Here is a 144,179-nt window from a genome sequence, read left to right as displayed (position 1 = left end):
CAGCTCCCCACTATCCTTCTCCACCTCCTCAGCTGTGCCCGCCTCGTCTGGCTCCCCACTATCCTTCTCCACCTCCTCAGCTGTGCCCGCCTCGTCTGGCTCCCCACTGTCCTCCTCTGCCTCCTCAGCTGTGCCGGCTTTGTCCGGCTCCCCACTGTTCTCAAAAGCTGTGCTCACCAGACATTCTTCAGCCCCTCATGTTTCCCAGTCAGGCTAGAGGGGAAGTTAGTGGCCATGGCTGCACCCCCTAGACAGCGGTGCGCTCTAGGCAGCTGCCTAATTCGCCTAGTGAGACCACCGACCCTGTACAAGATACAAAGGCTTCTGTGAATGGGCAGTAGAGAGGAAGGGTGGGCATTGCTGCTCTGTGTGCCTTTCTCATCTCTTACAACCCTGAGTGTCTTAATTCCCCTGAGAGCAATAAACCTGTCAGATGATGCCATGAATGTTGGCTCTGTCCTACGCTCTTCATCACATCTGACATTGTCCGTGGTTCCAAGCCCCGGCATGATGTCACATGAGATGGAATGTGTAAGGAGGAGCCGATGTTTGTGACGTCATCACGCACCCCGATACCAGGAAGCGGCCCGCCTAACCCCCGGAACCAGCAGATATTACATGATGAGCGCTTACAAATTTTTAACCTTGTGAGTATTTAGTAAGTTTCAGATACCATTGCGGGGCATAACTCTGCAAGAAAGCATGTACTGGAATCGCCATCGGGAAGCAAGCACTTATATTCTTTTACAGGGTACCTTGAGTTTTATTATTATGACATCCAGACACAGTCACATTGTTATCAATCCAAATGGACATGTACAGTAGAATGGCTGTTTTATGGCGAAGATACAATCATAAAAAGAACACGCTATCACTTTGTACATCTAAACTTGTTGCTTGTGTTTATTTTTTATTCTTTATATTAATGCATCGGATTTATCAGGAAAATGGTTATAACAGCGACACGGCGTTATGGTTATCTTTACTTACATAAAGAGTGTACAACAAAGGAGACAAGCGCACAAAGACAAACAGCAGTTTCCTGTTTTCTTTAAATAAACTGGTTGTGGTCATTTTTTTTTTCTTTCCCAATACTTAGGTTTTTCAAAAAAGAAATATGCACTTTTGAGACAATGTAACACTTGTGTCCAGTGAAATACCTCAACCGCTTCCATACCAGGCCAATTCTGGCACTTCTCTCCTACATGTAAAAATCCTAATTTTTTTGCTGGAAAATTACTCGGAACCCCCAAACATTATATATGTTTTTTTTTTTTTAAGCAGAGACCCTAGGGCAGGGATGTTAAACTGGCGGCCCTTCAGCTGCTTCTGGACTACAAGTCCCATCATACCTCTTTCTGTAGGAGTCATGCTTGTAACTGTCAGCCTTGCGAAGCCTTATGGGACTTGTAGTTCCTCAACACCAGGAGGGCCCGCCAGTTTGACACCCCTGCCCTAGGGAAAATAATGGCAGTCGTTGCAACTTTTTATGTCACGTGGTATCTTTTCAAAAGTGTTTAAAAAAAAAATCATGAATTAGAAAAAACAAAACACTAAAGTTAGCCCATTTTTTTTTGCATAATGTGAAAGATAATGTTACGCTGAGTAAATAGATACCTAACATGTCACGCTTTAAAATTGCGCACACTCGTGGAATGGCGCCAATCTTCAGTACTTAAAAATCTCCATAGGCAACGCTTTCAAATTTTTTACAGGTTAACAGTTTTGAGTTACAGAGGAGGTCTTGGGATAGAATTATTGCTTTCGCTCTATTGATTGCGGTGATACCTCACATGTGTGGATTGAATGCCATTTACATATGTAGCGACATACATATGCATTCACTTCTGCGTGCGAGCTCGCGGGGACATGGACGCTTTACTTTTTTATTTTTTATTGTTTATTTTATTTACATTTTTTAAGTTTTTACACTTTCCCTTTAAATTTTTTTTCATCACTTTTATTTCTAATTAAAGGAATGTATACATCCCTTGTAATAGGAATAGGGCATGAGAGGTCCGGTCCTCTTAATGGAAATATGTGGAGTCAATAGGACCCCAAATTTCTCCTCCAGGCTGGAAAGCATGAGATAAAAAAAAAAATAAGATCTCGGCTTTCCAGCCGAGTACACGGCAGTGTTTTCAACTGCCAGGCCGGAATTGACATCATAATGTCGCGCCTGGGCCTCCGCGAGTCATAGAGATGACTCGGGGCCATCTGTTCCTCAGAAATCTCTATGGTCAACTTCCAGTGCCGGCAGATTCCGTCTCCGGCACGCTGATTGCATGGGCAAGCCGGTAGAAGCACCAGAGGGCGGCAGGAGGGGGATGTCCCCTCCAATCGCCTGTAAGAATGATCAAGTGGCTGAACTGTCGCTATAATTATTCTTACTGTGCAGGGAATTGCCGGCTGAAAAAAATGGTAGCGGGATGATGCCTGTAAGTGCAGGCATCGTCCCGGTATAACCACTAAAATGGGAGGACGTTCATGTACGCCCTCCCGGTGAGAAGTGGTTAACCAAACAGAACATAACACCTAACTGATCATAGCTAGACCAAAGTCCAAAAGAGCATATAAAAAGGGGGAGAAACACAGTAAAGGTAATAGCCAGAGAAAAGCACACAATGGCAAGAAAAGGGAGGAGGAAGAAAAAGGGAGAGGGAGAAGAAAAGAAAAAAAAAAGGGGGGGGGGGTTGGGGAGAGAGAGAGAAGAGGAACAGGGTATGGGAGAGAGGGAAAACCAGTCTATCCACCATCTCACATAACCCAAAGCAGAGAGGAACCTTCGGGTCAGTCTCCAGGTCAAATAATTTAGGTCAATAGGGCCCTGTATTCCTCAGAATAAACAAATTTGTGCCAGGAGAACCATTTTATGAGGCATTTGTCACGAACATCTCTCTCCGTGGCAACCAGATCCTTCACTTCATTAATTTCCACAATTCTTTTCAGCCAAACGGCTATGGACGGTGTTTGTGTCTGTTTGCTAGCTATGGTGATCAGTAAAGGCAAGACATAGCGCCTGTAGGCCTTATCAGAGAAGTGGTGGTGATGCAGAAGGACAAGGGCGAGGTCCTTCGGTAAAACATAATCAGTACATTTTCGAGTAAAACGATGGACATCCGTCCAAAATGTCTGTAGATGACGGCAGAACCAGAAGACGTGGAAAAGAGAGTCCGTCTCTTCCCCGCATCTCCAACATAGGTCCGTGCAATGAGGGAACATCTTATTGATCTTAACAGGTGCATGATGTGGTACATTCTTTTGTAGCTCCACTGCTTGAATATGGCTTGACTAATGGCCTTCCATGATGGTATTTGAGATATTAGGGCAGATGTTAAACTAAGCAGATGAATTGTAGAGGGATAAAGAGGGGGTGAATGAGGGAAGAGGAGCCAAAAGGTGAAAAAGATGATAGAAAATGAAGGGGGTGGGTGGGATGAAGATAGAAAATGGTCTTCAAAGGGTCACAGCAGGCAAGCAAATGACTAGCCACATAATATGGCCTAGTAACGTGGTGGAAAGAATGGTACATCGGGTGGAATTACAGCTATCCCCCTTTTTGTGGGCGTATTGTGATAGGAGGGCAGTATTAGTCCCCCATAGTCACCATAGTGGTATTAACCACTTCTGCCCTGGAAGTTTCACCCCCCTTCATGACCAGACCACTTTTTGCGATACCGCACTGCGTTAGTTGACGCTGTACCCAAATAAAATTGATGTCCTTTTTTTTCCCCACAAATAGAGCTTTCTTTTGGTGGTATTTGATCACCTCTGCGGTCGGAGCGGTCAGCGAGTCCCGGTGGACATCGGGTCCGCCGGACGCGCTGATTGGCTCCCGCTGTGTTCAGTCACAGTGGGAGCGGGTTGCCGGCAGCACACGCGCGTGCCCCAGACCCAGTGCACGAAATCAGGTACAGGTATGTGATATCGCGTAGGAGTGCTGTCCTGCTGCATTATATCTGCGTGGGGCGGTCCATAAGACGTTAAGTAGTCAGCATGATATTAGAGTAGAGTAGAGTTCATGAAGTCAATCTAGAAGAACCAAGTTAACCTAAATTTTAAATCCACGCTTAAAGTGATTCTAAATTTGTAATTAAAAAAAAAAAAAAACATGTTACCCTCACCCTTACTGTGATCTGTGTAATGGTTTTCCACAGAGCAGCCTCGATCCTCTTCTGTTTGGGTCCACCGCCCATGGTCCTGGCACCTCCCCCCTGCCAAGTGCCCCCAATTAGCAAGCCTCTTGCTATGGGGGTACTCAAGCAGGCTTGCTCCTGAGCCCCGCTCCTGTGAATGGACATTATTCACACACACACAGAGCAGCTCAGCCCCGCCCCCCCGTTTTCTCCTGGAAGAAAAGGGGTGATCCCTAATGCCACACATCCATGGAATCCTATAGAGAAGAACATAGTGGCAACCTCAGCCTGGACTCCTACCAGGCCAGGTCCCCAATGCCTTTCTCTCCGCCCTCTGGAGCTTAGTCATGGGGACCATTCCCTCCTCATTGGCTGGCTGTGATTGACAGCGTGAGCCAATGAGGAGAGAGAGACACAGAAGAGCCGCTACTCTCGTGCACATCGCTAGATCGAGAAGGGACTCAGGTAACTATAAGGGGGGCTGGGGGGCTGGGGGAGCTGCACACAGAAGATTGGTAAACCTAATGAATAGAATACATTAAAGAGGAGGTAAACCCAGATGGGTTTTACTTCCTTTTGTGTTCCCTGCAAAGTAAATGCATAATGTGCTAGTATGCATCGCAAACTAGCACATTATGTGACACTTACCTGCAAACGAAGCCCGCGCTGTCCCCACTGGAGGCCGGATCCATGTTCAGACTGACACACTGCAACAACTGTCCCCGTGATGCGCGCCCTCGGGGGCCTGCAGTGGCTTGTTATCCTGAAAGACGTCACGGTCAGGACAACACAATCACTTTGCCGACGTCATTTTGCTATATGGCGGGCGGCAAGTGGTTAAATCCTGAATATACTGTAAGAATCTATTTGAAATCGAGGATTTATTTATAAAGTGAACTATGTATTCTTGTTGATCTGGTGGGAAGGCCCCATTCAAACCTTTCCAGTCTGGTGCATTGGATGAGTTATATTTGTTCAATTTTTTTTTAATTGCAAATAGATTTCAAGAACAGGTGTAGCCAGGGGCTGGAATACAGAAACATTTAGAAGGAGCTAATATCCTCATTACAGTACTATATCATATTGTATGCACTGACCCCAATGCTAATGTTGTTATTACAGTGTCTACTGACACCATTGCAAATGGTTCAGTGGAGCACTGAGTATTCATGTATTTGGGTCTTTAGATTCAACAGTGATAGAAGGAAGTTATAGGAAATGCGATAATGAGAGCTGAATGTTGGATCATGTATGTGTAATCAGGCAGGTAACAGAAATAGGACAATTTTAGTAGTTAAAGTGGACCTGAACTCCAAAAGTGATGGTTTGCTGTCTTATACAGCAAGTCTGGAAATGTTGATTGGGCCAGAGCAAAACCCTGAAAAATCTACTTTTTTCTTCTTGAATTCCTCCTGAAAAACACAAGTGTACCTCCAGCTTGTAGGGTCCCTGTGCCTTGGGCTTTATAGCTGTAAATCTTTAGTGTGAGATCTTCTAAAGCACTACTGATTTTTACTGCCAGTGTCAGGAGATTTGGAATGAGATTTGGAGTGAGATTTGATTACATCAATATTGTGCTGCTTACTGTTCTCCTTGCTGGAGGGCAAGCTGTACCTGAGGACCTACAGTGCCAGATCTCTCTGCTTCTTCTTAAACTATTCTATTGATCTCTGCCCACTCCTGTTGGTACTTGTGTAGCGATGTGGACTATAATTGTAATATTGTGTGCCTTCCTCGCCATTTCTCATCTATAGTTATGTCCCTTGGTGCTGGGCGCCAGTGACTCTCATCAAATCTGTGAGTCCAACCAAATGGATTGTGAGACTAGTAGTCTTTCTGACTGTTGATTACATTTCATAACCATACACCAGGAATACGCATCCCAGGAATCCTTGCTACCATTCAGGAGACTTCTGGGAGGGACTATAAAAGAGAGCGGAGAACCGCCCCACGCTTTCTTCTTCCTGGGCCTGGGAATGCACACCTCTCCATGATGGGGAGTGAGAGGTTGCGGCCTACCACGGGGTGTTCAAGTCATTCCAGTTTGGCCTTGGAGAGCCTAACTCTGCTTGCTGTTCGTCAGACATCTACAGGGCACCAACTCAGCAGCCCGACACCACGTTCGTCTACGCTCCGCACCCATGGGTCATCGCTGGCGGCTTCATTGACAGATGTCTCCTCCCGGGTCGCTGTTTATAAGGCATGTAGTTCGGTCTGTTCGTTGGTGAAAGGGCAATTGCCCATCCTCTGTAATTATTCCCTGGTTACTTTATTGGAACACTGTGTACAGACACTTTTACCCTGGGAACACTTTACTGTACTTCTATTTGAACACTGTACATAGACACCTTTACCTATAACCATTTCAAGGGGTACCATTAGCTTATTTAAGCCAGTCAGTCTGTTGACACATCACTGTGCATTATTGAATATAATCTAATGAGCTCCAACTGCCGGTGAAGACTATCAGGTCTGCACCTCGGACATTGCTGTTGTTACTATTTAAAGGGCCCTACACTATCCTTATTCTGTCTGATCTCTCATTGGGATCTAAAGGTTGAATAAGCCGGCCTGGGGTTCCCCTTTAGAGTGTGACTACCTGCATTAAACACTTAACCCTTTATTGTCCTACAAGTCATGACTCAGTGGTATTTTGTTGTACATATATGTATACTGTATCTTCATGCCCTTAAACTGTTATTAAGCTGTTTTGAGGAATTCTTCTACTGAGTCTGGGATGTTATTCAGAGCTCGCTTGATCTATTGCCCTCCTTTGTAAATAATTACCTTTCTGCTGAGATAATATAAACATATTGACTTGTGTGACGTGTCATTTAGAGGTGCTTGTGGAAAGATGTCTGAACTCAGAGTGTCAGGTTAGTTGGAAGGTTCACAGGGTCAAGGTGATGCAGATGAGCAGGTAAATCCAAGCAGTCCTCAAGGGGGCCGTGCTACACTTGAATATTCCCCAACCAGTCATCAAGGGGTAGCATAGATATGCATAAAGAAACAAAGCTCCTCCTTTTGTAGGCAGATGCAGGTTAGCCTTCTGGCAAGGGTGGGCGGAAGAATAAGGTGGAAACAGATTCCTCCAAGGCCTCTGTATGTCTCACCAGGGAAGCAGCTGTCCAATTGGATTCTGCTGCCCTGGTTGACCTGATGGCCATCTTTGATGTGGGGAGTGCTTATAAAAAGCACTGTCCGCTTCAAGTCGGTGTGCATTCCACGTAGTGGGTAGCATAGGGACAGATCTCCCGCTGGCTAGGAACAGTCAGATTAGCATAGGGTCAGGTTCTTTTGGAGGAAGAACAGGGTAGGACAGTGATGGCGAACCTTGGCACCCCAGATGTTTTGGAACTATCTTTCCATGATGCTCATGCACTCTGCAGTGTAGTCGAGCATCATGGGAAATGTAGTTTTAAAACATCTGGGGTGCCAAGGTTCGCCATCACTGGGGTAGGGGCTGTCACTGTGTAGCAAGAAGTAGCCTTCCTGTTCAAGGGCCCGGTTGCCAGTCTGCCTTCCAGCCACCTCCCCTGCTGGCAGGTGTCTACAGTGTGTACTGTTGGTCCCTGTCTGGTTCCTTGTAAGTGTTCCAGTCTGGAGTGGCCGTGGTTGCACAGTTGCTGTATTCTCTCGCCATTACTGCATTAATACACTTTGCTGCATCAACCAGTATCCCTGTGAGTTCTCTTCCCCCTGTAGGTAGGGAGCCCAGGCCACACCTGCATTTTGTTAAGATGGCCACCTCCACACAGAGACACAGTGCAGAACAAGGCAGGTAAATCAGCAACAGGGCAAAGACCAGCAGCAGCGAGCCTACGGGAAAAAGTGGTGGCTAGTTCCTTGCTCCCCTTCTGCCTTTTTTGGGCAAAGGTTCCTTAGTACAGGTCCTCTTTGAAGAAAAGGGCTTAAAAGCACCAGTTCTGTTGCTAGCAGAAATATGGAAATCACATGTAATGTATGGTATTTTATACCTTTGGCTTTCTTACTGGAATATCCATTAGCAATTTCAGTATCTCACATAAAGATCTATGCTTAACTATAATGACTTTTTATTGTCTATAAAGGAAACTTGAAAATAGCTTATTGGTACTTTAAAGATGCTCTATGTAGATAATACTTGACTACATAAATATATAAATCACAATTTATTGAATAACAATATAAAAGCATTCCATATTAAAAAAATTGTATCAGAAAAACAAAACACTGTATAAGTAATAGACTAATGCCCTGTACACACGGTCAGATTTCCCGATGGAAAATGTGTGATAGGACCTTGTTGTTGGAAATTCCGACCGTGTGTGGGCTCCATTTTCCATCGGAATTTCCGACACACAAAGTTTGAGAGCAGGCTATAAAATTTTCCGACAACAAAATCTGTTGTCGGAAATTCCGATCGTGTGTACACAAATCCAACGCACAAAGTGCCACGCATGCTCAGAATAAATAAAGAGACGAAAGCTATTGGCTACTGCCCCGTTTATAGTCCCGGCGTACGTGTTTTACGTCACCGTGTTCAGAACGATCGGATTTTCCGACAACTTTGTGTGACCGTGTGTATGCAAGACAAGTTTGAGCCAACATCCGTCGGAAAAAATCCATGGATTTTGTTGTCGGAATGTCCCATCAATGTCCGATCGTGTGTACAGGGTATAACTGTCAGGGCTGGCTCAGCCCTTCCTTCTCTGAGCTGGCCACTCAGTTGTCGGCTAATTGCCAGCTCTCATTTCTCTCCACAATTAACCAGCTGTTGTGGATCTGCTCGTCAGTCCCGCCTACTTAAAGATCTCCAGCTCACTTCATAGCTGCCTTCGCCTTGGTCACATCACAAGAAACCATCTCCTGCTTTACGGTTTAAAGCCTGGCTTTGCTGACATCCCTTCTGGCTCCTTATCCTGCTTGCTGTTCCTTTACTTAGATCCCTGACTTCTGGCCTGGCTGATTACCTGATCTGGTTACTGAACTCTGGCCTGGCTGATTACCTGATCTGGTTACTGAACTCTGGCTATGCTTTGACTAAGCTTACTCTATTTACCTTTTTATTTTTATTAATAAACAACTGTGATTTAACTGTACTTCTGTATCGGTCTGGTTCATGGTTTCTGACACTAACATAACAAACTAACTCACACATTTAAAAAAAGGAACTATGCTAATAATACTGCAAAAGTGAGATAATGAAAACACTTAAAAAACATAAAAAGTCATAGTGTTGAACATAATAATTCCAATAAACAGTATAAAATATAACTTGATAGTTGTAATAAGTGAAAAAATCTCGAATGACACCGCAACAAACGTGTGCACCTCCACCACACAGAGTGCGTGCCTACCAGAAGGCAAGCAATATGTGCTTTTGGCTATCAACCCAGCCAGGGCCTTTATCCTGGAAATGTGGGAATGTCAGCTTACAGGGGAGTACTTGAATGTTGCAAACAGGATATACACCAGGAACCAGTATACCTCGATCTCTTCAATGCTCATGAGCATGAATCAGACACGTGTACCCATAGTGTCTCCATAGTGTAAATCAGGTAAAATACTAGTAGTTTTTAATAAAGAATTACACTTACATAGAAAGCTTTAAACAAAGCATTGTATAAAAAAGCCGTCCGGCTCACGAACACCCGTCCTCCCACGACTGCTCTGCAATGACGTCAGCGCGTCACTCCTCCCGACATACGTTTCATCACAATCTGATGTTGTCCAGGGGCACGGGTGACGCACTGACACATCGCAATTTAAAGTATGGGAAGAACCACGCCTCGTTCTGAGTCATAGGCAGCGGAACCCTATCATCCATATTGGAGTCTGGAAGGTTAGCCCATACACCTCCAGATCTTATCAATATTAAAATAGAAGAAGGGAAAGACCTTTACAAAATAATAAAAAACTACAAAGTATATTAACCAGTCCCTATTTACAGGTATATATGTAAATTCACTAAAAACGTCTAATTAAAACTGGTTATTGTTGAACATGTTATCATGGTCATGAGCAACACCAGGTAAGGTATAAGGGGAAACTCTGACCACAATAAATTAATAAAAAGTATGGCATATAAATTACATTATCGCTATATCCTAAAACTAATTACATAAAAAAGGGGCAAAGATATTAAAGATGACACTCAACACTAGCCCCCAATAGGTATATTTAGTGGTGTCTCTATTAGTATCAACAAGCCAAAACCTAAATAAAGGTATTAGTACCTAATCTGACCAGATCTAAGAGGTAATCTAGCAATGACATGATAATGGAAATATTTTACATTGATCTGTTTATAAAAAAGAAGAAAGGAAAAAACCCTAAAAAGGTGATGGAAAACAGAACTCATATGCTTATTTTATTAAAGACGGCCACCTAGGGCTCAGAACGAGTTCACATGTCCATACAGAGTAATTAAGAATTGTCTATAAAAGCATTAATGTCTAAATCCACATTCAATCGGAAGGGGACATAACATTGATTCTATGGATCCAAGACATTTCAGATCTCGATATTTCTCTCACCAGAGAGCTGCCCCTCCAATGAGGACGATATTTGTCTATTCCTAAAAAAATTGTTCCCAAAGGATCCCTATTGTGCACTAGCTGATAATGTTTGGAGACAGAATGTTTCAAAAAAAATTTTTTATATTAGTGATGTGTTCATTTAATCTAACTTAGAGTGGGAGCGTTTAGTCCTACCCACATATTGAAGCCCAAATGGGCATTGGAGCAGGTACACAACCTCCTCAGTTGAACATGTGATAAAAGGTTTTATCTCAAATTCAGTGGTGGTACTAGTAGAACGTTGAGTTCTATGTAAACATCCACTAATGGAGCATACCGGGCATCTCTTTCATTGAAAAAACCCAGTAAGGTTCTGAAAGAAACTTGTTTTTATTGAGGGAGGGTTAAGGATATTAGGGGTCACAGTATGTCTGAGGGATGGAGCTCCCCTATAGACAACTTGAGGCTTATCTGGCAGTACGGGATTAAATATTTGATCATTCTTTAAGATATGTTGTTTTCTCATCATTTTCTTTACATTCATGTGTTGCACTGAGATGGTAGTGATGAACGGAACCACTGAACCAGACATACTACCCCCCTGCAGGGACTTTTCTCTGAGTAGTTTCCTTCTATGCATACATATGACTTCCTCCTGAGTGTTTTTCAGGGAATCCCTAGAGTAACCCTTCTCTACAAATCTACTGGTAAGCACATCTGTCTGTATCAAAAATTTGTCTTTACTGGTGCAGTTGAGTTTGAGCCGCATATACTGCCTCTTGGGCACTGCTCTGAGCCATGGGCCATAATGACAACTATCGACAAGAATATAAGAATTCCTGTCGGTACTTTTAAAGAAAGTAGAGGTTAACAGTCTCATTGAGTCTCACAATGATGTCAAATAGCAGGCTTCCGTGTGAGCATAAAAGGTACAATAGGACCGGGCTAAAATAAATATATGTTGTAACATCGGGGACCATTAGCTCTCATGGCAGATGCGTTTGTCAGTGATTCAAGCCAGTCAGGAACTATATTTGAGGGCGTGGTAGCCCATTTTTATTAAAAAGTCAAATAAAAGTCTGTGACATAAAGGTTTCCCACACAGTGGTTCTTCTCACACAAAAAATGCTAGCCCACCTGGCTCTTTAGCAGTACCTCTGCTCTTTTATCCTGGTCACACAGACCACAGGATTCCTCAATGTGGATGGCTTCACTTTAGCGCCCACAGCTCTGCTCTGGCCTTAGTCCTCAGGCTGTTGCACTGCCTCTTGCAGTTACATATTCTGGCTGCCTCCTGCAGCCCCTCTGACTCCTGGAGACCTCCTGTCTCTCTGGGTGTGGAGCAGTCTCCAACTGGGAGCCATGAGGTCTTCCCATACCCTCATTATAAGTGCTGTGCTCACCTGAGCACACACCCTGCTGGTAATCTACAAAAGTCTGGACACAGGGTTGGAGATCCCGTCCCACCCAAGACACTACGGAATCTCCAAATTACAGAGCCCCATGACTGAATACCAAAACCTGGAGAAAGCTGCAAAAGCAATTTTCTCCGGTCCACTTTTATGCTCTGTAGCCTTGCACCAAGCAAATGTGCATACCCTGTGTCCCCCAAACTATCAATTTTACCTTGACAGCATCTCCTACTGTCACAATGTATAAAGCTATGTAAGTTTTAATAAAGGATCTTACATCAAATTCTTTCATATTGTTGATCATTACATACAATGTGTAGTATTGAACAGAACCACACGGGGACGCCTAGTCATCACAAAAATCATGGCTAGCTTTATATAAGCTATATGGAAGTAATTGAATTAAGATATTAACCACTAAGTAAAGTCCAGTTTATTTGAATGCTACACCAATAATAATCATATATGTATAAATAATCTATTTATGATGCCAACTTGGTAAATTACAATAGCAGTTTAACATCACCAAGGGGAAAAATATGTATACTGTTACAAAGAGGCATCAGGGCTTGGACTTGAACCTAGGACCTCTGCTGTGTCTGGCAATGACTCTTCTCGCTGGGCTACCTGGGCACCCTGTCTGATCCATTGGACAACCCTACTTTGTGCCTTGACTTCTGCCAAACCTTGAACTCTTTGCTCCTCCCATGAATTTCCTGATTTAAGCCATGTCTCTGCACTGCATGTTTGCCAGATTATTGTGCTCTCTCCAGCCAATATTTCACTCTTGTCTTCCCTGCTGCCATCTCTATCTTTGCTACCACTCGTTACCGACCCTTGCCTTGTTCCTCGACTACGCTTCTGCCTGATCCCAACCTGCAACTACTCATTACTGGCCTTCGGCCAATTTACTGACTACACTTCTCACTTCTGTTTGATCCTTACCTGTTATATCTGCTACTGGACCCTGGCTTGCTCACCTCCTGGTGGGGCGATCCTGAGGACTGCGACCTGGTACTAACATGCAGCAAAATCCATCTCCACCATTAGGAGCTCTAGTGAACACTGGTTAATACCTAGACCCCGCACCCTAGGTGAGCCTGTGTCATGCCCCAGGGTGACCCGCTGATCTTGCTGGTCAGTGGAAGTCCCGCTACTGCTATAGCAGCTGGACTTCGAGCCTGACCCCCCCAATTGTGACAAGGGGATTAGACCTCATCTATGGGCAATAAGTAGTTATAAAGTGCAGCATCACTATAAAATATTTGAAACCTATTTCTTCTATTAAAAGATCTAAACTAGTTCTCACCATAAAGCTATGTGTAGCCATGATACAAGCCACCCACGTGACTCCTGCAAGATGGCCGCCGGAGATGTTGGCCTTTTATACTCCCCCACCTGGCTGGCATGTGATGTCAACGGCTGGGCGCAGATGCCTTACGTGCCACTGTGCATGTGCTGGGGCCCGGAGTGTCACGGAACGTCCCACACTCCGCTTGAGTGCTTCCGTCATATACCACTTCCTCCCAGTCTGTATACAGATATCCCAACCTCTCTGAGCACAAACAAGGCGACACTTGCTTGTTGCTACCAAGAACTCACTTTATTTAGAATCAAAATTACAAGACTTTATATGCCGTTGGAACCTCCTCTAACAATACAACTGTAACTTAATTAACATGAGCTAATTATCTAATCCTTTATACAGCCTAGGTGACTGAGACATGACCTTTCGCCCAGACTTGTGGTCACCGAGCTTCACACAGTTATATCAACACAAAAACAGTCGTCCCGTCTCCTACATTGTATAGAGGACAATGTCATTAGCTCATTCAATTAACATAAACATGATGTCTGGGGATAGAGGTTCACCATCTCCTGTCCATGGAACCCAGAAGATGCTATCATTTCTGGGCAGAGGTTAGCAGAGCTCTGCCCTGTTGTCAGCACTTCAGGTTTGGGGACGGCAATCTCCGGATTTTCCACTGCCGATTCTCTGGCATGCTGCTGAACTTGTTCTAGCAGTTTCCTGTATGCCCTTTCCAGATGCTGTTCCTTCCTTAGCAAATGGTCCAGATCAGGTTTGAGCTCTGAGACCCCTGCAAGACCGAGCATAGACTCTCTATAGTCTCTCAGGTCCTCAAGGTCAGGTTCCCCTTCATCGCCAAACATAAAAAGATCTGTAAGGATCTCCCACAGCAATCCAGGGCCGCCAAAGTCATATCCCTCCGGAGAGCATTCTGTTGTCTCCCCTAAATATCCCTCCTCTGCGTGCCATTGCAGAGCCCGATAACGATTGTCCAGCTCTATCTCCTGCTGGACCAACCTGTCCAACTCAGTCACCCATTGCTCCTGGGGCTGCTCTCCCAGGAATGCCATCCGCAATGCCCGTTGGTCACTGGCCCGTTGCTCTTGGGTTGGAAAGCACTTGCCCTGTTTTATACCAGCGAGACGGAGGGCTGCAATCCAGAGCTCCACCCGAATTTGCTGCCTAAGCTCCAGGTATTCATCCTCAGACACAGTCCCGGTGTATGTTGAAAGGATGATCCGCAGCAGCCCCGGGAATTCTGATGCCAGGTCCATATCTCCACTGGGGTGACTGAAGTCTGCTATCCTGATCTTGGATCCAGGTGGAGGTTTAGATTTCCCAGACTGCAGGAAGCTTTCCCGCTGCTTGCCACCAATGTCACGGAACGTCCCACACTCCGCTTGAGTGCTTCCGTCATATACCACTTCCTCCCAGTCTGTATACAGATATCCCAACCTCTCTGAGCACAAACAAGGCGACACTTGCTTGTTGCTACCAAGAACTCACTTTATTTAGAATCAAAATTACAAGACTTTATATGCCGTTGGAACCTCCTCTAACAATACAACTGTAACTTAATTAACATGAGCTAATTATCTAATCCTTTATACAGCCTAGGTGACTGAGACATGACCTTTCGCCCAGACTTGTGGTCACCGAGCTTCACACAGTTATATCAACACAAAAACAGTCGTCCCGTCTCCTACATTGTATAGAGGACAATGTCATTAGCTCATTCAATTAACATAAACACAGGTAGTTGGAGTTGATGACACCAGCATCTCCTCACAGGATGTGTCCCAACAGAATGAATCAGTCTTATCAGCAGGGGGCTGCTGGAGGAACCCCCCTCCCTCTTCAGGGACACAGATCCACAGCAAGGAGTCCCCAACAGAATCAAACAACAAACAATATATACATATATACACGACTGAGTCCGATTAGTACAGTTCAAACCGGACCTCCAATTCACCCCACAAAGAGCACCGTTCCATTGAAAATCCAGGGCCCATAATCAAAAGGCAACAGGCTAGCGTTCAGTCCCCTCCAATAGCCTCTGTCTCGGATGAGTCTGTCACATTTCTCCCCCATCAAAGGTTGACTAACAAGGTCCCAGACCTCCACCTGGTCTGGACATACGTTAGTCAGGCAGAGTGAACTCACATAGTCTTCCCGCATGATCTCCATTCTTGGCTGCAAGGAATAGTTGACCTCAGTAGGTGTGGGGCAGAGGTCATTTACTCTCTGTCTGGCTGCCAGGGCTTCAGCTGGATTGTTTTTAACATTCCTGGGCTCGGTCTGCTGCTGGGCAGAGGGGCCAATCACCCCTGTTTCTTGAAGCTGTAGAGGGACACTAGGTGCTAGGCAGAGGCCAGCGGTGCTCTGCCCTGTTGCCAGCGATTCAGCTGGGAGTAGCAGCTCCACTACATCAGCTTGTCGTCGGAGAGAGGGGCCAACTGCCCTGGCTCCCTGGAACTCCACAGTTGTTGCCGGTGCTGGGAAGAGGTTGGTAGCACTCTGCTCTGTTGCCAGCACTTCTGCTGGGGACTCTCCTCCGTTCCAGCTAACCGTTGGGGCAGGAGGCTGGCTTCCTCCACTCCCAAACTGTGTAGTTGCCATTGGAAAAGGGAGCCAGCTGCTTCCTTTTCTATTCCCTCATCTGGCTGCTGGGACGACATGTCGATGGTACTGTCTCCCAGGTACACGGATCTTTCCTGGGGAGGAAAGCCCGCTTCCTCCACCCTGGCCAACTGTTGGGGAGGGACAACACACACCTCCTCTCCCTTCTCCCCCTGTATCTGCTGCTGGGAAGTGATTGCCATCTTCTCACCCTGAGCCTCCACAATTGCTGCAGGTGTGGGGCAGAGGTCTTGGACCCTCTCTCCGGTTGCCAGCACTTCTGCTGGGGGTTTGCCAGGTGGTTCCTCCTCTACAGAAATGTCTATTAAATCCCCAGTCTCTGGAATTGGTAAAAGTGTGGGGCAGAGGTCTTGGACCCTCTGTTCAGTTACCAGATCTTCAGCTGGAGAAGTTTGTTTTAACTCCATAGATGCTGCTGGCAGAAAATCACATGTCCCTGTCAGTGTTGTGGGAGAAAGGCCGACTACCTCTTCTCTCAAGAAGGCCGAAGCCACTGTTGGTGCTGGGCAGAACACAGTGAACTTTGGCCCTGATAGCAGCTCTTCTGCTGGAGGCTCATCAGGTTGTTCTTCCTCAGCAGAAAAGTCTATCAAATCCCATGTTTCTGCAACTGATGTCTGGGGATAGAGGTTCACCATCTCCTGTCCATGGAACCCAGAAGATGCTATCATTTCTGGGCAGAGGTTAGCAGAGCTCTGCCCTGTTGTCAGCACTTCAGGTTTGGGGACGGCAATCTCCGGATTTTCCACTGCCGATTCTCTGGCATGCTGCTGAACTTGTTCTAGCAGTTTCCTGTATGCCCTTTCCAGATGCTGTTCCTTCCTTAGCAAATGGTCCAGATCAGGTTTGAGCTCTGAGACCCCTGCAAGACCGAGCATAGACTCTCTATAGTCTCTCAGGTCCTCAAGGTCAGGTTCCCCTTCATCGCCAAACATAAAAAGATCTGTAAGGATCTCCCACAGCAATCCAGGGCCGCCAAAGTCATATCCCTCCGGAGAGCATTCTGTTGTCTCCCCTAAATATCCCTCCTCTGCGTGCCATTGCAGAGCCCGATAACGATTGTCCAGCTCTATCTCCTGCTGGACCAACCTGTCCAACTCAGTCACCCATTGCTCCTGGGGCTGCTCTCCCAGGAATGCCATCCGCAATGCCCGTTGGTCACTGGCCCGTTGCTCTTGGGTTGGAAAGCACTTGCCCTGTTTTATACCAGCGAGACGGAGGGCTGCAATCCAGAGCTCCACCCGAATTTGCTGCCTAAGCTCCAGGTATTCATCCTCAGACACAGTCCCGGTGTATGTTGAAAGGATGATCCGCAGCAGCCCCGGGAATTCTGATGCCAGGTCCATATCTCCGCTGGGGTGACTGAAGTCTGCTATCCTGATCTTGGATCCAGGTGGAGGTTTAGATTTCCCAGACTGCAGGAAGCTTTCCCGCTGCTTGCCACCAATGTCACGGAACGTCCCACACTCCGCTTGAGTGCTTCCGTCATATACCACTTCCTCCCAGTCTGTATACAGATATCCCAACCTCTCTGAGCACAAACAAGGCGACACTTGCTTGTTGCTACCAAGAACTCACTTTATTTAGAATCAAAATTACAAGACTTTATATGCCGTTGGAACCTCCTCTAACAATACAACTGTAACTTAATTAACATGAGCTAATTATCTAATCCTTTATACAGCCTAGGTGACTGAGACATGACCTTTCGCCCAGACTTGTGGTCACCAAGCTTCACACAGTTATATCAACACAAAAACAGTCGTCCCGTCTCCTACATTGTATAGAGGACAATGTCATTAGCTCATTCAATTAACATAAACACAGGTAGTTGGAGTTGATGACACCAGCATCTCCTCACAGGATGTGTCCCAACAGAATGAATCAGTCTTATCAGCAGGGGGCTGCTGGAGGAACCCCCCCTCCCTCTTCAGGGACACAGATCCACAGCAAGGAGTCCCCAACAGAATCAAACAACAAACAATATATACATATATACACGACTGAGTCCGATTAGTACAGTTCAAACCGGACCTCCAATTCACCCCACAAAGAGCACCGTTCCATTGAAAATCCAGGACCCATAATCAAAAGGCAACAGGCTAGCGTTCAGTCCCCTCCAATAGCCTCTGTCTCGGGTGAGTCTGTCACACGGAGTAACTGGACACTGGGGCTAGCTGAGTGCTAGTGTCAACAGACACTAGGGTGCAGGTAAGGATGGCGGCACCATTTTGTCTATAAAGGTGCTATCTGTGATACATTTGCCTTAATATATAACTTTTTGAGTTTAAATCTGGTTTCACCAATACAATATAACATTTAGGAAAAAATATACAACCTAAAATTCCAGCACTGGATGATATCATAGCAAATATCTTCACAAGCAATGTGTTGATTCCTGTAACGCTCAGATAGGCCGGTATGAAAGTGATCCAGACACTGCAGAACACCAGCATGCTAAAAGTGATGTATTTTGCCTCATTGAAAGTATCTGGTAAATTCCTGATCAGGAAAGCCATAATAAAGCTCACAGCTGCTAGAAACCCCAAGTAGCCCAGGAGAATGGAAAATGCCAGTAGAGATCTTTCATTACATTGAATGATTATTCTGTCCAGATAGAAGTTGGTATTGGTTTCAGGAAAAGGGGAAGACACAGAGAGCCAAATTATACTGGTTACAACTTGGAAAGAAGGACCAATGAGAACCAGACAGTTCAAAATCCTTACTCCAACAAACTTCTTCCAGCAGCTTCCAGGTTTGGTGGCTTTAAAGGCCATGTAGACCATGACAGTCTTGGCCAGAATGGTGGAGAGTGCTACTGAGAAGAGGACCCCATAGACTGTATGTCGAAGCATACATGTTAGATGTACGGGACGACCCAGAAACAAAAATACAGAGAGGAAGCTCAGCAATGATGGAGACCAGTAGAACAAGGCTCAAGTTTCGGTTATTAGCTCTGATGACCGGCGTGTCTCCATACATAAGGAAAATCACCAATATGAATAAAGTTACAACAAAAAACAATCCAATAACAATAAGGATGGCAAGAGTCACTGCAGAATTTGTATAGGAAAGATATTTAACAGGTTTTGGTACACATTGGTCGTGGTCATTTGGCCATTGGTCTTCTGGACACTTCTGGCATGAGCCTTTGTCTAAAAAGATAAAGAAGTGCATTTAAAGTGTAGTAGTAAAAATAACCTGTCGTGAGTGCACTAAACCACAGCACAAAGAATGGGGTCACCCCCTAAACAATATTTATTTCCACATACAGTAGAAGGTAACACATTTTGAGGGTTTCCAAGTATCCTCCTAATAAGGGCTTAACAAGTACAAATGTGCACGAGGCACCTACTGATAACTTCATGTATTATATTTTTTTCTCTATTTCGTGGGTGTATGCAGTTTTGAGGCTTGACATATTTTTCGTCTTTTTATTGACACATGTATTTATTAAAATATAGATCTGATAAGTAGATGTTTAGATATTGTGTGACATAAAAGATTGCAACTGCCTTCTTTTTATTCTACAGGGCCTCTGTGTTCAGGCTGTTTTAAGTTACTTCAGAGCCAGAAATGCAGAATTTTAACAAAATAAATGTGTGAAAAATGTAATAATAATAATATTAATGGCAAATGTATGTCAAATAATAAAATAAATATGCAAATAAGAGAAGATAGATCTCTAAGCCCAAATTAGCTACTTGCTGACCCGTGACAGTACATATACTGCGACAAGGTGGCTCCTACAGGCACAGTGAGGTATGGGTACGTTCCTGCCTATTTCTGGGTTTCCAATGCATGTGCATGCCCATGTCCGCCTACTTTCCTGTTGTTTTACACAGTGAGAGTTTGTCAGCAGATCCAATGTTTCATGGCCGGGGCTTGGTGATCAGCTGCGTCCAATCACAGCCCAGAGCCCTGTTTTGAGAAACAACGCAGGTCTCTATACAAAGGGAACGATCGCCTTGTATCTTTTCCCTGCAAAGCAGGGAAAAGAAACAAATCAGTCTATAGTAAAAAGCAGCTAATTTACACACATTACACTTGTTAGGCACACAATTAACCCCTTGATTGCCGCTAGATGTTAACCCCCTCCCCAGCCAGTATAGTACAGTGACAGTATATATTATTAACACTGATTACTGTATTCGTGTTACTGGAGATGTCAGTGGCAGTTAGTCAGTTTCCACAATTTTTTACTGTCAAGTGGGTTACACACTATAAGAAAATCGGGTGAACGATTGTCCGATTTTCTTCGCTGTTTCACAGCAAGTCGGAACCGTGGAAGGAAATAATGTAAAAAAAATTTTTGTTGTTGTCTATTGCTTCTGATCATACCCTGCCTTTCTTTTCTGATTCTTCTCGTATGAAAATCATAAAAAAAACAGTACACATTGAATAAAAATTGTTCGTTCTGTTCCTGTACAAGAAAAATTTTGGAGTTTGATCCTTCAGAATTTTTCGTTTGAAAGGCCGGAATAGGCTGTGTACACACTACCAGAAAATCGTACAATCGTTTCTCTGATGAAAATGTTCACCTGATTTTCTTATAGTGTGTACGAGCCTTTAGAGCTTGTTCACATGTGCTTTGGTCTCCTAAGAGCAACCCACATTCAGTTCACTCTTCAGAAAGCATTTGAAAGGCAGTGAGAAGGTGTTATATCACCTCCTCACCACCAGCTTTAGCCCCTTGGATCCCACAGTAGCACACCATAACCGCATGCATTGCACATGGTTTTGGGGTGCTTGCAAAGTGGCCCCATTCCTTTGACTGGGTCGTGATTGGCGGGTGGTATCCCCTACCAGGGCTGATAGAACCAAGGCCCCACAAATCATTCCACAAGCTTAATAGGCTAATTAACAAAGAAAATGACCTACCCGTATGGCTGGATATCTCCCTCTTCGTGCAATGAACACAGTAAAAGCAGCACACAGGCATCTCTGGCTTCTGGACTCTTCTTTTACCTGGGGGACAATCTAAAGAACACACTGATACAGGAATCTAGGATAAGACAGGAGGACAATCTAAATAACAAGCTAATACACTAATCTAGAAAAAGACAGGAGGACAATCTGAAGAACACACAGATACAGTAAACAAGAAGAAGACGGAAGGACAATCTGAACAACACACGGATACATAAATCTAAAGGAAGATGGAGGGATAATCTGAAGAACACACTGATAGAGGAATCTATAAAAGAATGTCAGAAACCATGAATCAGACCGAGACAGAAGTACAGTTAATCACACTTGTTGAACAGAGTAAGCGTAGTCAAAACATAGCCAGAGTTCAGTAACCAGATCGAGTAGTCAGCCAATGCCAATGTCAGAGAGCCAGAGATCAACATAGTAGTAGTACAGCAAGCAGGATCAAGAGCCAGAAGGGACGTCAGCCGAGCAAGTCTTCAACAGGAACGCAGGAGAAAGTCTCTGAGATGCGACCAAAGGCGAAGGCAGAGATGAAGTGAGCTGGACAGCTTAAAGTAGCCAGGACTGATGAGCAGATCATCAACAGCTGAGTCACTGTGGAGAGAAAGGAGCTGGCAATTAGCCGACAGCTGAGCGGCCAGCTCAGAGAAGGAAGGGTGGAGCCCAGCCCAGACAGTACCCCCTCCTCAATGACCCGTCCCCCTCGGAGGATCACCAGGCTTGAGGGGAAAACGTCTTTGGAAATCACGGCGGAGGACAGGGGCATGTACATCCGAGGATGATACCCAAGAATGTTCCTCCGGACCGTACCCCTTCCAATGCACCAGATACTGTATCCCCCCCACGGAACCTACGAGAATCAACTATGGATTGTACTTCATACTCCTCCGAGGTGGTAAAGCGGTTGCAGACCAAAGGTTTCAATAAGGAGACATGAAACACATTAGAGATGCGCATACTAGGAGGAAGGTCCAACGCGTAAGCCACTGGGTTAATCCTGCGAAGGATACGGAAAGGCCCAATAAATCGAGGTGCGAACTTCAAAGAAGGAACACGAAGTCGGAGGTTGCGAGATGACAGCCAGACTCTGTCCCCAACCTGGTAGGAAGGAGCAGGCAGGCGTCTGCGGTCAGCATGGAGTCTGTACCTATCGTTAGCATGTCGCAAAGGGACTTGTGCCCAAGTGGAACAAAGGCCACAGAGATGCTCCTCTAATCCAGGAATACACTGCGGAACAAACGAGGCAGCCAAAACAGAAGGTTGGAAACCATAGTTCGCCATAAACGGGGACAAACAGGAAGCTGAATTCAAGGCACTATTGTGAGCAAACTCCGCCCATGGTAAGAGGTCTGACCAGTTGTTATGATGGTCAGAAATATAGCAACGTAGGAATTGCTCCAAAGACTGATTGGCTTGTTCTGCGACCCCATTAGACTGCAAGTGATACTTAGAGGAGAAAGCAAGCTGAATACCCAACTGTGCACAAAAGGTTCGTCAAAACAGGGACAAAAACTGACTACCCCTGTCTGAGACAATCACCTTGGGTAGCCCATGTAAGCGGAAGATCTCCCGAGCAAAAATAGAAGCCAATTTCCTTAGAAGTAGGCAACTTCTTGAGTGGAATACAATGCAACATTTTTGAGAACTGGTCAACCACCATAAGGATAATTGTGTTGCCCTGGGAGTTGGGTAACTCCACAATGAAATCCATAGACAGGTTGGTCCAGGGCCTCTCTCCATTGGGTATGGGTTGTAGGAGGCCCACTGGAAGGTGTCGTGGAGTCTTACTCTGAGCACACACCGAACACGCAGCTAAGAAGGCAGTTACATCAACACATAGACTAGGTCACCAGAATTGCTGGGAAATGGCCCAAAAGAGTTGATTCTTCCCAGGATGGCCAGCAGCCTTGGGAGAATGGTAAGTCTAGAGCACAGCAGTACGGAGACTCTCAGGAACAAAGCAGTGGTCATAAGGTTTCTCAGGAGGAGTATCGACCTGAGCAGCAAGAATTTTGTCACCCAAAGGAGAAGTAAGACTGGTGCGAACCGTAGCCAGAATATGATCAGGAGGGATCGCAGGAACCGGAACCGACTCCATCTTGGAAGTGGAGGAAAATTGTCGTGACAAGGCGTCAACCCTTACATTCTTAGTACCAGGTAAGAATGAGACAATGTAATTAAAACTAGAGGAAAAAAGAGCCCATTTCGCCCTTCTGGGAGAGAGGCGCTTAGCCTCAGACAAGAATGTGAGATTCTTATGGTCAGTAAGAATGAGAACCGGCACAGTGGTACCTTCAAGGAGATGTCTCCATTCTTTCAGGGCTAAAATGATCGCCAACAGCTCTCTGTCACCAATCTCGTAATTGCACACTGCCGGTGACAATTTCTTGGAAAAGTAGCCACACGGATGCATAGCGCACTCAGAGTTAGGACGTTGAGACAGAAGGGTGCCAACTCCAGTCTCAGAAGCATCAACTTCTAGGAAAAAAGGCAACGTAGGATCAGGGTGTGCCAACACAGGAGCAGAAACAAAGGCAGCCTTGAGACTCTCAAAGACCTTAATGGACTCCGGAGACCAACTCTGTGGGTTGCCGTCTTTCCTCGTCATATTAGTCAGGGGCTTGACCAGAGATGAGAAGTTACAAATAAACAGCCGTTAATAGTTGGCAAAGCCAAGAAAACGCTGCAGAGGACGTAAACCCACGGGTTGAGGCCAATGTAGGACCACTGAAAGTTTCTCTGGGTCCATCAAAAAACCAGCAGTGGAAATGACATAGCCCAGGAATTTAACCTGTTCACAATGGAATTCGCACTTTTCCAATTTACAATAGAGATTGTTCTCTCTTAGTCTCTTAGTCTCTGAAGCACACGACAGACATCTGTGTGGTGGCTCTCCAGGGACTTGGAAAATATGAGGATTTCGTCAAGATAAACCACCACACATAACTGCACACATACGGAGGACATCGTTAATGAACTCCTGGAAAGCTGCCAGAGCGTTACAAAGGCCAAAAGGCATTACGAGATACTCATAATTACCTGATCTGGTATTAAACGCAGTTTTCCACTCGTCGCCCTCCTTAATCCTGATGAGATTTTATGCCCCTCTCAAATCAAGCTTCGTGAAAACCGTTGCTCCCTTGAGGCGGTCAAATAACTCCATAATCAAAGGAATGGGATAGGCATTCTTAATAGTGAAACAATTGAGACCCATATAATCGATACAAGGTCTCAGTTCACCACTCTTCTTCTTCACAATAAAGAAACCAGCACCAGCAGGAGACGAGGATTGGCGAATGAAACCTAGAGAAAGTGCGTCTGCAACATCCTCCTCCATGGCCTTATTCTCCAAGACCAACAAAGGGTAAACCCGGCTACGAGGGGGTATGACACCAGGTTGAAGGTCAGTTGGGCAATCATACGACCGGGGTGGAGCCAAAGTACCAGCTTGACCTTTGTCAAAGACATCGCTAAAATCGCGGTACTCCTCCGGCAGGGAGGAGAGTGAAGAGGTGCACAGGACCTACTTTCTGGAAGCATCTTTCACTGCACTGTGGCGACCAGGACAGAACCTCAGCATGGAGCCAATCAAAAGAAGGGTTGTGCCTCTGTAACCAAGGATAACCAATAACCAGTGGAAAATTAGGTGAGGAAATAACTTGGAATTGGATTATCTCATGGTGAAGGGCCCCTATGGCCATGGACAGCGGAACAGTCTCATGAGTCACATGGGCAGGCTGTAGAGGTCTCCCATGAAGAGCCTCAATGGCAACTGGAGTGTCACGCAACTGCAGCGGAATCGAGTGCTTTAATACAAAGGCAGCATCAATGAACAGGCCTGCAGCCCCAGAGTCGATTAGAGCCTGTATCTCGACGGATGACTCAGCCCAGGACAGGATAACCGAAACCTAGGGCTTATCTTTCTGGGAAACTGGAGACAAAACAACGCCACCTAAGGTCTGTCCGTGACAGGACCTGAAGGTTTGGGCGTTCCCTGGACGGGTAGGACAAGGCTTCAAAATTGACCAGCCTGGCCAAAATAAAGGCACAATCTCTCCCTCCTCCTAAGGGCTCTCTCATCCGCAGAGAGACGCATGAAGCCCAAGTGCATGGGTTCATCTTCACAGACTGACTCGGTACCTGGAGGCATGGGAGGTGAGGGAGGCAAGGATGGGACTGCAAAGCTCGGAGACAAAGTACAGGAGGCTTGCGCCAGCGTTCCCTAAAAGAGAGCCTTTCTCTGAGTCTGGAGTCAATGAGGATGGCAAATGTGATCAACCTCTCCAGCTTAGTGGGTATATCCTCGGGCTGCTATCTCATCCATGATGTTATCCGAGAGACCATGAGAGAAGGCAGCCACGAGGGCCTCATTGTTCCAAGCAACCTCTGCTGCCAGAGTACGGCATTCAATGGCGTAATCAGCAACAGTTCTCATACACTGTTTGATGGACATGAGGCTCTTGGCAGCAGAAGTGGAGCGTGCGGGAACGTCAAATACCCTTTTGAAGGATGCCACAAATTCTGGGTAACTCAGGACCACGGTTTTTGCATATCCCATAGAGGGTTTGCCCAGGCCAAGGCTCTCTCTGAAAGCAAAGATATCACGAAACCTACTTTGCTTCTGTCCGTGGGAAACGCCTGGGGCAGTATCTCAAAGTATATCTTAACCTGGTTGAGAAACCCTCTACATTGAACTGGATTGCTCCCGATTCGCTGGGGAAGCGAAGCAGAACCAGACATGCCTCTTATAGAGGTAATACTCAAGGTGGGTGCCTGCACAGGGACTGGACCAGCAGCAGGGACGGGCTGCAACACAGGTTGTACCGGAGCAGCCACAGTGGAAGATTCCAGGTGAGCCGTGCGACTCAGGAGCATTTGTAACACCAAGGCAAACTGATCCATGCGGTGATCCTGGTCATCCAATCTGGAAAAAATATTACCAACAAGTGGACTGACTGCATCTTCTGAATTCATGGCCTTCGCCTACTGTCAGAAACCATGAATCAGACCAAGACAGAAGTACAGTTATTCACACTTGTTTAATAAAAAAGGTAAACAGAGTAAGCGTAGTCAATACATAGCCAGAGTTTAGTAACCAGATCGAGTAGTCAGCCAATGCCAATGTCAGAGAGCCAGAGATCAACGTAGCAGTACAGCAAGCAGGATCAGGAGCCAGAAGGGACGTCAGCCGAGCAAGTCTTCAACAGGAACGCAGGAGAAAGTCTTGAGATGTGATCAAAGGCGAAGGCAGAGATGAAGTGAGCTGGACGGCTTTAAGTAGCCAGGACTGATGAGCAGATCATCAACAGCTGAGTCACTGTGGAGAAAAAGGAGCTGGCAATTAGCCGACAGCTGAGCGGCCAGCTCAGAGAAGGAAGGGCTGAGCCCAGCCCTGACAAAGAAGACAGGAGGACAATCTAAAGAACACACTGATACAGTATTCTAATCAAGAAGACAGGATGACAGTTTGAAGAACACATTCATACAGGAATCTAGAGGAAGACAGGAAGCCAATTTGAAGAAGACACAGATACAGGAATCTAGAAGAAGACAGGAGGGCAATTTGAAGAACACACTGATACAGGAATCTAGAAGAAGACAGGAGGACAATCTCAATATCACGCTAATACACTAATCTAAAAGAAGACAGTAGGACAATCTGCAGAACACACGGATACAGGAATCTAGATGAAGATGGGAGAACAAGCTGAAGAACACACTGATACAGGAATCTTAGTTTTAATTTATGGATGGCTGCAGCTTCTACTTTTCTGGAACCTATGTGCACTTGGGGGAGGGGGCAAGCCATCAGAAACTGGCACTCATTATGGAGGAGCTAGAGGACTTAGCTACCATGGAGTGGGGTCTCATTTTGCAATTAGCTTTGCTGTATTTTAGATGATGCTCTGTGCTTATTTATAATGACCTACCTCACCGTTCTTCCAGTATACGGGATTCGGAAAAATGTCAAGCTGATCTCCATCTTCAGATGTTGCTGTAAAACTTCCAAATTTAAAGGAAAGGAAAGTCCTGTTCCTCATTTCATAGACATAATTATTTATCTGGTAGGATGTGGACATTTCTCTTTTCTGATTAAAAAATACTTCTTCTCCAGTAGGATCTTGAAAGTGTATTTTTCTTAAAAATAACTAATGAGAGACAACCAAAATAACAGCGACAAATAGTTATATTACTATCAATTCCTGAGTAGGCAAAGTGATCAGATACAACATTCCCAAAATCATTGGCGCCCCGTACTTGTGGGACTTTGTTAACACTCCAGAATTTCTTGCCAACATCCAAAATGTGGTGTTCAAAAGTTCCTAGAAGTTATCCAGGTTTGCAAAAACTTTTGCCCTTTGGTAGATCTCTGTTTTCCAGTTCCCACATGCAGCACCCTCCTGCCTCATACTGTATATCAGGGGTCTTCACACTTTTGAAACAAAGGGCCAGTTTATTGCCCTTCAAACTTTAGGTAGGCCGGACTGTGGCCAGTGGGAGTAGAAAATGCCCCAGTATCAATGGGAGTAAATAATGCCACAGTGGGAGTACAAAAGAATTACATAATTGGTGTCAGTAGGAGTAATGGTGCCCCATCATTGGTGTAAGTGGGAGAAATAGTGCCCCATCAATGGTGTCAGTACGAGAATAGAGAGGCATCATTGGTATCAGTGGGATACCTGTTTTATCAGGTTGAGGTCAGGACTCTGCAGGCCAGTGAAGTTCCTCCACCCCAAACTCACTTATCCATGTCTTTATGGACCTTGCTTTGTGCACTGGTGCGCAGTCATGTTGGAACAGAAAGGGGCCATCTCCAAACTGTTCCCACAAAGTTGGGAGCATAAATGTCCAAAATGTCTTGATATGCTGACGCCTTAAGAGTTCCCTTCACTGGAACTAAGGAGCCAAGCCCAACCCCTGAAAAACAACCCCACACCATAACCCCCCCTCCACCAAATGACTTGGATCAGTGCACAAAGCAAGGTCCATAAAGACATGGGTGAGCGAGTTTGGGGTGGATGAACTTGACTGGCCTGCACAGAGTCCTGACCTCAACCTGATAGAACACCTTTGGGATGAATTAGAGCGGAGACTGCGAGTCCGGCCTTCTCGTCCAACATCAGTGCCTGACCTCACAAATGCTCTTCTGGAGGAATGGTGAAACATTCCCATAGACACAATCCTAAACCTTGTGGACAGCCTTCCCAGAAGAGTTGAAGCTGTTATAGCTGCAAAGGGTGGGCCAACGCATATTAATCCCTACGGACTAAGACTGGTATGCCATTAAAGTTTATGTGCGTGTAAAAGCAGGTGTCCCAATACTTTTGACAATATAGCGTACCATCATTTGTAGATGCTATAACTTTCACAGGAACCAATTAATATACAACTGTTGGGACTTTTTGTTTCACCAAAGACATGTAGCAGAATAGCTTTGGCCTAAATGTATGACGAAATTAGATTTTTAAGATTTTTTATTGGATATATTAACAAAGTAAAAAAAAATATATAGATATATATCTATATATAGATATATAGATATATATATACAGTATATACAGTCAAGTCCATAAATATTGGGACATCGGCACAATTCTAATCTTTTTGGCTCTATACACCACCACAATGGATTTGAAATGAAACAAACAAGATGTGCTCTAACTGCAGACTTTCAGCTTTAATTTGGGGGTATTTACGTCCAAATCAGGTGAACGGTGTAGGAATTACAACAGTTTGTATATGTGCCTCCCACTTTTTAGGGGACCAAAAGTAATGGGACAATTGGCTGCTCAGCTGTTCCATGGCCAGGTGTGTGTTATTTCCTCATTATCCAATTTACAAGGAGCAGATAAAAGGTCCAGAGTTCATTTCAAGTGTGCTATTTCCATTTGGAATCTGTTGCTGTCAGCTCTCAATATGAGATCTAAAGAGCTGTCACTATCAGTGAAGAAAGCCATCATTAGGCTGAAAAAACAAAACAAACCCATCAGAGAGATAGCAAAAAGATTAGGTGTGGCCAAATCAACTGTTTAGAACATCCTTAAAAAGAAAGAATGCACCGGTGAGCTCAGCAACACCAAAAGACCTGGAAGACCACGGAAAACAACTGTGGTGGATGACCGAAGAATTCTTTCCCTGGTGAAGAAAACACCCTTCACAACAGTTGGTCAGATCAAGAACACTCTCCAGGAGGTAGGTGTATGTGTGTCAAAGTCAACAATCAAGAGAAGACTTCACCAGAGTGAATACAGAGGGTTCACCACAAGATGTAAACCATTGGTGAGCCTCAAAAACAGGAAGGCCAGATTAGAGTTTGCCAAACAACATCTGAAAAAGCCTTCACAGTTCTGGAACAACATCCTATGGACAGATGAGACCAAGATCAACTTGTACCAGAGTGATGGGAAGAGAAGAGTATGGAGAAGGAAAGGAACTGCTCATGATCCAAAGCATACCACCATCAGTGAAGCATGGTGGTGGGAGTGTCATGGCATGGGCATGTATGGCTGCCAATGGAACTGGTTCTCTTGTATTTATTGATGATGTGACTGCTGACAAAAGCAGCAGGATGAATTCTGAAGTGTTTCGGGCAATATTATCTGCTCATATTCAGCAAAATGCTTCAGAACTCATTGGACGGCGCTTCACAGTGCAGATGGACAATGACCCGAAGCATACTGCGAAAGCAACCAAAGAGTTTTTTAAGGGAAAGAAGTGGAATGTTATGCAATGGCCAAGTCAAACACCTGACCTGAATCCGATTGAGCATGCATTTCACTTGCTGAAGACAAAACTGAAGGGAAAATGCCCCAAGAACAAGCAGGAACTGAAGACAGTTGCAGTAGAGGCCTGGCAGAGCATCACCAGGGATGAAACCCAGCGTCTAGTGATGTCTATGTGTTCCAGACTTCAGGCTGTAATTGACTGCAAAGGATTTGCAACCAAGTATTATAAAGTGAAAGTTTGATGGATGATTGTTAATCTGTCCCATTACTTTTGGTCCCTTAAAAAGTGGGAGGCACATATACAAACTGTTGTAATTCCTACACCGTTCACCTGATTTGGATATAAATACCCTCAAATTAAAGCTGAAAGTCTGCAGTTAAAGCACATCTTGTTTGTTTAATTTCAAATCCATTGTGGTGGTGTATAGAGCCAAAAAGATTGGAATTGTCTCCATGTCCCAATATTTATGGACCTGACTGTATATATGTACAGTATATATATATATATATATATATATATATATATATATATATATATAGTGGGGACGGAAAGTATTCAGACCCCCTTACATTTTTCACTAATGTACACACAGCACCCCATATTGACAGAAAAACACAGAATTGTTGACATTTTTGCAGATTTATTAAAAAAGAAAAACTGAAATATCACATGGTCCTAAGTATTCAGAGCCTTTGCTCAGTATTTAGTAGAAGAAAACAGGAATTCGGTAGGGAATCAATATTGGAGCTTACCCGGGGGTCACTGCCACATCCCAGAAAAGGAAAGAAACCAGAAAGGAAGATGTGCCCCAAAGGGAATAATACAGGCAGTGTGTCACCGGGAAATGAATGAATGGTGCAAATGTCAAATACACAAATGTTATTAAAAATTATTAACAAAAGTTTATTGAATACAAAATATACACAAACATATATGATATAAAATCACGTGAGTGGAGGAGACAATGAATAAATAGTAATCAAACTGCTAAGGTGCATTGGTATGTCCTCCCAGCAAATTCAAGGATGACCTGCTGGGGTGAGAGTACCGCAGCACAAGATACTCTACATGTTTCGGAATATAGAGAAATTATGTTCCCTCTATACAGTGTATTTCCTTCTTCAGGAGTTTCTGGGGAGCAGTTTTTGATATTTTTCTAGAAGAAAGACAAAGGAATATATATATATATATATATATAAGGGTGTAAATCAGTCAATGTATTTAGCACCAACATAGAGTATAGAATCATTATGTCTAGAAGTATAAGAGACTGTTAAATTTCAAACAAGGCATGAGGACAGAACAAAATCTCAGACTGAACAAACAAATGTGTGTAAATTTACTCACAAAGCATGTGACTCTTCATCATATATACTGTATACAAGTGAACCAGGAGAAGGACTCCCACTTCCTAGAGTCCAGAGGATTGCATCAATTTGTTAGAAATCCAAGTACTGGATGCAGTTTGGTGGATAAGAACCCAGAAAGGAGAGTGTAAGGTGATTTGCAGATTCTGGCCTTGATAATGAACCCCGCAGGGACGGCAAGCCAGGGCTCACAAGAGCCACCACTGCTGGGCGGACTGCACACACATCTACAAGATCAGAAACAAGGAAAAGGGGGGTTTTGTTTAGAGGGGTATATATCTCATATTAGAGACATTAGTACTAGTGAAATTTTTGTATGCAAAGGGATTAGACTTTAACAGTATGTGTCATCACACAGCGAAGTGTGTAGAAAGTCAAAGGAAGTGTGTGACAGGCATAGTTGGGATTCACATACATGGTCTCTGATGTTTTTCAGTGTGGACCTGTCCTGCAGGGAAGACTCACTCCTCTTGGCTTGTATAGCACATGAGGGTGTATGGCAAGTTAGTGTCAATTAGAGTGGGATGTGGCACTCTACAGGCCAATCATTGATTAGTGAGGCTGGGTAAGCTAGCATAATGGCAATACAGCTGATTGTCTACCAGACCGGAACAGATAGTCCGACGGAGACATCAGCTGTGTGCAGACACGCTAGTGGCGTCCGCCCACTGTAGCTCCTCGGCCTGGGCGGCGGCCGACGCCGCCGCCGCGTCATAGGGCGCGGTGACGTCACTCGTCGACAGAGGCCGCCGACACGGAAGGGAAGCAGACTGATGGGGTGAGAATGGAGGATCCCCAATGCGCAGGCACGAGACAGGACGTCAGGCGCCTGTGCGTCAGCGCTGCTGAGAAGATGCCTCTGTCCCCAGGGATGGGAAACAGAGGCCTTTCCGTGCCGGGGAGTACCGGCGAGCCATCCCCATGGGTACAGAAAGCAAGGCTACGTCTGCAAATGCAATAGTTTAGTTGGTGTAAATGTTTTTAAACAAGAGATAGATTTAACTTGTGCTGGACTGTTCAGAAGCAGGAGTTCCATCTTTACAGCGCAACCCTGGAAAAAACACAAACATATGTAAGTTTTCTGAGTATTACAGTACATATATTCATATAGGCTGGACAACAGGGTTACTGTGATTAATTATTCTAAGAGTACATTTTGTTTTTGACCATAGTGACAAATACTTGGCCCAAAGACACATCAGTATGAGCTTAACATAAAGACTAATAAAACATAATAAAAAATAATGGAGAAAAGTTAGGGAAAGTTGGGATAACAAACGTAGGGAAACAATGCATAAGCTCGGCACGTGTAACCTGCACTGGGCATAGGGATAATACGAAGAATCACAAAAGATGCAGGAAATTAGATCCTTGGGTAGGAGACGAAAAAGGACAAAATAACTTAGTGTAACAAGCCATTATCCTATAGTTCCTTGTCATAACCACCTGTGGAGAAGCCAGGAAGAAAGGGTTTTAGATTAAAAGCCTCGTTCAGGCCCGGTGGCATTGTCGCATTAAGGTTGGATATACAGCGGAGTTCCCGCTGTAGGAGGATCTTATTAAGATCCCCTCCCCAAGGACTCGAATGTAGGCGATCCAAAATCAGTACTGAGATTTTAGGACATATACCGCCATGTACCTGAGCTACATGTCTGCCTAGGGGGACATCAGGGTCGGCAGATTGCATCGCTCTGAGGTGACGATAAATGCGTTGCCATAATTTTTGTAAGGTTTTCCCCACATAAAAGCAGTTGCAGTGACAGGTTAATAGGTACACCACTCCTGTTGTTTGACAGTTTGCAAAATGTTTTGGCACAAAACGTTCGCCATTTGGTAAGCATATATTTTTGCTTGTATCCATGCACCTACAATAGGCACATGAACCGCATTGGAATGTGCCCAGCGTGGTGCAGGGATCACCTCTGTCTTGTCCTTTGTACTCGCTTTTGATTAATAAATCACCTACAGAGGTAGCGCGTCTGTAAGTTATTGGGGGTCTGGGGGGTACCAGGGGGCCTATAGACGGATCTGAAGTTAGTAAATGCCAATATTTTTGGCAAATCTGCCTAATTCTTTCGTGGTCGTTTGTGTAGGTTGTAATTATTCTAGCAGGGACCTCAGTGGTGGATTTGGGTTTGGGAATTAGTAATTGGCATCTCTCTTTTTGATTGGCACGTTTGAAGGCTCTTTTTAAACATTTGTGGCTATATCCACGTTGTAATAGTCGACGTTTTAGTTTGTTGGCTTCCTGTTTGAAGTCTGATTGGTTTGAACAGTTCCGTTTAATTCCCAAGTATTCCCCGTACGGGATTGAATTGATTAAAGGTTTGGGGTGAAAGCTGGAAGAATGGAGTACTGTATTACCAGCAGTGGGTTTTCTGAATAGTTTTGAAGATAGAACATTAGATTCGTTAATTGAAATTTCAATATCTAAAAATGTTATGGTGTTTTTGTCAGAGGTCATGGTGAATTTGAGATTAAACAGATTTTTATTGAGTGCTCGTAGGCACTCATTAAGGAGAGATTGGGTCCCATCCCATACGACGAAGATGTCATCTATGTACCTGTGCCACATGAGGACGTGGCACAGGTACATAGAGAGATCCTCGTCGCTGAATATGGTTTTTTCCCATTCCCCCAGGTACAGATTGGCGTAGCCAGGGGCACAGCAAGTGCCCCTGGCTACGCCCTGCACCTGGAGGAAGAGTCCACCGTCAAAAGAAAAAATGTTGTGGTTGAGGATGAAATCTAGGGACTCGAGTATAAATTCGTTGAATGGGGTCTCATGGTGACTGGTTTGTGATAGAACCCTGCGGATGCATGCCAGCCCTTTACAGTGGGGGATCGAACTGTAAAGGGCTTCTACATCGATGGTTACCAGAGTACACTGACTTGGGATTTGAACGTCCTGCAGAATTTGAAGAAGGTGGATCGTATCCCTAATGTAAGAGGGAATAGTCAGGACGAATGGTCTGATGTGTTCGTCTATGAGTCTGGATAAATTTTCCGTGATTGAACCATTCCCAGAGAGAATTGGTCTCCCTGGGGGGTCGTTTAGGTTTTTATGTAATTTCGGGAGTGTGTAAAAAGTTGGTACGCGGGGGTAAGGAGTTCGAATAAACTCCCAAGTCTGTTTGGAAATAATATTATTCTGGAAGGCCTCATCTACAAATATGTAGAATTTTTTGTTGAAAGCTTCAACAATGTCAGTGCCTACTGGGCGGTACCAGTCCCGGTTTCTAAGAATTTTGAGACACATTTTTTTGTAAAAATCGTTGTCCATCAGGACAATATTTCCCCCTTTGTCACTTGGTTTGATAGTGATATTAAAGTTCCTGGAGAGATTATGTAAGGCTGTTCTTTCCTTTTTGGTCAAGTTCGGGGTATGGAAGGGTGTAGGTTGGAACGATTTTATCTCCTGTGATGTAATTTTCAAAAATGTTGCTACTCCATGGTTTGAGCTGGGAGTTGGATATATCGAGGAAGCTTTCTTCAAAGAAGATTTTTTGGTTGTGATGGGTGTGGCCCCATTTTCTTCCAAGAGAGCCTCCAAGTCTAAGGTGTCTATTAGATCTGGGATCTCACTTTCTTGTAATAAGGATTTGAGATTATCGAGGGCTTGTCGCTCACTGAAGGTGTGGCAGCCTTCATAGTCATATTTGTGCTTGTCAAACATATTTTTTAGTAATAGTTTGCGTGTATATAAATGTATATCTTTAATGGCTGTAAATTTGTCTAATTTCTTATTGGGGCAGAAAGTGAGACCTTTTGAAAGCACTGAGATTTCTTCTGGAGTAGGAATATGTGAAGATAAATTCACCACATCCAAAGTCAATGATACAGATGTGGTGGTCACGGGTTCGGAGATATTTGGGGGTTGCCCTGGTTTTTTGGAAAAAATATTGATGGGATCCTACCCGAGGATGTTGTTACGGGGGTTTCCACTGGGAGGGGTGTGCTAGGATCATTGACAGATGATGGCGGATTTGCCATGGAGTTTTGCTCACCACCTCGGGGAGTCCGAGGTTGTGATTTGGAGAATGTTTTTTTCATGTCATTGCCTATGGGATGGTCACCTTCCTGGCGTCTTTTGGGTTTCCTGTTACGTCCGGGCTGCCTGTATGTGAGTTGGGAATTAGATGATGTGGAGGAGGAGTCGGATGTATCTATGTTTTTGGAATAAGGTCTTGGGTTTCGTTTGGTACTTCTATTCCCTGGTATTTGGGCCCATCTATAAGCCTTTCCTTCCTCAAACGCTTGTTTATCTCTAAGGAGTTTGCTCTCTTTCTTCAAAAGAATGTTTTTGTTGAAGAGTTCAATGTGGATTTTTAGTTTTTCATTTAGTTTTGGGAAGGAGGGGTGGGCCTCTAGAGGTTTGATTTTGGAGTATATTTGATCTATGGTTACATCTATTTCTGTCATGTGTCTTTGGTATTCCTCCATTAATAATTTCATCATTCCCACAGAACATGCTTTAAGGTTTTGTTCCCAAGCAGTTTTAAATATAGCACTTATGTTGTCGAATGATGGAAAAATTTGGACTCGTAGTCCTAAGGGATTTAGGTCATCTTTAATGTAATCCTTGAAGCTTTGAATGTGCCAGTAGGTCAGCGATTTCTTCTCCAGCCATTTGGTTAGGCTGGAGAACTAAAAGCTTAGTTCTGATTCCCGGGATTCGTTCTGGCCATAGTCCTGTTGAAGTTTGGTTACAAAATTGTCCCATGATTGACTATATAGTTCTGCCATTTTTCTTGTGAAAAAAAGAAGAGAAAGAAGGTATGGGGGAAAGGTAAGCAAAAAAAACAGTCTCAAAAGATACCCACTAAATATAGTGAATAATGTTGTAGAAGAAAAAAGGGCTCAAAAACATTGGTTCCAAACACAATGAGGGGGCCACGTGAGTATTTGCTACCCGAGTGTATATGAAAACAGGAATTCGGTAGGGAACCAATATTGGAGCTTACCCGGGGGTCACTGCCACATCCCAGAAAAGGAAAGAAACCAGAAAGGAAGATGTGCCCCAAAGGGGATAATACGGGCAGTGTGTCACCGGGAAATGAATGAATGATGCAGACGTCAAATACACAAATGTTGTTAAAAATTATTAACAAAAGTTTATTGAATACAAAATATACACAAACATATATGATATAAAATCACGTGAGTGGAGGAGACAATGAATAAATAGTAATCAAACTGCTAAGGTGCATTGGTATGTCCTCCCAGCAAATTCAAGGATGACCTGCTGGGGTGAGAGTACCGCAGCACAAGATACTCTACATGTTTCGGCATATAGAGAAATTATGTTCCCTCTATACAGTGTATTTCCTTCTTCAGGAGTTTCTGGGGAGCAGTTTTTGATATTTTTCTAGAAGAAAGACAAAGGAATATATATATATATATATATATATATATATATAAGGGTGTAAATCAGTCAATGTATTTAGCACCAACATAGAGTATAGAATCATTATGTCTAGAAGTATAAGAGACTGTTAAATTTCAAACAAGGCATGAGGACAGAACAAAATCTCAGACTGAACAAACAAATTTGTGTAAATTTACTCACAAAGCATGTGACTCTTCATCATATATACTGTATACAAGTGAACCAGGAGAAGGACTCCCACTTCCTAGAGTCCAGAGGATTGCATCAATTTGTTAGAAATCCAAGTACTGGATGCAGTTTGGTGGATAAGAACCCAGAAAGGAGAGTGTAAGGTGATTTGCAGATTCTGGCCTTGATAATGAACCCCGCAGGGACGGCAAGCCAGGGCTCACAAGAGACCAATTCTCTCTGGGAATGGTTCAATCACGGAAAATTTATCCAGACTCATAGACGAACACATCAGACCATTCGTCCTGACTATTCCCTCTTACATTAGGGATACGATCCACCTTCTTCAAATTCTGCAGGACGTTCAAATCCCAAGTCAGTGTACTCTGGTAACCATCGATGTAGAAGCCCTTTACAGTTCGATCCCCCACTGTAAAGGGTTGGCATGCATCCGCAGGGTTCTATCACAAACCAGTCACCATGAGACCCCATTCAACGAATTTATACTCGAGTCCCTAGATTTCATCCTCAACCACAACATTTTTTCTTTCGACGGTGGACTCTTCCTCCAGGTGCAGGGCGTAGCCCGTATTCAGAAAACCCACTGCTGGTAATACAGTACTCCATTCTTCCAGCTTTCACCCCAAACCTTTAATCAATTCAATCCCGTACGGGGAATACTTACAGACGCACTACCTCTGTAGGTGATTTATTAATCAAAAGCGAGTACAAAGGACAAGACAGAGGTGATCCCTGCACCACGCTGGGCACATTCCAATGCGGTTCATGTGCCTATTGTAGGTGCATGGTTACACGCAAAAAAATATGCTTACCAAATGGCGAACGTTTTGTGCCAAAACATTTTGCAAACTGTCAAACAACAGGAGTGGTGTACCTATTAACCTGTCACTGCAACTGCTTTTAGGTGGGGAAAACCTTACAAAAATTATGGCAACGCATTTATCGTCACCTCAGAGCGATGCAATCTGCCGACCCTGATGTCCCCCTAGGCAGACATGTAGCTCAGGTACATGGCGGCATATGTCCTAAAATCTCAGTACTGATTTTGGATCACCTACATTCGAGTCCTCGGGGAGGGGATCTTAATAAGATCCTCCTACAGCGGGAACTCCGCTGGATATCCAACCTTAATGCGACAATGCAACTGGGCCTGAACGAGGCTTTTAATCTAAAACCCTTTCTTCCTGGCTTCTCCACAGGTGGTTATGACAAGGAACTATAGGATATTGGCTTGTTACACTAAGTTATTTTGTCCTTTCTCGTCTCCTACCCAAGGATCTAATTTCCTGCATCTTTTGTGATTCTTCGTATTATCCCTATGCCCAATGCAGGTTACACGTGCCGAGCTTATGCATTGTTTCCCTACGTTTGTTATCCCAACTTTCCCTAACTTTTCTCCATTATTTTTTATTATGTTTTATTAGTCTTTATGTTAAGCTCATACTCATGTGTCTTTGGGCCAAGTATTTGTCACTATGGTCAAAAACAAAATGTACTCTTAGATTAATTAATCACAGTAACCCTGTTGTCCAGCCTATATGAATATATGTACTGTAATACTCAGAAAACTTACATATGTTTGTGTTTTTTCCAGGGTTGCACTGTAAAGATGGAACTCCTGCTTCTGAACAGTCCAGCACAAGTTAAATCTATCTCTTGTTTAAAAACATTTACACCAATTAAACTATTGCATTTTCAGACGTAGCCTTGCTTTCTGTACCCATGGGGATGGCTCGCCGGTACTCCCCGGCACGGAAAGGCCTCTGTTTCCCATCCCTGGGGACAGAGGCATCTTCTCAGCAGCGCTGACGCACAGGCGCCTGACGTCCTGTCTCGTGCCTGCGCATTGGGGATCCTTCATTCTCACCCCATCAGTCTGCTTCCCTTCCATGTCGGCGCCCTCTGTCGACGAGTGACGTCACCGTGCCCTATGACGCGGCGGCGGCGTTGACCGCCGCCCAGGCCGAGGAGCTACAGTGGGCGGACGCCACTAGCGTGTCTGCACACAGCTGATGTCTCCGCCGGACTATCTGTTCCGGTCTGGTAGACAATCAGCTGTATTGCCATTATGCTAGCTTACCCCGCCTCACTAATCAATGATTGGCCTGTAGAGTGCCACATCCCACTCTACTTGGCACTAACTTGCCATAGACCCTCATGTGCTATACAAGCCAAGAGGAGTGAGTCTTCCCTGCAGGACAGGTCCACACTGAAAAACATCAGAGACCATGTATGTGAATCCCAACTATGCCTGTCACACACTTGCTTTGACTTTCTACACACTTCGCTGTGTGATGACACATACTGTTAAAGTCTAATCCCTTTGCATACAAAAATTTCACTAGTACTAATGTCTCTAATATGAGATATATACCCCTCTAAACAAAACCCCCCTTTTCCTTGTTTCTGATCTTGTAGATGTGTGTGCAGTCCGCCCAGCAGTGGTGGCTCTTGTGAGCCCTGGCTTGCCGTCCCTGCGGGGTTCATTATCAAGGCCAGAATCTGCAAATCACCTTACACTCTCCTTTCTGGGTTCTTATCCACCAAACTGCATCCAGTACTTGGATTTCTAACAAATTGATGCAATCCTCTGGACTCTAGGAAGTGGGAGTCCTTCTCCTGGTTCACTTGTATACAGTATATATGATGAAGAGTCACATGCTTTGTGAGTAAATTTACACACATTTGTTTGTTCAGTCTGAGATTTTGTTCTGTCCTCATGCCTTGTTTGAAATTTAACAGTCTCTTATACTTCTAGACATAATGATTCTATACTCTATGTTGGTGCTAAATATATTGACTGATTTACACCCTTATATATATATATATATATATATATATATATATATATATATATATATATATATATATATATATATATTCCTTTGTCTTTCTTCTAGAAAAATATCAAAAACTGCTCCCCAGAAACTCCTGAAGAAGGAAATACACTGTATAGAGGGAACATAATTTCTCTATATTCCGAAACATGTAGAGTATCTTGTGCTGCGGTACTCTCACCCCAGCAGGTCATCCTTGAATTTGCTGGGAGGACATACCAATGCACCTTAGCAGTTTGATTACTATTTATTCATTGTCTCCTCCACTCACGTGATTTTATATCATATATGTTTGTGTATATTTTGTATTCAATAAACTTTTGTTAATAATTTTTAACAACATTTGTGTATTTGACGTTTGCACCATTCATTCATTTCCCGGTGACACACTGCCTGTATTATCCCCTTTGGGGCACATCTTCCTTTCTAGTATTTAGTAGAAGCACCCTTTTGATCTAATACAGCCATGAGTCTTTTTGGGACAAGTTTTTCACACCTGGATTTGGGGATCCTCTGCCATTCCTACTTACAGATCCTCTCCAGTAGGCATGTGCAATTCGTTTCGTGAACTTAAATGATTTTAGCAAATGGCTGCAATATAACAAAGAGTGAAAAATTTAAGGGGGCCTGAATACTTTCCGTTCCCACTGTATACATATATATATATATATACAGTCAAATTTGAAAGGAAATTACAATACCTATAATTTAATAGTTAGTTACTATTTCAGATTTTTGAATTTTCTAGTTTTTGGATTTTCAAACTTCGAATTTACAAATTTCCGAATTTTCTAATTTACAAATGTACGATTTTACCTATTTACAAATGTACAAATGTACGAATGTACGAATGAACGAATGTACGAATGAACGAATGTTCGAATTTACGAATGTACGAATGAACGAATTTACGAATCGCGATCATAACGAATGACCCGAAAAACTGAAAAAATAATAAACTAATGAAACGAAAACGAAAATGAACAAATTTTTTGGCTGTGCACATGTCTACTCTCCAGTTCTGTCAGGTTGGATGGTAAACGTTGGTGGGCAGCCATTTTTAGGTCTCTCCAGAGATGCTCAATTGGATTTAAGTCAGGGCTCTGGCTGGGCCATTCAAGAACAGTCACGGAGTTGTTGTGAACCACTCCTTCGTTATTTTAGCTGTGTGCTTAGGGTCATTGTTTTGTTGGAAGGTAAACCTTCGGCCCAGTCTGAGGTCCTGAGCACTCTGGAGAAGGTTTTCGTCCAGGATATCCCTGTACTTGGCCGCATTCATCTTTCCCTCGATTGCAACCAGTCGTCTTGTCCCTGCAGCTGAAAAATACCCCCACAGCATGATGCTGCCACCACCATGCTTCACTGTTGGGACTGTATTGGACAGATGATGAGCAGTTGAGCCTGGTTTTCTCCACACATACCGCTTAGAATTAAGGCCAAAAAGTTCTATCTTGGTCTCATCAGACCAGAGAATCTTATTTCTCACCATCTTTTCAAACTCCATGCGGGCTTTCATGTGTCTTGAACTGAGGATAGGCCATCTGCCATAAAGCCCCGACTGGTGGAGGTGGAGTGATGGTTGACTTTCTCCAACTTTCTCCCATCTCCAGACTGCATCTCTAGAGCTCAGCCACAGTGATCTTTGGGTTCTTCTTTACCTCTCTCACCAAGGCTCTTCTCCCCCGATAGCTCAGTTTGGCCGGACGGCCAGCTCTAGGAAGGGTTCTGGTCGTCCCAAACTTCTTCCATTTAAGGATTATGGAGGCCACTGTGCTCTTAGGAACCTTAAGTGCAGCAAAATTTTTTTGTAACCTTGGCCAGATCTGTGGCTTGCCACAATTCTGTCTCTGAGCTCTTCAGGCAGTTCCTTTGACCTCATGATTCTCATTTGCTCCGACATGCACTGTGAGCTGTAAGGTCTTATATAGACAGAAGTGTGGCTTTCCTAATCAAGTCCAATCAGTATAATCAAGCACAGCTGGACTCAAATGAAGGTGTAGAACCATCTCAAGGTTGATCAGAAGAAATGGAAATCACCTGAGTTAAATATATGAGTGTCACAGCAAAGGGTCTGAATACTTAGGACCATGTGATATTTCAGTTTTTCTTTTTTAATAAATCTGCAAAAATGTCAACAATTCTGTGTTTTTCTGTCAATATGGGGTGCTGTGTGTACATTAATGAGGAAAAAAAATGAACTTAAATGATTTTAGCAAATGGCTGCAATATAACAAAGAGTGAAAAATTTAAGGGGGCCTGAATACTTTCCGTTCCCACTGTATACATATATATATATATATATATATATATATATATATATATATATATTTACATTTAAATTCTCATTTTTTTTTCCGTTTATATAGCAAAAAAAAAAAAAAAAAACCCAGTGGTGATCAAATACCAACAAAAGAAAGCTCTGTTTGTATGAAAAAAATGATATAAATTTCATTTGGGTACAGTGTTGCATGACCGCGCAATTGCCAGTTAAATTAGCACAGTGCTGAATAGCAAAAAATGCCCTGGTCGTTAAGGGGGTAACATTTTTCAGAAGTCAAGTGGTTAACATGAAAAATATGGCTAATGCTAGGTATACTTTAATCCTTATACAATACCTTTATGCGCTTATATTTTTTTCTGTAATGGTTGTTGCTCTTAGTATTTCTGGACATATATAACTGAATTTCATGTAGAGAATGTGCCATGGCATAGACAGCCTTATAGACCTGATAAGTGATTCCAAAATGTTCTGTGTCAAAAAATCTCCTGGAAAGTTGACTAAACTTTACACTTTCGTTACAAGTATGAAGTTTGATACCGTGGGATTCTAGGAATCTGTCAAAATCGTTGTTTGATGTTTTACAGTGCAAAGAAAGTCCCATAATCAGTTTTAGCAAAATATCATCTGGACGATTTGCAATGCTGATATCTTCTATGAAGTTCCTCAGGGGCGGGATCTGTTTAATGGTGGGTGAAAACACGAGACAGCCATTTAGTGTTCCTATGTATTCTACAGGTATCATCTCTTGAGTAAAAGAACCTGCTGGTATAATTAATGTCTTCTTATGAAATACGCTTTGTTCCATTTTTAGAAAACAAATCATAGTTAAAGAAAGGGAACCAAAAAACACAATTATTTTTGAGGTTGAATTTCTTAAATCTGCCGCTTCCCTGACCAATGTTTTACAGTTTTTCTGTTTGTCATCACATGGCATCCTAATACTGAAGTCTATGCAAATATTGTAAAATTCAGCCACTTTCCCTAATTCCTGTCTCTGTTTTTCTCCAGCATCATTGTCAGAAGCAATGATACCAATCCAGGTCCAACTGAAATGGATGAGTAATTTAACAATTGCCAAACTCTGGGTCTGGTCACATGGAAGAGTTTGGAAGAAGGATGGGTAGACATTGATACTGGTTAAAACAGGGTATGATGGGCCGCAGTTGATCTATAAAAAACATAAAGGAATAAAGAAAGCAGAATCTTAGTAATATAATGGCGATGGAAAATGGTTATGTGTCATTGCAGAGGAGGAGCAATGGGCAGAGTGCAGGGAATGTCAAGGCATGGAGGGTTTCCTATTTACTGATGAAGCTGTATAAGGCATTAAATATCTTTTGTTGTATACTGTGGAAAGGGCTGCAAATAAATATGTGAAAAGTGTGTATTTGTATTCAGCTCCCTTTACTCTGATAGCCTCAACTAAAATCTAGTGGAACCAATTACCTTCAGAAGTCACCTAATTAGTAAATAGAGTCCACCTGTGTGTAATTAAATCTCAGTATAAATATAGCTGTTCTGTGAAGCCCTCAGAGGTTTGTTAGAGAACCTTAGTGAACAAATAGCATCAGGAAGGCCAAGGAACACACCAGTTAGGTCAGGGATAAAGTTGTGGAGAAGTTTAAAGCAGGGTTAGGTTATAAAAAAATATCCCAAGCTTTGAACATCTTTGAGTATGGCACAACTGCAAACCTACCAAGACATGTCCGTCCACCTAAACTGACCGGCCGGGCAAGGAGAACATTCATCAGAGAAGCAGCCAAGAGCTCCATGGTAACTCTTGAGGAGCTGCAGAGATCCACAGCTCAGGTGGGAGAATCTGTCCACAGGACAACTATTAGTCGTGTTCTCCACAAATCTGACCTTTATGGAAGACCGGCAAGAAGAAAGACATTGTAGAAAGAAAGACATAAGAAGATTTGTTTGCAGTTTGTGAGAAGCCATGTGGAGGACACAGCAAACATGTGGAAGAAGGTGCTCTGGACAGATGAGACCAAAATTGAACTTTTTGACCTAAAAGCAAAACGCTATGTGTGGCAGAAAACTAACACTGCACATCACCCTGAACACACCATCCCCACCATGAAACATGGTGGTGGCAGAATCATGTGGTGGGGATGCTTTTCTTCAGCAGGGACAGGGAAGCTGGTCAGATTTGATGGGAAGATGAATGGAGCCAAATACAGGGCAATCTTAGAAGAAAACCTATCAGAGTCTGCAAAAGACTTGAGACTGGGGCGGAGGTTCACCTTCCAGCAGGACAACGACCCTAAACATACAGCCAGAGCTACAATGGAATGGAATGGAGCTATTTTGCAAAGAAGAATGGGCGAAAATATCACTCTCTAGATGTGCAAAGCTGGTAGAGACATCCCCAAAAAGACTTGCAGCTGTAATTGCAGCAAAAGGTGGTTCTACAAAGTATTGACTCGGGGGGGGGGGGGGGGTCCATACAAATGTACCCCACACTTTTCACATATTTATTTGTAAAAAATTTGGAAAACCATTTTTCATTTTCCTTCCACTTCACAATTATGTGGCACTTTGTGTTGGTCTATCACATAAAATATCAATAAAATACATTTACGTTTTTGGTTGTAACATGACAAAATGTGGAAAATGTAAAGGTATGAATACTTTTTCAAGGCACTATACATGCCAGAAGAGAGCAATTCCCTTTGCTCAAGAGTGGTGGACTAGCAAGAAATGGATCTCATCATCATGAACCTTTCCCTATCACTACTTCTGTCCCTAACAGGCAGGAAACCTTTCCCTATCACGACTACTGTCCCTAACAGGCAGGGAACCTTTCCATATTACTACTACTGTCCCTAACAGGCAGGGTACCTTTCCCTATCACTACTACTGTCCCTAACAGGCAGGGTACCTTTCCCTATCACGACTACTGTCCCTAACAGGCAGGGAACCTTTCCCTATCACGACTACTGTCCCTAAAAGGCAGGGAACCTTTCCCAATCACTACTACTTTCCCTAACAGGCAGGGAACCTTTCCCTATCACTACTACTGTCCCTAACAGGCAGGCTACCTTTTCCTATCACTACTACTGTCCCTAACAGGCAGGAAACCTTTCCCTATCACTACTACTGTCCCTAACAGGCAGGGAACCTTTCCCTATCACTACTACTGTCCCTAACAGGCAGGGAACCTTCCCCTATCACGACTACTGTCCCTAACAGGCAGGGAACCTTTCCCTATCACGACTACTGTCCCTAACAGGCAGGGAACCTTTCCCTATCACGACTACTGTCCCTAACAGGCAGGGAACCTTTCCATATCACTACTACTGTCCCTAACAGGCAGGGAACCTTTCCCTATCACTACTACTGTAACTAACAGGCAGGGAACCTTTCCCTATCACTACTACTATCCCTAACAGGCAGGAAACCTTTCCCTGCACTACTCACTCGCATAAAACATGCCAAACCCAGGGGCAAGTATCTTAAATAGACACTGACACACCTATGATGGCCACCAGAGTCACATCACATGGACGGCCAGCATTCAATTGGGTCACTGCCCCAGTGGCCCAGGAAACCATAGAGGTGCCATGTTCCTCATGACTTCCTCTCTCTCTGCACTGCCACTGTGATTGAGCACTGTGACAGACCTAGCCGGGAGAGAGACTTTTGGAGGGGACTGAATGCTAGCCTCTTGCCGATCGATCGTGGGCCCTGGTATTTGGGGGAACGGTGCACTTTGTGAGCTGTATGCCTGGGGACCCTTGAGGTGGTATTACTGTGGATTTGGGTCCTGGTCTCCCAGGACACACAGACTCTGGGGACCCTGGATTTGCCTTATTAGAAATAGTGGCTGATTCATAATGCTGGGACAAATACTATTAGGAGATGCTGATGTCAATTCCAGACACCTGTCTGTCTGTTGCCTGCTAGAATGTGTATTGTAAATGAGTCTCTAGTATGGGATCTAAGAGTCATTAGATCCCCATTGTTGTTTGTGTTAATTAAGTCTACTATTGTGATAATGTTGATTGGGTTTTCTGAGCTACAAGATGGCCAGTCTGGCCTAAAGGTCATGTCTGAGTCATCTAGGCTGTCTAAAGGGATTAGTTAATTAGCCCATGTTAATTAGGTTTCTGGTCACAGGTGTATGTTCAGAGTAATATGAGCCGGAGGTATGCACCTCCTCTTTTATGGTATAAAAGAGCCTGTATTTTTCAATAAAAGAGATTCCTGGTTGAATTTACATACAGCCTGCCTGGTGTTTGTTCTGAGCTACACAACTGGATTAGAACGGCACATAGCTGTAGTTCTAGTCCCGGAGCATCGGATTACCAAACCATCAGATGTTGCGATCTGAATCTATAGCCGCAGAGGAGTGTCGGGAGAGTGGAACCGAGTGAGCAGGGGCTCGTTACATTGGTTGGCAGTGGTGGGATTTGCTCTCCAGTTACTGGGACACTCCAAACCAGCCTGCGGGAGAGCCATGCTGAAAGACTTACTTGAGAGCTATGGAGGAATGGTGGGATCGTGCTTCCTTGCCGTGAACACATCCAAACCATCACCTGGATCCAAGGTCCAGATAGCAGGAGAGGAGAGGTACAGATACCAGCCACCATGTAAGAGGAATTCAGAAGGAGGTTGCGAGAGATGCAGATACAGCACAGAGGACCAGTATCAGAGCAGGTCCTGCTAGGATGGTTTGATTCTATCCGCTGCGAACTCTGGAAGGAAGCGCTAGCCCGTGAGCAGCGAAACCATGGAAAAGTTCTCCCCTCCATCCATGTAAGGTACTGGTCGCAGTATGAAGTGCGAATGCTGTTATTGGGGGAACAGCTGAACCAGGAGTGGACAGCCGAGTTAAGCAGGCTGATCCGGGCAGAAATGCGGTTGGACGAGAGCTACAGAGCCCTCCGATGGTATGTAGCCCAAGTGTGCCCGTGGACAGTGGATGACAGCCCCATGGAAGGCTTTGACTACGATGGCCTGGGATTGTTATACTGGAGGCTGTCCGAGGACCCTGACTTTGGGAGTGATCGGGAGTGGCGTTTGGAGGAAATAATGGAGCACAGAGAGCGAAGACTGAATGTCTCGGAAGTGCACTGGGCACAGGAAGATTTGGAGTTTCTGGCCGTTCAGGAATGGGAGCTTGAGATGGCCTACAGACAGCTGCTAGACTCTGCTCAGCAGCAGGGTGGGGCTCCCTTTGCCTGGGACTATCAGGAAATACCAGTTGACAACTCTGAAATCCTGGCTGAAGAGTTGACAATGTGGCAGAGTAACAGTGTGCTTTGCCAACCTGCCCCCGCAGCTATGGAGGCGGAGGTCTTATGGCGGATGCAGCAAGTGCTGACTGACCTTGATGATCCTGTTTCTGCATTGGATGATCTTGGATGGAGGAATGTGCCTGTCCAGGAGCATGCCAGAGAATCGGCAGTGGAAAATCTGAAGATTGCTGTCCCCAAACCTGAAGTGCTGACAACAGGGCAGAGCTCTGCTAACCTCTGCCTAGCACTGATAGCATCTTCTGGGTTCCACGGAGAGGAGATGGTGAACCTTTATCCCCAGACACCAGTTGCAGAGACAGGGGATTTGATAGACTTTTCTGCTGAGGAAGAACAACCTGGTGAGCCTCCAGCAGAAGAGGAGCTGTTATTAGGGCCAAACTTCACTGTGCTCTGCCCAGCACCAACAGAAGTATCTGTGAAGTTACAAGGAACTTCCCCAACTGAAGCGCTGGCAACCGGACAGAGGGTCCAAGATCTCTGTCCTACACCTGCGGCGGTTCCGGAGGCTCAGGGTGAGAAGGAGGTGGTCACTTCCCAGCAGCAGATCAGGATACAGGGGGATAAGGGAGAGGAGGTGTTCGTAGTCCCTCCCCAACAGTTGGCCAGGGTGGAAGAAGTGGTCTTTCCTCCCCAGCAAAGATCTGTGCACCTGGGAGACAGTACCACAGACATATCGTCCCAACATCCAGATGAGGGAATGGAAAAGGAAGCAGCCGCCTCACCTCCCCAATGGCAGCTACACAGTTTGGGAGTGGAGGAAGCCAGCCTCCTGCCCCAACAGTTAGCCGGAGCAGATGGTGTGGGGTTTCCAGCAGAAGGGCTGGCAACAGGGCCGAATACTGCTGGACTCTGCCCCCGCCTCACCTCCCCAATGGCAGCTACACAGTTTGGGAGTGGAGGAAGCCAGCCTCCTGCCCCAACAGTTAGCCGGAGCAGATGGTGTGGGGTTTCCAGCAGAAGGGCTGGCAACAGGGCCGAATACTGCTGGACTCTGCCCTCGACTAACAGAGGATGGATTTCCTGTGAAGGTGGATGGGACTTCAGTCTCCACCTGTATACCCCAGGGATGCTGGGCAGTCGGCCCAGATCCCCAACAGTATGACGGAGTGAGCCCAGACACCCTGTCTTCTCTCCAGCGGCAGAAAGGACTCCAGGGAGAAGGGCCAGTCCAGGCCTCTCCCCAGTGGCAGATATGTTCTCTGAGAGAGGCAGAGGTTGGCTGGGTGAGTAATGCTTTGTTTGGAACAATTTGTTTGGGGTACTGTGTGGGTACAGGCATTAGAGGACTGGAACTACTGACTAACTTTGGAGTCAACCCGTCTGGGGTCTCCTCCTGCCGAAAGGGGAGAAATGTGACAGACCTAGCCGGGAGAGAGACTTTTGGAGGGGACTGAATGCTAGCCTCTTGCCGATCGATTGTGGGCCCTGGCATTTGGGGGAACGGTACTCTTTTTGAGCTGTATGCCTGGGGACCCTTGAGGTGGTATTACTGTGGATTCGGGTCCTGGTCTCCCAGGACACACAGACTCTGGGGACCCTGGATTTGCCATATTAGAAATAGTGGCTGATTCATAATGCTGGGACAAATACTGTTAGGAGATGCTGATGTCAATTCCAGCTGCCTGTCTGTCTGTTGCCTGCTAGAATGTGTATTGTAAATAAGATTCTAGTATGGGATCTAAGAGTCATTAGATCCACATTGTTGTTTGTGTTAATTAACTCTGCTATTGTGATTATGTTGATTGGGTTTTCTGAGCTACAAGACGGCCAGTCTGGCCTAAAGGTCATGTCTGAGTCATCTAGGCTGTCTAAAGGGATTAGTTAATTAGCCCATGTTAATTAGGTTTCTGGTCACGGGTGTATGTTCAGAGTAATATGAGCCGGAGGTATGCACCTCCTCTTTTATGGTATAAAAGAGCCTGTATTTTTCAATAAAAGAGATTCCTGGTTGAACTTACATACAGCCTGCCTGGTGTTTGTTCTGAGCTACACAACTGGATTAGAACAGCACATAGCTGTAGTTCTAGTCCCGGAGCATCGGATGACCGAACCATCAGATGTTGCGATCTGCAATCTGATTCTATAGCCGCAGAGGAGTGTCGGGAGAGTGGAACTGAGCGAGCAGGGGCTCGTTACAAGCACCATCTGTAGTGGAGGCAGCAGACTGCACCTACCTACAGGCATCATGAAAAAATCATGAAAAAAAGCAATTGGTCAGAGGTGACAGACTGCAGCCCTGGACCCACCTGGCTTTAATGTGAGGTCATTACTTAGCCCTGAATGGTCAAAGTACAGGCACAAGACTGGCACTAGGAGTGATTGAAGGAGTACAGAGACTTTGTATGTTGTGTCCTGGTGTCGGAAGCCTACGGTTGGAGTCATCGCCTGGGCTCGGTGAGGGCATTGCAGTGCTCAGCTAACACGCCTGGGACCCGTTTAACAAGAAGTCAGATACTATTCCGCTAGTCTGACAACCAGACTTTGTCTGCCGAAGTGACTCGAAAGGCCGGAGAGGGTCTTATGTCGCCTGCTTTAGCAGTGGAGGAGCTCCCGTCTGATTCGGCTGAATCGGAGCCACCGGAGGACCAGGTAGGATTTGATGGGGGAGCCTGTAGCCTGGCCAGGGACCCAGGGACTGCTGGAGTCAGTGGACAGTCTCTGGAAGAAACCCCTAAAGAGCCGGCTGGCAGTAAGTCCTTTGTTGTGCCTGGAGCCAAGTTTGCAGGAGGGGGATCCCTCGGGTGAGCCCGACAGGGTGAACAAGGGCCGGGTTGTAGATTGGGGGTCACCGCAGGTTCTGGAGAAATATGGATCTATGGACAATTTGTTTGAGTGGTCATCCCCTGAAGAGGCTGAATCTAGTTATGAGGAAGAATGGTTCCTAGAGAGTTCTACCTCAGTGGAGGCTTCCACTGGAGCTTCAGAAAGGTCACTCAGCTCTAAACTCCCAGTCCCCACCTACAATGTTTCAGCTACTGTCCTTCCTACCAGGGCAGCCACTTATCAACAGTGGGTCAGCAGAGCTTCTGATTCCTGTGTTATACACACACAGATCCACAGTCCTGCTCGGTTAACGGGCAATCGCGGGTGCCCGGCGGACATCGTGGCCACGAGCATCGGCTCCCGAGTGACGCGGCGGGGGCGTGCACGCACCCCCCAGATGGCCGGGAAGCCCAGGACGTCATATGACGCCCGCCCAGGATGGGAGATCCCTCCTGCGGATGTCATATGTACATGGGCTGGATGTGAAGTGGTTAATATGCTCTTAAAGCAAACCCATCTCTCCTCCATGTTCTTTGTTCCTAAGATTTTACCCCAATGTATGCCTTCTAGCAAGGCTCATAGTTTAGGGAAGCTGGCTCTTTTGAAATTCAGTGTCTTTGTATTCCCCTTATGTTTCCTAATTGTGTGATTTATACCGAAGCCAATCGACCTGTGATCGCTGTTATTTCCACATCCATGATCGGGTCTGTATTGTTGGCAATCAGTAGATCCAGTAACGCTTTATTTCTAGTTGGTGCGTCTACCATCTGACCCAAAAATTGTCCTGCAAGACATTTAGGAACTAGTGAGCCTTAGATGAATGCGTAAAAATCCCCCATTATGATAACACTTCCCATTCTTGCTGCTAATCCAAATTATGATAGGAGATCTGTCTCCCCTTCCCCCCTTAAGTTAGGGGGCCTATAGCATACTCCCAGTATTATTTTCCCCTTAGCTTCATCCCTTTGGAGCTCTACCCATAGGGATTCCACCTCCTCCCTAGCTCCCTTAGTGATGTCATCTCTCACAATCACTTGTACATTATTCTTGATATATAGGCATAACCCTCCCCCTTTTTTACCCTCTCTATTCTTGCGATAAAGGGTATACCCGTGAATGGTTGCCAGCCAATAATGAGAGCTGTTGAGCCAGGTCTCTGAAATTTCCACAAAATCCAAATCCTCCTCGTACAACAGTATCTCTAGTTCACCCATCATGTCTGCCAGGCTCCTGGCATTGTTGAACATGCCACGTAGTTTAGACCGGTCGCATATTATCCTCCTATTGGGTATTCCGAGCTTGCAACTAGGACTTGCTACTATACTTACATTGGGTTTATGTGCTTTGGTCAACCTACCATTAATGCCCCCAATACTGCCCTCTGGAATATGTTCCGCGCTGACTATCTCTACCTCTGGACCCTCCCCCCCGTTGCCTAGTTTAAAAACCCCTCTAACTTTTTGGCCATCTTCATTCCCAGCTGATCTGCACCTCCTCACCTCCTCATTTAGGTGCAGTCTGTCCCTTCTATAGTACCGGTTATCGACTGAGAAGTCAGCCCAGTCCTCCAGGAACCCAAACCCATCCTTACTACACCAGCTCCTCAGCCACTTGTTTACTTCCCTAATCTCCCTCTGCCTTTCTGGTGTGGCTCGATGTACCGGTAGTATTCCTGAGAATACTACCTTGGAGGTCCTTTTCCTCATTTTAGCTCCCACGTCCCTAAAATCGTTCTTTAGGACACTCCATCTGCCTCTGACTTTGTCATTGGTGCCAACGTGCACCATGACAGCTGGGTCTTCCCCAGCCCCTCCCAGTAATCTGTCCACCAGATCCGAGATGTGCCCAACCTGAGCGCCTGGAAGACAACATACAGTTCGGCGCTTCAGGTCTTTGTTACAGATTGCCCTCTCTGTCCTTCTAAAAATTGAGTCCCCTACCACCAGATTTTGTCTTTCCTTTCCCTTCACTTCCCCATCCACTCTCACTGGAGGAGTTCCTCCCCCGGCAGCTAGGAGAGTCCCTCAGCTCCAGCAGTGCTGGTCCCTGACTGGTTTCGCAAATGTCACTCAATGGAGCGTACTTATTGGGATGCTCCAGCCGTGGATCGGCCTCCCTGGCACTTCCCCCTCTACCCTTCCTGACTGTCACCCATCTACTCTTTGCTAGTGCCTGCACCTCTTTGTCTCCACCCGCCTCTGTGCTGGCACCTGCTGGCACCTGCCATGTGGCTCTGCTTTAGTATGGAGGGACTTCTCAGTGCTGACAGTTGCTTCCCCAGATTCAGAACCTGGACTTCCAGGGAAACAATGTGCTTACATTTTGCACACCAGTATTCACCCTCGATCGGATGATCAAGGAACGCATACATGCCTGAAGATGTACACCGAGTTGCCTCTTCACATCCGCCGGGCATTGTACCTGTTAATTTAATGAGGATTTGGGATTATACCCTGTCCAACTTACCTAACAACTAGCTTATTGGAAAATAAAGAGTACCTGTGTGTAGCCATAGATGTCCAGTATCTGTACGATGTATAAGGATCTCTCTGCAGATGGATGGAAGAGGACACCAGCCAGCTTGACTCTGTCTTGGCAGCAGAAGTTTGGGATGAGGTCTCCAGGACCAGACAAGATCTGTAGGACGCTCTCTCTATGGCCTTATTCACATTGTTACAGGAATCGTACATGTGGTATCCCAAAGTCATATTGGGTAGAATATCCGGGCTCCTGTTTATCTCATCCACAGCAAAAATAATGGCCAGGAGACGTCTGTATAAACCAGGAAAGGGCCTGAGGGGAATACAAGGCAACACTGACAATAAAGTGTGACGTTGATGTTTAAGGCCCCCTACACATGGGGCATCTAGCTGCAGTGCATCCCTCTCTATTAAGTCTGCCCATGATGGACAGGTGCAGCATCCAGCCCATCAAAGTCTATGGCTGGCTGAAATATACTGCGTATGGACAGGACTGAACGCTGTACGTAGGGCTAAAACGTCAGGAGGGATGTACAGCAGCTAGATTCCCTATGCACAAGGGGCCTATAGTCACAATACAAAGTACATAACAACACTAAAGCTCTATATTAGAACCCTTTCAAGTACCAGGGAAATCAAAACCTCGGTGAGCGGACCACATTTTGAAGTTCTGTTTCTCAGTTACTGAACAATTTTTATTTGCGGAATATTTTTACATCAATATATACATTCAGGGACGCTGACAAGGCAGTACAGCCTCCTGTACCGGGCCCAGGCCCCATCAGTTCACAAGGGGGGCCTGGGCACCTGCCGAACAGGAGCGATGGCTGTACTTCCTTATTGCCGACTCTTGTGGCTCCCCTTGCTGCTCTGCCGGCTCTGCCTCCTTTCTCTTCCTCCCACTACACTGCAGGGGAATTCGTATCTGCATCCCCACCCCCCTGCTGTCCGGGCCTTCCTGTGTACTCCTCTCCCCTGCAGCATTGCCAGATTCCCTCTTTTAGTGAGCCCATCCCCCATACAGTTATAACATAGCGAGGGAACACAGTTAACCCCTTGATCGCCCCCTACTGATCATCAGTGCCCTGATTACAATAAAGCAATACAGTGTCACCAATAAGTGCCCACCAATGCCAACAATCAGTGCCCACCAGTGGCAGCAATCATTGCCCACCACTGCCCACAAGTGCCACCAATCAGTGCCCAATAGCGATGCCAGTCAGTGCTGGCAATCAGTGCCGCCTATCAGTGCTGCTTATCACTGCTGTTGATTAATGCCCATCCGTGTCGCCCATTAGTGCCACCCATCAATGCCCATCAATGCCGCCTATCCATGCCGCCTATCCGTGCCTCCTATCAGTGTCCACCAGTGCCGCCTATCAGTGCCTACCAGTGCCGCCTATTAGTGCCCATCAGTGCCACCTAACAGTGCCCATCAGTGCCACCTATCAGTGTTCATCAGTGCCACATATCAGGGCCACCTATCAGTGCCCATAAGTGCGGCATATTAGTGCCTCCTCATCAGTGCCACCTCATCAGTGCCCATAATTGCCACCTCATCAATGCCCACCAGTTCAGCCTATCAGTGCCCATCAGTGCCGCCTCATCAGTGCTAATTAGTGAAGGAGAATAATTACAAAATTTACTGACAGAAAAAATTAAAAAACATTTTTTTTCAAAATTTTTGGTCTTTTTTTAAAATTTTTGTTTAAAATAAAAACCCCAGCAGTGATTAAATACCACCAAAAGAAAGTTCTATTTGTGTGAAGAAAATGGTAAAAATTTAATTTGGGTACAGTGTAGCATGACCGCACAATTGTCAATCAAAGTGTGGCAGCGCTGAAAGCTGAAAAATGGCCTGGGCAGGAAGGGGGTGTAAGTGCCCGGTAGGCAAGTGGTTAAAAAAAAAAAAGGAGGGGGGCCCAGCCAGGTAGGTTGTATGGGGCCCCGTGATTTCTAACAGCAGCCCTGCAATACATTTATTTTCATTAATTTGTTTATATAATTCTCGTAAAGAGAATTCTATTAGGAATATATTCCTGGTGTCATTTTATAAACTTGGCCAGTTAAAACCATGTCTTTGTCTTTAACCGCTTGTCGACCAGCGCGCAACGATGTACGCCGGCGCAATGACACGGCTGCACAAATGGGCGTACCTGTACGTCCCCTCTAAATTGTGGGCTAGTGGGCGCGCACGCGCCGCCGCTGCGTGCCACATGAGCGTGCCCACAGGTCCCGCGGACTCGATGTCCGCTGGTGGTCCGCGATCGTGGCACGGAGAGGCAGAACAGGGAGATGCCTATGTAAACAAGACATTTCCCTGTTCTGCCTAGCAACATGACAGGGTTCTACTCCTCCCAGATCTCTGTCATGTTGTAAAGAGCCCATCCCATACAGTTAGCACACAGCGAGGGAACACAGCTAACCCGTTGATCGCCCCCTAGTGTTTAACCCCTTTCCTGCCAGTGTCTTTTACACAGTAATCAGTGCAATTTTTATAGCAGTGATCACTGTATCAGTGTCAACGGTCCCAAAATAGTGTCAAAAGTGTCTGATGTATCCGCATAATGTCACAGTCCTGATAAATATCGCAGATCACCACCATTACTAATAAAAAAAAAAAAAATAATAAAAAATGCCATAAATCTATGCCCTATTTTGTAGACGCTATAAATTTTGTGCAAACCAATCAATATACACTTATTGCAATTTTTTTACCAAAAAATATGTAGAAGAATACATATCGGCCAAAACCGAGGAAGAAATTAGTTTTTTTATATTTTTTTGGGGATATTTATTATAGCAAAAAAAGTAAAAAATATTGCTTTTTTTTTTCAAAATTGTCGCTCTTTCTTTGTTTATAGCGCAAAAAATAAAAAACGCAGAGGTGATTAAATACCACCAAAAGAAAGCTCTATTTGTGGGGAAAAAAGGACGTCAGTTTTGTTTGGGTGCAACGTAGCACGACCGCGCAATTGTCAGCTAAAGCGATGCGTTGCCGTATTGCAAAAAGTGCTCTGGTCAGGAAGGGGGTAAAAAACCTTGTGCCAAGCAATAAAAATATGAAAACCTTTTGTACAAAGCTGCTCACAAAAAAAAAACAAAAAAAACAGTGAACCTGTCACTGTGCAAGTGAAACAAGATTAAAGGTATATATTGAATATATTGAGTGTTTGGGATCCCTTGGTTGCTCCCCCTCCTTCCTTTTTTCCTGTTTTATACATCTCCCTTTATATTTACTATCATATTATTTTGGCATTCTTACTCTATTATAGACGAAACGCGTAGAGCTTTCCTAAGATGCTACGTCACAGTAAGCATGTGCAATATCTGTATTATATCATTTATTCTACAAATCATTCCCATTATTGATTTTTTACCTTATATGTTACCAAGCTGACTTTTGGGTCCGCATACCTAGGGTCCATTATTATGTGTATCATGTTGCAATAATTATGGATGGTGGATTCTGTAAGGGGTTGAGGCTTATGAGAAGTGGGAGGGGTCAAAAAGGAAGGGGCGGGGTCAGGCACCTCCCCCCATCCTAAAACTTTACCAGCCGCCACTGTCCCTACTAGAGTTGGGCCGAACACTCTCGGGTTCGGTTCACGCCAGGACTCTCGAACATCGCAAATAGTACAGACCCCGAACTCCGAACCCCATTGAAGTGTATGGGACCCGAACTTGAAAAATCAAAAGTCCCCATTTTGAAGGCTTATATGCAAGTTACTGATCATAAAAGGGGTATGGGCGCCCGGGTACTGCCCCGGGGAACATGTATCAGTGTAAAAACTTTTAAAAAATATTGTTTTTAAAATGAGCAGTGATGTAATTATGCTTAAAGTACAATAATAAAAATGAAAAATTCCTTTTTTTTTTTCTCTAGATTCATACTTACCTAGGTGGATGCTGCATCTGTCCCCAGCCGCCTCTGCACTGAGAACTGAGCCATCGAACACCGCCGATGGCTCGGTTCTCTTGGCTCCCCGAGAGGAGAGCTGCTGACTTCAGTGGAGAGAGCAGACTTCAGGTTCTGGTCACAGACTCATACTGTAGGACTGAGGTTCTGGTCACAGACTCATACTGTAGGACTGAGGTTCTAGTCACAGACTCATACTATAGGACTGAGGTACTGGTCACAGACACATACTATAGGACTGAGGTTCTGGTCACACACTCATACTATAGACTCATACTATAGGACTGAGGTTCTGGTCACAGACTCATACTATAGGACTGAGGTTCTGGTCACAGACTCATACTATAGGACTGAGGTTCTGGTCACAGACTCAGACTATAGGACTGAGGTTCTGGTCACAGACTCATACTATAGGACTGAGGTTCTGGTCACAGACTCATACTATAGGACTGAGGTTCTGGTCACACAATTATACTATAGAGCGTAGGTACCGGTTGCCTACTCATACTAGACACTGAGAGTGCACTGCAGACACATTGCTTACCAAAATAGCTCCGCTCGGGCCGTGCGTTCCACGGACCTGCTGACGTCACTTCCAGGTTATCACTGGCACAGGGAAACCGGAAGTGATGTCGTAACTCAGAGAGAAAGCACCGCCCATGTCCTAGTGCGGTGTCAAGCTAGAACAAAGCACCCATAGTGATACTATGGGCAGAAGTATTCCGGCGCAATCCATTGCGCCACAAGGCAGGTCAAAACCCTGCAAACAAAGCGTCTCGTCTGCAATCTCTTCCTATAGTGCACTGTGTCCGGAGCCCGAACACAGTGCACTTAAAGGACCTTTTTTCATTTTTTTTTGTGACCGCCTGGGGGGGGGGGGGCGAAGCCCGTGCGCTCCCCATGGACGGGCCACCACCGGTGAGGCCTGTTCTGAGTGGAACCTGTCCTGTTATACCGCTGTATGGTCTTGGCCACCATGCTGCAGCTCAGTTTCAGGGGCTTTATTCAATGAAAAGTGGTGTTTGGTGCATTAAGGGCTAGTTTACACTTGCTTCAAAACATGGCTGTCTTGTTTACACCTTGCTTTTGCTTTGCTTTGCTTCGACTTCACTTCAAAAATTATACCCCATGTAGCTTTAGTGCTGCTTCAAAGTGTCTTCAAAGCCTCCATAGAAGTCTATGACAAAGCTCAATTGAAGCCCCACTGAAGCTTCACCGAAGCCCCACCAAAACCCCACCAAAGCCCCACCGAAGCCTCATCGAAACCTCATCGAAGCACCAAGCAAAACCAAGATGTAAACAGGACTGTATGCTAACCATTTTATTTAGTCACAGGAGCTTTGACTGGCGTTCAGAGAGCTTTAACAAAGCGTGTCCAACTCCATGATTTGAAGCAAGTGTAAACTAGCTCTAATGCCGCGTACACACGACCGGACTTTTTGGCATCAAAGGTCCGACGGAATGAATCCGTCGGACAATTCGATTGTGTGTGGGCTTCATCGTACCTTCATTGGACCTTTTCTGTCGAAAATTCCGACGGACCTAGAAATAGAACATGTTTCAAATCTTTCCGACGGACTTGATTCCTATAGAGAAAAACGTTCGTCTGTATGCTAGTCCGACGGACTGAAAACGACGCTAGGGCAGCTATTGGCTACTGGCTATTGAACTTCCTTTTTTAGTCTGGTCGTACGTCATCATGCTAGAAACGATCGGACTTTGGTGTGATCATGTGTAGGCAAATCCTTTTCATTGGAACCCCGTCGGAACTCCGTCGAAAAGTCCTTCGGTATTCAGTCCGACGAGAAGTCCGCTTGTGTGTACGCGGCATTACATTGGTGGTCAGTGCAAACAATCCCCCCCTTACAGATAGCTAAAAATATCATTGATGTCAGGGGTTACCTTTAGGAGAGGCAAAAATTGCTTGCAGCTCAGGGGACTTCTAGCAACCTCTGGAGGACTCTATTAACCACTTCAGCCCCGGAAGATTTGGCTGCTCATTGACCAGGCCATTTTTTGCGATACGGCCCTGCGTCGCTTTAACTGACAATTGCGCGGTCGTGCGATGTTGCACCCAAACAAAATTGACGTCCTTTTTTTCCCACAAATAGAGCTTTCTTTTGGTGGTATTTGATCGCCTCTGCGGTTTTTATTTTTTGCTCTATAAACAAAAGAAGAGCGACAATTTTGAAAAAAACTTAATATCTTTTACATTTTGCTATAATAAATATCCCACATTTTTTATCAAAAAAACGAATTTCTTCCTCAGTTTAGGCCGATATGTATACTTCTACATATTTTTGGTAAACAAAATCGCAATAAGCGTATATTGATTGGTTTGTGTAAAAGTTATAGCATCTACAAAATAGGGGATAGATTTCTGGCATTTTTATTATTATTTTTTTTTTAAATAATAATGGCGGCGATCTACGATTTTTATCAGGACTGCGATACTGCGGAGGGCAAATTGGACACTTTTGACACATTTTTGTGACCATTGACAATTTTACAGCGATCAGTGCTATAAAAATGCACTGATTACTGTATAAATGTCATTGGCAGGTTAACACTAGGGGCGATCAAGGGGTTAACCGTGTTCCCTATGTGTGTTTTAACTGTGGGGGGGATGGGACTGTCTAGGAGGAGAGAGAGATTGGTGTTCATATTTAGTATGAACACACGATCTTTCTCTAGACCCCTGAAAGAACCGGGATCTGTGTGTTTGCACACACAGATCCTGATTCTCACTCTGTCAAGAGCGATCGCAGGAGCCCGGCGTTCATTGCATCCGCCAGGCACTCACATCGGCTGCAGGCACACGCTGCAGGCACGCGCGCGCCCCTAGTGGCTAAAAGGTGAAGCGACATAAGGTAATGTTGTTTCACACAGCCATGCCATTCTGCCGCAGTAAAACTGCGGCGGCTGGTCGGCAAGCGGTTAAACAGTACAAAACAGAGGAAGCTCCTATTGTATTGTAGGAGTACAACATTTTAATTTCGTGGTTTAGATTAGCTCAGCTATGACATGCAAAGAAGGAGGACTGGACACACAGATCTTATATTTTTAAATCGCTCATAAGGTATTTAAGGTCCCTTTCACACGGGCTTTCCGATCAGGTCCACTTGTCAGTTTTTCAGGCGAACCTGATCGGATGTTCCATACAGCTCTATGGAGACATGTCCGCTGACTTCCAAAGATATCCAATTCGATCCTGTCCATGAAATCCAGACGGACGAAAGCCCTATTTTCCATCCATCTGGCGGATCAGATCGGACGTGATGGGATTGGATAAAAATGGACAGACGGTCCATTTTCATACGATCTCCCCTTAAAGGAGAGCGGTGTGACAGAAGTCACTTTGGGCAGGGGGCCCATGGAACCCAGAATCCCCAGGAAAGGTTGGGAAACCTTTGTTTCAGCTCCCCATATACCTCCTATGTCTCAGTCATCCTGTGCCCCTGATAGACACAAGGTGACTTAGACATAGGAGGTGTATGGGAAGCTGAAACAAGGGTTTCCCAACCACTCCAAGGCATTCTGGGTTCCATGGGCCCCCTGCCCAAAGTGACTGCCGTCACAAGTGGAACTCTGTCCATCTCTGCTCTGCACAGTGAGCAGAGACAAACCTGTCATCTGCCTGCTCATCGGTGATCAGCCGATCGATTCCCCGAGCTGAGCAACACGGAGTTCGTTGAGTGGAAAGCCCGTGTGAAAGGAACCTAAGATGATAAAGTCCTTGGAAGCCTATGAACAATACAATTCCCATAAAAGACCTACTTTCTGAATGTGTCTGTCTTTGTTACTGTGAATAGTATTAAGATTTAATTGCACATACATTGAAAAGTTTAGCAAGTGTAAAACATCTGCCTAGAACAAACACTGGTTATATGCAGAACAGAAATGACAAAAGCAAAATTCTAAGAAAGTCCTGAGTGTACTTACATGGTGCAAAACGAAATGCCTTCTAAGGCTTGGAAGTTGTAGTTCTTTCTACTATAAGCAACATAATTTACAGGGAATACCCCACCAATAATATAATCTCCATTCTGGAAATATTTGGCATTGAAGTGGTATTTTTTTTTCCTTATACAACATCGAGGTCCTGAGCTTATTCTTTGGCTTTGTACCGGAAGGGTGACACAGAGGAAGAAGAATGAGGTGATGAGAGAACGGCTACCAAACATCTCTATATAATAATAAGATTTGTATATTCCTCTTCTTAGAAGTCACAGTGCATCATTCTACAGATCTGCAGGAGGCCTGATAGACATCTGTGTGTAACCTCTGCTCCTCATACAATCTACTGATCTTATATAGAGTGCAGGGTGAAGGAGAGGTTGGGTGAAGGTTTTTCTTAGGTGACTAGGTGATTATTTTAGTGTAGTTGTGTTTTATATTTGATAGTTTGAAAGTGCTGTTTTAAATACTAATATAGAAAAAAAAGAAACATCGTATTCATTCAGATGGATTGAATGTATGAAGGTTACTTATGCAATAGGTCTAGGGACACTTTTTACCAATGTTAACGCACAGGAACCCTTTTGCTTGACCTTGTGGATGATTTAATGAAAGTCCAGTCCCTCTTCTGAGATGTTCTTTGTCTTTAAACACAAACAGCCATCACTTCATAACTTATTATACCGGGGAGCCTCAGTACCGCTTTAAATCACCCAATCAATGAAGGCACTCATTAAAGCCGAGAGTCTTCTGAATCCTAGAGCCTCCCATCAGTTCCCTTACATCTCTATGGTACAACCACACTCTTACTGAATATTTCACCTTCCAGGACCCAATGGTTTGGACTGGTAGGGTGATTATCTTAAACAGATCTGTGTGAATAGTGCACTCAGGACATTTGACTCTCTGAAGGTCCAATCTGACCTGCCCAACTCCTATCTATTTCGTTACCTCAAACTGCGTCACGCTTTTCAAATGCAATTTCATGGCCATCCACTCACCTTTGTGGAATCTGGAATGGAGAGCATGCTGTGGGATTGTCAGAAACCATGAAATCAGGTCGAGACAGAAGTACAGTTAAATCACACTTATTTAATAATAAAAGTAAAAAGAACAAACTTAGTCAAAACATAGCCAAAGTTCAGTAACCGGAACGGATAGCCAGCCAAGCCAGAAGTCAGGGATCAATGTAGTGGAACAGCAGGCTGTATCTGGAGCCAGAAGGGATGTCAGCAAAGTAAGTCTTGAACACGATCGCAGGAGACCGTTACTGTGATGTTGACCAAGGCGAAGGCAGAGCTCCTCTGGACTGGACGGCTTAAGAAGGCAGGACTGACGAGCAGGATATCATCAACAGCTGAGTAACTGTAGAGAGAGTTGGGAGCTAGCAATTAGCCGACAGCTGAGCGGCCAGCTCAGAGAAGGAGGGGCTGAGCCCAGCCCTGACAGGGATGACTCTTTAGCAAAACCTTTATCCAATATATACAAAGCTCTCCTTCCATCTATTCATCGTGGCCTTGGTAAAATTCTGGCCATCTGACACACGGAGGTCCTGGATCTGGATTCAGAGAGCTGGGAGGATATCTGGGAATACCTTATGTAATGGTCTTGGTAGAAGACAGACTAATCCAATTTAAAATACTTCACAGGGTCTACATCACCCGGCAAAAACTGCATAAGATTTACCCAAACCTTTCAGCCAAATGTTGGCACTGCCCAGAAGACTAAGCGGAATTTATACACGTTATCTGGCTGTGTCCAATGGTCCAATCCTTTTGGAAAGATGTTACTAAGTGTATAAAAAAGTGTACTCTGATCTCCATACCATTGATGGTGGATGTCTGTATACTTGGTCTGGTCCATTTATTGGTCATGTCCAGAGCAATGAGAACGCTGATTGGGTTGCTGTTATTTTACGCCAAAAAGGCCATTCTGTTTAATTGTAAGTCCCCGATGGTATCCAGACTTGATTTTTGGAAAACTCTGATCAATTCAGCAATACCGCTGTACAAATTCACTTATGAGTCTAGGGGTTGCCCCGGGAAAGTCGCCAAAACTTATACCTGGGATATGTGGGTTGACTCCTTGGCAACAAACCACTCTGAGGCTACCTCCAAGAGATTCGCTCTCCCGCCCTGACTTTACTCTATTGACCCAATGAGAGCACCTGCAGAGTATAGACGTATTGGGTGATGTCATTTATGGATATGCCTGTGCCAATGAGCTTTATCCAAATCAAACATCTTGGTTGCCAAGTGAATATACCAACACTGTTTTTGTGTCGTTTTCTTCCTTTCTTTTGCTTTTTGTGTCTTCTATGTTTGCCTTTTACAGTAAGCCTGGGTATGCCCATAGGCTTTGTTTTGCATCTTAAACTCAAAATACTTAATAAAAAGAATCTTAAAAAAAACAAACACCCATCATTTGTTAAATAAAAAAAAAAAAGAGAAGAAGAAAGAAAGCAGATAGATAGAGAAAAAATTCTGGAACTCTTGAGAACTCTAACCAAGTAACTTTTGTAATTGTGTATTGTTCTGTAGTATCATGTACTTCGGTAACCAGGCTTTCCATTATTCCATGCACATTATAAAATGCAATTTTGTGACCCATTCATCTAACAAGGGTTCCTGTTGAGTCTGCCAGTAATGGGGGCGTAGTGAGGGCAGCTGCCCACCCTGCCAGCTCGGATGGCTGAATTATAATGGCACAAAATACATTTCTTTTATAGACTTATCAGGGAGTATGGAGAGTAAGTAAAAAGATGGTCATTTGAGATGTTTGCTCCTGTCACCCTTAGTTGATAATGTGGTGTTCCAGAGTCTTTAATAAGCCATTGACTGACTTGACAAAGGGTAAAAAGTCAGTCAAGGTCAAGTGGAATGAAAAGGCTGAGGAGGCTTTCTTGGAGCCTTATGCCAGTATTCAGTGCCGGTTGCTCCAAAATTGCTAAGGAGTTTATTGTCCAAACAGATGCCTCCAGGGAGGGCTTAGAAGTCATACTCCCTACTGGCTAAGAAGCCAGTAGGGAGAAACACCACATAGTCTTTCCTAGTAGAAAGTTTACAGCTGCTGAGAGAAATAATACCATAGTGGAGCGAGAATGCCTGGCCATTAACTGGGCTCTAGACTCCCTACACTATTTTCTCCTTGGCAGGAAGTTTCGTTGTCGAACCATGCCCCACTGGGTTGGATGAGAAAGAATAAACACATGAATGCCAGGGTAACCAGCTGGTTCCTGGCATTACAAGAGTTCAAATTTGTGGTAAAAGACAGACCACAAAAGCAACACATATACAATAGAGTGGCCCACAGTGCATCTGGCAACTCTGTGTGGAGTCAGGGGGGTTGGGGGGAGTATGCGCAGGATGCCAGGGATGGGCCCTGGATGGGAGATACGCTATATTACCAAAAGTATTGGGACACCTGCCTATACATGCAAATGAACTTAAATGGCATCCCAGTCTTAGTCTGTAGAGTTCAATATTACGTTGGCTCACCTTTTGCAGCTATAACAGCTTCAACTCTTGTTTTTCAGGATGAATTAGAGAGGAGACTGCGAGCCAGGCCTTCTTGTCCACATCAGTGCCTGACCTCACAAATGCGATTGTGGACAACCTTCCCAGAGGAGCTGAAGCTGTTATAGCTGCAAAGGGTGCGCCAACTCAATATTGAGCCCTACAGACTAATGCGCCGTACACACGGTCGGACTTTGTTTGGACATTCCGACAACAAAATCCTAGGATTTTTTCCGACGGATGTTGGCTCAAACTTGTCTTGCATACACACGGTCACACAAAGTTGTCGGAAAATCCAATCATTCTGAACGCGGTGACGTAAAACACGTATGTCGGGACTATAAACGGGGCAGTGGCCAATAGCTTTCATCTCTTTATTTATTCTGAGCATGCGTGGCACTTTGTCCGTCGGATTTGTCTACACACGATCGGAATTTCAGACAATGGATTTTGTTTTTGTTGTCGGAAAATTTTATATCCTGCTCTCAAACTTTGTGTGTCGGAAAATCCGATGGAAAATATCCGATGGAGCCCACACACGGTCGGAATTTCCGACAACATGCTCCGATCGGACATTTTCCATCGGAAAATCCGACCGTGTGTACGGGGCATTAGACTGGGATGCCATTAAAGTTTGTGTCCGTGTAAAGGCAGGCGTCTCAATACTTTTGGTAATATAGTGTATGTTAGATAGTTACATGTAGTAGGTAAGGTTGAATAAAGACAATAGTCCATCCAGTTCAACCTGTAAGTGTCCGTGTGTCAGTGTCTATAATGATTCCCCATATCCCTGTATGTTGTGTTCTTTAAGATGCATGTCCAAGAGTCTCTTAAATATATCAATAGTCCCCGCTGACACCACATCCTTATTGCCCTGACAGTGAAAAATCCCCTACGTAGTTTAAGATTAAACTCCTTCTCCTCCAATTTCATTGTGTGGCCCCGTGTCCTCTTACGCCCCCTGGGATTGAATGTTTTTTTTCCTACGCTGGGATCACCATTGAGGTATTTGTAAATCGCTATCATGTCCCCTCTCAAGCATATCTTCTCCAGTGAGAATAGGTTTAGTGCTTGTAGTCGCTCCTCGTAATTGAGGTCTTCCAGTCCCCTTATTAATTTTGATGTCCTTCTTTGGACTCTTTCCAGTTCCAGCACATCCCTTCTGAGGACTGGTGACCATAACTGGACGGAACACTCCAGATGTGGCCTGACCAGAGTTTTATACAGTGGTAGGATTATAGTTTTATCTCTGGAGTATATCCCCTTTTTATGCATGCTAATATTCTGCCGGCCTTGGTAGTTGCCACTTGACATTGCATCCTATTGCTCAGTCTGTCATCTACTAGGACCCCCAGATCTTTCTCCATCCTTGATTCCCCCAGCATTTCTCCCCCTAGTGAATAGTTTGAATTTATGTTCTTAGCCCCCAATTGCATTACTTTACATTTCTCCACATTAAACCTCATTTGCCATGTCGTTGCCCACTCCATTATTTTGTTCAGGTCTTTCTGTAAACTTTCTATATCCTGATGTGAAGTTATTGCCCTGCTTAATTTTGTGTCATCCGCAAAAACTGAGTTTGTTATACTGTGTGTATCCCTTACTCTATATCATTTATGAATGAATTAAACAGAATTGGTGCCAAAACAGAGCCTTGGGGTACCCCACTTACCATTCCAGGCCAGTGAGAGTACACGTTATTTATCACTACCCTTTGGACGCACCCCTGTAACCAGTTTTCTATCCAAGAACAAACCTTATGGTCCATGCCTGCAGACCTTAGCTTGTAGATTAGGTGTTTATACGGAGCTGTATTGAATGCCTTTGCAAAATCCAGATACACCAAATCCACAGGCCTCCCTCTATCTAGATGGCAGCTCACTTCCTCGTAGATTGTTAGCAGATTGGCAGGAACGACCCTTCGTAAACCCATGCTGATTACTACCAATGATGATGTTTTCTTCAGCAGATTCTTGAATATAGTCCCTTATTGTCCCCTTTAATAATTTACCTACTATTGATGTTAGGCTGACTGGCCTGTATTTTTTAAGAATATGTCTCTGCCCTTTTGTGAATATTAGTACCACATTGGCTTTTCTCAAATCAGGTGGTACCATCAGTATGCTGTCCATAAACATTAGAAATAGCAGTCTGGCTATAACCTGACTGAGTTCTTTGAGGACTCTTGGGTGTAAGCCATTTGGTCCTGGTGATTTATGTGTGTTAAGCTTCTCTAGTTATTTCTTGACTCCGGCCTCTGTTAGCCAGGAGGGTACATCCTGTGATGTGCTACTAACAATACTTGTGTGGTTGGTATATTTCTCTTTTTCCTGTGTAAAAACTGAGGAGAAGAAAGCATTCAGTACAGTTGCCTTCTCTGTGTCATCTGTAACCATCCTCCCATCATCTTCTTATACTGTATGGAGGCAATGTCCTCTGATCTTGCTTTTTTATTGTTAATATATCTAAAAAATTCCTTGCGACTTTTTTTACTCTCCTCTGTTATGTGTCTCTCATAGTCTTTTTTAGCCACCCTGATTTCATTCTTACATTTATTATAGCATTCCTTGTAGTGTTGGAATGCTGGCAATGACTCCTCCACTATTTTAAAGTCCACTTTTTTCTCTTTATAAGACTTTTTACATTACAGTTCAGCCATACAGGTTTAACCTTCGTTCTTTTTTATTTCTTGTCCATTGTAATGCACTGTGTGATACCTTTGTTTAATATGTCCCTAAAGCATTCCCATTTTTCTTCCGTGTTCAATGTGTCCCCATTATTTGGATTATGGTCCCTTGATGACTTGAATGCAATGTTTGAGTATTTAGGGGTATTCTTCCATGCAAGGTTCTGGGGTAGTCCAGTAGGAGAAGAGAGGACTGGTTTACAGTACTCTCAGAACTGGTAGGTCCTCATTTGGGATCCGGAATTTGGAGGCTCAGAGAGACTGTGGGTGGGAAAGAGCCTACAATCAGGGACTTTGGTCCTGAAAGGGTTAACCCGTCTGCAAGGGATCCCAGAAAAGGAACAGGGAACAGCTAGCAGGTATCTTTGAGGCGTAGTGTGGAACAACAATGGTTGTGAGTGGACTGTGAGCTGTTGATCATCTGAAACCCAACTAGGCTCTATGTCAGGGCTGGGCTCAGCCCTTCATTCTCTGAGCTGGCCACTCAGCTGTCGGCTAATTGCCAGCTCCTTTCCCTCCACAGTTACTCAGCTGTTGATGATATCCTGCTCGTCACTCCTGCCTACTTAAGCTGTCCAGTACAGAGGTTCTTTGCCTTCGCCTTGGTCAACATCACAGAAGCTATCTTCTGTGATCCTGTTCAAGACTTGCTTTGCTGACATCCCTTCTGGCTCCAGATCCTGCTTGCTGTTCCACTACATTGATCCCTGACTTCTGGCTTGGCTGACTATCCGTTTCGGTTACTGAACTTTTTCTATGTTTTGAATAAGTTTGTTCTTTTTACTTTTATTATTAAACAAGTGTGAATTAACTGTACTTCCGTCTCGGCCTGATTTCATGGTTTGTGAAACTCTAATGACTTTTCTGCAACCCTGGGACAGGGTGGGGACTTAAAAAAAAAAAAACCCTGTTAAGGGACGAGTGTTACTAGCGGTAAGCCATAAATAGTTTTTGGTGGACCAGAAGTTGGACTATAGTGTTTGTTTTTTCTCATGCTGAGGATATCCTGTTTTCTGTTTGCCTGTTTTTGAAAATGAATGGACTGTTTGCTTTTACCAAAATGGCTGGCTGGTGACCCCCAGGCTTCCACTCATTACAACGTGTGCACCAACCAGGAGAATTGCTAATGTTCTTTTTGTTTTTTTTTTGCAATAATAGAAAATGGTTCATAGAAAATGGTTCATAGTTGTGAGATGTCAGAAGGGATTTGGATCTCTTGGTATTTCAGGCAGTTGAATGAAAACATGTTTTCTTCCAGGAGAGCCACCCTGGGATGGTGTCAGAGAGATATTGAGGAGATCGGATTTAGTTAAAACATCTGGATTTGTTAACCATGAATGGCAAAGAAATACCTGAATGTAGGTGTGTTACACATATCAGGAGATCGTCTACAAAGGATAGTTTACTGTTATTTGGTCCAGTCTGGATTGGCAGAGGTTGATGGATTTTGCTTCAATGAAACTGTGATGTGTTCTGTAGATATTAGGTAGTAGAGTGGGGAAAGGGAACATTCTTGATGGACGAGTTCCATTACATATGTGGAAGCTGGGTGGCAGTAGACATGTGCAGAACCAAAACATTTGTTTTGTTTAGTTTCGATTAGTTATTTACATAAATTAGTTGCATTCATTTTCAGAGTTTGTTTCATTTATTTGAATTCGAATCGACTTGAATTTGGAACATTTTAATGGATTTGAATTCAAATTCTATTCAAATGCGTATTGAATTCCATTCAGAATCAAATTTATTCTATTCTAAATTAAAATTTTGGAAGATGGTTATATTCTTCCTATTCCATTCTATTCTATTGCTTTTTTTCTAATCTATTATTTTCCATTCAATTCTTTTCTATCCTATTCAAATTCAAATTTATTTTATTTGAAATTGGAATTTCAGAAAACTGTTAAATTGTTATATTCTTTATTCTATTCTTTTCTTTTCTTTTCTATTCAAAATTCAAATGTATTCTATTCAAATTTCGGAAGATTCTTTTCTTTTCTAGTCTATTCTATTAGAATTCAAATTTATTTTGTTTGAATTGTGAAAAATGGCTATATTCTTTCTATTCTATTCTATTATTTTTTAAATGCTATTCTTTTATTTTCTATTCTATTCTATTCTTTTCTTTTCTATTCTAATTCAAATTTATTCTATTTGAAATTCGAATTTCCGACGATGGTTATATTCTATTTAATTCGAGTCTAGTCTATTCTATTCTTTTATACTCTATTCTTTTGGTTTCTATTCTATTCTTTTCTATTATTTTATATTCTATTCTATTCTCTTCTTTCTATTCTATTTTAAATGTATTCTAGTTGAAATCTGAATTTTAGAAGATGGTTATATTCTTTCTATTTTATTTTATTCTTTTCTATCCTATTCCAATTCCAATTTATTTTATTTGAAATTGGAATTTCAGAAAACTGTTAAATTGTTATATTCTTTCTATTCTTTATTCTATTCGTTTCTATTATTTTATTTTATTTTTTATTCTATTCTATTCAAAATTCAAATTTATTCTATTCAAATTTCGGAAGATTCTTTTCTAGTCAATTCTATTCTACTAGAATTCAAATTTATTCTGTTCGAATTGTGAAAAATTGCTATATTCTTTCTATTCTATTTTTATTATTTTTTTAATTCTATTCTTTTATTTTCTATTCTATTATTTTCTATTCCATTATAATTCAAATTTATTCAATTTGAAATTCGAATTTCAGAAGATGGTTATATTCTATTTTATTATATATATATATATATATATATATATATATATATATATATATATATATATATATATATATATATTGTATATATATATATATATATATATATATATATATATATATATATATATTCATATTCAAGTCTATTCTATTCTTTTATACCCTATTCTTTTTGTTTCTATTCTTTTCTATTCTATTCTTTTCTATTCTATTTCTATTCTATTACCTTCTTTTCTATTCTATTTCTATTCTATTACCTTCTTTTCTATTCTCTTCTTTTCTATTCTATTTTAAAATTTATTCTAGTTGAAATCTGAATTTTACAAGATGATTATATTCTTTCTATGTTATTCTATTCTGTTTCTTTTTCTATTCTATTCCTTTACTTTTCTTTTTTTTTTTTTTTAATTTGGAAACAAACTTGAGTTTTATGCAATAGTATACAGGGTAATCCTGCATTTCAAGTCCTACCAAAGAGACATAACCTAATAAAGAAAAACAAATATATGCATACATAAAGAAATAAACCAACAAAAATGAATAATACTGGTGATGATTGTTTTCCATTTACAGTACAGACCATATTATGTATATTGTAAAGGACTAGCGTCAAATGTAGAGCTTAAGGACACCGCCACTCGCTGGTTCTTCTTTTTAAGGGCTTTGCCCATTTTTATTAAAAGCAAGTTCAGCAAGTTCAGCAAACAAACATAGATTTCCCACGCAGGGGTTTTCAGCATTCCTTTGTCCATCAACAAAATGACATTCAGCCTAGTTGGCTCTCCCTTGTAGCACTGCAGCTCTGGCCTTACACTCCAGGCCCTTGTCTGTCTCGTACAGACTATTTCACTGACCACCTTGGTGCATACTTGGTTTCACATACCACCTTACTGCACTGGCTCCCCCGTGGAGCCCTTCTGACCAGACTTCCTATCTGCCAGGGTAGAGCCCAGAACTATGGTCAGGTTACCACTAAAGGCCCAGAACACACCTGACCAATGAGTATGCTGGCTGTTTTCAAAATCAGGACCCAGGACTGGGGATTTCACCCCACCCGGATCCCTCAGAAATCCCCGGGCTCCAGGTCCCAAAGTGGACCTTTCTAAGAAAGGAGGAAACTGAAAAGCCAGGTGTCTCTTCATGTTACAAGCTCCCTGGAGCCCCTCAACCCGTCTGGTTGAGAATTCTGGGTCACAACCTTCTTCTAGACCCTGGCAGGGCAACGCCCTGCCACAATATACAGTATCTCACAAAAGTGAGTACACCCCTCACATTTTTGTAAATATTTTATTCTATCTTTTCATGTGACAACACTAAAGAAATTACACTTTGCTACAATGTAAAGTAGTGAGTGTACAGCTTGTATAACAGTGTAAATTTTCTGTCCTCTCAAAATACCTCAACACACAGCCATTAATGTCTAAACCGCTGGCAACAAAAGTGAGTACACCCCTAAGTGAAAATGTCCAAATTGGGCCTAAAGTGTCAATATTTTGTGTGGCCACCATTATTTTCCAGCACTGCCTTAACCCTCTTGGGCATGGAGTTCACCAGAGCTTCACGGGTTGCCCCTGGAGTCCTCTTCCACTCCTCCATGACGACATCACGGAGCTGGTGGATGTTAGAGACCTTGCACTCCTTCACCTTCCGTTTGAGGATGTCCCACAGATGCTCAATAGGGTTTAGGTCTGGAGACATGTTTGGCCAGTCCATCACCTTTACCCTCAGCTTCTTTTGCAAGGCAGTGGTCGTCTTGGAGGTGTGTTTGGGGTTGTTATCATTTTGGAATACTGCCCTGTGGCCCAGTCTCTGAAGGGAGGGGATCATGCTCTGCTTCAGTATGTCACAGTACATGTTGGCATTCATGGTTCCCTCAATGATCTGTAGCTCCCCAGTGCTGGCAGCACTCATGCAGCCCCAGACCATGACACTCCCACCACCATGCTTGACTGTAGGCAAGACACACTTGTCTTTGTACTCCTCACCTGGTTGCCACCACACACGCTTGACACTATCTGAACCAAATAAGTTTATCTTGGTCTCATCAGACCACAGGACATGGTTCCAGTAATCCATGTCCTTATTCTGCTTGTCTTCAGCAAACTGTTTGTGAGCTTTCTTGTGCATAATGTCTAGAAGAGGCTTCCTTCTGGGACAACAGCCATGCAGACCAATTTGATGCAGCGTGCGGCGTATGGTCTGAACATTGACAGGCTGACCCCCCACCCCTTCAACCTCTGCAGCAATGCTGGCAGCACTCATACATCTATTTTCCAAAGACAACCTCTGGATATGACACTGAGCACGTGACCTCAACTTCTTTGGTCGACCATGGCGAGGCCGTTCTGAGTGGAACCTGTCCTGTTAAACCGCAGTACGGTCTTGGCCATTGTGCTGCAGCTCAGTTTCAGGGTCTTGGCAATCTTCTTATAGCCTAGGCCATCTTTATGTAGAGCAACAATTCTTTTTGTTCAGATACTCAGAGAGTTCTTTGCCATGAGGTGCCATGTTGAACTTCCAGTGACCAGTATGAGAGAGTGAGAGCGATAACACCAAATTTAACACACCTGCTCCCCATTCACACCTGAGACCTTGTAACACTAACGAGTCACATGACACCGGGGAGGGAAAATGGGTAATTGGTCTCAATTTGGACATTTTCAATTAGGGGAGTACTCACTTTTGTTGCCAGCGGTTTAGACATTAATGGCTGTGTGTTGAGTTATTTTGAGGGGACAACAAATTTACACTGTTATACAAGCTGTACACTCACTACTTTACATTGGAGCAAAGTGTCATTTCTTCAGTGTTGTCACATGAAAAGATAGAATAAAATATTTACAAAAATGTGAGGGGTGCATTCACTTTTGTGAGATACTGCATATATCTATCTATCTATATATATATATATATATATATATATAGATCTCTCTCTCTCTCTCTTTATATATATATATATATATATATATATATATATATATATATGTCTCTGCTGTTAGAGCCATGTATGGCAGGGTGCTTATGGCCGATCATGGCTCAGGGGGTCCACGCCCCACACTATGTAAGGCTGTTTACACGGCAGCTGTACATTTTTTTTATGAATGAGAGCAGCAAAATGACATTTGTAAAGGAAAAAATGTCATTTAAAACTGCTCGTGGCTGTAATTTATTGCTGGATCCCGGCAATATAGATAAAAAAACATTGAAATAAATGGCATGGGTTACCCCCCCCCCCCAGTCCACTACCAGGCCTTTGAGGTCTTGTTTTGGATTTTAAGGGGAACCCCGTGCCAAAATTTAAAAAAAAATGGCGTGGGGGTCCCCCGAAATCCATACCAGACCCTTATCCGAGCACACAACCTGGCAGACCGCAGGAAAAGGCAGGGGATGAGAGAGTGCCGTGCCGTGTAAACAGCCTTACATAGTGTGGGGTGTGGACTCAGCACCCTGAGCCATGATCGGCCAAAAGCACCATGCCAATCATGGCTCTCACATCAGAGCGTGCTGTGTTTGGCCAAAGCATGCAAAGCATGCTTTGGCCAATCAGTAGCGATCTCGCAGTGCATTGACGGTCTCGCTGCTCATTACGGTCTCACGCTCGAATTTCCCGCGAATGCCCCATGATGTTCGGTATTCGGCGAATGGGCGAACACCCGATGTTTGTGTCGAAACTTATGTTCGACTTGAACATCCAGCTCATCCCTACTCAAGACCCAGAATCTTCCCAACCTCACCCACAATGTTGTGCACCACCACCTCCACAGGAAAGTGGAAACCTGACACTGTGCATCCCACCTGAAGTAATGGACTACTAAGCTAACTAGAAAAAGGGTCTCAAAATCAAAATCCCAGTGAGTTTGAAAGGCCCTGTATGACCACTCCACATAACTCAAGCAGGAAAGGAATGGGATACCCAGAGCCCCATCCACCCTGCTGTAGATTGCTACATTGAATGGGCACTGAAGCAAGAAATGGCCCATCGTCTCCTCCACCCCACCTCAGCAAGCATGTGTGTAGGGCCCGCATTTGAATATAAACGCAATCGCACATGTGAAGTATCGCTGTGAACTTCAGACTGAGATGATTCTAGGGCCATGATTAACGGTTAACTCTACACTGATGATTTATAAAGGCTTTTAAAGTGTCACAAAAAATGTAGGTATCATAGTTTGTCGCCATGCAGTTTTGAATCTTGACATGTTTGGTATCTATTTTTTTTTTTATAATTCAATTTTTATTATTTTTTTTACATTTAGGACAAACCATACAATACTGTACAAAAAGATATGTAAAAACAAAGAAAAAAATTAAAGAGTAGTATATATACACTTTTATCTTTGCTCTTCTACCTTAAATCACTTTTCTCAATTATATCTTTTATCTAATAAACCCTTCTATACAATATTTAGAACCCACCATCCCCACCTCATCCAAACAATAAAAAAACAAAAAAAAAACAAAAAAAAACAAAAACAAATCCCAACCAACCTAACCCCCCCCCCCAAAAAAAAAAAAAAAAATAAAGTGTGGAGGAGAGGGGAGAGGGAAGGGGAGAAAGAGAAGGCAAAAGAGGGGCACAATCAAAAAAAAAAGAAATTAAAATAAATGTATTAAAAAATGTGCATGGAACTTACCAACAATGATGGGGGAAGAAAAACAAACCAAAAAAGAAAAAAAGAAAACATTTTAAGACCGATGTAAAAGAGAACCAACACTGATGGGGGAAGAAAAACAAACCAAAAAAGAAAAAAAGAAAACATTTTAAGACCGATGTAAAAGAGAACGTAATCCCTTCCAAAGTTGTGCAATCGTGTATCTGTTATAAGTGCATTACATACAGTGAGACAAAAAAGTATTTAGTCAGCCACCAATTGTGCAAGTTCTCCCACTTAAAAAGATGAGAGAGGCCTGTAATTGTCATCATAGGTATACCTCAACTATGAGAGACAAAATGTGGACTTTTAGTGCACACAAACACAATACAATACACATGCTACATGCACAATTTTTTTGGTAGTACCAAAAATGTGCATGTAGCCTACCATCAATGAGGGGGGAAGAAAAACAAACACAAAAACAAAAAAAACAAACATTTAGGACCCCTGTAAAAGAGAACATAACCCCTAACTTTGGTTTGGTATCTATTTACTTGATGCAACATTTTATTTTTACATTTTGCCTAAAAATTGTGTATTCTATTGTGTTTGTGTGCACTAAAAGTGTGCTTTTTACCCGAAAGTTTGCATTGACAAAGGGCTGTGCAAATATAATTTGGTTTGACATAATAAACCCCAACTGCCACCATTTTATTCCCCGGGGACTCGGCCATCAGAAAACATAAAATGTTTGGGGGTTGTAGCTAATTATTAATAAAAAAAAATGCTGATTTTAACAAGTGTGCCAAAAAATTTAAAAAAAAATTGCCCCTGACAGCACGTGGTTAAAATTTGCAATGATCCTTGCAGGATCTTTTACTCACGAATCTGTAGTCACACATTTCTAGTGTCTGTAAAGCCATGTACACACGAGCGGAATGTCCGACAGAAAAAGTCCGATGGAAGCTTTTCATCGTATATACCGATCGTGTGTATGCCTCATCTGACTTTTTAAAAAAAAAAATCTGACGGACCTTGAAATGGAACATGTTCTAAATCTTTCTGACTGACCCAAATCCTACTGGGAAGACTGATCATCTGTATGCTGGTCCGACGGACCAAAAAAGATGCATGCTCTGAAGCAAGTACCAGACGGAAGCTAATGGCTACTGGCTATTGAACTTCCTTTTTCTAGTCCCGTCGTAATGTTGTAGGTCACCGCGTTCTGGAGGGTCGGATTTCGTTCGGACTTTGGGTTTACCGTGTGTAGGCAAGACCGCTTGAATGGAATTCCGTCTGAGAAACCGTCGGAGTTTATTACGGCGGCTAAACCGGTCGTGTGTACACGGCATAAAGGTCACTCCTGGAGCCAAGCCTTGAGAAACCTCCTGGGAAATGCCACAACATCACATGAGGCTCCCAAAACAGGAGTGATCAATGTGTAGACATCCACATATCTCCACATCTCTCAGAAGGTCGGATTCAACAATGACCACTCTGGTCTTCTTCTCCGTCTTCCTCTTTCACATGGGTGCCTCCGTCTTGCGGGATGACAAAGGCCAGCTGAGCAGGCGGATGACAGGTCATCCTACACAGTCCGGCTCTCCTCTATGGGGAGATCGGATGAAAACAGACCATCTGTCTGGATTTTTCGGACATGATCAGATAGCGGTGGATGTCAGCGGACATGTCACCGCCGCTCCATAGAGGTGAATGGAGGGTCCGATAAGGTCCGCCTGAGGAACTGCCAGACGAACCTGATCTGACCGCCTGTGTGAAAGGGGCCTTATGTGTTTATTTAAATTTTTAGAGTATGTGTTTATGTTTATTGTTTTTTTCTTTATATGCTTATTTTTATTCCTTATGTTCTTATTTTTTTCCCATCAGTGATTCTCAAACAGGGTTCAGTGAAACTCTCGGGTTCTTCCAGCTATTGCTAGGGGTTCTTTGAACTTTTTCGGTTTGACCTCCTATTTAATGGTGCCTGCATAGCTCCAGGCCCAATGCCACTTGGTAAAGCCAGCAGCATGACACCACTGATTGACCACCACCGAAGGGGTTCAAACCTCCTACTGATCATCAACTTAAAGTGATACTAAAGCTTTGTTTTTTTTTATTAAATAACAAACATGTCATACTTGCCTCCACTGTGTAGCTCGTTTTGCACAGAGTGGCCCCGATCATCCTCTTCTGGGGTCCCTCACGGCTCTAGCGGCTCCTCCACGCATTAGATAAACCCCTAGCAGAAGCGCTCTCCCGAGGGGGTCACCTTGCGGGCGCGCTCCCAATTCATTCATTCGGCTTCTATAGAAGCCGAATATATGACTCAGCCCCGCCCCCGGGTCACTGGATTTGATTGACAGCAGCAGGAGCCAATGGCTGCGCTGCTGTCAATCTATCCAATCAAAGCCAGGACTCCATGGAGAGAAGGACGGCGTGTCCCCGCCAAAGAAGATGAAGGGGCTCAGGTAAGTAAAACTAGGGGCTGGGGGACCGGTGACTGCCAGGTGTTTTTTCACCTTAAAGCGGAGTTCCACCCAAATTTTGAACAATATCTGTATGTATTCTCTTCCTTGCCTAGATGCTGACATGCCGTTTAAAAAAATTTAAATCGCCGTAATTACCTTTTATTTTTCTATTCTTCTTTGCACTTCCTGGTTCTCCTCCCGTGGGAGTAGGCGTGTTTCTAGCCTCTCCCAGACTCCTGGGAGCTAGTCTCAGGCTTCCCAGGATGCCACTGAGCATGTGCAGGAACGAGCGGTGAATGCTGGGAGCACAGCATTCACCACATCCAGGAAATAAATGCTTGTGGGCTTCAAATGCCCACAATGAAGATGGAAACCGCCTGCAGTGAATAATATAAGTTATTCTTTCCGACGAAATCTGACACAGGCGGACATATTACACACAATATGTGAGTATATAATGCTGAGAAGAAAAGTTTGTGAATGAACTCAAAAAAAAACAAAAACGATAAGATAGGTGGACCCCCGCTTTAATGCATAGGATGCATTAAGGTGTAAAAACATGAGCCTTTACAACCCCTTTAAGGAGCATTTTTTTATAATGACCCTTGATAAGTTAGTTTTAGTTAAGGTTTCCAGAGACTTGCAAATTATTTTAGGGGTTCCCCTGGGGTAAAAAGGTTGAGAAAGGCTGCCCTATGTATATATTTTTATTTTTCCCCTTAGGGCCCTTTCACACGGACGTGTCCGTGTACAGGCTCCACTCTGCTCAGCGGGTGATTGCTCCGTCGATCCCTGATGAGCAGGCAGATGACAGGTCTGTCTCTGCACACTGTGCAGGGACCGACCTGTCAGAGCGCCGCTCCCCTCTATGGGGGATCGGATGAAGACGGACCGCAGAGTCTGTTTTCATCTGATCCGCAGACGGATGGAAAAATAGGATTTTCCTCCGTCACACTTTAGCGGATCGGAGCGGGTCGGATGTCAGCGGACATGGTCACCGCTGACATCCGTCGCTCCATAGACCTGTATGGAGCGTCCGTTCAGGTCCGCCTAAAAAACTGACAGGCGGTCCGCCCGTGTGAAAGGAGCCTTATGTGTTCATTTTTATTTTTCCCCTTAGGTATTATTTTTTTTCCCCCTTATGTGTTATTTTTATTTTTACCCTTATGTGTTTCAATTTATTTTTCCCCTTATGTGTTATTTTTATTTTTACCCTTACGTGTTTTATTTTTATTTTTCCCCTTATGTGTTTGATCCCCCCCCCCCATGTGCTATTTTTATTTATTATATTTATTCCCTTATGTGATTTTTTTTCATTTTTTTCCTTATTTATTTATTTTTTTCCTTATGTGTTTAGTTTTATTTATTTATTTATTTATTTATTTATATTTTTTCTTTTCTCGTCATTTCTTTTTTTTATCTCTCTTGTTCTATTTGATTTTTTTTTATTTTTTTTATCTTTTTGTAGGAGATTATTTTGCCCTATAAAATCAAAGGCTAGTGACGTATTTGGCTTTTAGAAGCTATCACATGTTCAGTGGAGATTTTTTTAAAAGTAGTGTAAAAGAGAAGGCCTGTTACTAACATTTGCTGCTGATTTTTACTCTCTTGCAGAGGCCAATGTATCTCCAACATCCAACACATTTGGGTGTTTTGGATGGTTGGTCCCAGCACTGTAATAGCAGCCTAAGCAGTCCATGCTACTGCTATGGGGCCTGGGATAGGAAGAGGGCCCCCATTAGAGAGGCCGGTGCAGGAATACTAAGCTGTGAAGTCTCCAGTGTAGAAAGGATGAAGTCAGACCTCGGGATCATCACTAGTCACAGATCTGTTCAGTAAGAAGCATGTGATTGGCTGCCTTGGCAGTGCAGGTTTCAGGATTCATACACTCAAGACATTTTCCATGCCTAGTATAAATTTCCGACACTTGTGGTACCCCCCTCCCCCTCCTCCCTGGGCGTGGGAAAGTACAGGGAATTTACGCTCGGCATGGGGAATGCCTGAAAAAAATCCCCATGTGCGCGAACCCTAATTGTCCTCTGAGCTTCTTCTATAGTCAAAATTAACCCCATATGTCCAACGTTGTCAATATGAGCAAAGTCTCTCCTGATAGGACAGCTGAGGATTGTAAGTCTTCAAAAAAGGATAAAGATGCCAAAGTTTAAAAGAAAATTGTATTAGGGATATAGAATCATTGTGTGCGAGAGCATTATTATTATTATTACTACTATTATTACTATTATTATTATTACTATTATTATTATTATTATTATTATTACTATTATTATTATTCAGAATTTATATAGGAGGGCCATGGTCCTGAGAGCTTACAATCTAAAAGGGAGGAAGAAGTGATACAAAAGGTAATACCTAGGAGGGATAAGTTGATGAAGAAAATAAATGTACTAACGATGTGCGCGACGGAAAAATGTGTTTCGTTTCGGATTTGTTTGTTAAGTTAATAATTTTGTTTGGTCATATTTTGTTATGTTAGAATGATTTGTTTTTCAAAATTCATTTAGTATATTAATAATCGGTTAGTATATTACTTATTTTCCAATCGATTCGAAGTTGGAATACTAATATTTGTTCTAATTTATTTTATTCTGTTCTATTTTTTCTATTCTATTCTTTTCTATTCTATTTGAATCAATTTGAATTTCAAAAGACAGCTATGTTTGTTCTGTTTTATTATATTAATCTAATATATTTTATTTTTGATTCTATCTTATCCTATTCTTTTATTTTCTATTTTATTTTATTCTATTCTATTCTATTTTATTTTATTCTTTTCTATTCTATTCTATTTTATTCTTTTCCATTCTATAAAACAGCCTAAGCAGGAATCATCATCTTATTTCACTTTTATACCCCACTGTATTTATTGCAATTTTTGAATTCATTCATTAAGTTAATAATTTCATTTAGTCATATTCGTTACGTTAGAATGATTTGTTTTAAAATTAATTTCGTATATTCGGATTCAGTTCGAATATTTGTTATTTTCTAATCGATTTGAATTTTGGAAGATGGGTATATTTGTTCTATTTTATTCTATTCTAATCTATTCAATTATTTTCTATTCTATTTTTTTCTATTTTATTCAAATCAATTACAATTTTGGAAGACAGCTATATCTGTTCTATTTGATTCTATTCTATTCTATTATTTTATTTTGTATTCTATTTTATTTTATTTTATTCTATTCTATCCTATTTTAATCTGTGCTACTCTTTTATTGTGTGTTCTATTCTATTCTTTTATTCTCAATTTTATTTATTCTAATGTTTTATTTTCTCTTCTATTCCATTCTATAAAGCAGCCTAGGCAGGAAACATAATCTTATTTCACTTTTATACCTTACTGTATTTATTGCAATTTTTGAATTGGAATTCAAATTAATTTTTGAATTTGAATTCAAATTCCTTTTCGAAACTCGGATCAGTCGTTATTTCGTTACGTTATTTCGGATTCGTGACTATTGTGAAGCAGAAATTCGGATGCAATTCTGAATCTCCAAATAATGAATAAATATTTCATCCAAATTTCAATTCATAGCAAAATGAATTACACATGTATAAAAAGTACAGTCTATGAGGCGGATGTGGGATAGGCCTCTTTAAAAAAAGATGAGTTTTCAGCGATTGGCTAAAGGTGGACAGAGTGGGAGATGATCAGACAGATTGGAGTACGGAGTTCCAGAGGATGGGAGAAGCTCTGGAGAAGTCCTGGAGGAGGTGATGAGGGCGCTAGAGAGCAGGAGGTCTTGAGAATAATAGAGAGGATGGTTTGGGTGATTTTTTTGGGGGATGAGGTTGGTGATGCAGCTCAGGGTTGTAGATAGCTTCATATGTTGTTGTCATTATTTTGAACCTTATTTGTTGAGCCAATTGAGGGATTGGCAGAGATGGGCAGTAGACAATAAGTATATTGGACAATGAGTGGTTGGTGTAAAATATAAGTCTAGAGGAAGCATTCATGATAGATTGAAGTGAGGATAGTCTGTGTAGAGGTAGACCAAGGGATTGAGTAACTTGATGGTGTCATTGGTTGAGACACATTTTGGAAATGTTACAGAGATGACAGTGAGGTCAAAGTCCAGGACTACACCAAGCACCGCAGTATAAAGACAGGGAATAAAAGTTGTGCTATTGTTCTCAAGTCGGGAGAGGGGGCGTAGATGGGAGGAAATATTATGAGCTCAGTTTTGGGAAGATTGAGTTTGAGGAAGCGGTGTGAAATCCATACTGATATATCAGTTAATAAATTTGTGATGGGCGAGAAGAAGAGAGATCGGTGGGGTTGCCCTCAGCACGGAGATGACATTGGGAACCTTGGGGGGCAATCAAGTGATTCAAAGAGGAGATATGGATAGAGAATAGAAGGGGTCCTAGGACGGAGCTTTGGGTGACCTCTACGAAAAGAAGAAGATGAGAGATTACAGTTGAGATAGGTAGGGAGGAGAACCAGGAAAGAACAAAGCCTTGGAGTACATAAGAGTGGAGTTTATTGAAGAGGGGAGGGTGCTCGACTATATCAAAGGTAACAGAGAGATCTACTAGCATGAGCATGGAGTAACAGCCATTGGACTTAGCAGTTAGTAAGTTGCTAGTGAGTTTTAGGAGGGAGTGTGAGTGTGCCCTTTATTTGTTGCCCCTCCTTTGGTGATGTAGTGGGTGGAGTCAATGCCAGTTGTGGGCAGTGGCGTCACAAGGGCTGGTGTCCCCTTGCAGTGGCATCAATAGGGCAGGTGCGGTAAACATAGTGTCACCCCCATCGCCACCCACTGCCACCCCCACCTATCATGCTCTCTTCTGTCTAGCCTGGCACAGTACCCTGGGCATGCAGGCTAGTTCCAGTGGTTGATGCCAGCGCACCAATCCATGCACTGTCACAAATGGGGGTGACATCCTTGCTGTCAGATCACTTCCTATTTGTTGATGATGTCACCCCTCTGGCTGGTGTCATCTGGGTCCGCACCTGAATTGTGATGCCACTGGTTGTGGGTGGGGCCATTTTAAAGTTCGGGTTATAGGATCAGGTCTCCCCTGACCAACAACATGTAGGTCTGTGTCTGGTGCAAGAGATAGAGAGCCTAGTTGGGCTGAACTTCCAGGAAGGACAGCTATAGAAATTTTAGGGCATGGTTCCTCAACTAGGGTTCCTGCAAAGGTTGATAGGGGTGTCCTGAGCAATTTTTGCATCTCAGATAAATTCCCATTGACACCATTGATCTTTGTAGCTATCTATAAGGGTGTAATTCTTCCCAATGACTACAAATGTAAGAAGCATTCTGCCCACTGACCATCACACTAATGTATCATGGGTTGTAGATATAATGGTTATAAGTAGGGGTTCCCTGAGACCTGAAAGTTACTTTAAGGGTTCCTCTGTGTTGGAACAGTTGAGAAATGCTAAGTGCCCAGTTATTATCTTGGGACCATTTATGTTAAGGGCCCATTTATGGTATTGGAAACATCTATGCTGAGGACACATTTATGCTATTGGGACCATCTACATCAAGGGTTTCTCAACCAGTGTTCCTCCATAGGTTGTTAGGGGTCCCTTTAGCAAGGGACAATTTCTGCCTTTCAGATAAGTTCCCACTGACACCATTGATCTTTTTAGCTATCTGTAAGGTGGTAATTCTTCCCAATGATCACAAGTGTAAGGAACATTTTTCCCACTTCCCACTAATGGATCATGAGTTGTAGATATAGTCATTTTTAGCAGGAGATCCCTGAGACCGGCTTGGTTCAGGATAGCTTTAGGGCCTGAGGAGCACCCTATGTGTGAGAGAGGAACACCTTATGTGTGAACTACCTGCAGGAAGTATCAGGTAACACCAGGGAATATGGCTGCAATGGTTCTGAGACCATATTGGGTGTTCTGCGTCAAAGACTGCAGTGTTAGTGACTGTTGTCCTGTAAAAAAGGAGAAATGTCAATGTGCCAGTGTGTGATTGACTAACAGCTGGCAGTATAGCCTTGAAAATGCCTTTGGAATGGACATTCTTTATTCCAGGTTACAGGCCTCTGGCCATGAATAGGTGGCAAGGTGTGCCTCCGGCCCCGGAGAACGAGTGACACAATATGGCGGAATGGCTCCAAAATGACAGGTAGGTCACAGTCCCATTTAAGAAGTGAGGTGGGTCCAAAGCCAGCTTGGTGGGGACCACCTTTCAATACAGGACCCTTATCATGTTTCCTTGGAGTGTTGCAGGTGAAAGTCAGGCTTGTTATCAGGGGCTCAGACACTTATAGACTAGGCTTTTTTAGAAGACTGGAAGTAGCGGGAGCAAGCAAATGGCACTTTATGTTGTTAAGTTTGGTGGGGGCCAATGAGGGCTTAAGTATTGGAGTGACCAGAGATTCGGGAAAGATGCCAAAAGAGTGGGAGAGATTGAAGATGTGTGTTAGGAAGTGTAGAATAGAGTACAAGGGTAGTTGTGAAGGGGAAGGGTCCAGGGGGCAGGTGGTGTGGTGGTTGTCAATAACAAGATCAAAAAAAGAAGGTAAAGAGAGTAAGAAAGAGTCTAGTAGTAGACATCAGTGCCGGTACAAGGTCATCTAGCACACAGGGCAAAGATTCCAAATTGCACCCTCAACACCCCCATTCATGATGTGCAAGCCTATGGGGATCCTTGTCCTGGCTCTGGTAGACATGGTATGTTTGGTGGAGATATCTGGACAGTGATGATCTCATCATAAATTTCTTCAGTCTGGTTTTAAAGATTGCCAATCATTTAGTCATATTATGAATGATCATTATAATAATTATTATTGATACTGTAGCTATAACTTATTGGATGGAACCACAGAAACATTTATGTTCTCTGCGAAGTTCATAAAGTGTATCAATACTTTAAATAAAAAAAAAAAAAATATATATTATAGCTTACTATAGAAGAGGTGACTTCATTCATTTTATTTTTTTTTTAAGTTTTCACCAGGTGATCCTACAAATAACACACTTCCTGTCTACATTCATTTCTCCACTGACTGTATCTATGGGGGGGGGGGGGGGCACATGGTGGTCACACAGGCTGGACTTAAAACATGCATACCTTTGTTCATCTCTACAACAGACAGATTGATGGGATTGGTAGCTTACATAAGAGAGAGAAGGGTTTTTTCCAGCATTCTTAAGTTTAATCAGCTTATATTTTGCCTTATGTGGTTCCTCCCCCACCCCCACCCCATTATACACTATATTATCAAAAGTATTGGGACGCCTGCCTTTACACACACATGAACTTTAATGGCATCCCAGCCTTAGTTTGTAGGGTTCAATATTGAGTTGGCCCACCCTTTGCAGCTATCAAAGCTTCAACTCTTCTGGGAAGACCGTCCACAAGGTTTAGGAGTGTGTCTATGGGAATGTTTGACCATTCTTCCAGAAGCGCATTTGTGAGGTCAGGCACTGATGTGGATGAAAAGACCTGGCTTGCAGTCTCCACACTAATTCATCCAAAAGGTGTTCTATCGGGGTGAGGTCAGGACTCTGTGCAGGCCAGTCAAGTTCCTCCCCTCCCCCCCCAAACTCGCTCATCCATGTCTTTATGGACCTTGCTTTGTGCACTCATTCAAATCATATGGTGTGGGGTTGTTTCTCAGGGGTTGGGCTTGGTCCCTTAGTTCCAGTGAAGGGAACTCTTAAGGCAGGGGTAGGCAACATCAGCCCTCTGCTTTGAAACTACAAGTCCCATGAGACATTTGAAGACCCTATCAATCACAGGAATGATGGGATTTGTAGTTTCACCACAGCTGGAGAGCCGAGGTTGCCCCCTGTCTTAAATCGTCAGCATACCAAGACATTTTGGACAATTTCATGCTCCCAACTTTGTGGGAACAGTTTGGGGATGGTCCCTTCCTGTTCCAACATGACTGCGCACCAGTGCACAAAGCAAGGTTCATAAAGACATGGATGAGCGAGTTTTGGGTGGAGGAACCTGACTGGCCTGTCCATCTTGTTAGTAAACTAGTGTGAGATATGTGTATATTTATGTTGAAGAGCCTAAATACAAAAGTTCTGTTGATAGCAGGAATACGGAAATCACACGCAATGTACAATATTTTATACCTTTGGCTTTCTTACTGGAATATCTATTAGCAAGTTCAGTATCTCACATAAATATTAATGCTTAGCTATAATGACTTTGATTGTCTAGAAAGGAGACTTGAAAACAGCTTATTGGGACTTTAAAGCAGCCCATATATAATATAATAATAATATAATATAATATAATAATATTAATAAAAGACTACATAAATATAAAATGTACAATTTATTGAATCACAACATAAAAGCATTCCATATTAAAATCGTACACACTAATAACATGGTCTTCTTATATCCACAACGGTTCAAAGGTATATACCCGCTGACATGTTTCGCCCTACTGGGTTTGACATAAATCAATGATGTCAAATAGTAGGCTTCCGTGTGACCACAGGAGATACAAGAGGACCAGACTAAAATAAATATATGTATAAAGCTTTGTAAGTTTTAATAAAGGATCCTACATCATTTTTTTTATATTGTTGATCTTTATTTACAATGTGTAGTACTAAACAAAACCAAACTCGGGCGCCTAATGATCAGAAAAATCATGGCCAGCTTTATATAAGCTATATAGAAGAAATTAATTTAAAATAATAACGACTAAGTAAGGTCCAGTTTATTTGAATGCTTCACCGGCGACAATCATACTAATATAAAAAATCTATTTATGATGTCATATGTGTAAATTACAACAGCAGTTTAACATCATCAATGGAAAAAATATGTATACTGTTACAAAGAGGTGTCAGGGCCTGGACTTGGACTTGGGACCTCTGCTGTGTCTGGCAATGACTCTTCTTGTTGAGCTACCTGGGCACTCTGTCTGATCCATTGTACAACCCTGCTTTGTGCCTTGACTTCTGCTAAACTTTGAACACTTTGCTCCTGTTTGCCAAAATATTGTGCTCTCTCCAGCCAATATCTGCCACTCTGTCTTCATTGCTGCCATCCCTATCTTTGCTACCACTCGTTACTGACCCTTTACTTGTTCCTCAACTACGCTTCTGCGTGATCCCAACCTGCAAATGCTCATTACTGGCCTTTGGCTTATTTACTGACTACGCTTCTGGTTTGGACCTTACCTGCTTGATTCTGTTACTGGACCCCGGGTTGCTCACCTCTTGGTGTGGCGATCCTGAGGACCGTGATCTCGTACTAACACGCAACTAAATCCATCTCCACCATCAGGAGCTCTAGTGAACACCGGTTAGTACTTAGACCCCGCGCCTCAGGTGATCCCACATCATCCACCAGGGGGACCCGCTTATCCTGCTGGTCCTTGGAAGTTCATCTACTGCTATAGCAAATGGTCTTCGAGCCTGACCCCTAATTGTGACAAGGGGATTAAACCTCATCTGAGGGCAATGAATAAATATAAAGTGCAAGGTGGCCTCAGGAGTCGTCTGCCTTTTATACACCTCACCCAGCTGGCATGTGAAGTCAACGGCAGGGCGACAATGTCCTACGTGCCACTGCACATGCGCTGGGTGCCGGAGTAACTGCCCGGACACTGGGGCTAGCTGGCTGCTAGTGTCAACAGACACTAGGGTGCAGGTAAGGATGGTGCCACCCTTTTGCCTATAAAGGTGCTATCTGTGATACATTTGCCTTAATATATTATGTTTTGAGTTTAAATCTGGTTTCACCAATACCATATAACATTTAGGAAAAAATATACAACCTAAAATTCCAGCACAGGATGATATGATAGCAAATATCTCCACAAGCAATGTATTGATTCCTGTAACGCTCAGATAGGCCGGTATAAAAGTGATCCAGACACTGCAGAACACCAGCATGCTAAAGGTGATGTATTTTGCTTCATTGAAAGTATCTGGTAAATTCCTGACCAGGAAAGCCACAATAAAGCTCACAGCTGCTAGAAACCCCAAGTAGCCCAGGAGAATGGAAAATGCCAGTAGAGATCTTTCATTACATTGAATGATTATTTTGTCCAGATACAAGTTGGTATTGGATTCAGGGAAAGGCGGGGAGACAGACAGCCAAATTATACTGGTTACAATTTGGAAAGAAGGACAAATGAGAACCAGACAGTTCGGAATCCTTACACCAACAAACTTCTTCCAGCAGCTTCCAGGTTTGGTGGCTTTAAATGCCATGTAGACCATGACAGTCTTGGCCAGAATGGTGGAGAGTGCTACTGAGAAGAGGACCCCATAGACTGTATGTCGAAGCATACATGTTAGATGTACGGGACAACCCAGAAACAAAAATACAGAGAGGAAGCTCAGCATGATGGAGACCAGTAGAACAAGGCTCAAGTTTCGGTTATTAGCTCTGATGACCGGCGTGTCTCCATACATAAGGAAAATCACCAATATGAATAAAGCTACAAAAAAAAGCAATCCAATAACAATAATGATGGCAAGAGTCACTGCAGAATTTGTATAGGAAAGATATTTAACAGGTTTTGGTACACATTGGTCGTGGTCATTTGGCCATTGGTCTTCTGGACACTTCTGGCATGAGCCTTTGTCTAAAAAGATAAAGAAGTTGATATTAAGAGCAGTATTAAAAATAACCTGTCGTGAGTGCACTAAACCACAGCACAAATAATGGGGTCCCCCTCTAAACAATATTTATTTGCACATACAGTAGAAGGTAACACATTTTGAGGGTTTCCAAGTACCCTCCTAATAAGGCCTTAAAAAGTACAAATGTGCACGAGACACCTACTGATAATTTCAGGTGTTATATTTTTTCTCTATTTCGTGGGTGTATGCAGTTTTGTGGCTTGAAATATTTTTTGTCTTTTTATTGACACATGTATTTATTAAAATGAAGATCTGATAAGTAGATGTGTAGATTTTGTGTGACATAAAAAATTTCAACTGCCTTCTTTTTATTCTACAGGGCCTGTGTTCAGGCTGTTTTAAGTTACTTCAGAGTCCAAAATGGAGATTTTTAACAAAAAAAGTGTGTGAAAAATGTAATAATAATATTAATGCCAAATATATGTTGGTGTCAAATGAGCCAAATATTAAAATAGATAGATATACAAATAACAGAAGATAGAGCTCTATGCCCAAATTAACGACTTGCCAACCCGTGACAGTACATATACTGCGACAATGTGGCTCCTACAGGCACAGTGACATATGGATACGTTGCTGTCTATATGTGCGGTTCCAGCGCACGCGCGTGCCCACATCCACCTACTTCCATGTGATTTGACACAGCGAGAGTTTGTCAGCATATCCCGGCCAAAGTTTCATGGCTGGGACCTGCTGATCGGCTGTGTCCAATCACAGCCCAGAGCCCTGTGTAGACAAACAACACAGGGCTCTATATAAAGGGAATGATCGCTATGTTTCTTTTCCCTGCTTTGAACAACCCCATCTGTAGTAAAAAGCAGTTCATATTACACACATTACACATTGTTATGCACATAATTAACCCCTTGATCGCCCTTAGATGTTAACCCCTTCCCAGCCAGTATCATTAGTACAGTGACAGTATATAGTATTAGCACTGCTCACTGTGTTAGTGTCACTGGAGATGTCAGTGGCAGTTAGTCAGTTTCCACAAACTTTTACTTTCAAGTGGGGTACACACTATAAGAAAATCGGGCAAACGATTGTCTGATTTTCTTCGTCGTTTCACAGCAAGTCGGAACCAAGGAAGTAAATAATGTGCAGAAATTCTCATATGACAAAGGCTTTTTTTTTGTTGTTTATGGTTTCTGATCATGTGCAGTCTTTTCTGATTTTTCCCATATAAAAAATCGTACAAAAATGGTACTCATTAAATGAAAATTGTTCATTCTGGTCCTGTACAATTTTTTTTTAGAGTTTGTCCCTTGGTAATTTTTTGTTTTGAAGGTCGGAATCGGCTGTATGATACCAGAAAATTGTATGATCGTTCCTCGGACGAAAATGTTCACCCAATTTTCTTATTGTGTATGACCCTTTAGAGCTGGTTCACATGTGCATTGGTCTTCTAAGAGCACATTCAGTTGACTCTTCAGAGAGCATTTGAAAGGCAGTAAGGTGTTATATCACATCCTCACCACCAGTTTTAGCCCCTTGGATCCCACACTAGCACACCATAACCCCATGCATTGCACATGAATGGGTCATGATTGGCGGGTGGTATCGCCTACCAGGGCTGGTAGAACCAAGACCCCCAAACCAAGCCCTTTAATATTATGTAAAATGTTGTATCCAGATGATGCACAACTCACACTTAATCTTTGTATCTCCCATCATAAGTGGCTTCACAACATACACTCATGCCAGTAGATCATTCCACAACCTTAATAAGTTAATTAGCAAAGAAAATGACCTACCTGTATGACTGGATATCTCCCCCTTTGAGCAATGAACACAGTAAAAGCAGCACATAGGCATTTCTGGCTTCTGGACTCTTCTATTACCTGGGGGACAATCTAAAGAACACACTGATACAGGAATCTAGGAGAAGACAGGAGGACAATCTAAATAACAGGCTAATACACTAATCTAGAAAAAGACAGGAGGACAATCTGAAGAACACACAGATACAGGAAACAAGAAGAAGACTGAAGGACAATCTGAACAACACATGGATACAGGAATCTAAAGAAGATGGGAGAATAATCTGAAGAACACACTGATAGAGGAATCTATAAAAGAAGGCAGGAGGACAATCTAAAGAACACACTGATACAGTAGTCTAATCAAGAAGACAGGATGACAATTTGAAGAACACACTGATACAGGAATCAAGAAGAAGACAGGAGGACAATGTGAAGAACACACTGATACAGGAATCAAGAAGAAGACAGGAGGACAATGTGAAGAACACACTGATACAGGAATCAAGAAGGTGGCAGGAGGACAAATTGAAGAACACACAGCTACAGGAATCTAGAAGGAGACAGGGGGACAATTTGAAGAACACACTAACACAGGAATCAAGAAGAAGATGGGAGGACAATTTGAAGAACACACTGGTACTATCAGGGACCAGTGTGACCAGAAATTTGTGGACTGCAACAGAGTGCACCAAACACAGGTAAAGTGTAAATAATATGATTTATTAAAAGATGGTGTAACCCAACCAGTGAACCAACAACCATTGAACACAAAACAAACGACAGTCTAAATCCAATATGTACAGAACATGGGATAACCAAATCGTAATCGTACCAGAGCCAGGGTCAAACATGGGAGATCAAGCAGAGGGGAGCTGAGAACAAGACAGGACAGGGAAAGGGAACCAGGAGACGGACTGAGCGGGTAGGAAGAAATCAGGCTGCAGGATCAGGTTCAGAGTCCAGGAACAGGAGACGGGATGCAGGCTACAGGAACACAGATCAAGGGCACAAGGAAAAAATACCAAGGCAAAGTGTAATTGCATTCACCAGGTTTAAATACATCCGCTGGTGGACACTGAAACTGCAGCCTAAAGATCTTGGAGCAAAGTGCCACCAGCAGGTGAATCCTCTACCAATTATCAGCCTCCGACTGCTGAGAGACACCCGCTGGTGTACACCGGAACTGCAGCCCATAGATCTGGGAGCCACAGTGCCACCAGCAGGTGAAACAGGTACCTGACAGGTACCAGTAATCTAGAAGAAGACAGGAGGACAATCTGAAGAGCACACTGATACAGAAATCTATAAGAAGACAGGAGGACAATTTAAGAACACACTGATACAGGGATTAAGAAGAAGACAGGAGGACAATCTGAAGAACACACTGATACAGGAATCAAGAAGATGACAGGAGGACAATTTGAAGAACACACTGATACAGGAATCTAGAAGAAGACAGGAGGACAATCTGAAGAACACACTGATACAGGGATTAAGAAGAAGACAGGAGGACAATTTGAAGAACACACTGATACAGGGATTAAGAAGAAGACAGGAGGACAATTTGAAGAACACACTGACACAGGAATCTATAGGAAGACAGGTGGGCAATTTGAAGAACACACTGATACAGGAATCTAGAAGAAGACAGGATGACAATCTTCCAGGATAATATTATTTCTGAAGTTAGAGGTTGCATGTATGGTCTGTAATATATTATCACTCTGAGGATTCTTATATTTTTCCATGTATTCAATTAACTTTTTTTAAACAAGGATGCAAATCTTCAGACATTTGCCAAAAACAACAGTACTATGTAGGCAGGTGCAGGTTTCCTCTGCACTGTGCCATTATATAGTGAGCGTAGTGTCTGTTAGGGGAAATTATCCCCTCATATACTCTGTGGGTGTCTCAGAGGGAACAGCTGTCTGATTGGGTGCTGCAACTTCTGGTGACATTTGATTGTGTAGGACTTTATGAAATAAGGCACCCACTCATTAGGGCATGCCTGGAGTGAGTGCCAGGTCAGGGACAGAGACCCCTGCTTGGTAAGGAAATTAAATAGCACTGGGAAAGATTTCAGGCAAGTAGGCTCAGAACAGGAACAATGCCTGCCTTGAGCAAACAATCTGGTATTTGGGTTAGGAATGTGGAGCCACTCCTCTAGGCTGTGATCTGAACGTGATGCTAGCTGGAACCTGTGCAGCCCAAGGCGGGCAAAGTTGCATTAGCCACAAGGCTGAAAAATGTATGTTCTGTTGGTGATGGTAAAAACCCCTGCGGAAGTAAATGTGTGTGAGTTTTGAACTTTGAAAAAAGTGGGCAAAAAGCCCTGAAACATACCTGACTGGCTGGACTGAAGTAGATGAAAAGCACTACATTTGTGTTAACCCCTCACATGCCTTTATATTTTTAACCACTTTACAAATCACATACATGTACAGTACACTGACAGCTGCAGCCATAACCCCCGGTATTAAAAATTTCAGCCAGCAATGCTCTGTAAAGTAAAAGCAATCCTAGCAGCTAATTAGCAACTGAATTGCTTTTACAAGCGGCGGAAGGGCCACCCTACTCCCTCCGCCCTCCGGTGCCTCTCTAGGCTTTCCCATCCTGGCAGGGAACTCAGCATCTGATCCAGAGGTTGAGCTGGTTTACAGCAGAGGTGACTGGAGACCAGATCATCTCCGATCACCACTATGGTCTAGACCAGTGGTCTCCAAACTGTGGCCTGGGAGCTGGATGCTTGCTTTTATACGACCCTTGGTAAACTATTCCTCCCACTGATATGAGACACTACACAACAATGGAGCACCATTTTTTCCACTGACACCAACAATGCGGCACTATTCCTCCCAATGATACCAATGATGGGGCACTACAACCCCAAATGCGGCCAATTGTGGCAATGTTTTCTACCACTGATCCCAAGAAAATTTCCAACCCCCCCTGGCCACAGTTTGGCCCCTCTAAAGCCTGAAGGACAATAAACTGGCTCATTGTTTGTGAAAGTTTGGAGACCTCTGGGACAAGCATTTTCGTCACTTCAGGATAGGGCAGATGTAAACACTGCAATTATTTTTTGCAAAGCATGATCTCAAAGTGTTTTTTTATATTTCAATATTTTATTGAGATTTTTCAAAAAGGAAACATGAGCAAGAATCATGAGATAACAATGAAACTGCCTGCGATACAATTGTATAATTAACATATGAAGGCGTACATCACCGAGTGTTTAGAAAATAATGTAGGTTTCGTGGTATTTATCTTACCATCTGAATCTTGTCTCCCTCGCCCAGAAAACCCTACTGGGAGCAAACTGTGTCAAGGATAGGGAGGCATTGCCACCATAGATTAAGGAACATATAATAAACAGAGGGTATATTGAGCTATATATGTTATATACATAAACCCTGTAATATGGGACTTCTCGTGAGTATCGGGGTGCAGAAAAGGAGGAAGAGAATATGGTGTTTGTCATCGATGAGCATAGCACTGTATGTGTTGACCTTGAAATCCAAGGTCCAAATTTTGCCTGAACTAAGCTGGTTGTAGCGACTGTAACAGACTATCCCCTGGTGTTGGTATACTAAACCATGTAAGTGGATTACCAGGGTATACGGAGAAGAGAGGAAAAGGAGGGAGGAGACAGAAAGGAGTGAATATGAGAGGATATAAAGGCATCAGAGAGCTACATAGGACTAGATTTGTTGTATTCTGCTATAGGGGCTGTGGAGGTTTTTGTATATAGGTCTTCCAAGGTTCCCATACCATGTCGTGTTTATCTGTAGTGGGCTGGAGGATACTGACCATCTTTTCCTGAACCATTACCTAGGATATCTTCCTTTTAGCAGCAGCAAAGGACACTGTAAGCTGTTTTCATGCTTGAGCTATCGTGATTTTAGTGCCCAGAAAATGTATAAGAATCCGGAAAGACTTAGGACATTCTACTGGGCATCCGTTCAGTAAGGCAATCTCAGGTGTTTTTGACACAGACACGCCGGTCAATTGCGCAACAAAGAAAAGTTCCTGTTCCAGAACCCCCGAATACGATGACACTCCCACCATATGTGGAATAAAGATCCCTCATCCTCTAAAGCAGAGATATGCAATTAGCAGACCTCCAGCTGTTGCAAAACTACAAGTCCCATGAGGTATAGCAAGACTCTGACAGCCACAAGCATGACAGCCAGAGGCAGAGGCATGATGGGACTTGAAGTTCTGCAACAGCTGGAGGTCCGCTAATTGCATATCCCTGCTCTAAAGCATGATGGGGACGTAAAGGTAAAGGTACGTAAAGGTACATTATACCATCGTGTGAGTATTTTGGTACTTGCCTCTACAAGAGAAACATTAGCTAGGCCCTTAAAGGACTTCTGGAACTTTGAGTACCACGTGCTTGCATCCCAAGTGACCTTAAGATCCTGTTCCCAGCTCAGTGCGTAAGGTGGTTTCTCAGTATTCCCCATAAGTGAGGCATAAATCATAGATATTCCTCCCCTCTGATCCATGCATCCAGAGAACCATTTTTCGTATGCCATTATATTCAGGGGTTCGGGTTTTGAGGTCCATAAAGATAATATAAAATGTCAGATTTGATGCAGATATAATCTTTCAGATGATGGCATATCCAGTTCACAGGTAAATCTGCGTTTATACTTCCATCTACCTAAACTGAACATTGACTGACTGCTCAAATACATATTTGGTAAATCTGTGTTTGTCACCGCTGTTTCAACTCCATCTGTAGCCAGCTCACATGATTGCAATGTTTATTTAGCTATTAAGTCTTACCTAAATTATGGGTTCAATTATCTTTACAATTTTGGCCTTTTGGTCCTCTTGCAATTTGATTGTGGTGTGAAAAGTTTTGCTGTGCTAGCTGTGTGCCTAATATTACCTCCTGACTGATTAATTGCCAGATTCAATCCACACCCAACACAGTATAAAAACAAGGCCTTCTTTACAGGGGAATACATACAAGGGGGTTCTTCCAAAGAAGTGGGGTTCTTTAAATAAGTGGCACTTCCGCTCTTGCACTTCAGCGATTTGCACAAAGCAAACCACAGCAGACCACAGGTGACCTAATTTCCAAATTAACTCACCTTTCTCACCTTCTTCTCTGAAACATGCACTCTTTACCTCTCCTCCTTTTCACAATTGCATCCACCCCACAATCTGTACATCACCCTCACTTCTCCCCTCCCCCTATTACTGCACTCATCACCTCTTTCTAACTCTAAGCCTACTTGCTAACAAACCCCCCAGGATACTGAAGAATGTCCCCTCCCTCATACAAATCATATTCTCATATTACCTCCCTTACTCTTCTGCTTCTCCTAACCGCTGGAGATATTTCCCCAAACCCTGGGCCTCCCTTATTTAACTGTACCCAACACACCCATCACCATCACCCTACACCCTCTGGCTGTAGTCGCCATCTACGCAATTTAGTCTCCATTCCTCTTCTTCCCAACGCCAGTCTCCCCCTCTCCTGTGCCCTCTGGAACACCCGCTCTGTCTGCAACAAACTCGCCGCTGTTCATGACCTCTTTGTAACTAATTCCTTTAATCTACTTACTGTCACCGAAACCTGGCTCCATGAATCTGACACTCCTTCTCCTGCTTCCCTCTCCCAGGGTGGCCTTCACTGGACTCACTCCCCTAGGCCTAATGGACGCAAGGGAGGTGGAGTGCGATTCCTTCTATCCCCCCAGAGCACCTTCCAGGTTATTCACTCTCCTCCCTCTCTTTCCCTCTCATCACTTGAAGCTCACTGTATACATCTATTCTCTCCAACTTCCCTAAGAATTGCTGTGATCTATCGGCCCCCTGGACCATTATCAACTTTCCTTGATGAGTTTTCTGCCTGGCTACCCTACTTTCTCTTTTCGGAAATTCCCACAATCCTTCTCGGTGATTTCAACATCCCTGCTAATACAAACACTCCTGCTTCTTCTAAACTTCTAATTCTAACCTCTTCATTTGACCTGAAGCAATGGGTACAGGCTTATACTCACTCTGATGGCAACACCCTTGACCTTGTATTCTTCTACCTATGCACTCCATGCAACTTCTCAAACAATCCTTTTCCTCTCTCCGACCATCACCTTATTCATTTCCCTCTCCCCCTGTCTTCCACCACCTTTTTCTCCAATCGCCTAACCATCACCCGCAGAAACTTTCGTAACTTCAACTCTTCTCTCCTCTATTCTGCTAATGACCACCTCTATGACAAAATCTCTCCTCTGTCCTGCCCCAACCAAGCCACTTCCATCTACAATAAATTCCTGTCCTTCACCCTGGACAAGCTCACTCCCCTCACTACACGCAGAATCAGGCCTCGACCCCTACAACCCTGGCAAACAGATGACACTAAAATTCTCAAAAAACCTAGTCACACTCTAGAGCATTTGTGGCACAAGACTTATGCCGTGTACACATGATCGGACATTCCGACAACAAAATCCTGAATTTATTTCCGACGGATGTTGGCACAAACTTGTCTTGCATACACACGGTCGAACAAATGTTGTCGGAAATTCCGCGCGTCAAGAACACGGTGACGTACAACACATATGACGAGCCGAGAAAAATGAAGTTCAATAGCCAGTGCGGCTCTTCTGCTTGATTCTGAGCATGCGTGGAATATTGTGCGTCGGAATTGTGTACACACGATCGGAATTTCCCACAACCGATCGGAAAATTTGAAAACCAGCTTTTTCCGAAATTCCAACAACAAATGTCCGATGGAGCCTACACATGGTCGGAATTTCAGACAACAAGCTCACATCGAACATTTGTTGTCAGAGATTCCGACCGTGTGTACGCGGCATAAGTCTCTCAAAGACTTCAACCAATACAAATCTGCCCTCCAAAAATACTATTCTTTCCTCCACACTGCCAAGCAGACCTATTTTACAACTCTTATTAACACCTTCTAATCCAGTCCCCGTAAACTCTTCTCTACCTACAACTCTCTACTTCATCCTCCACCGCCTCCACCCACTGACTCACTCACTGCCCAGGAGATCGCTAATCACTTCAAAAACAAGACTGATACAATCCGTGATGAAATCTCCACTGTACATGTATCTTCCCAGTTAAGACACCATGTCAACAGGTACAACTTACACTCCCCTTATTCAAATCTGCTACTACAGACAAAGTTGCTAAATTCCTTTCTAACGCCCACCTAACCACCTGTCTCCTGGACCCTATTCCCTCTCAAATACTATGATCGCCCTCTCACTCTATCCTACACTCTCTAACCCACATCTTCAATCTTTCCCTCACCTCTGGCATTTTCCCCAAGGCTCTAAAACAAGCACTGGTCCCCCCCATACTTAAAAAACCGTCCTTGGACCCTACCAATCTTAACAACCTACGCCCTATCTCCTTGCTCCCCTTTTCCTCTAAACTACTTGAACACCTGGTTTACAACCAACTGAGTCACCATCCCATTAAGAATAACCTTCTTGATCCCCTTTAATCTGGATTTCGCCCTCAACACTCCACAGAAACTGCTCTTTTAAAACTCACAAATGACCTACTAACTGCAAAAACCAACGGACACTATTCTGTACTTCTACTTCTGGACCTTTCAGCTGCCTTTGACACGGTTGACCACCCCCTCCTCCTCAAAAAACTTTACTCCCTCGGTCTCCGTGACTGTGCTCTTCAGTGGCTCTCATCCTACCTATCCCAATGCACTTTCAGTGTCACTTACAATTCTATTTCCTCCACACCTCTTCCCTTCTCCGTCGTGGTCCCCCAAGGTTCTGTTCTTGGACCTCTTTTATTTTCAATCTACACCTCTTCCCTGGGTCAGCTGATAGCCTCTCACGGCTTTCAATATCATTTCTACGTTGACGACACACAAATCTATCTCTCCACCCCTCAACTCACTCCATCAGTCTCCTCACGCATCACTAACTTACTAACAGACATATCTGTATGGATGTCACACCACTTTCTCAAACTCAACTTGTCCAAAACCGAGCTTATAATATTTCCTCCCCCATGTGCCTCTTCCCCTGACTTCTCTGTCAAGAGCAATGGCACAACCATCCAACCATCCCCACATGTCAGTGTGCTAAGTGTTATCCTGGACTCTGAACTCTCCTTTTGGCCCCACATCCAATCACTTTCCAAAGCTTGTCGCCTCAACATCTCTAAACTACGTCCCTTTCTAACCAATGAAACCACAAAGCTCCCGATTCACTCCCTGGTTATCTCTCGCCTTGACTACTGCAACTCCCTCCTCATTGGCTTACCTTTAAATTGGCTATACCCCCTTCAGTCCATCATGAATGCTGCTGCCAGACTCATCCACCTTACAAACCGCTCAGTGTCTGCTACCCCTCTCTACCAATCCCTTCATTGGCTGCCACTCGCTCTACGAATTAAATTCAAAATACTAACAATAAGTTACAAAGCCATCCACAACTCTGCCCCCAGCTACAGCACTAACCTAGTCTCAAAATACCAACCTAATCGCCCTCTTCGTTCCTCCCAAGACCACCTGCTCTCTAGCTCCCTCATCACCTCCTCCCATATACGCCTCCAGGACTTCTCCCGAGCCTCGCCCATCCTCTGGAATTCGCTACCCCAATCTGTCAGACTGTCTCCACATTTATCCACTTTTAGGCGATCCCTGAAAACCTTCCTCTTCAGAGAAGCCTATCCTGCCTCCATCTAACAACTGCACTATTTTCTCCATTAGCTCGTCCCACACAGCTATTACCCTTTTGTATAACTTGACCCTCCCTCCTAGATTGTAAGCTCTAACGAGCAGGGCCCTCTGATTCCTCCTGTATTGAATTGCATTGTAATTGTACTGTCTGCCCTAATGTTGTAAATCGCTGTGTAAACTGTCGGTGCAATATAAATCCTGTATAATGATAATAATAATAATAGTGCAATGGTTTGCCGTGAGGGGACCCATAGAGGAGAAAAAGTGACCAATTTGGAATTAGCCCTTGTTTGTCCACCACTGAAATGCCATAATATTTTAGCCTGGGGGAAAGCTGGGGTTGTGGAAGATGTGCGCTAAGGGGTTCGCGCTCAGAAATTAGATAGGGGAATTTGTATAATAGATCACATAGGGCCATTGAGTGCGATAAGGTGGGAGCCATTATGGGGAGTATATTTTTAGGGGGGATCCAGGCTAGGTAATCTATAGTATGCAATGGGATGGCTTGTCTCTCCATTTCTACCCAATCCGGTCTACTACCCTGTGAGTATATGATCGAGAATTGGGTTAATTCAGCAGCTTGGTAGTACCTCCATAGGTTCGGCAGACTTAGTCCACCTTGGGTCTTGGGTCTCAACCCTGAGACCTTGCCAAAATCCTGAAGGAGTTTAAAAATATTGTGAGTAGAAATAAGGGGGGAAGTAATGAAAAGCAGCAGATCATCTGCAAATAAAGCACATTATGAACTCGGGGGCTGCAGGTAACACCGTGTATATCTGGGTGGTTTCTTATTGCGGTGGCTAGGGTTTCAATCGCTATGGCAAAAATAATGGGAGATAGGGGGGCATCCTTGTCTAGTGCCTCTGTGTATGGAGAAAGGGTTTGAGTAGTGGCCTTGGAGTTTGACTTGGGCGCTCGGGTTGGAGTACAAATTCTTTAATAGCTGTATAAAATGAGGGCCAAACCCAATCTTCGTAACACTTCAAAAAGATAAGGCCACTCAACAGTATCAAATGCTTTGTATAGATCCACAGACAATAGGAATCCTTCCTGGTTGGGGCCCCAATCCCATTTTGACTTCAACAGGGAGATGACATCTACCACTCTGCGGATCTGATCAGGACCCTGCTTCTCCGGAATAAAGCCTACCTGGTCCTTGTGAATGTAGCCCCCTATAAATTCTGAGAGTCTATTGGCTATGATTTTGGTTAATATTTTGAGATCATTATTGATCAATGAAATGGGTCTATAATTGCCCACTTCAGAGCTATCTTTGCCCAGTTTAGGAATGACAGACACGTAAGCAAGGTTAGCGGTGCTGTCCAGTGTAGATTTCCCTGAAGGACATTGTAGAATCGAGTCAACTGGGGGGGCTAGTGTGGATGCAAAGGTTTTTTAATAACAGGTGGAAAACTCATCTGGGCTTGGGGCTAAGCCCCTCTTGAGATTCTAAATTACCCCTAGTACTTCTAATTCGGTGATTGGTTTGTCCAGCATTGTGTTATGGTCCTGTTTCAATGTAGGTAGAGGAATTTCATCTAGGAAGTCAGTGAGGGTATGGGGTTTGGGTGTCTCCCTTGGCTTGTATAAGTCTGCATAGAAGTCATGAAATTCTGTCATGATCCGCTGTGGGTTTTGCGTAAGCGTACCTGTGGAGTCACGTACCTTGGAAAAGGAGAATGTTCGAGGTTTGGGTATCAATTTTGAAGCTAGTCCAGGCCCCACCTTATCCCTTTGAAGATAAAAATGAGCATTGGACCACCTAAGACTTTTTTCGGCTTGGGCAGTTAGTGCTAAGTTTAGGACGACTCTTCTTGATTCCAACAGGGCTCGTGACTTAGTAGAGGGGTTACGCCTGTGTGTTTTGGATAGTTTTTGAAATTCCTGTTCCAATTTGTCTAAGTCAGCTCATCGTTCCCTTTTAAGTTTGGTGGAGATTTAAATTATCTTGCCCCGTAGCCCAGCTTTATGAGTGGACCAGAGTGTTTCAGAAGGGACCTCCCCATTGTCATTGACCTGAAAATATTCTTTAATTTCTTTATCCAGTATGGTACATTGGACCGGATCACTAAGCAGTGATTCATTCAATCGCCATTGAAATGTGCCATCTGATTCAGATGGTCTCATGAGGTAAAGCATTACTATCGAGTGATCAGGCAATGGTAAGTCCTTAATGAATGCTTTAGAGGCCTTGGGGATGGAAGAGGCCACCACAAAAATATGGTTAATCCTGTCCAGGGTTTGGTGAGGGGCAAAATAATGGGTATAATCCTTCATTGTTGGGTTAAGTTTCCTCCAAATATCCACTAAGCCATGGGTGCGGAGGGTTTTGGCTATCTTTAAACTCTGTTTAGGGGGTCGGAGCATCCTTGAGTGGCCTTTTCCTGACTTTTCTAGCATTTGGTCCAATGCTACGTTCGAATTACCCCCCATGACTATTATACCCACGAAATGAGGAGAGAGGGCTTCTAGCATAGAGTTAAAAAACCTAGCCTGTTCTCGATTTGGTGCATAATATGAGATGAATGTATATAGGGTTCCATTCACTGATCCGGAGAGAAGGATATATCTGCCCTCGGGATCCCTGATTACCTCCTTGGGAGAAAAGGTGACATTTTTAGACAGGAAGATGCCAACCCCTTTAGTTTTGTCTTCTGAGTTCGCTAAAAAAAATTGAGGGAATCTAGTGTGGACAAATGAGGGATTATTTGACTGGGGGAAGTGAGTTTCCTGAAGCTAAAGCACCTCCGTCTGCAGAGTCAAAATATTTTCAATGCTTCAGTGGAGAGTTCAAACCCTGTACATTATGGGAAGCTACTCGAATAGATGAAGAATTTCCTTTATGTGGTGTCATGGATCAGAGGGGAGAAAAAATGCGTCACGGAACGGAGACCTACCTTCCGCCAGATAAATCCAGTCAGGAGCCACTGTAGACCAATTAAGGAGAATACAACTCTTCTAGGGCATCTGTCCATGGAGCCTCCCTGGTGCCTGAAAAAGTAATAATAAGGGGAGAGTGAGAGAGAGAAAGAGATTGAAAAAGAAAAGAAGACTGAAAGTAAAGAATAGTGGGGGTCTGAGAGAGTCACGACATAGCAACATCGCGGACCTCCTCAAGACACGTAAGAGAGGAGCAGGTTTGACCGCTCCTCCTCTATCAAGTAACAAACAAGGCGTCCGCCTGGGAGGCAGACCAACTACCACCACCGCGTGGGGAACTGGCCTACACGTAGGGGCAGAGGGAGGCGCACTACATCCGCTCCGGCCCCTCCCACCCCTCCGACCACCTATTATGGCTTTGTAAAGGGGGGGCCTACCATATAAAACAATTTGTTGTCATTGCAAGAAAGAAATCCCGCCCCTCCCAGGGGATGCTCGCCGCCCAAGAGAGCCCACAGGGAAAGACCTACCCCCAACAGAGACGACATCTGCCCCCCCAGCCCCCTGGGCACAGAGCATCCAAATAATAGAATAACAATTTTGAGCTCAACTAGGATTCAGAATATGTCATGAGCTATTAACCATATCAACCAGAACTATTTAAAACAAAAAAGTATATCATAGGAAAGGAACTGCAAACTGGAAGTAAATTAAGACCGGGATGGTGAATAGAGGTGAATCTGTGTGTTTTATCCTTGTAGGAGAATGATAGGCGGAAGGGGAAGGACCACCAATATTTTTTTGAGATAAGACTGTGGTTTCAGGGCTCTCCTTCATTGAATAGTGAGGGGGAGAGATCTGCGAATATTTGGACAGGGTGTCCCTGGATGGATAGTTGCTCCGCATTTCTGGCCAAACGCATGACCTCTTCCTTAACCTCATAGAAGTGTGGTTTGACCACAATATCTCTGGGTAGTCCATCCGAACGAGGGGGGTGAAGAGCTCTGTGAGCCCTGTCCAGCTCCAAACGATGGTCCTGGATGTCTTTGATAAAGGATTTAACTGCTAGGTGTGTGTCCTTAACAGTTTCGGGGAGCCCTCTAATGCGGAAATTATAACACCTGGAGCGTTATAATTCGATCTCCAGGTCGTCAATTTTAGAGATGGCAGTGTCCAGTTGATCTTGTAAGTCCTGGATGCGGGCTGGTTCTGTTTTTTTTTTCTTGATGGCCCTATAGATCGTTTGTTCCATTTTTTGTTCGGTGGTCTCACTTCTAGAGCCTAAATTTTGCAGGTCAGCTTGTTTGATGGATGTGATTTGGGATGCCGTTTGTGCCAGGCCCCTGGACAGCCTCTTGGAAAAGGCATTCATCAGTGTACTAAAATCCAGTGGGCCTACAGGAGACTGTGGGCTGAGCAGGGCTGACATATCAGGGCTGACCGCATGGTCCCTCACAGGGGTGGCAATGAGTTCATCTAGTGTTTTTCCCAGTAAAGATTCTGTGGATACCGGGGACAAAATGTTGGGAAAGAGGATACACACAGATTCAGGACCCTGCAGAGGGGCCGCCAGTGCTCCTCCAGAGTACGTGGCTGCGTCCATAGCTTCTCCCCCCTCATCCTCTGTGTGCTGTGTTCTGGGCACCATAATGGGTTTCTCCTCGGCTGAAAGGCTGAAGCCGGGCTGATGGGAGAGATCCTTCCTGACAGATCTCAAGGACATGGGGATGCGCACCTCATAGTTTTTTTCTTATCTCATGCTTTCAAGGGTAGAGGATAGATCTACGGTGTTATAGACCTCCGATGTTTCCTTAAAGAGGACCTGCCATGCTTTATTTATATTACAAGGGATGTTTACAAACATAAAAGTGGTCCAAAAAATAAATTAAATAAATAAAGGGACAGTGTAAAAGCAAAAAAATGTTAATAAAATTAATAATAATAAAAAAATGTAAAGAGCCCCAGCCCACCCCACTCCTCGCGTAAAGGTGAGCGCATTTGTAGGTCGCGCAGGCATATGGAAACGATGTTCATACCACACATGTGAGGTATCGCTGCAAATGTTGTAGCAAGAGCAAGAATTCTGTTGCTAGACCTTCCCTGTAACTCTAAACTACTAACCTGTAACAATTTTTAAAGCACTGCCTATGAAAATTTTTACGTATTGTAGTTTGTCACCATTCCAATAGCGCGCACAATTTTAAAGCGTGACATGTTTGGTATCTATTTACTTGGCGTAACATCATCTTTTATAGTTTACAAAAAAATTGGGTTATGTATTGTGTTTTTTTTGCAATAAAAGTGTATTTAAAAAAAAAAAAAACTGTGTATGAAAAACCGCTGTGCAAATGCCGTGTGACATAAAAAAAATTGCAACGAGCACCATTTTATTCTCTGGGCCCTCTGCAAAAAAAAAATGATAATACTTGGGGGTTCTAAGTAACTTCCTAGCAAATCTTTTTCTAGCTTCTACTTTTTCTGGAACCTATCTGCACTTGGGGGAGGGGGGCAAGCCATCAAAAACTGGAACTTATCATTTAGGAGCTGGAGGACTACAATAGGGAGTGGGGTCTCTTTTTGTGATTAGCTTTGCTGTATTCTAGATGATCCTCTATGCATCCTTATAATGACTGACCCCACCGTTCTTCCAGAATACGGGATTCTGGAAAATGTCAAGCTGATCTCCATCTTCAGATGTTGCTGTAAAACTACCAAGTTTATACGAATGGAAAGTCCTGTTCCTCATTTCATATTTATTTATCTGGTAGGATGTGGACATTTCTCCTTTCTCACTAAAAAATACGTCTTCTCCAGTAGGATCTTGAAAATGTATTTTTCTTAAAAATAACTATAAGAGACAACAAAAATAACAGCGACAAATAGTAATATTAATTTTCTTTTTACTTCATAATCAAAGGGATCAGATACAACATTCCTAAAATCATTGCCCCCCCGCACTTGGGTGACTTTGTAAACACTCCAGAATTTCTTGCTAACTTCCTACATTTGATGTCCAAATGTTCCTGGAAGTTATCCAGGTTTGCAAAAACTTTTGTCCTTATGCAGCACCCTCCTGCCTCATACTGTATATCAGGGGTCTCAAAACTTTTGAAACTAAGGGCAAGTTTACTGCCCTTCAAAATTTGGGGGGGGGGGGGGACTGTGGCCAGTGGGAGTAGCAAATGCCGCATGGGAGCAGACAATGACACTCTTGATGTTTACTGGGAGTAAACAAAATTGCATAATGGTGTTAGTAGGAGTAATGGTGCCCCATCATTGGTGTTAGTAGGAATAATAGTGCCTCATCATTGGTATCAGTGGGAGGAATAGTGCCCCATCTTAGGTGTCAGTGGGAGAATTAACTCCCTATCTCAGGTGTCAATGGAAGGAATATTTTCCCATTGTTGGTGTCATCATTGGTATCAGTTTGAGGAATAGTGTCCCATCATTGGTGTCAGTGGGAGGAATAGTGTCCCATCATTGGTATCAGTGGTAGGAATAGTGTCCCATCACTGCAGTCAGTGGGAAGAATAGTGTCCCATCATTGGTAGGAATAGTGTCTCATCATTGGTAGGAATAGTGTCCCATCATTGCAGTCAGTGGGAGGTCTAGTGCCCCATCCCTGGTGTCAGTGGGAGAATTAGTTCCCTATCTCTGGTGTCAATTGGAAAAATATTCCTCATTGTTGGTGTCAGTGGGAGGAATAATGCCCCCTCATTGGTGTCAATGGGAGATAAGTTCCTTATCTCTGTTGTCAGTGGGAGAAACAAGGCCTCATATCATGGAATGGACAAATGGTGCCCTAAGGGCCAATAAAGGCAAGCAAAGGGCCACATCCAGCCCGCAGGCCGCAGTTTGGAGACCCCTGCTGTATATCATCAGGACTGATGCTTGATTTGGAGCATTCTATGATGGTAAGGGCTCATTTACACTTGCTTCGGCTTCAACACACATTAACGGCTCTTGCTTTGGACACGCCTCCTGTCACTAAATAAAATGGATAGCTTACAGTCCTATTTACACCTTGCTTTTGCTTTGCTTTACTTCGGCTTCGCTTCAAAAATGATACCCCATGTAGCTTCAGTGCTGCTTCAAAGTGTCTTCAATGCCTTCATAGAAGTCTATGGCAAAGCTAGCCTGAAGCCCCACTGAAGCCCCATTTAAGCCTCACCGAAGCCCCACCGAAGCCTCACCGAAGCCTCATTGAAACCCCACCGAAGCCTCAATGAAGCCTCATTGAACCCTCATCAAAGCACCAAGCAAAGGCATGGCGTAAACAGGACTGTAAGCTAACCATTTTATTTAGTGACAGGGGCTTTGACTGGCGTTCAGAGTAGGATGACCAGACGTCCCAGGTTCCCGGGGACAGTCCTCAGACTGAGGACACTGTCCCCGGAGCCCATCTGTCCCCAGATTTGTCCCCGGATTCCACGGCGGGTTCTGAGACAGAGAGGGGGGTGGTCTGCCTCAGGTAACACACACTGGGGGTGTGTCAGACCGTGTCTCCCGCTGTGTCAGCTTTAATTTGAATCGCAGGGTGCCCGCCGTCACATAAAGTCCCGCCTCCTAGTTTGGCTCCTTTAACAGACACCACACTTGTCCAGAGCCGGTACATGTGCTGTCCATCATAGGTGGGAGCCGATCCAGGAGGCAGGACTTGTGTGACGGCGGGCGCCGGCAATTCAAATTAATGCTGACACAGCGGAAGACGCCAGCCTGTGATGATCTGGCCGGCTCTCCTCTCTGATATCCTGCACAGGTGAGGCTGCATTCTTGGGCACAGATGAGGCTGCATTCCTGGGCACAGGTCAGACTGCATTGATGGGCACAGGTGAGGCTGCATTTCTGGGCACTGGTCAGGCTGCATTGGTGGGCACTGGTAAGGCTACATAGATGGGCACTGGTAAGGCTGCATAAATGGGCACTGGTGAGGTTGCATAGATGGGCACTCGTGAGGCTGCATTGCTGAGCACTGGTGAGGGTGCAATGCTGAGCACTGGTGAGGCTGCATAGAGGGGCACTGATGAGGCTGCATAGATGGGCACAGCTGAGCCCTGCATTCTTTATGTAGCACACTGCTGAGCCCGTTATTATTTATGTAGCGTACTCCTGGGCCCTGCATTCTTTATGTAGCGCACTCCTGAGCCCTGCATTCTTTATATAGCGCACTGTTGAGCCCGTTATTCTTTATGTAGTGCACTCCTGAGCCCTGCATTCTTTATGTAGTGCACTTCTGAGCCCTGCATTCTTTATGTAGCGCACTCCTGAGCCCTGCATTCTTTATGTAGCGCACTCCTGAGCCCTGCATTATTTATGTAGCGCACTCCTTAGCCCTGCATTCTGTATATAGTGTGCTCCTTAGCCCTGCATTCTGTATGTAGCGTGCTCCTTAGCCCAGCATTCTTTATGTAGCATGCTCCTTAGCCCTGCATTCTTTATGTAACGCACTCCTGAACTTATTGCCAATAAAAAATATGTCCCCATATTTAATTTAAAAAATCTGGTCACCTTAGTTCAGAGAGCTTTAACAAAGTGTGTCCAAAGCCTTGTTTTGAAGCAAGTGTAAACTAGCCCTAAAAAAAAGACATCTGTGTGCAGCAGTCCCCCCCCCCCCAAATACTTACCTGAGCCCCATCTAGATCCATCGATACGCACAAAAGCAGGGTCTCTTCCTCCTCATTGGCTGAGCCATTGGCTCCCGCTACTGTTAATCACAGTTGGTGAGCCAATGAGGAGAGAGCGGGGATGGGCCTGCATGTGCGAATGGACACACAGAGCAGCGGCTCAGGAGCGAGGCTGCTCGGGTGCCCCCTGTAACGAGCCCCTTTCTCGATCGGTTCCACTCTCCCGACACTCCTCTGCAGCTATAGAATCAGATTGCAGATCGCAACATCTGATGGTTCGGTCATCCGATGCTCCGGGATTAGAACTACAGCTCTGTGCCGTTCTAACCCACTTGTGATAGCTCAGAACAAACACCAGGCAGGCTGTATGTAAGTTCAACCAGGAATCTCTCTCTATTGACAGGAATACAGTCTTATTTATGCAATAAAAGAGGAGGTGCAGACCTCCTGCTCATAATACTCAATAATAACAATACAGCTGTAACCTAATTAACCTAATTAAACTAATTAACATGAGCTAATTAACTAATCCCTTTAGACAGCCTAGATGACTCAAACATGACCTTTAGGGCTCTTTCTCACGGGGCGGATCAGTGATGATCCGCCCTGTGAATATCCGCTTGCTCAGCGGGGATCACTCCGCCGATCCCCGCTGAGCAGGAAGATGACAGGTCTGTCTCTGCACACTGTGCAGCGACGGACCTGTCAGAGCGCCGCTCTCCCCTATGGGGGGATCGGATAATGACGGACCGTAGAGTCCGTCGTCACCCGATCCGATCCGAAAACGGATGGAAAAGTAGGTTTTTCCTCCGTTACACTTTTCGGATCGGAGCGGGTCGAATGTCAGCGGACATGTCACCGCTGACATCCGACGCTCCATAGAGATTCATGTATGTCCGTTTTTCTTCCGAAAACGGAAGGATGAAAAACGGACATATGGATCGTTAGTGTGAAAGAGGCCTTAGGCCAGACTGGCCGTCTTGTAGTTCAGAAAATCCAATCAACATTATCACAATCAACATAGACTCTTCTTCACACAATAGCAGAGTTAATTAACACAAACAACAATGGGGATCTAATGACTCTTAGATCCCATACTAGAGACTTATTTACAATACACATTTTAGCAGACAACAGACAGACAGGTGCTGGAATTTACATCAGCATCTCCTAACAGTATCTGTCCCAGCATTATGAATCAGCCACTATTCCAATATGGCAAATCTAGGGTCCCCAGAGTCTGTGTGTCCTGGGGGACCAGGACCCGAATCCACAGTAATAGCACCTCAAGGGTCCCCAGGCATACAGCTCACAAAGAGCACCGTTCCCCCAAATGCAAGGGCCCACGATCGATCGGCAAGAGGCTAGCATACAGTCCCCTCCAAAAGTCTCTCTCTCGGCTAGGTCTGTCACATTTCTCCCCTTTCGGCAGGAGACTAACACAGGAGGAGACCCCAGACGTGTTGACCCTGAAGTAAGTCAGTAGTTCCAGTCCTCTAATGCCTGTACCCACACAGTACCCCAAACAAATTGTTCCAAACAAAGCATTACTCACCCAGCCAACCTCTGCCTCTCTCAGAGAACATATCTGCCGCTGGGGAGAGGCCTGGACTGGCCCTTCTCCCTGGAGTCCTATCTGCCGCTGGAGAGAAGACAGGGTGTCTGGGCTCACTCCGTCATGCTGTTGGGGATCTGGGCCGACTACCCAGCATCCCTGGGGTATACAGGTGGAGACTGAAGTCCCATCCACCTTCACAGGAAATCCATCCTCTGTTAGTTGAGGGCAGAGTCCAGCAGTACTCGGCCCTGTTGCCAGCCCTCCTGCTGGAAACCCCACACCATCTGCTCTGGCTAACTGTTGGGGAGGGACAACACACACCTCCTCTCCCTTCCCCCCCTGTATCTGCTGCTGGGAAGTGACCACCTCCTTCTCACCCTGAGCCTCTGGAACCGCTGCAGGTGTAGGGCAGAGATCTTGGACCCTCTGTCCAGTTGCCAGTGCTTCAGCTGGGGAAGTTCCTTGTAACTTCACAGATACTTCTGTTGGTGCTGGGCAGAGTATAGTGAAGTTTGGCCCTAATAACAGCTCCTCTTCTGCTGGAGGCTCACCAGGTTGTTCTTCCTCAGCAGAAAAGTCTATCAAATCCCCTGTCTCTGCAACTGGTGTCTGGGGATAAAGGTTCACCATCTCCTGTCCCTGGAACCCAGAAGATGCTATCAGTGCTGGGCAGAGCACAGTAGTGCTCAGTAGATTGGCCAGCTCAGTAGATTGCTTTAAGAAAGGCCTGGATACTTTCCTAAATGTACATAATATAACTGGGTACTGACATTTATAGGTAAAGTTGATCCAGGGATAATCCGATTGCCTCTCTGGGATCAGGAAGGAATTTTTTCCCCTGCTGTAGCAAATTGGAGCATGCTCTGCTGGGGTTTTTTGCCTTCCTCTGGATCAACTGTGGGTATAGTATTGGGTATATTGTTTTTTTTGTTTTTTTTGTTTTTTTATGGTTGGACTGGATGGACTTGTGTCTTTTTTCAACCTGACTAACTATGTAACTATGTAACGATGTAACTATGTGAAGTTTGGCCCTAATAACAGCTCTTCTTCTGCTGGAGGCTCACCAGGTTGTTCTTCCTCAGCAGAAAAGTCTATCAAATCCCCTGTTGCTGCAACTGGTGTCTGGTTATAAAGGTTCACCATTTCCTATCCGTGGAACCCAGAAGATGCTATCAGTGCTGAGCAGAGGTTAGCAGAGCTCTGCCCTGTTGTCTGCACTTCAGGTTTGGGGACGGCAATCTTCAGATTTTCCACTGCCAATTCTCTGGCATTCTGCTGGACAGGCACATTCCTCCATCCAAGATCATCCAATGCAGAAACAGGTTCTTCAAGTTCAGTCAGCACTTGCTGCATCCGCCATAAGACCTCCGCCTCCATAGCTGCGGGTGCAGGTTGGCAAAGCACACCCTTACTCTGCCACATTGTCAACTCTTCAGCCAGGATTTCAGAGTTGTCAACTGGCATTTCATGATAGTCCCAGGCAAAGGGAGCACCACCCTGCTGCTGAGCAGAGTCTAACAGCTGTTTGTAGGCGATCTCCAACTCCCATTCCTGAACGGCCAGAAACTCCAAATCTTCCAGTGCCCAGTGCACTTCTGAGACATTCAGTCTCTGCTCTCTGTGCTCCATTATTTCCTCCAAACGCCACTCCCAATCACTTCCAAAGTCAGGGTCCCTGGACAGCCTCCAGTATAACAATCCCAGGCCATCGTAGTCAAAGCCTTCCGTGGGGCTGTCATCCGCTGTCCATGGGCACACTTGGGCTAAATACCACTAGAGGGCTCTCGTCCAACCGCATTTCTGCCCGGATCAGCCTGCTTAACTCGGCTGTCCACTCCTGGTTCAGCTGTTCCCCCAAAAACAGCATTCGCACTTCATACTGCGACCAGTACCTCACATGGATGGAGGGGAGAACTTTTCCCTGGTGTCGCTGCTCACGGGCTAGCGCTTCCTTCCAGAGTTCACAGCGGATAGAATCAAACCATCCTAGCAGGACCTGCTCTGATGCTGGTCCTCTGTGCTTTATCTGCATCTCTCGCAACCTCCTTCTAAATTCCTCATCCATGGTGGCTGGTATCTCTCCTCTCCTGCTATCCTGCTACCTTGGATCCAGGTGACGGTTTGGATGTGTTCACGGCAAGGAAGCACGATCCCACCATTCCCTCCACGGCTCTCAAGTAAGTCTTTCAGCGTGGCTCTCCTGCAGGCTGGTTTGGAGTGTCCCAGTAACTGGAGAGCAAATCCCACGGCTGCCAACCAATGTAACAAGCCACTTTCTCGCTCGGTTCCACTCTCCCGACACTCCTCTGCAGCTATAGAATCAGATTGCAGATCACAACATCTGCTTGTTCGGTCATCCGATGCTCCGGGATTAGAACTACAGCTCTGTGCCGTTCTAACTCAGTTGTGATAGCTCAGAACAAACACCAGGCAGGCTGTATGTAAGTTCAACCAGGAATCTCTCTTTATTGACAGGAATACAGTCTTATTTATACAATAAAAGAGGAGGTGCAGACCTCCTGCTCATAATACTCAAACAATACAGCTGTAACCTAATTAAACTAATTAACATGAGCTAATTAACTAATCCCTTTAGACAGCCTAGATGACTCAGACATGACCCGTGTTTCTAGCCTCTCCCAGACTCCTGGGAGCTAGTCTCAGGCTTCCCAGGATGCCACTGAGCATGTGCGGGAACGAGCGGTGAATGCTGGGAGCACAGCATTCACCACATCCAGGAAATAAATGCTTGTGGGCTTCAAATGCCCACAATGAAGATGGAAACCGCCTGCAGTGAATAATATAAGTTATTCTTTCCGACTAAATCTGACACAGGCGGACATATTACACACAATATGTAAGTATGTAATGCTGAGAAGAAAAGTTTGCGAATTAACTCAAAAAAAAAAAAACGATAGATAGGTGGACCCCCGCTTTAACACAAACAACAATGGGGATCTAATGACTCTTAGATCCCATACTAGAGACTTATTTACAATAAACATTTTAGCAGACAACAGACATACAGGTGCTGGAATTTACATCAGCATCTCCTAACAGTATCTGTCCCAGCATTATGAATCAGCCACTATTCCAATATGGCAAATCCAGGGTCCCCAGAGTCTGTGTGTCCTGGGGGACCAGGACCCGAATCCACAGTAATAGCACCTCAAGGGTCCCCAGGCATACAAAGAGCACCGTTCCCCCAAATGCAAGGGCCCACGATCGATCAGCAAGAGGCTAGCATACAGTCCCCTCCAAAACTCTCTCTCCCGGCTAGGTCTGTCACACCCCCATAGCAAGCGGCTTGCTATGGGGGCAATTGGCAGGAGGGAGGGGCTAGGAGCACCGGCGGGGGGACCCAAGAAGGGGAGGATCGGCGCTGCTCTGTGCAAAACCATTGCTCAGAGCAGGTAAGTATGACATGTTTGTTATTTATTTATTATTTTAACCTGTTTTTAATATCACTGTATGATGTCACATCATTTTAATTTGTTAATACCAATTGGAAGGGCCTTTGAGACTGCAAGGGAACATCAGAAAGTCCCACTAATCTAAATTCCTACATGCTCAGTGGGAGATTCTCCCTTTCTAATGGCTGAGTACTCTACTGCCTCCGCCTCTTCCTTGTGGATTGGATAATTGATGCTCCTTTCCCTCTCCTTTGCTCCTTTTACCTCTCTTTTTGATGTTGTAGACTGGGCGACCATCTAACAAGTGGCTAATAAAAGAACAGAGGAGAGGGAAGGTTTAGTGTGGGGAAAGAACTGCCCTATTACACACCTGATTCCTGGAAATGGATAAAACCAGGGAACCTCCTACGAGGGACAATTACATCACTTCCTTCAAACAGCAGAACCTCCTTCATCACCTCCCATGCTGAGGAATGTAAATGGAAGGGCTCTGAATAATGGTGTGTGGATCATATAAAATACGGTATACATAAAGCAAAAGCCTAACACTGATTTCCAGGTACACGCATGCACACACAATTTTCAAATGTTTGACACAGGGCAAAAAAAGAAAAATAATATATTTTTAATAATCTTTATGTCATTGTGTGCCTCTGTTAAAAATGCTAAAAATATAAAAATTATTCTACACCGAAAGATGCATATTCCAAATTCTATGAGACTTTGGCGTGCTAGTTGGCATTCAAATCTACGTGTAGATTTGTATCTGGTGTTTTGGTATCTTCAACAAACATGCCTTACATAACTCATCTGTAGTGCATGGTCATGGCAATCTGGTGAGTTCTCCAGCTTGGAGAAATGTGGTGGAGCACTAAAGCATCCCTCGTGTTGTTTTGGATAGCACTTTATTTGCACAGCACTTCGGCACTTCGATTGAAGGACCGTGGAGCTTAATTTGCGCATTTTTGTGGACTGTTTCTTTTTGTATAGTAATATTTTTATTGTTTTTAATTTTTCTATTTGCACTTTTTCACTTTGAGTAATCGTACGAATAATTGCATTTATATTTAATATTCCGCTGTTTGATTATTACAGGTGTCAGCGCTGTTTATAGATCAAAGGTATATTGTAATACCCCTTAATTAGGGAGTATAGCACAGCTGCTTTAACCTGTTATTCTCATTTATCCCAAGCACTGGTAAATGTATGATTTACCTTCAAGAAATCACGCTTTTTCCCCTAAATAAAAAAATCCAGTATATATGCACTATATTGTCAAAAGTATTGGGACACCTGCCTTTACGCGCACACACATGAGCTTTAATGGAATCCCAGTCTTGCTCCGTAGGGTCCAATGTTGAGTCGGCCCACCCTTTGCAGATTTAACAGCTTCAACTCTTCTGGGAAGGCTGTCCACAAGGTTTAGGAGTGTGTCTATGGGAATGTTTGACCATTTTTCCAGAAGGGCATTTGTGAGGTCAGGTGCTGATGTTGGACGAGAAGGCCTGGCTCGCAGTCTCCGCTCTAATTCATCCCAAAGGTGTTCTGTTGGGTTGAGGTCAGGACAGTCAAGTTCCTCCACCCCAAACTCAATCCATATCTTTGTGGACCTTGCTTTGTGCACTGGTCCAAATCATTTAGTGGAGGGGAGGATTATGGTGTGGGGTTGTTTTTCAGGGGTTGGGTTTGGTCCCTTAGTTCCAGTAAAGGGAACTCTTAAGGCGTCAGCATACCAAGACATTTTGGACAATTTCATGCTCCCAACTTTGTGGGAACAGTTTGTGAATGGCCCCTTCCTGTTCCAACATGACTTCGCACCAGTGCACAAAGCAAGGTCCATAAAGACATGGATAAGCGAGTTTGGGGTGGAGGAAGTTAACTGGCCTGCACAGAGTCCTGACCTCAACCCGATAGAACACCTTTGGGATGAATTAGAGTGGAGACTGCAAGCCAGGCCTCCTCGTCTGACATCAGTGCCTGACCTCACAAATGTTCTTCTGGAAGAATGGTCAAACATTCCCATAGACACACTCCTAAAAATTGTGGACAGCCTTCCCAGAAGAGTTGAAGCTGTTATAGCTGCAAAGGGTGGGCCAACTCAATATTGAACCCTACAGACTAAGACTGGGAGGCCATTAAAGTTTGTGTGCCTGCAAAGACAGTTGTCCCAATACTTTTGACAATATAGTTGTAATGTCCCACACTCCGCTTCAGTGCTTTCGTCATATGCCACTTCCTCCCAGACTGAATATAGATATCAAATATTCCAACCCCTCATAAGCACAAAACCAGACGATACTAGTTTAGTTGCTATTAGAACCAAAATACAAGTCTTATATACAGGAGAAGAGGAGGTCCCCCTCCTGCTCATATTACTTTAACAATACACCTGTAACCAGAAATAATGAGCTAATTAACTAATCCCTTAAAGCAGCCGATGTGACTCCGTGCCCTCCTGAGCATTGTTATGATTAATCAGGATTTCACTACAGGTCAGACTTGTTTGTCACCGAGCTTCACACAGTAGATTATACATTATCATAAGTATAAACACAGGACACCTTCTCACAATAGCAGGAGCTCCAGCAGGAGTCGGCCTGTCTCCTCCTACATTGTACAGAGGCCAATGTGATCAGCTCTCTCAACTAACATGTTGAGTTCAGAATCAACAAATTAAGAATAGTCTTTACATATATCCTGGGAGATATTGTGGATAAATATTACTGTCCCATTTTAAGTAATCCAAGATATATTTTCTCACTCACCCTGTGCCAGGATGGCACAGGGTGACTTAGACATAAGAGGTGCATGGGGAGCTGAAACAAGGGTTTCCTAACCTTTCCAAGAGATTCTGGGTTCCACGGGCCTTCCTGTCCTGTTCTTCCCTTTTGGCAAAAGACTAACACAGGAGGACACCCCAGATGGGTTGACTCCGAAGTTAGTCCATAGTTCCAGTCCTCTAATGCCTGTACCCACACAGTACCCCAAACAAATTGTTCCAAACAAAGCATTACTCACCCAGCCAACCTCTGCCTCTCTCACAGAACATAACCGCTGCTAGGGGGAAGTGAGGACTGGTCCTTCTCCCCTGGAGTCCCTTTCGCCACAGGAGAGAAGACAGGGTGGCTGGGCTCAGTCCGTCATGCTGTTGGGCATCTGGGCTGAAAGCCCAGCATCCCTGGGGTATACAGGTGGAGACTGAAGTCCCATCCACCTTTACAGGAAATCCATCCTCTGTTATTTGAGGGCAGAGGCCAGCTGCCCTGTTGCCAGCCCTTCTGCTGGAAACCCCACTCCATCTGCTCTGGCTAATTGTTGGGGAGGGAGGCTGACTGGCCCGGCTCCCTGGAAGGTTGGTAGCACTCTTCCCGTTTGCCAGCACTTCTGCTGGGTTTATGCTAGTGGAGACAGTGGCCCGTCCACCCACACCAGATCAAGCTGCAGTTGTGAGGTGCTGATTACATTCTCTCCTTGGGTCCGGATCTGCTGCTTGGGAGTGACCGCCACCTCCACACCCTGGGCCTCCAGGACTGCCGCAGGTGTGGGGCAGAGGTCTTGGACCCTCTGTCCGATTGCCAATGCTTCAGCTGGTTGGTGTCATCATTCTTGGGCACCGTCTGCTGTTGGAACTCCCTTTCACTGGTATTGCCTCCCAGGTGTATGAACCCTTATTGGGGAGGGGAAATGACTGTTTCTCCTCCCTGCATCTCTGAAATCCACTGGGAAGTTATCGCCACCTTCTCACCCTGAGCCTCTGGAACTGCAACAGGTGTGGGGCAGAGGTCTTGGACCCTCTGTGTGGTGACCAGCGCTTCAGCTGGGGAAGTTCCTTGCAACTCCACAGATACTGCTGTTGGTGCTGGGCAGAGCACAGTGAAATTTGGTCCTGATACCAGCTCTTCTGCTGGAGGCTCACCAGGTTGTTCTTCCTCAGCAGAAAAGTCTATCAAATTCCCTATCTCTGCAACTGGTGTCTGGGGATAGAGGTTCACCATCTCCTGTCCGTGGAACCCAGAAGATGCTATCGGTGCTGGGCAGAGGTTAGCAGAGCTCTGCCCTGTTGTCAGCACTTCAGCTTTGGGGATGGCAATCTCCAGATTTTCCACTGCCGATTCTCTGGCATGCTGCTGGACAGGCACATTCCTCCATCCAAGATCATCCCATGCAGAAACAGGTCAGTTAGCACTTGCTGCATCTGCCGTAAGACCTCTGCGTCCATAGTTGCGGGGGCAGGTTGGCAAAGCACACTGTTACTCTGCCACATTGCTGACTCTTCATCCAGGTGTTCAGAGTTGTCAACTGGTATTTCCTGATACTCCCAGGCAAAGGGAACCCAGCCCTGGCGCTGAGCAGAGTCTTGCAGCCGTCTGTAAGCGATCTCCAGCTCCCATTCCTGAACAGCCAGAAAATCTATATCTTCCAGTGCCCAGTGCACTTCCGAGATGTTCAGTAACCCTTTTTTAAAAACCATGATTTCATCCAACCACCACTCCAAATCACTCCCAAAGTTAGGGTCCCCTCTCAGCTTCACAAACAACAGTCCCAAGCCACTGTAGCCAAAGCCTTCCCTTGGGCTGTCATCCGCTATCCAAGGGCATGCTTGAGATACATGCCACCGGAGGGCTCTGTAGCTCTCATTCAGCCGCATCTCTGCCCAGACTAGCCTGCTTAATTCAGCTGTCTGATCCTTGTGCGGTTTTTCTCCCAAAAACAGCACCTGCAATCCATACTCTGACCAGTACCTTTCCTGGATGGAGGGGAGAACTTTTCCCTGGTGTCGCTGCTCACGGGCTATCGCTTCCTTCCAGAGTTCACAGCGGATAGAATCAAACCATCCCAGCAGGACCTGCTCTGATACTGGTCCCATGTGCTGTATCTGCATCTCTCGCAACCTCCTTCTGAATTCCTCTTCCATGGCGGCTGGTATCTGTACCTCTCCTCTCCTGCTATCCGGACCTTGGATCCAGGTGGAAGTTTGTATGTCCCAGACTGCAGGAAGCGTCCCACTGCTTGCCACCAATGTAATGAAACATCCCACACTCCGCTTGAGTGCTTTCATCATATGCCACTTCCTCCCAGTCTGAATATAGATTTCAGATATTCCAACCGCTCACAAGCACAAAACCAGATCATACTTGTTTAGTTGCTGAACTACATTCTATAGAGGTACTGTTGCATTACATATATAGTTACATAGTAGGTGAGGTTGAAAAAAGACACAAGTCCATCAAGTCCAACCTATGTGTGTGATTATGTGTCAGTATTACATTATATATCCCTGTATGTTGCGGTCATTCAAGTGATTATCTAATAGTTTCTTGAAGCTATCAATGCTCCCCGCTGAGACCACCACCTGTGGAAGGGAATTCCACATCCTTGCCGCTCTTACAGTAAAGAATCCTCTACGTAGTTTAAGGTTAAACCTCTTTTCTTCTAATTGTAATGAGTGGCCACGAGTCTTATTAAACTCTCTTCTGCGAAAAAGTTTTATCCCTATTGTGGGGTCACCAGTACAGTATTTGTAAATTGAAATCATATCCCCTCTCAAGCGTCTCTTCTCCAGAGAGAATAAGTTCAGTGCTCACAACCTTTCCTCATAACTAAGATCCTCCAGACCCTTTATTAGCTTTGTTGCCCGTCTTTGTACTCGCTCCATTTCCAGTACATCCTTCCTGAGGACTGGTGCCCAGAACTGGACAGCATACTCCAGGTGCGGGCGGACCAGAGTCTTGTAGAGTGGGAGAATTATCGTTTTATCTCTTGCATTGATCCCCCTTTTAATGCATGCCAATATTCTGTTTGCTTTATTAGCAGCAGCTTGGAATTGCATGCTATTGCTGAGCCTATCATCTACTAGGACCCCCAGGTCCTTTTCCATCCTAGATTCCCCCAGAGGTTCTCCCCCCCCAGTGTATAGATTGCATTCATATTTTTGCCACCCAAATGCATTATTTTACATTTTTCTACATTGAACCTCATTTGCCATGTAGTCGCCCACCCCATTAATTTGTTCAGGTCTTTTTGCAAGGTTTCCACATCCTGCGGAGAAGTTATTGCCCTGCTTAGCTTAGTATCGCCTGCAAATACAGAGATTGAACTGTTTATCCCATCCTCCAGGTCGTTTATAAACAAATTAAATAGGATTGGTCCCAGCACAGAACCCTGGGGAACCCCACTATCCACCCCTGACCATTCTGAGTACTCCCCATTTATCACCACCCTCTGAACTCGCCCTTGTAACCAGTTTTCAATCCATGTACTCACCCTATGGTCCATGCCAACGCACCTTATTTTGTACAGTAAACGTTTATGGGGAACTGTGTCAAATGCTTTTGCAAAATCCAGATACACCACGTCTACGGGCCTTCCTTTATCTAGATGGCAACTCACCTCCAGGCATTGCCCCTTTTTTTCTTGTAAATTGTAAGTTGCTGAACATGGACTGTTTATTAGAACCAAAATACAAGTCCTATATACAGTAGAAGAGGAGGTCCCCCCTCCTGCTCATATTACTCTAAAAATACACCTGTAACCAGAAACAGAAATAACATGAGCTAATTAACTAATCTTTTAAAGCAGCCGATGTGACTCCGTGCCCTCCTAAGCATTGTTATGATTAATCAGGATTTCACTACAGGTCAGACTTGTTTGTCACCGAGCTTCACACAGTAGATTATACATTATCATAAGTATAAACACAGGACACCTTCTCACAATAGCAGGAGCTCCAGCAGGAGTCGGCCTGTCTCCTCCTACATTGTACAGAGGCCAATGTGATCAGCTCTCTCAACTAACACGTTGAGTTCAGAATCAAACAAATTAAGAATAGTCTTTACATATATCCTGGGAGATATTGTAGGTAAATAATACTGTCCCATTTTAAGTAATCCAAGATATATTTTCTCAGTCACCCTATGCCAGAATGGCACAGGGTGTCTTAGACATAAGAGGTGCATGGGGATCTGAAATAAGGGTTTCCCAACCTTTCCAAGGGATTCTGGGTTCCACGGGCCCTCCTGTCATTATAGTGTACCATCGTTTGTAGATGCTATAACTTTCACACGAACCAATTAATATACACCTGTTGGGACTTTTTTTTTTTACCAAAGACATGTAGCAGAATACATTTTGGCTTAAATTTATGAAGACATTTGATTTTATAATTTTTTTAATGGATATGTTTTTTTTTTTTTAATTTTCAGTTTATTTCTGTTTATATAGCAAAAAAAAACCCAGTGGTGATCAAATACTAACAAAAGAAAGCTTTATTTGTATGAAAAAAATTATATAAATGTAATTTGGGTACAGTGTTGCATGTCTGTGCAATTGCCAGTTAAAGTAGCACAGTGCTGAATAGCAAAAAATGCCCTGGTCATGAAGGGGGTAACGTTTTTTAGAGGGCAAGTGGTTAACATGAAAAATAGGGCTAATGCTAGGTATACTTTAATTTTTTATACAATACCTTTATGCGCTTATATTTTTTTCTGTAATGGTTGTTGCTCTTAGTATTTCTGGACATAAATAACTGAATTTCATGTAGAGAATGTGCCATGGCATAGACAGCCTTATAGACCTGGTAAGTGATTCCAAAATGTTCTGTGTCAAAAAATTTCCTGGAAAGTTGAGTAAACTTTACACTTTCGTTACAAGTATGAAGTTTGGTACCATGGAATTCTAAGAATTTGTTAAAGTCGTTATTTGATGTTTTACAGTGCAAAGAAAGTCCCATAATCAGTTTTAGCAAAATATCATCTGGACGATTTGCAATGCTGATATCTTCTATGAAGTTCCTCAGGGGCGGGATCTGTTTAATGGTGGGTGAAAACACGAGCCAGCCATTTAGTGTTCCTATGTATTTTTTGGGTATCATGTCTTTAGTAAAAGAACCTGCTGATATAATTAATGTCTTCTCACGAAATACGCTTTGTTCCATTTTTAGAAAACGAATCATAGTTAAGGAAAGGGAACCACAAAACACAATGATTTTTGAGGTTGAATTTCTTAAATCTGCCGCTTCCTTGACCAATGATTTACAGTTTTTCTGTTTGTCATCACATGGCATCCTAATACTGAAGTCTATGCAAATATTGTAAAATTCAGCCACTTTCCTTAATTCCTGGCTCTGTTTTTCTCCAGCATCATTGTCAGAAGCAATGATACCAATCCAGGTCCAACTGAAATGGATGAGTAATTTAACAATTGCCAAATTCTGGGTCTGGTCACATGGAAGAGTTTGGAAGAAGGATGGGTAGACATTGTTACTGGTTGAAACAGGGTATGATGGGCCGCAGTTGATCTATATAAAACATAAAGAAATAAAGAAAACAGAATCTTAGTAATATCATGGCGATGGACAATGATATTGTGTCATTGCAGGGTAGGAGCAATGGGCAGAGCGCAGGGAATGTTAAGGCATGGAGGGTTTCCTATGTACTGATGAAGCTGTATAAGGCATTAAATATCTTTTGTTGTATATTGTGGACAGGGCTGCTGATAAATCATTGGCCCCATACAGCCAACCTGACAGGGCCCCCTTTTCTGAAAATATCAAATGATATTTTTGCTAAAATGCAACTTCCACAATGCTATGCTTTTCAGCCATGGAAGAAATTATACCCTCAACGAACAAGATCCATTCAAGTGAATAGTGGAACTGAGGCAATATCTGCACTCCCCCCCCGCAGTGAGCGATCAGTACCAATTGCTCACTATGTTCATTCAGGTTGGTGTGTTCGTTCAGGATAGTGCGAGACCCCCCACCACCACCACACTCACCATTCTGAAATAACCCCCCCTGTGTGAAAACCGGCAGCACTGCGGAGAAAGGGGCACACAAGGGTTCCAGACAGGGAGTGCAGATATTAGAACCAATCCCCCTGCAGCACAGCTAGAGGGAGAAAAGAAATGTAGAAAATGGCAGCACTTAGTCACAAGTGTCAGCAATAGTACTGCTGGACCTCCTACTCGGCAGGTGCCCGGGCCCCCCTTTTGAGCTGATGAGGCCTGGACCCAGTAAAGGAGGGCTGGCCTTATCAGCGGCCATGACTATGGGAGCACACCCTCTCTCTTACCCCATCCTACCTGGCCTTCAGGTGACCTCCATGGTAGTTTTAGGATGTTACCAATCAATAGACCCCCTCTTTTCCCCATTCTTTTTTTCCTGATTTCCTCTACCTTTTCCCCCACCTCCCCATCCTTCCTCCTCCCTTCAGTTCTCCCTCCATGCTAGAAACCCCTTCCCCCTTTCCCCTTTCTCCTCTCTTCCTTCCCTGCTTTTCCTCTTCCCTTTTTCTTTATGGTTTCTTCTACCTGTTTCCCCTCGCTCTTTCGCCACCCCCTTTTTCCTCCTCCCATTTACCCTCCATCCAGACCACATTTTTGGCTTATTTGGCACTTAAACATTCTTACTTTATGTTGCAGTGCATCATGTGAAGTGCTTCTGGACTTATACTTCCTCCTTATGTGCCTCCCATGTCCGCCCTAGGGGTTTTTTGGGTGTTTCTTCTTGGTACACCATAGCAGGTCCTCATCACTCCCTGTGGTTGTGGGTACGGATGAGCCGAATGGTTCGCACCAGAACCTGCGAACAGACCGAAAATTTGCGCGAACTTTAGAACCCCATTGAAGTCTATGGGACTCGAACGTTCGAAATCAAAAGTGCTAATTTTAAGGGCTAATTTGCATTGTATTGTCCTAAAAAGGGTTTGGGGACCCGGGTCCTGCCCCAGGGGACATGTATCAATGCAAAAAAAAGTTTTAAAAACGTCCTTTTTTTGGGAGCAGTGATTTTAATGATGCTTAAAGTAAAAAAAAAAAAAAAAAGTGAAATATTCCTTTAAATATCGTACCTGGGGGTGTCTATAGTATGCCTGTAAAGTGGCACGTGTTTTGCTTAGAACAGTCCCTGCACAAAATGACATTTTTAAAGGAATAAGAGTCATTTAAAACTGCTTGCAGCTTTAATGTAATGTTGGGTCCCGGCAAAATGGATGAAAATCGGTGAGACAAACGGCATGGGTACCCCCCCCCCCCCGGTCCATTACCAGGCCCTTTGGGTCTTGTATGGATATTAAGGGGAACCCTGCACCCAGATTAAAAAAAGGAAAGGCGTGGGGCCCCCAGGCCCTAAATACTCTGAACAGCAGTACACAGGCGGTGCAAACAAGACAGGGACTGTAGGTTTGTTGTTAAGTAGAATCTGTTTGTAATTTTGAACTGGTACATTTTTAAAGTGTAGCTCCAGCCAAAAAATCTATTTTTAAGCTTTTTGGAAAACATATTGAAGGGTTATCACCCCTGTAATATTTGTTTTGCTGTCTGTGCTCCTCTTCAGAAGATTTCACCTCACTTTCTGTCCCAATGACAAATGTTTTTTGACAATTTGGGGTTTTTAGTGAAATAAGGATTGGTGATAAAGCATCAGTGGAAAGGAGAAACGTTTTTCCCATATTAACTCTTACAGGAGAGAATTTCCCTTCCTAGGGGTAGATTTCATCTCACTTCCTGTTGTCTCCTTCCGTTTGCAAGGAGTCGTTTGTAAGTTGGATGTTTGAAAGTAGGGGCCTGCCCTATATACTCAGCAGAAATTGCAGCCTTAGGTGTTGGTGTTGCCACAACACTGTAAGCCCTCACAGTTACTCTTGGTGGGGGCAGGAACGGGCTCTGCTGTGAAATATTAGATCAAGAATTGTAATTACATGCCCCTGTTGAACAGGGTCAGAAAAATTGGGCCTTTGGTGGTGGTGGTGGTGGTGCAGGTGCCATAACACTGTAAGTCCTCACAGTCACTCTTGGTGGGGGCTGGAATGGGCCCTGCTGTAAAATATTAGATCAAGAATTGTAATTACATGCACCTGTTGAACAGGGGCAGAAAAATTGGGCCTTTGGTGGTGGTGGTGCTGGTGCCACAACACTGTAAGTCTTCACAGTTACTCTTGGTGGGCGCAGAAATGGGCCCTGCTGTGAAATATTAGATCAAGAATTGTAATTATGTGTCCCTGTTGAACAGGGGCAGAAAAATTGGGCCTTAGGCACTGGTGCCACAACACTGCAACCCCTCACAGATACTCTAGTTGGAGCGCAGGAATGAGCCCTCCTGCAAAATATTGCATCAAAAATTGTAATTACACGCCCCTGTTAAACAGGGGCTGAAAAATTGGGCCTTAGGCACTGGTGCTGGTGCCACAACACTGCAACCCCTCACAGATACTCTAGTTGGAGCGCAGGAACGAGCCCTGCTGCAAAGTATTGCACCCAAAATTGTAATTACATGATCCTGGTAAAAAGGGGCCGAAAAATTGGGCCTTAGGCACTGGTGCCACAACACTGCAAACCGCTCACAGGTACTCTAGTTGGAGCGCAGGAACGAGCCCTGCTGCAAAGTATTGCATCAAAAATTGTAATTAGACGCCCCTGTTATACAGGGGCTGAAAAATTGGGCCTTAGGCACTGGTGCCACAACACTGCAACCCCTCACAAATACTCTAGTTGAGCGCAGCAACGAACCCTCCTTGCAAAATATTGCATCAAAAATTGTAATTACACGCCCCTTTTAAACAGGGGCAGAAAAATTGGGCCTTAGCCACTGGTGGCGGCGCCCAGAAACAAAAGTATTCTTACAAGCTATCAGCATGATCATTGAGGAGGAAGAGGATAGTCACTCAGCATAACAGGATAGTCACTCAGCATCAGCATAGGCAGTCTCCAAGGGATCTGACATTTCAAAAAAATGTATTCGGTTACATCAGCAACAGGTACTTGGTATCTGGTGGTGATCCAAGACTGATTCATTTTTATGAAGGTCAGACGATCGGCCGAGTCGGTGGACAGACGCACCCTATGATCGGTTACAAAGCCTCCAGCAGCACTGAATGTGCGTTCTGAAAGAACGCTGGATGCAGGACATGCCAGTAGCTCAATTGCATACTGTGCAAGCTCTGGCCAGTGATCCATCCTCAAGACCCAGTAACCCAAAGGATTTTCGGTGGGAAAGGTGTCCAAATCAGATCCTGCCCCTAGGTATTCCTGCACCATGTAAAACAGACGCTGGCTATGGTTGCTGGAAACGATCATACCTTGGGGCTGCGGACTAAAAAATTGTCTGAACGCATCGGTCAGACGGCCATCTTCTCCTCCGCTCCTTCTTTGACTGACCGAAGGCTCAGCAACACGTTGTCCAGGAACAGGAGTTTGTAACCTCCCAGTCTCTGGGAATGCGTTGCACAGACCTTTCTGCAAGGCCTCCTGAAGATGTTTCATCCTCTGCTCCCTCTGTGATGGCAAGATAAGGTCCGCAACCTTACCTTTGTAACGTGGATCAAGGAGGGTTGCCAGCCAGTATTGATCCCTCTCCTTGATACCACGAATACGAGGATCCTTCTGCAGGCTTAACAGGATCAGGGAGGCCATGCAGCGTAGGTTTGCTGAGGCTATCGGTCCGGAGTCCCCTGGGTCACTAAGGACGACATGATCCGCAGCCACCTCCTCCCAGCCACGTACAAGTCCATGGGTTTCTTGGGACTGTAAATGATCCCTTAAAGACTGCTGCTGATGCTGAGTGCCAGGCTTCACCTCCATGCTGACACAACCCTCCTCTTCCTCCTCCTCCTCATCCTCTTCCTGTGTGATCGGCGGGCACGCAGGAACACTGTCTGGATAAAGGGGGCCTTGAGAGCTAAGGAAGTCCTCCTCTTCCTGCCTCTGTTCTGCCTCAAGTGCCATGTCCATTATTCCACGCAGCGTGTGCTCCAACAGGTGGACAAGGGGGACAGAGTCACTGATGCATGCACTGTCACTGCTCACCATCCTCGTGGCCTCCTCAAATGGTGACAGGACAGTGCATGCATCTCTGATCATGGCCCACTGGCGTGGGAAAAAAAAAAGCCCCCCTGGACCCTGTCCTGGTGCCATAGTCGCACAGGTACTCATTGATGGCCCTCTGCTGCGTGTGCAGCCATTGCAGCATGGCCAACGTTGAGTTGCACCTGGTGGGCATGTCACAGATTAGGCGGTTCTTGGGCAGGTTAAATTCCTTTTGGAGGTCAGCCAGCCGAGCACTGGCATTATATGACCTGCGGAAATGCACACAGACTTTTCTGGCCTGCCTCAGGACATCCTGTAAGCCCAGGTACCTGCCCAAGAACCGCTGCACCACCAAGTTAAGGACGTGAGCCAAACAGGGCACATGGGTCAGTTGTCCCTGTCGGAGGGCAGAGAGGAGGTTGGTACCACCATACCTGCCTTAAGCTGGCATGGCGTCAACCACCTCTGAACCTGCCCCTGCAGAGCTGACAGAATCTTTGCCCCAGTGTTGTTCCTGTCCCGCAAGCACACCAGCTCAAGCACTGCATGGCATCTTTTGGCCCGCGTGCTTGCGTAGCCCTTTGAACGCCTACGGAGCACCGCTGGTTCCAAAGACAAATCAGCACAGGAAGAGGCCATGGAGGAAGAAGAAGAGGAGGGGGTGGAGGAGAGAGGTGTGGCAGAATCACCACTAGTAGTATTTTGGAGGCGTGGTGGTGGAACAACCTCCAACACTACTGCACCCTGTCCTGTATCCTTCCCAGTTGCCAGTAGAGTCACCCAGTGAGCGGAGAAAGATAGGTAACGTCCTCTTCTATGCCTGCTGAACCATGAGTCAGCGGTAATATGCACCTTACCGCTGACCGCCCTGTCCAGCGAGGCCAAGACATTGCCTTCCACATGCTTGTAGAGAGCTGGAATCGCCTTCCGTAAGAAAAAGTGGCGTTTGGGAACCTGCCACTGAGGAACCGCACATTCTACAAACTCACGGAAGGGGGCAGAGTCTACCAACTGAAAAGGCAGCAGTTGAAGTGCTAGCAATTTAGCCAAGCTAGCATTCAACCGCTGGGCATGTGGATGGCTGGGGGCGAACTTCTTTCAGTGGTGCAGCAGCTGGGGCAGGGAAATATGCCTGGTACAATCTGACGTTGGTGTACCGATAGCAGATTGCCCCCAAGTACTTGGCTGTGACACACCTAATTCTACACCTTCATTCCTCTCAGTGCAGGTCTCAGAGAGGACTGAAGGTATAGTGGGGTTGGAGATCCCAGCTAATGAGGAGCAAGGAGAGGTCCTCTTTGTTCTTTGGTGTGGGTCTTTTAGGTACGCTTGCCAACGAACTGCATGGCAGGTCAACATATGTCTGGTCAAGCATGTGGTGCCCAAGCGGAAGATGTTTTGGCCAAGCGACATACACTTGAGACATATGTTGCAAATAGCAGCAGTGGGATCTGATGCACTCGTCTCAAAAAAGGCCAACATCAAAGAACTTATGGAATAACGCGCTAAGACAGCAGCGCCCTGCACATGCGGAGCTCTGCGGTGTGATGCAGTCATTGTGCTGCCCTTAAGCTGGCCCCTGGAGGGCATCCTGCCTCGTTGGTGATGTGCCTCCTCCTCCTCTCTCCTATCAGGCACCCACATGGAGTCAGTGACCTCATCATCCCCTCCCTCCTCATCACTGGAGCAAAGCTGGCAGTATGCTGCAGCTGGGGGAAAATGACTGCCAGATTGCTGTCGTTCTTGGGCACCCCCTCTCTCTGGGCTCACGTTACTGCCTTCCTCTAGCTGGGTACCATCATCGGAGCCTTCAAAACGCTGGGCATCCTCCTGGAGCGTGTACCCAACGCTGTGGTCAAACAGTTCGGGGGACTCCTCAGGAGGACGTGGTGGGGCTAGGGAAGGAGTGACTGATGCCATTAAGCCGAGGGAAGAGGCTGCATTGGCAGCTGCTTTGCCAGACAAAGGACCCTGAGCCTGGGTGAGAGAGGATGAGGAGGATGAGGACGGCTTGTTCATCCACTCTACCAAGTCTTCCGCATGTTGTGGCTCAACACGGCCAGCTGCCGAAAAAAAGCACAAGCGTGTCCCATGGCCATGTGCTGATGAGGATGCAACATCTCCACGACCAGCACTGTTGCCTCTAGACACAGAGCCTGCTTGCCCTCTTTTATTGGCTTGTGACTGTCTGCCTTTCCTTGTTGGCCTTCCAGACATACTAATGGCCTGCAGTGAGATGTAGCTGCACAAAGCTAGGAAGTATATATATACTGATACTGCAACTAGCAGAATCAACTGCCTGCCTGTAGTATTATTAGTATGAGAACACCAGCAATTGTCTTCAGGTAGCTTTAGGTGCACACTGTGCAGAGGATGCAGTACACTAACTGTAAATACTGTAGCTGCCTGCCTGTGGTATTAATATAGGATCAGAAGAACACCACCATTTTTATTCAGGTAGCTTTAGGTGCACACTGTGCAGAGGACACAGTACACTAACTGTAAATACTGTAGCTGCCTGCCTGTGGTATTAATAGGAGTAGAACAGCAGCAATTTTCTTCAGGTAGCTTTAGGTGCACACTGAGCAGAGGACGCACTACACTAACTGTAAATTCTGCAGCTGCCTGCGGTACTGTACTAATAGGATCAGAAGAACACCACTAATTTTCTTCAGGTAGCTTTAGGTGCACACTCTGCAGAGGACGCTATACACTAACTTGTAAATACTACAGCTGCCTGCGGTACTGTACTAATAGGATTAGAAGAACACTCATTTTCTTCAGGTAGCTTTAGGTGCACACTGTGCAGAGGACGCACTACACTAACTGTAAATACTGTAGCTAATAGGACTAATAGGATCAGAAGAACACCAGCAATTTTCTTCAGGTAGCTGTAAATACTGTAAAAACACCTGCCTGCCTGTAAGTAGTAGGAAGAGAATAACAGGAACAGATCTAGCTAAACTGAATACAGTGTATGTATATATATATATATATATATATACACAACACCTAGGATGTGTAGATATATATACACAATACACTGTAAGTGCAGCTAACTGACTCGCCTGCCTACTCTATCTAACTTAAATCAAATGACACTGTCTCTCTGTCTATGTATCTCTCTCTCAACGTCGGAACACACTACACAGGTCCGCCGTGCAGGCAGCCTTATATAGTGTGGGGCATGTACTAAACCCCCTGAGCCATAATTGGCCAAAGCCACCCTGGCTTTGGCCAATTACGGCTCTCTGTACAGACAGCGCTGTGATTGGCCAAGCATGCGGGTCATAGTACATGCTTGGCCAATCATTAGCCAGCAATGCACTGCGATGCCGCAGTGAATTATGGGCCGTGGCGCGCCACTGGAATTTGGCGCGAATGGCCCATATCGTTCGTAATTCGGTGAATGACCGAACACAACATGTTCGAGTCGAACATGGGTTCGACTCGAACATGAAGCTCATCCCTAGTTGTGGGTAAGCAGTGATTTAAGTATCTTTACAATATTGCTTTTTCATTGTACTCTCCCTGAATGCTTCAGTATACACTAACATGTGCCCATATTTCATCTCAGACAACTACTGGCTCATATTCCTTGTGAGGAAGCAACAAATGTGCAAAACATGTAGAGGAACAACTGCAGCTTCTTTCCAATCATCTAATACTTGGAATCCATACTTCATTTTTGGTTGTTGGTTATCACCATGGAGAAAGTGGTATGCCGCGTACACACGGTCGGACTTTCTATCCTACTTGGTCCGGCACACTTTCCGACGGACTTTGTCCGCCAGGTGCGCCGGACTTTAAAACGGACGGACTTGCCCACACACACCCGGACTTTCCGGCGGGCTAAGTCCGCCCGTCTTTCCGACGGACTTTCGCCGGAGTTCCGGCGGACTTTCAGAATGAACGGACTTGCCCACACACGGACAAGTCCGTTCATTTTGAACGTGACTCAGGTGCGACGGGACTAGAAAAGGATGTCAATCTTGCCGCTTTTATCGGCGAGATTGACACCTTGCGAGCCCCGTCGCGGGGCATACCAGGCCCTTAGGTCTGGTATGGATTATAAAGGGAACCCCCTACGCCGAAAATACGGCGTGGGGTCCCCCCTAAGATCCATACCAGACCCCGATCCGAGCACGCAGCTTGGCCGGTCAGGAAAGGGGGTGGGGACGAGCGAGCGCCCCCCCCCTCCTGAACCGTACCAGGCCGCATGCCCTCAACATGGGGGGTGGGTGCTTTGGGGGAGGGGGGCGCCCTGCGGGGCCCCCCCACCCCAAAGCACCTTGTCCCCATGTTGATGAGGACAAGGGCCTCTTCCCGACAACCCTGGCCGTTGGTTGTCGGGGTCTGCGGGCGGGGGCTTATCGGAATCTGGGAGCCCCCTTTAATAAGGGGGCCCCCAGATCCCGGCCCCCCACCCTATGTGAATGAGTATGGGGTACATGGTACCCCTACCCATTCACCTAGGGAAAAAGTGTAAGTAATAAAACACACTACACAGGTTTTTAAAATATTTTATTAAACAGCTCCGGGGGGGGGGGATCTTCCTCCGGCTTCGGGGGTCTTCTTCCGGCTTCGGGGGTCCCTCCGCTTCATCTTCTCCCGGCGTCCGGTTGGTTCTTCTCCGCTCTCTTCTCCCGGTGTTCCTGTTCTTCGGCCGGCTCCTCTGCTGTCTTCAAGTAGCTCTCTTGCCAGCAGAGGTCCGGACTTCTGGGCTTCTGGGCTTCTCTTCCCCAGATGTTGACACGACGCTCTCTCCTGCTGGACTGCTCTCCGAGGGCTGCGTTGTGACTTATATAGGCGGAGACCCCGCCCCCTTTTGATGTCACAGTCCCTGGGCATGCTGGGACTGTGACGTTTTAGGGGGCGTGGTCAACATCACCCAGTGACCACGCCCCCTAAAACGTCACAGTCCCAGCATGCCCAGGGACTGTGACATCAAAAGGGGGCGGGGTCTCCACCTATATAAGTCACAACGCAGCCCTCGGAGAGCAGTCCAGCAGGAGAGAGCGTCGTGTCAACATCTGGGGAAGAGAAGCCCAGAAGCCCAGAAGCCCAGAAGCCCAGAAGTCCGGACCTCTGCTGGCAAGAGAGCTACTTGAAGACAGCAGAGGAGCCGGCCGAAGAACAGGAACACCGGGAGAAGAGAGCGGAGAAGAACCAACCGGACGCCGGGAGAAGATGAAGCGGAGGGACCCCCGAAGCCGGAAGAAGACCCCTGAAGCCGGAGGAAGATCCCCCCCCCCGGAGCTGTTTAATAAAATATTTTAAAAACCTGTGTAGTGTGTTTTATTACTTACACTTTTTCCCTAGGTGAATGGGTAGGGGTACCATGTACCCCATACTCATTCACATAGGGTGGGGGGCCGGGATCTGGGGGCCCCCTTATTAAAGGGGGCTCCCAGATTCCGATAAGCCCCCGCCCGCAGACCCCGACAACCAACGGCCAGGGTTGTCGGGAAGAGGCCCTTGTCCTCATCAACATGGGGACAAGGTGCTTTGGGGTGGGGGGCCCCGCAGGGCGCCCCCTCCCCCAAAGCACCCACCCCCCATGTTGAGGGCATGCGGCCTGGTACGGTTCAGGAGGGGGGGGGGCGCTCGCTCGTCCCCACCCCCTTTCCTGACCGGCCAGGCTGCGTGCTCGGATCGGGGTCTGGTATGGATTTTAGGGGGGACCCCACGCCGTTTTTTCGGCGTAGGGGGTTCCCTTTATAATCCATACCAGACCTAAGGGCCTGGCATGCACCGCGCTCACCGCAATAGGAAAATTTGTTTTTCCTATTGCAGAGAGCGCGAGATGCAATACCCTGCCCTCGCGTCGTATCTGGTCCGTCGGACCAGCCTACACACGAGCGGGCTTTCCGTCGGACCAGCACACACACGAGCGGACTTTCCGCCCGAAACTGAGTCCTACGGAAAGATTTAAAACTTGTTTCAAATCTAGGTCCGGCGGGCTTTTGGGAAGAAGTCCGCCGGAAAAGTCCGCCGCCGCCCACACACGGGCGGATTGTCCGGCACACTCTGGTCCGCCGGACCAAGTATGCCGGAAAGTCCGACCGTGTGTACGCGGCAGTACGGCTTATTTTGACCCTGTCATTGTGATGTTATTGTGACATGTTTTTTATGTATATGTATAATATATATATATATATATATATATATATATACATATTTTTAAGTTATGTTTTAAAGGTTTTTTTTAACCAAATATATGTGTCATAATCTCTTGTCCTTTTGGGTACCAAGATAGTCCATAAGCTGAGTTTATATCTTTTCCTTTTTTCGTATCTGCAACTATTAGATGATGGTGCCCCTTACTGGTTAATATTATACACACAGGAAAGGTGAACTCTGGACACCTCCCCCTCGACCTTTAACCTCCCTTCTCTCAACTAATTACTGAATTTTAAAATATTGTACTGTAAGTGCCGTATTTTTTTACCCGAATCCATGATCATGTGACACACCAAAATCTTCTATCTTGTTCACTGCGGAGGAAGAGGACGGCCCTGCTTTAGGTGTCTATGTCGTTGCCTGGGTTTTATGGACATTTCCTATTGGTTGTTTAGCAGAGAAGGCTTTCAGGATCCAGAAGACAGAAGTAGACTGATGGCATGTAGGTGGCGAGCAGGATGGTGCAGAGGCAATAATTCACACAGACAGGTGCAATAGAAACTTGTATTGAAGTAACACAGCAGCAGTTCACAACAAACCCTTTACCTTGTCATCATTAATCTTTCCCTATCACTACTTCTGTCCCTAACAGGCAGGGTACCTTTCCTTATCACTACTACTGTCCCTAACAGGCAGGGAACCTTTCCCTATCACTACTACTGTCCCTAACAGGCAGGGAACCTTTCCCTATCACTACTACTGTCCCTAACAGGCAGGGAACCTTTCCCTATCACTACTACTGTCCCTAACAGGCAGGGAACCTTTCCTTATCACTACGACTGTCCCTAAGAGGCAGGAAACCTTTCCCTATCACTACTACTGTCCCTAAAAGGCAGGGTACCTTTCCCTATCACTACTACTGTCTCTAACAGAGAAGGGGACCTTTCCCTGCACTACCCACTCGCATAAAACATGCCAAACCCAAGGGCAAGGATCTTAAATCCAAGGACACAAGGACATCAGAAGGATGGCCAGCATTCAATCGGGTCACTGCCCCAGTTGCCCAGGAAACCATAGAGGAGCCATGTTCCTCATAACTTGCTCTGCACTGCCGCTGCGATTGAGCGCCACCTGCAGTTGAGGCAGCAGACTGCACCTACCTACAGGCATCATGAATAAATCATGAAAAAAAGCATTTGGTCCGAGGTGACAGACTGCAGCCCTGGACCCATCTGGCTTTAACGTGAGGTCATTGCTTTGCCCTGAATGGTCAAAGCACAGGTTCACTTTAAGGGACATATTTTAAAAGCAATCAATGTGACTTTTGTGACTTTTACAAAACATTCTTTGGTGGGGAATCAATCACTCTCATTTATATCACATAGACCTGGAAGATTCACCTGTAGTGCATGCTTGGTGAATGTCAGATACACTGCTTTATAAATATGATCTGAAGAGTTAATTTTAATGCTGCCCATACACCCAATTGTAAAGTAATTTCAACCACCATGAACCATTTTAGACAGCTTTAGATTGCAAACATTTTGAATGGATCAATACAAACCTACCTAAACCTGCAAGTTGCCTAAAGTTTCTCGTAAAAAACTTGCAATGATCCTAACTGTTCTTGGAAGAACACCTTGACCCATTTATTCATTGGTTTAGGTTGAAAGTTTGAAATCATTACCAACAGAGAGGGCAGAAGCTGGGGTATTTCCTGGGGATGAAGACTTATTCATATTGATGAGTTCACATGCATTTTTAAACATAGCAAAAGGCACGGACAACTAATTTATTTAATTTTTAGCAGGACTTGTTAACACTTCTATGTGACATAAATGTATACTGTAGGTGGTATTTTAGCAGTGTTGACCTGCATTTTGTCACTCAAGTAAGTTGAATGAAATCGCTTAGGTGGACTTTTTGGCATCTCTACAATAGTGATGAGCTTAAGTTCAGGCTGAACTTGGAAAGCAGTTGTCATTCCTGGGCCAATCAACTGTGGGGCAGGGAAGCTTCTGGCCACAGCTGATTGGCTCAGGTAGGACAGTCATGTGGTCATATTAAGTCAATGATGTCTTGAGAATCCCCACCCCTTTGCACACATGCTGTCGCGGTTTAGCCTGCAGTTTCCTGCTTGTGAAATTCTTGATAACAGTGACGTTCCTGTTAAAGTTCTGAGTTTATTTGGCAGCATGACTTTTTTGTGCCATGTTTATTGGAAAATAAAGAGTACCTGTGTGTAGTCATAGATGTCCAGTATCTGTACGATGTATAAGGATCTCTCTGCAGATGGATGGAAGAGGACACCAGCCAGCTTGACTCTGTCTTGGCAGCAGAAGTTTGGGATGAGGTCTCCAGGACCAGACAAGATCTGTAGCATGCTCTCTATGGCCTTATTCACATTGTTACAGGAATCGTACATGTGGTATCCCAAAGTCATATTGGGTAGAATATCCGGGCTCTTGTTTATCTCATCCACAGCAAAAATAATGGCCAGGAGACGTCTGTATAAACCAGGAAAGGGCCTGAGGGGAATGCAAGGCAACGCTGACAATAAAGTGTGATGTTAATGTATTAGACCCCTTACACATGGGGCGTCTAGCTGCAGTGCGTCCCTCACTATTAAGTCTGCACATGAGAGATAGGTGCAGCATCCAGGCCTGCTGGCTGCAGCCCATCAAAGTGTATGGCAGGCTGAAATATACTGCGTATGGACAGGACTGAACGCTGTACCCAGGGCTAAAAGCAGCACAGCAGCTAGATCCCCCATGCACAAGGGGCCTTAGTTGTAGTATGTCATGTTCCATTTTCCAGAATCACAATCCAAAATATATAACAACACTAAAGCTCTATATTAGAACCCTTTCAAGTACCAGGGGTATCAATACTTCGGTGAGCGGACAACATTTTGAAGTTCTGGTTCGCACTGAGTTACTGAACAATTTTTATTTACGGAATATTTTTACATCTGTATATACATTCAGGACCGCTGATAAGGCAGTACAGCCACCTGTACCGGACCCAGGCCCCATCAATTAACAAGGGGGGCCTGGGCACCTGCCGAACAGGAACAGGAGCGATGGCTGTACTTCCTTATTGCCAACTCTTGTGGCTCCCCTTGCAGCTCTGCTGGCTCTGCCTCCTTTCTCTTCCTCCCACTACACTGCAGGGGAATTGGTTTCTGCATCCCCACCTCTCTGCAGGCCATCCTGTGTACTCCTCTCCCCTGCAACATTGCCAGCTTTCCTCCTCTCCCGCCCCCAGCTGTTGAGGGCACACAGGGGGATGTTTTAGGATGGAGAGGCAGGGGTCTCTTTAAATATTCATATTTACCAGCCCCTTACTTTCCTGAATGAACACAGTGAGTGATCGGCACCGATCACTTGCTGTGTCCATTCATCACTGAAGCATAGTAAATTGTGTTTACCAAATGTAGCACCAATCTTTAAAAAAAGGATCAAGATATATCCCTGGGAACTACAGACCAAATAGCCTAACATTAATAGTATGCAAGCTCTTGGAGGGGATGATAAGGGACTATATACGGGATTTTAGTAATGAAAACAGTATCATTAGCAGTAATCAGCATGGATTCATGAAAAATTGTTATTACCAAACAAATCTATTAGCCTTCTATGAGGTGGTGAGCTGCCATCTAGATGAAGGAAGGCCCGTAGACGTATTGTATCTGGATTTTGCAAAGGCATTTGATAAAGTTCCCCACAAATGCTTACTATACAAGCTAAGGTCTGTTGGCATGGACCAAAGGGTGAGTACCTGGATTGAAAACTGGCTACAGAGGTTAGTTCAGAGGGTGGTGATAAATGGGGAGTATTTGGAATGGTCCATTGTGGAAATATTCTGATACAAACGATCTAACCCAGTGAGTCAATCAATCTGGATTAAGGGAAGGAACTGTTTAATTATTTTTACTTTCCCCCACTATTTATCTCTATCTGGACATTGTACTCAGAGTGTCATTATTATTTTATTTATATTCACCGTCACATCACCAATTTGAAGATTTATTTTGGCAATTTTAACACATGTATTAGCACCATAATTATTTATCTATTTTATTCACATGTATGCATTTTTTATTCCTGGATTTAAGCTTAGTCACAGCAGCATATTGTGCACTATTTATTTAAAGCGCATCAATTTTATACTTAGTAAGAATGTGGAATTCTCTTCCACAGGCAGTGGTTTTAGCAGGGAGCATATATAGTTTAAAAAAAAAAACATTTTATAGGCACCTAAGCAATCGCAACATACAGGGATATACAATGTAATATTGACATAAAAGCGCACACACAGGTTGGACTTGATGGACTTTGTCTTTTTTCAACCTTACCAACTATGTAACCATGCAATTTTGTGAATGACCAGGGAGCCTCAGAGCTTTTTAATTTACTGTCCAGTGCACTTGAAGCTGCAGAGACTGGGGAATCTCTGTTCGCAGTCCCTTTCTCTGTCACAAATGTGGGACATAAGAGGTCTGTTTAGACCCCTGATATTTCACCAAAGGCCCTCCAACAAACCCTCCCCTAAAAACCTAGGTGCAAGTCTATGATATTATCCTAATGCCTAGCTTGATTTTTTTTTTCTGTAAAAAAAGTATATTTCTAAAAGTATATTTTTCTACTGCTGCTCTTGAAGTTCCACTCTGAGGTTTGAGCAGTGAATGCATCTTCATGGTCAAGTGCACTGCTAGCCTATCCTGGACCAAATATCCTGGAATCCTTTGCCATGGGTTTCAGGAATGCGCATGTAGCGCTACCCCCTAAAGGGCCACTGGATTTTTGGGTCTGCCTTATCCTGCACAGCTAGGCAATACACATTTTCGGCAAGCACTCATCAGTGATGTAACTATGTAACAGAATATGTAGTCAGGGACTTTGGGTGGACATATAGAAGAGTCATGAAAACAACTTTATTATGTATCATTAAAAATCTATTACATGGCATTAATAATTACTCTCCACATAGGGGTTCACAACATGCAAAGATTCCGATTGTAGTCCACATGTGGACTCAACGCATTTTGGGAATCCTTCAGGAGACAATGTAACAGAATCAGTACACTGGAACCCGCTACTAATCTTTAACCACTTGTCACCCGTGGGATGTCCGTGGGTTTTAGTGATTATACTGGGATGATGCTTGCACTTACAGGCATCATCCCGGTATGGATATTTTCAGCAGTGATTCCCTGTAAGGCAGAAGGGATCTGAGTGGCTATTTGGCCACTTGATTACTTCTGCAGGGATGTGGAAGGGGGTCCCTCCCGCAACCACCTTTCCTAGGCTCTACCGTCTCGTTGCAGAGGCCAGGGCCGATGAAGCCAACGGCGATGGCTGCCCTGAACAAAGAGAGGAACTGAGGTCGTTCCTCTCTCTCTGTAACCCCAGAAACCAGGAGAGGCGAGTAGTTCATCAATTCTGGTTTTGCTGCTTTGTTTACCTGGCCACCAGGGACCAGTAAAACAGCCGATCAGACCAATCTGTGTCTGACCGGCTGCATGGGAGGTCAGAGGAGAGATTTGGGGTCTAATAGACTCCAGATCTCTCAATAAAGAGGACCTATCACGGCCCATGCTGTCATAAAGGATGTTCATCCCTTGTTTTAGCAAAAAGTTAATGCAAAAAAAAAAAAAAAAAGGGAAAAAAAAACAAACACTTTATTTAAAATAAATAATAATAAAAAAAAGTAAAGCGCCCCGGTCCCACCCTGGGTACGTGCAAATGCGAATGCATACGTTATACCCGCACGCATATGTAAAAGGTGATCGCGCAGCACATGTGCGGAATTGTCACGAACGTCAGAGCGAGAGCAATAATTCTAGCACCAGACCTGCTGTGTAACTCTAAACTGATAACCTGTAAAGGTGTTTAAAGCATCGCCTAAGGAGATTTTTAAGCACTGTGACAGACCTAGCCGGGAGAGAGACTTTTGGAGGGGACTGAATGCTAGCCTCTTGCCGATCGATCGTGGGCCCTGGCATTTGGGGGAACGGTGCTCTTTGTGAGCTGTGTGCCTGGGGACCCTTGAGGTGGTATTACTGTGGATTCGGGTCCTAGTCCCCCAGGACACACAGACTCTGGGGACCCTGGATTTGCCATATTAGAAATAGTGGCTGATTCATAATGCTGGGACAAATACTGTTGGGAGGTGCTGGTGTCAATTCCAGCCACCTGTCTGTCTGTTGCCTGCTAGAATGTGTATTGTAAATAAGTCTCTAGTATGGGATCTAAGAGTCATTAGATCGCCATTGTTGTTTGTGTTAATTAACTCTGCTATTGTGATAATGTTGATTGGGTTTTCTGAGCTACAAGATGGCCAGTCTGGCCTAAAGGTCATGTCTGAGTCATCTAGGCTGTCTAAAGGGATTAGTTAATTAGCCCATGTTAATTAGGTTTCTGGTCACAGGTGTATGTTCAGAGTAATATGAGACGTAGGTACGCACCTCCTCTTTTATTGTATAAAAGAGCCTGTATTTTTCAATAAAAGAGATTCCTGGTTGAACTTACATACAGCCTGCCTGGTGTTTGTTCTGAGCTATCACAATTGGATTTGAACGGCACATAGCTGTAGTTCAATTCCCGGAGCATAGGATGACCGAACCATCAGACGTTGCAATCTGATTCAATAGCCACAGAGGAGTGTCGGGAGAGTGGAATCGAGCGAGCAGGGGCTCGTTACAAGAGCAGGAGCTTTTTAATCCATATTTTGCTGGACTTGTGGAAATCTTCAATAAACCACCATAGTTTTACACTATGTTTACACTATGTGGCGATCTCTCTCTTCTTTTATATCACATCCATTAGAGAGAGGGGAAAAGGAGAAACCAGCGAGGTTGGCTTCAATGCCACTCTCATTTATATCCAGTGGGTGGATCCTCCATGATGTGTGAATCTATGTCTTACTAGGCTCCTATAAAGTGGAGTCTAGTTATCCGGTAAGGGCACATCTTTTATTATCAAGGTGGAAGGTGCAGGTTGGGTGTTCGATCATCTATTATCCTATGAGCTATGACTTCAAGGATTTCTTTATTTGTTTTGGACACTTTATGGACTGATCACCATTTATTTATTTATTTTATTTTATATTGATTTTTTATTTCTCACAAGTTAATAGCGATGCAATTTTTCTGTTTTTTCATGCTTTACACAAAGTGTTCTTTTGTGTGATTGCCAGCTGCTTTTTTGATTATTCATCACTATTCTTCACCTGCGCAATTACAACATTTCTTTCTACTATAGAGTTACAGAGGAGGTCTAGCACTAGAATTATTGCTCTCGCTCTAAAATTCGTGGCGATACCTCACATGTGTGGTTTGAACGCCATTTACATATGTGGGTGCGACCTACATGTGCGTTCGCTTTTGCGATCGAGGACGCGGGGACGGAGGCGCTTTAGTTAGTAAATTTTTTTTAATTGTTTATTTTACTTTTATTTTTCTATTTTGACGAGTTCTTTTTACATTTTTTTTAGCACTTTTTTTCCTATTACAAGGGATGTAAACATCCCTTGTAATAGGAATAGGGTATGACAGGTCCTCTTTACAGTGAGATCTGGGGGTCTGTAAGTCCCCAGATCTTACCTCTAGGCTGGGAAGCCTGAAATAAAAAAGTAAAAAAAGGATCTTGGTTTCCTAGCGGCAGCATATTTTCAAATGCAGAGGCCGGGCATGACATCATAACATCGCGCCCAGCCTCTGAAAGGTCATAGAGACTTCCGGGGACCACCTGGCCTGTCGGATTCTCTATGGTCAACTTCCGGCGCTGGCTGATTCCTTCTCCGGCTCACCGATCGCACGGGCAAGCCGGTAGAAGCACCGGAGGGCAGTGGGAGGGAGGGGGATGTCCCCTTCCACCGCCTGTAAGAACGATAAAGCACCATGATTGTTCTTACGGTGCAGGGAATCTCCGGCTGTAAAAGAATATATCTGAATGATGCCTGTAACTTCACTCATTATTCAGATATCACCACTCAAAGTCTGATATGATGGCGTGAGGGCGGAAAGTGATTATGGGTAGTTTCCAGTGTACTGATTCTGTTACATGTGCTCCTGAAGAAGGATTTCCAAAACGCGTCCACATGTGAACTGTAATCGTAATCTTTGCATGTTGTGAACGCCCTTATGTGGAGAGTCATTGTTAACCACTTACGGACCTCCCGCTGTCATTTTACGTCGCTACTTTGTTACTCTGCCTCTCTTGGTTACACAGAACCGTGATGTTGCTACACTCTGCCTGGAAGTGAAAGTTACTTACCCTCTATGGGGTAGTCCACTACCCCATAGGATTACAATACTGTTTGCTTATCAAGCCCTTTGGATGTGCTGAGTTCACCTCATTGCTGGAGATCAACGAGTGCACCACCGTAAAGTAACTCAATATCTTAAAGGGCCCTATCTGTGTTCAGGACACTAGTCAATTACAAGCAAATCCACACTGGAGGTTGATTCAGTGTACCGGTTTAGGATGTGCTGTGACATGATGTAAAGTAAATTTGTAAAAACTGTAAAAAATGTTATAATTTTCCTTCCTTAAAAAATTTCTCTTGTACCTCTGACCTCAGACCTCTGAGGCAGCTTGAGCCTTTTCATAGGCAGTCTTCAAACTTCTCCTCAGATGATCCACATACCCTTTGTGAGAAGCTGCTGAGGTATGGTCTAGTGATATGCCGAAGGCCAAATCGACTGGTAACCAAGCCTCCCATCCAAACATCAACCGATAAGGAGAGTAACCTGTGGCATCATTTGATGTGCTATTGTAGGCATGCACAATGGCTGCTATATGTCTGCTCCAATGCTGTTTCTGCCCTGAAGTCAGGGTTTCAAGCATGTCCAGCAGAGTGCCACTGAATCTCTTCGGCTGAGGATCTCCCTGAGGGTGAGATGGTGCTGACAGACAAACCTCCTTCTGAGTATTAGTAAGAAGCAAATCAGGGCGCCGGCTCTCCAGAGCCTTTATTACCAGACTACAAAGGGGATCTTCCATCTGAACCGTTCTCAGGTCTTTCTTGAAGTGCTTAGGTAGGCCTTAGGTAGGCCTGAGTAACATTGCAATATCCCTTGGGGACTCCAGCTGCTGAGACCGCAATTTTTTCTGCTCTAGATCCACCTCCAGCTCGATGTTCTACTCCTTGACAAAGAGCTTGCACACCCTCAGGTGTCAGCTAAGTCCATAGGTCTGCGGGACCATGAGGCCTTCCTTCTTGACAATGCATCCACGTCTCTGTTCCCGACCCTAAATTTCCCGTAATGAAATTTAACAAGCCCGCTACCCGGGCACCAGCCGACACTGTCTTTCAGATTGGCAACATCCCCATCAGCAGATGATCTTGGCCAGCGTTTGCTCGCTCCTCATCCATTCCCTGCTGAGGCGGAGCCTGCTGGCTGCTGCTGGGTTTGCTTGCAATGTTATTGGCCAGGACAGGGGCAGGAGGAGTGGCCAGCTCGTTGACGGTGCACATGGACACAGCAATAAATGGTGCATGCAGATAGATTTGAGAGTGCAGCATTGAGGGTAAGTCGCAAAATGTAATTTGTGCTGCTGACTGTGCCCCCTGTGTTGCCTGTAGATTTTATTTGGACTTTATCTCCTTCTTGGATGGGACACCCTGAGGCTGACAAGCTTGTATAATTGATTTGCATTGTGAAAATGGATAACTCTGGGTGCAGATGAGAGTTACATTTTGGAGAACCTCTTCACTATGTAACTCTCATCCCCACCCAGAGTCATCCATTTTCACAATGCAACTCAAGCATCTTCATCCCCAGCCAGCATCTACTCCATCCCTCCAGTCTCCACAACGCATCACCACCCACGCCCAGCACCCTCAATCCCTCCAGTCTCCACAACGCATCGTCACCAGTGCCCAGCACCATCCATCCCTCCTGTCTCCACAACGCATCACCACCCACGCCCAGCACCATCCACCCCTCCAGTCTCCAAAACGCATCACCACCCACGCCCAGCACCATCCATCCCTCAGTCTCCACAATGCATTGTCACCCACGCCCAGCACCATCCATCCCTACAGTCTCCACAAAGCTTTACCACCCACGCCCAGCAATATCCATCCCTCCAGTCTCCACAACGCATCACCACCCAAGCCCAGCACCATCCATCCCTCAGTCTCCACAACGCATCACCACCCACGCCCACAACCATCCATCCCTCTAGTCTCCACAATGCATCCCCACCCACACCCAGCACCATCCATCCCTCCAGTCTCCACAACGCATCCCCACCCATGCCCAGCACCATCCATCCCTCCAGTCTTCACAACGCATTGCCACCCACGCCCAGCACCATCCATCCCTCTAGTCTTTACAACGCATCTCCACCCACGCCCAGCACCATCAATCCCTCCAGTCTCCACAACGCATCGCCACCCACGCCTAGCACCATCCATCCCCTCAGTCTCCACAATGCATCCCCACCCACGCCCAGCACCATCCATCCCTCCAGTCTTCACAACGCATCTTCACCCACGCCCAGCACCATCAATCCCTCCAGTCTCCACAATGCATCACCACCCACGCCCAGCACCATCCATCCCTCCAGTCTCCACAATGCATCGCCACCCACGCCAAGCACCATCCACCCCATCCAGTCTCCACAACGCATTGCCACCCACAACCAGCACCATCCATCCCTCCAGTCTCCACAATGCATTGCGACCCACACCCAGCACCATCCCTCCAGTCTCCACAACGCATCCCCGCCAACGCCCAGCACCATCCACCCCTCCAGTCTCCACAACGCATCGCCACCCACACCCAGCACTATCCATCCCTCCAGTCTCCACAATGCATCGCCACCCACACCCAGCACCATCCCTCCAGTCTCCACAACGCATCCCCGCCCACGTCCAGCACCATCCATCCCTCCAGTCTCCACAACATATCCCCACCCACGTCCAGTACCATCCACCCCTCCAGTCTCCACAACGCATCGCCACCCACGCCCAGCACCATCCATCTCTCTAGTCTCAACAGCACATCACCACCCATGCCCAGCACTATCCATCCCTCCAGTCTCCACAACGCATCGCCTCTCACGCCCAGCACCATCCATCCCTCAGTCTCCACCACCCATCCCCACCCATGCCCAGCACCATCCATCCCTCCAGTCTTCCCAACGCATCGCCACCCACGCCCAGCACCGTCCACCTCTCCAGTCTCCACAATGCATCCCCACCCACGCCCAGCACCATCCATCCCTCCAGTCTCCACAACGCATCCCCACCCACGTCCAGCACCATCCATCCCTCCAGTCTCCACAAAGCATCCCTATCCCCACCCACCACCATCCACCCCTCCAGTCTCCACAACGCATACCCACCCATGTCCAGCACCATCCATCCCTCCAGTCTCCACAACGTATCCCTATCCCCACCAAGCACCATCCATCCCTCCAGTCTCCACAATGCATCACCACCCACACCAAGCACCATCAATCCCTCCAGTCTCCACAACGCATCACCACCCACGCCCAGCACCATCCACCCCTCCAGTCTCCACAACGTATCGCCACCCACGCCCAGCACTATCCACCCCTCCAGTCTCCACAACGCATCGCCACCCACGCCCAGCACCATCCATCTCTCTAGTCTCAACAGCACATCACCACCCATGCCCAGCACCATCCACCCCTCCAGTCTCCACAACACATCACCACCCACGCCTAGCACCATCCACCACTCCAAGCTCCACAACGCATTGCCACCCACGCCCAGCACCATCCACCCCTCAACCCTCCACAACGCATAGCCACCCACACCCAGCACCATCCATCCCTCCAGTCTCCACAACGCACCGCCACCCATGCCCAGCACCATCCATCCCTCCAGTCTCCACAACACATCCCCACCCACGCCCAGCACAATCCATCCCTCCAGTCTCCTCAACGCATCACCACCCACACCTAGCACCATCCACCACTCCAAGTTCCACAACGCATCGACACCCACACCCAGCACCATCCATCCCTCTAGTCTCCACAACGCATCACCACCCACACCCAGCACCATCCACCCCTCAACCCTCCGCAATGCATCGCCACGCATGCCCAGCACCATCCATCCCTCCAGTCTCCACAACGCATCGCCACCCACTCCCAGCACCATCCACCCCTCCAGTCTCCACAATGCATCCCCACCCACGCCCAGCACCATCCACCCCTCCAGTCTCCACAACGCATCGCCACCCACGCCCAGCACCATCCATCCCTCCAGTCTCCACAACGCATCCCCAACCACGCCCAGCACCATCTATCCCTCCAGTCTCCACAACGCATCGCCACCCACGCCTAGCACCAGCCACCCCTCCAGTCTCCACAACATATCGCCAACTCACACCCAGCACCATCTATCCCTCCAGTCTCCACAACGTATCGTCACCCACGCCCAGCACCATCCCTCCAGTCTCCACAACGCATCACCACCCACACCCAGCACCATCCATCCCTCAGTCTTCACAACGCATCGCCATCCACGCCCAGCACCATCCACCCCTCCAGTCTCCACAACGTATCGCCACCCACGCCCAGCACCACCCATCCCTCCAGTCTCCACAACGCATCCCCACCCACTCCCAGCACCATCCATCCCTCCAGTCTTCACAATGCATTGCCACCCACGCCCAGCACCATCCATCCTTCCAGTCTCCACAACGCATCACCACCCATGCCTAGCACCATCCACCACTCCAAGCTCCACAACGCATCGCCACCCACACCCAACACCATCCATCCCTCCAGTCTCCACAACGCATCGCCACCCACGCCCAGCACCATCCATCCCTCCAGTCTCCACAATGCATCCCCACCCACGCCTAGCACCATCCATCTCTCCAGTCTCCACAACGCATCACCACCCACACCTAGCACCATCCACCACTCCAAGCTCCACAACGCATCGCCACCCACGCCCAGCACCATTCACCCCTCAACCCTCCACAATGCATCGCCACCCACACCCAGCACCATCCATCCCTCCAGTCTCCACAACGCATCACCACTCACACCCAGCACCATCCACCCCTCAACTCTCCGCAAGGCATCGCCACCCACACCCAGCACTGTCCATCCCTCCAGTCTCCACAACGCATCGCCACCCACGCCCATCACCATCCATCCCTCCAGTCTCCAAAACGCATCGCCACCGACGCCCAGCACCATCCATCCCTCCAGTCTCCACAACACATCCCCACCCGCATCCAGCACCATCCACCCCTCCAGTCTCCACAATGCATCGCCACCCACGCCCAACACCATCCATCCCTCCAGTCTTCACAACGTATCGCCAACCACCCCCAGCACCAACCACCCCTCCAGTCTCCACAACGCATCGCCACCTATGCCCAGCACCATCTATCCCTCCAGTCTCCACAATGCATCCCCCACTTAGTATAATGTAGTATGTCAGTATAGTGCCAGTATAGTGTAGTATGTTAGTATAGTGTGAGTATAGTGTAGTATGCTAGCACCACTGGACGGATGGTGCTGGGCGTCAGTGGTGATGCGTTGTGGAGACTGGAGGGGGGGGATGGTGCTGGGTGTGGGTGGCGATGCGTTGTGAAGACTGGAGGGATGGATGGTGCTGGGCGTGGGTGGCGAAGCGTTGTGGAGACTGGAGGAGGGGGTGGTGCTGAGCGTGGGGGGCGATGCATGGGCAGACCTTCTCCTCAAGGAACCGGGCAAGCACCAGGAGTGACAGAGGGGGTGTGTATAACCTGTGCTCTCTACTATTACCTGAGGATCCTTCCTTGATCTAATGTGCCTAGCTGCAGAATTCTCTCATCCATCCATTCCGGATCTGATGTGCCCAGCTGCAGAAATCTCCCATTCATCCATCCATCCATCCATCCATCCCAGATTTGAAGTGCCAAGCTGCGGAAATCTTCCATCCATCCATCCCAGATTTGACATGCCAAGCTGCAGAAATCTCCCATCCATCCCAGATTTGACATGCCCAGCTGCGGACATCTCCCATCCATCCCTGCTTGACCTGCACTTCACATTGGCTGCTACCAAGGCTGCCAGGGTTTGGACTCATCACCCTCAGCTACCATCACACTCCACCAACAGCTTTTGGGGCTCCATCTCCAGGAATAAATACTTTTGACTTTTTTAATTCCATTTCTCTCTTGGGGATCTCCCCTGTTTTTTTGGGGGGTTTTTTTTGCCACTAATTTCATCATGAAAAGGTTTTTGGGACCTTACTGTGTATGCTGAGAGACTTATTGTTTAATATATATATATATATATATATATATATATATATATATATATATATAATGAAACAAATTATAATAAAAAATATAAAAGAAACATAAAATGCTCCCTTACGTTGGTGGTCAGTGAGAGAAGGACTTTTTTACTTTGTGATTATTAGGTGAAGGGCCCCATTATACTGGTAATCAGTGGGAGGAACGCCTCTTACATTGGTGGCCAGTGCAAACAATTCCCCCACCTTACAGATAGCTAAAAAGTTCATTGGTGTCAATGGAGAGGCAAAAATTGCTTGCAGCTTAAGGAACCCCTGGCAGCCTCTGGAGAACTCTATTAGGGCTCATTTACACTTGCTT

Source organism: Aquarana catesbeiana, linkage group LG01 (genome assembly GCF_042186555.1).
Source record: "Aquarana catesbeiana isolate 2022-GZ linkage group LG01, ASM4218655v1, whole genome shotgun sequence".
Lineage (NCBI taxonomy): Eukaryota > Metazoa > Chordata > Amphibia > Anura > Ranidae > Aquarana > Aquarana catesbeiana.
This window is presented reverse-complemented; position numbering follows the sequence as displayed.